This window comes from Urocitellus parryii, chromosome 1 (genome assembly GCF_045843805.1).
Source record: "Urocitellus parryii isolate mUroPar1 chromosome 1, mUroPar1.hap1, whole genome shotgun sequence".
Lineage (NCBI taxonomy): Eukaryota > Metazoa > Chordata > Mammalia > Rodentia > Sciuridae > Urocitellus > Urocitellus parryii.
Genome location: NC_135531.1, coordinates 128,310,861 through 128,454,536, shown reverse-complemented (window position 1 = coordinate 128,454,536; position 143,676 = coordinate 128,310,861). Strand labels below are relative to the sequence as shown.

At 41.6% G+C, this 143,676-nt stretch overlaps 6 protein-coding genes across 15 annotated transcripts in view; 3 read left to right on the top strand and 3 right to left on the bottom strand.

Annotated features, from left to right (window-relative positions):
- The window catches only part of Arl10 (ARF like GTPase 10), a 15,364-nt gene extending 9,058 nt beyond the window's left edge, over positions 1-6,306 (top strand). The window contains exons 3-4 of the mRNA XM_026398247.2: positions 802-977; positions 4,014-6,306. Coding sequence (XP_026254032.1) covers positions 802-977; positions 4,014-4,187 — 350 coding nt within the window. The 3' untranslated portion in view covers positions 4,188-6,306. The remainder of the gene's footprint in view (positions 1-801; positions 978-4,013) is intronic.
- A 3,934-nt stretch (positions 6,307-10,240) lies between these two features.
- Positions 10,241-16,908, bottom strand: Nop16 (NOP16 nucleolar protein). Its single transcript, XM_026398236.1, has 5 exons — positions 16,660-16,908; positions 16,462-16,570; positions 15,192-15,267; positions 12,504-12,610; positions 10,241-10,619 (listed from the first exon to the last, which is right to left on the bottom strand). Exons 1-5 carry the CDS (start codon positions 16,764-16,766, stop codon positions 10,476-10,478), a joined length of 543 nt encoding a protein of 180 aa, XP_026254021.1. The 5' UTR covers positions 16,767-16,908; the 3' UTR covers positions 10,241-10,475.
- Positions 16,909-16,976: 68 nt separating this feature from the next.
- Positions 16,977-17,933, top strand: Higd2a (HIG1 hypoxia inducible domain family member 2A). Its single transcript, XM_026398237.2, has 2 exons — positions 16,977-17,203; positions 17,528-17,933. The coding sequence occupies exons 1-2, from the start codon at positions 16,987-16,989 to the stop codon at positions 17,692-17,694; spliced, it is 384 nt and encodes a 127-aa protein (XP_026254022.1). The 5' UTR covers positions 16,977-16,986; the 3' UTR covers positions 17,695-17,933.
- Positions 17,934-20,636: 2,703 nt separating this feature from the next.
- Positions 20,637-45,063, bottom strand: Cltb (clathrin light chain B). The gene is made up of 5 exons (XM_026398215.2): positions 44,680-45,063; positions 39,122-39,168; positions 26,699-26,816; positions 26,380-26,491; positions 20,637-21,137 (listed from the first exon to the last, which is right to left on the bottom strand). Exons 1-5 carry the CDS (start codon positions 44,864-44,866, stop codon positions 20,966-20,968), a joined length of 636 nt encoding a protein of 211 aa, XP_026254000.2. The 5' UTR covers positions 44,867-45,063; the 3' UTR covers positions 20,637-20,965.
- Positions 45,064-63,018: 17,955 nt separating this feature from the next.
- Faf2 (Fas associated factor family member 2) lies at positions 63,019-126,281 on the top strand. Of its 2 annotated transcripts, XM_026398205.2 has the most exons (12): positions 63,028-63,113; positions 91,275-91,409; positions 98,526-98,594; positions 105,016-105,150; positions 108,830-108,906; positions 111,364-111,502; positions 113,135-113,220; positions 113,318-113,409; positions 115,218-115,395; positions 116,453-116,624; positions 117,153-117,296; positions 123,133-126,281. In XM_026398205.2, the coding sequence occupies exons 3-12, from the start codon at positions 98,547-98,549 to the stop codon at positions 123,313-123,315; spliced, it is 1,254 nt and encodes a 417-aa protein (XP_026253990.1). In that variant the 5' UTR covers positions 63,028-63,113; positions 91,275-91,409; positions 98,526-98,546; the 3' UTR covers positions 123,316-126,281. The 2 variants fall into 2 exon arrangements, with proteins under 2 accessions (XP_026253989.1, XP_026253990.1); XM_026398204.2 differs by lacking the exon at positions 91,275-91,409 and having other exon boundaries at positions 63,019-63,113.
- A 14,956-nt stretch (positions 126,282-141,237) lies between these two features.
- Rnf44 (ring finger protein 44) overlaps positions 141,238-143,676 on the bottom strand; it is a 16,496-nt gene continuing 14,057 nt past the window's right edge. For 8 of the 9 annotated variants that reach the window (XM_026398193.2, XM_026398192.2, XM_026398195.2 and 5 more), the window contains one exon: positions 142,773-143,632. In XM_026398193.2, coding sequence (XP_026253978.1) covers positions 143,570-143,632 — 63 coding nt within the window. In that variant the 3' untranslated portion in view covers positions 142,773-143,569. Of the gene's footprint in view, positions 142,254-142,772; positions 143,633-143,676 lie in introns of those variants that run through there. The other variant, XM_026398199.2, reaches the window with a different exon arrangement.

The window sequence follows — 143,676 nt, the reverse complement described above, 5'->3', positions numbered from 1 at the left end:
GTGTATTATCACCTGGTCCATCCTGGTTGGAGAGGGAGCTCCTTGAGAGCAGGGCCCCTGCCTGCTTTGGTTACCTCTGTATCCCCAGCACCCAGATCAGTGCTTGGCACCTAGTAAGCACTCAGTAAATACTTGATGAGTGCCTGCTATGTGCCAGGCATTGTGCTGAGGCTTTGGGGGGATCCAGAGGTAAGTACCTCTAACTCTGAGAGCTTAGAGTACAAGTATCAAAACCAGAAATACTGGGATGCAGGTAACCATGGGTACAGAGCAGAGAGGCAGAGAGGATCAGGAAGGTGGAGACACTATGTGGACAACCATGTGTTGGTAGGATAGAGTATGGTATTTCCAAGAGAAGAGAACAAGATGACAAGAGAACAGGGAGAAACTGACTAGGAATGGCTGTGAATAGGCAGGGCAGAAATCCTGTCTTTTCTAGGCATTGGGACTCCTGGCTTCTCATCACAGCCATCACTAACCTGGGAGAAAGCTAGGAAATGGTAATTGCAGAGCACCTATGTGCCACTCCTAAGGGTGCATTGCATATGGTACCTTTGGGTTTTAGTGCAACTCTGATAACTTCAGTGAGGAACGCACTGATGCTCAAAAATAGCTACATCCCCTAAGAGACCTGGCTGTTGGAGCTAGAGCCAAACTCAGGTCTGATTAGTTTTGAACTCTGTGGTCCTTTCACTGCCCCTGGATGGTGGAGCCTTGGGAAGCTGGAATTGGGGTGGGGTTGCTGTGGGCAGAGAACCAGGCCCCAGGAAGGCTCTGATCTGGCCCCTGGCCTCTTCTCAGTCGGTGGCAGCCAGAACCTACGCTTCTACTGGAAGGAGTTTGTGAATGAGGTGGATGTGCTGGTCTTCATGGTGGACTCAGCTGACCGGCTGCGGTTGCCCTGGGCCCGGCAAGAACTGCATAAACTGCTGGACAAAGACCCTGACCTGCCTGTCGTTGTGGTTGCCAATAAGCAGGTAAGGGCCATGGAAGGCTGGCTAAAGCCAGTTGAACTTCTCACACATGCCTGGGAAGGGCAGGGAGCACTATAGAAGGATTTGGGTCTGTGCTTGGAGGACTTAGCTGAGATACTGTCCCCCGACTCTTCTACCTATCCTCTTTCCTCATCCCTACCTCTGTCTTCACTCCTCTTTGCCTCCCTATCCTCTGTCACCCTGGAGACATAAGAAAAATAATTACTAAGTACACACTATGTACCAGGTATGGTTTTGAGTGACATTTCATATTGGGCTTCTGTTGACCCTACAAGGTGTGGGATAGTCTCAGAGAGGTTTGTTATCCCCCAAAATTTGTATTAGTGGAATTGGGGTAAGAGTAGTAGAATTGGGATGTCTGATCCAAAATCTGTACGTTTACCTGGGTATGATGGTGCATACCTGAAATCTGAGCAATTCAGAGGCTGAGGCAAGAACACTGCAAGTTCAAGGCCAACCTGAGCAACTTAGGAAGACCCTGTCTCAAAATTAAAAGATAAAAAAGTCTGGGATGTAGATCAGTAGTAGAGCACCCTGGTTTTCATCCCCAATACTAGGGAGGAGAAAAAAAAAAAAAAAAACCTTTTACCTTTTTCACTCTGTTCTGCCCTTTCAACTTCTGGTTATAGACCAGAGAGCTAAAGTGACAAGAAATAGAATGGATTAAATAATAATGACAACATTTATTATGTGCTCATAGTGTTCCAGGCATCTAACAACCATGATCTCACTTCATTACTGTAAAAATTCATGATGGGCTGGGCACAGAGGCGCACACCTATAATCCTAGCTGCTTGGGAGGCTGAAGCAGGAAGATTGCAAGTTTAAAGCCAACCTCAGCAAAAGCCAGGTGCTAAGCAACTCAGTGAGACCGTGTCTCTAAATACAATACAAAATATGTCTGGAGATGTGGCTCAGTGATCAAGTGTCCCTGAGTTTAATCCCCAGTACCAAAAACAACAACAACAACAACAAAAAAAAACCAACCCATGATGGGCCCTGCTGTCATCCCTCAATGCCTGAAGTTACAACTTTAGCAAAGCCAAGACTCAAACTCAGGTCTTCCTCAATGCTTTTAACCATAACAGAGGGCTACCTGGGGTCCACCAAACTTCAACATCATAGACCTTAGGTGCAATCCTTGATACCTGGAAGCTCTGCAGTCCAGAACCCTGTCATACTCCCTATGGCCTGTGCCTGTGTCTTAGAAATGTGGGATATGTTTTTTTGTTTGGATTTTGGTGGTAATAGTGATGGAACCCAGGGCTCCAAGCATGCTACAAGCACTTTACCATTGAGCTATATCCCCTGTCCTGTGGAATATGATTCTAACTGAACTGGAGAGAAGCTCTATGTCTTTGACCTTAGATTCCCCCTACCTATTGACAACTATTTATAAATACAGTGACCATGACTGGACATGTAGCTCAATGGCAGAGCACTTGCATAGCATGCACAAGACTCTAGGTTCAATCCCCAGTACTGCAAATAAATAAATAAATAATAGTGGTAACTATATGGCCAGGTCTGCATCAGGCATTCCCCATCTATGTCTGTTACTCTGGTGTGACTATTAATAGTTCCTAGCCTCTGAAGTACCCTGGCTTAGACAATGAATTATATCTTCATCTTATTTATATAACTAACAGCAATTTTACACCTATGGGAGTCAATGATTAATTTATAGTAGGTTTTTTTTTTAACATTTTTTTAGTTGTAGTTGGACACAATACCCCAGCCCCTATAGTAGGTTTTTGTTTGTTTGTTTGTTTTTGGTTTTCAGCGTACACAACATCTTTGTATGTGGTGCTGAGGATCAAACCCAGGCCGCACGCATGCCAGGCGAGCGCCCTACCGCTTGAGCCACATCCCCAGCCCTATAGTAGGTTTTTTAATATAATGTTTGGTTACTTTATATAGCAGCTTTAAACCTACAGGAGTTAAAACCAAAGGTCCCAGCATTCTATGAATTGGTACAAGAGAATCCTTTTAATCTTGGGCCATGGTTGAAATTAAAATATATCATTAGCAGCCATGCTGTGAGTACGTTCTTTCTTTCAGCTAATTTTTAGGGTATTGTCTGGAAGTAACCCTCTATATGAACTCTACCATTCAGTGTAGGAAACTGAGCAAGGATTTCTGTAAGGGTCAAAACTTGGTCATCAAACCAACCTGAGTTTGGAACCTGTCTCTGCAATTTATTACTGTTACTTGGGCTAAAAGACTTCACCTCCCTGTACCAATTCCCTCATCAGTTAAGTGCATACTGCAGGAATTAGTCTAGGTGTATAAGCACCTGTCATGATGGCTGACACATAGGAAGTGTTCTGTTTGTTTTTTTATTATTATTATTATTATTGTTTATTTTATTCACTTTAGTTGTTGATGGACCTTTAATTTTTATGTGGTGCTGAGAATTGAACCTAGTGCCTCAACATTCGAGGCAAGCGCTCTACCACTGAGCCACAACCCCAGCCTGAAGTGTTCTGTTTCTTACTGTAGTTGCTGATAGTGCAATGAAAAGTCAGGTGGTACAAAAGTATGTCAGGGATGAGGGAGAGAGTTTTTTGTTTTGTTTTGGTACTAGAGATTAAACCCATGGCGTTTTGCCACTAAGCTACAGCCACATCCCTGTTTTTTGTTTGTTTGTTCATTTCTTTTGTTTTATAGTACTGGGGATTAAACCCAGAGCCTCGCTATGCTAGGCAAGTACCCTACCACTGAGATAAACATCCCCAGTCTTTTATTTTGACACATGGCCTAAGTTCCTGAGCTGGCCTTGAATTTGGGTCCTCCTATGTCAGCCTCCCAAATTGCTAGGATCACAGGTGCACCACTATGCCCATCAAGAACTCTGAGTTTATTATAAGGTACCCAGAGGTGGCTCCTGGAAACTTGGGCCCTGATGTTCCCAGGAGTAGCCAAAGAGTAGTTGATTTCATGGATGACAGGATAACAAGAGTGGCAGTGTTGAACCACTGTCAGCTGTGTCCTAACTGGTTTCTGTGTCTACCCTAGGACCTGAGCGAGGCCATGAGTATGGTGGAGCTGCAGCAGGAGCTGGGCTTGCAGGCTGTCGACAGCCAACGGGAAGTTTTCCTCTTGGCAGCCAGCATTGCCCCTGCTGGACCTGGCTTTGAAAATCCTGGCACCGTGCATATTTGGAAACTGCTCTTGGAGCTTCTCTCCTAGGCTGGAGCCACCTGCTCATTGCCCAGCCAGGGACCACAGTTCCCTGCCTCCTGCTTCTTCATCACCAGCCTGGGCCTGGGGCAGGACCCACATGACACTTCCCTTCTCCCCTCCTTGCCCTCTCAAGAGCAAGGTCAAGTCCTGTGCATACACCTTCCTGGTGAGGTAGCCATGAGGCTGAAACAGGGAGGTGGGAGAAGGTAGTTTCTTGCTTATTCTAGGCTGGACTGTGGATCCAGCATTCCTTTCTGTTACCTGCACAGTGAGATGCTTACTGGGCTCAGTCCTCCCCTCCTTGAAGGTCTCAGTGGTTGAAAGAACCAGTGCAGGTGTCACAAATACTCCTGGCACCTCCAGGTCTCCCAGTCTAGACTGTCCCTCCTGGTGACCATGCCCTTCACATCCGAGCAGGTTCTGTGTGGTATGGAGTGAGCCCTTGCTTCTAGCTCTGCATTGTCCTTCAGGCCCTGCTCTGCCAGCCAAGCTCAATGGCACATACCTGTAATCCTAGTGACTCAGGAGACTGAGGCAGGAGGATTGCAAGTTCATGGCCAGCCTGGGCAACTTAGCAAGCCCCTGCTCTGCCTAATTGGTCTGTGGCCTTGTGTAGTCTCTGCCTCTCTGGTCCCTAGGCCATCATTTTAAAGGGAGGTGATTGCCATGTTTTGTTCTAACTGCCAACCATGGAGATGTGAAGTGCTAGGATGAACCTGGAGACCCTAGCAAGGACCTTCTCAACACCTCCCTGCTTTTAAGGCCTGGATTGCCAGCTTCTCTTGACTACAGAATAAGTAGAGTTCACCCACCAGACAGAAAGGGTTAAGGCTGGGTTTCCCCCTGATCTGGAGACAAGCTGCTGCTCTTGTACTAACTGTGCCAATGCTCATGTTTACATAAGCCTGAGTCCCTGGGAATGAGACTGTTGACTGGAGTTGGGAGTCAGCATCGGAACTGTGTTTTATTTATTTATTTATGTATTTATCAAAGGAACAGGCCAAAGTTCTAGGTTCTGTTTCTAGGTGCTGTAATCACAACCCCAGGTGATTGTCATAGAAAATTTGGAATATTGAGGAAAATAGCTGGAATCATGATGATATTGAAATAACCTACAGATGACAATGGAGACAAAGCTGTAGCCACACCTCCTCCTGCCTTTGATATTGTAATTGATATCATATTTTACATTGATTCACATGAACTTAAACTCATCCCCTTGGCTCAGTATGTTGAAGGAACACAAACCCTTTCTGGATAGATAAAAGTGACTCTGGGAGAGGAAATTTCTGTAAATCCAGGTAAAAAGATGAAAAAAAAATTCATCATGTGAATCTATAGGACAGGAATAGCAGACCAGCCAACAAGGTGGCCTTGGGCATATCACTCAGCCTTCCTGGATCATTTACTCCCCAACAAAAGCAAAGTTGGACTGAAATTCTGGAATTATCTCCAGTGCACATTCCATGATTCTGTGAACAGTGATCAGCCAATTTAAGGACTGTCTCCACATCAATAGTTCTTGTTTGAACAGGCAAAAGAAGGAGCCTGTTGTCTGTCAGGGGCCACTGAATAATCAACAACTGCAAACGGACTTATTTTTTTAAGGTGATATCCCACTCAATTTGCTTTCTAATTGAGAACAGAGTGTGTGCCTTTGTTTCATTTGACATGTACCAGCATGCTTCAGTACAATAATGTGGTCAGGAAGGGCACTGTGGAGGGGCAGTGTGTGGGAAGCTTTTAAGTCCTGAAATAAGTGTGATTTATGAGAATGTGGCCCACTGTGCCCTTGGACTGTGGAAATAACAGAATGGAATCACTGTTCGTTGATATGCCAAATCATCTTCCACGGTAAGAAGGGATTTTTCTGCTTTTGTATTAGATATTTAAGGAATGACTTGGGTTTTAGAGTAGCCTTTGAAATTTTGCTAGCAGTTTTTCATCTTGTCATTGGAAGGGTGAGAAACTATGTCTTTGTTCTATAAACTTCACCTTGTTCTCCAGGGCTTAAAGGTTGCCTTCGGAACCAGCATTGATTGTTGAGAGGGATACTTTTTTTCCTAATTAAGATCTGCCTTTGTCTAATGAATATCATGTAGTACAATTTTTAAAGTCCTCAATAAGGGGAGATGAACTTGAAGAATAAACAATTCTACTATATATATATCTACTTGAGCTGCTTTTATAAAGACCATTCTCAGAACCTCAGGCGTCAGTGGCACATTAAGGAGCTAGAGTAGCATCACCACCCCATCCTTATACAGCATATAGGAATTCCAGTGGCCTTTGGGTGCTGGTACACTCACATGGTGGAGCTGCTAGCACATTCTTTTCCCTCCCTGCCTGGCCTTGTGGAGATTTTTTGTTGTTGTGTTTGGGTTTTTTTTTTTTTTTTTTTGGGGGGGGGGTAACTAGGGATTGAACCGAGAGGTCTTTACCACTAACCTATAACCCAGTCCTTTTTATTTTTGAGACAAGGTGCTGAGGCTGGTCTCAAACGTGCAATCCTTTTGCCTCAGCCTCCTGAATCACTGGGATTTTTAGGTATGTGCCACCATGCAGGACTCCTGTGGTGCTTTTACCTAGTTGCTGGGGATTGAACCCAGGGGCACTCTACCACTGAGCTACATCCCTAGCCCTTTTTTATTTTTTGTTTTGAGACAGGGTCTCTCTAAATTGCCCAGGCTGGTCTCAAAATCCTCCTGCCTCAGCTCCCACGTTGCTGTAATTACAGTGTATACCACCATACCTGGCACTCAGCTACTTCTGAATAGTACTTTCTGGGACCCAGGAGCTGAGAACATCTGGCTCTTGCAAATCAGCCAGTTACCTACAGCTTCACATCTCAAAGTATGTCCCCCAGTCTAGCCTGGGTGACACTGTATTCCTCCCAGTGTCCCAGCCCCACAGTTGCCAACTTAGATGAGCTTAGAAACACCAAATTAAATGTCTGGGATGTACTCACATTCTAACAAGGTCAGCCCGAGGGAAGATACAAACCAGAATGAAGAGATGTCTCTGGGATCTACTCACCTGTTGCACCTGTGCCAGGATCATTCACCTGGCCTTAGCAGCCTGGGTTGTTTTGGGAGGTGTTAGGGATCAAATCTAGGGCTTTATACATGCTAGGCAAATGTTTTACCAAGAGGCCATAGTTCTGTTTAAATAGCTTAAGAACAAAGGCCCCACCCAGGGCCTTTGTTCTTAAGCTATTTAAACAGAACTATGGCCTCTTGGTTTTCCATTTTGTGACCTGTGGCCATACTTTCTAGAGAGGCCACATTGGCCCATATCAGGGACATTTGTATGGTCAGGATGAGAGGGTTCTTGAGGTTCCTGGGACTAGCTTCCCATTCCAAGAGGCTATGTCCAGAAACTCTTGGTGCCCGGAACTATAGGTTTTAAGATTGTGCTGATAACTTGATACCTGGCTGTGAGGACAGGGAGGAAAAGTCAGTCCATCACAGCCTCATGGTCTTCTGTGGGGAGGGTGCTGATGGAAATCTGACACTTGTCTCCCAGCCTGAATGAAACGTATTCTCCAAAAAATATTTCCACTTACCTCTAAAAAAACAATTCATTATTCTTACGCTGGTTTAGAATAGCCAGCATTTGAACTAGCAGTAGCAGCAGGACCATGTTAGGTGTCTCTTCTCATGTAACAACTGTCCCAGACCTTGGGTCTGAGGTATTCTGAACAGACTGTCCTCCCCTCACACAGCCTCAGAGGTGGTAATTTTGAACACTAAGTTCTTCTTAGTAGCTATGAAATGGGGATTTCAACTTTTCCTCATCTGTTACCTCTGGAAAATGGGCCCACCAAGGGACAAGGTGGGGATTTCTGTCAAAAGATTTGGAAGTAGAGGGGCCTTGCTATTTTGGCCTGTGCCCCACAAACCCATATGCAAAGGGCTATCAAGGAAAAACTGTGTATACTGGAATTTTAGCAGCTATTTGAGTTAAAAAAAAAAAAAAAAAAAGCCAAAACTCTGATGCAGTTCATTTGAATTCTTACTTTGAGTAGTATGTGCTGAGTGCTTACAGTCCCAATGAAGGGCAGCTGTGGAGGGTGGGCCCAGAATACTTCCTAGTACCCTGTGTGGGACAGTAACGCCCGTGGGGGTAGGGAGCAGGTAGGTAAGAACATCAGCTTTGGCCTAACTCATTGCCTTTGGGGAGAGATCTGAGGGGTTTTAACCAGAGTTAAAGGGTGGAAATGGCAGCAAGAAGTGTTCTAATGGCCTCCACACTCAGGGTCAGAAGGAAGACCACAGAGCTACGCAGACATGAGATTCCACAAGAGCATTCTCGCCAGCATCTGCCTTGGCCCACCCTATGGATTCCCAGGCAAGATCCCTGCCCTCAAGCTTATCTAGCAAGGGATGCCAAGTAAAGAAAAATGATTGCTGGGCTTAGTGGCACATGCTTGTAATCCCATCAATTTGGGAGCATGAGGCAGTTGGATCACAAGTTAAAGGTAAGCCTTGGCAACTTAGTGAGACCCCTCTCAAAAAAATAAAAGGACTGGGGATATAGCTCAATGGTAAAGGACCCCTGGGTTCAATCCCCAGTACCAAAACAAAAAAGAAAAATAGGTAGATATGGACTCAGGTGCTTAGGCCCTGGTTTTGATCCCTAGCACAAAAAAATAAACATGTATTGTTATACGAAGTCTGGGGGTGGCAACTACAGGGTACACCCAGCCTAGGGGCAAGGGCTAGTGGTAGGGAAGGCTTCCTAAAGTTGGCACCTGAACTGGATGAAAAAACAAGGCAAGGGGATAGCCTGGTCAAATGCTAGAATTTGGAATTCTATAGACAGAGGAAGTTATGAAGCCAAATAGGCCCTCAGGAGCTCTGCTAGACAAGATCCTAAAAACCACTCTCAATGCTCATAATGGCCAGTAACTGATGAAATCTAAGGCTGAGTCCAAAAGGGGGTGTTCTGGGACTCTTCCATCCCACCTTGATAGTGTGGGATGGGTGGGCTGCAGAAAGCCTAGGAGATTTGACTTCAAGTCCCACTTTAACATCTCTCCAGCCTGTTTACTTTATCTGTAAGATGAAGATAAAAGCTGGCACCTCACAGGGTTTCTCAAAAGCAATGAAATGTAAACACACCAAGCCTTTTTTCTTTTTTAGTCCTGGGGATTAAACCCAGGGGTACTCTACCCCTGAGCTATATCCCTCCCACCCCCTTTTAAAATTTTGAGACAGCATCTTGCTAAATTGCTGAAGATGGCCTTGAACCTCAGATCTTTCTGCATCAGCCTCCAGAATTGCTGGGATTACTGCAGTGTACCACAGCACGCAAGTCAAGCCCCTACTTTGAAGAGCAGTGAAGACACATTATGGGTTCTTCTAGGAGAAACCCTAACAATAAGGCCTAAGTTGCGAATGAAGTATTAGGACTTAAGGAAATACCCACCCCATGCCCTACCTCACATGTCACTGCATTCAGGTAGGCCTGGCTCAAGGAGGACCACAAAATGTACAGTCCAATGCACTGCTCACAATAGAGTGGTATACAGCAAGCAGTCCACCATAGTCCCAGAGGCAGGTTTGAGGCCTGGGATTCACTTCAGGCCAAAGACAACAAGCAGTTTAAAGTAGAAAGGTAGATCACTTGGCAGGCAGACTAAGAGTTGGCTCCTTAACCTCTGGCAGAGAAGCCATAGCTGGCTCAGGGGTGGGATTAGAATAGCAAGGCAGGCTCCCTTCCAAGCAGTGAGCTTCTATGGGAGGGTAAACTGAACTGCTACACAGGAAACAAAGGCAGAGAGCAATCAAGAAAAGGAAGGAGAGGCTGGGGACACATAGCTCAGTTTGGTAGAATGCTAGCCTTGATGCAAAAGTCCCTGGGTTTGATCCCCAGTACGCGCCCCCCCCTCAAAAAAAAGGAGACTATAGGTAAGGCATGTGCATGTGGCATATGCTTGTTGGGCAAGATGATCTCTGCACTATTAGGGTTGGTTTTCTCTGAGGCAGCCCCAGGACTTGGGATTGGGAAATATAAAACTAGCAACAAAGTAAAATATCTTATTTTATTATGTACAGACATACTCAAATAAAGTACCCACTCTGAAAACAAGTTCTGGCATTTCTGAGAGCTCCTAAAGGAATATAAATTGGAGTCTCAGAGACAGTTCCTTTCCCAAGGAGGAGGAATGTAACCTGATTCCACAGGATTAGCCAATCTCATCTAAAGCCACACACTCTCTCTCTGCCTTAAACTCTGGCTCCAGCTTCACTGGTCCCGGAAAAGCCTCAGCCTGAAACAGGTATAAACCAGTCACTCAACCTCCATTTTATTCTTCTGCAAAGAATCGATGAAAGTTTGCCACTCTGCTGGGTAAAAACGTTTATAGACGTTGATCTTATTCCGAATTTGTTTGGGGGTATCTTGATAGTAATTCTTCTCATCCCGAGCCATGGCCTAAAGAAGAGAGGAGGGCTACTTGAAGAAAGCTAGACAGGCAAAGTTTTCAATCATAGTGATACCGCTGGTTATCAATGATGAATTCTGCTCCCTCACATGTTTTAAGTTTGAACATTAGAGAAGCACACCGAGGCAAGCATATAAAGCAGTGTTTATTTAAAAGAGGGTAACAGACTTCTCTCAGGAGAAGGGGGCCATAGCTGGTATCCTAGTATGCCAAGAAGCGAGGTATTTTGCCTTTATCCCTCTTTCCTGCTTACGTGACTAGGCCCAGGAATGCTTGGTGTGGTGGCCAAAAGGTGGGAAAAAGGTGGGCTGAAGGGGGAAGGGCAGGATGGAGCAGCCCAGGACACACAGCTCCCAGTAGGGAGGGGCAATTCCTGGGATAGGTTACCTTAGCAACAGGTTGGAGCAGGGACAGGTTCTTGATAAGGGTGGTGGAAGGGCTCTGAAGGAATTAAGATTTCAGTCCCTCAGGGGACAGTCTCCAACTTCCCATACTCACTCAAAATTGATTTCCTTGATCAACCTGACTTGATTTACCTATCTATTACTGACTGCTTGTCTAATTCTGGCTTCAATAGCTCTGCCTGAATTGAGCAAGCCATTTCCTACCTTGAGGTCCAGATGCCTCACCTCAAAAACCATGGTATATGTGGAACCCTTCTGTACTATGGGGCTAGGGAAATGGGTACAAATGTCTTTAAGGACCAGGCAGAACCAAGAGTTCAGTGGGCCAAATAGGAACTATAGCCAGCTAAATAGTTCATTTCCCATAGACAACCAGCGCAGAGGTCCAGTATAGCCAGCTCTTTCAATTAAAAAAAAAAAAAAATCAAAAATATATATCGGGTTGGGGATGTGGCTCAAGAGATAACGCACTCGCCTGGCATGCGCGCGGCACTGGGTTCAATCCTCAGCACCACGTAAAAATAAAGATATTGTGTCCACCAAAAACTGAAAAAATAAATATTAAAAAATTCTCTCTTCTAAAAAAAAAAAAAATATATATATATATATATATGGTTTTATCCCTCCCACACCTAAAATGGCAACTAGTTTAAGTTGTTCAGTTCTTTAAAAACAACATCGAGGGCTAAGGATGTGGCTCAAGCGATAGCGCGCTCGCCTGGCATGCGTGCGGCCTGGGTTTGATCCTCAGCACCACATACAAACAAAGAGGTTGTGTCCACCGAAAACTAAAAAATATTTAAAAATAAATAAATAAATAAATGGAAAATAAAAACAACATCGAAGCTGGGCATGGTGGCGCACACCTGTAATCCCAGCGGCTAGGAAGACTGAGACAGGAGAATCCTGAGTTCAAGGCCAGCCTCAACAATGGTGAAGCACTAAGCAGAGACCCTGTCTCTAAATAAAATACAAAATAGGGCTGGGATGTGGCTCAGTGGTTGAGTGCCCCTGAGTTCACTCCCCAGTACCCCCCCCAAAAAAAAAGCCAGGCAGTCTCACATGCCTATAATCCCAGAGGCTCAGGAGGCTGAGGCAGGAGGAACCCAAGTTCAAAGCCAGCCTCAGCAACTTAGTGAGACCCTATCTCTAAATAAAAAAATTAAAAAGGCCTGAGGATATGGCTCAGTGGTTAAGTGCCCTTGGTTCAATCCCAAGTACCAAAACAAACAAAACACCATGGAAGCAAAACAACATGTTTGTGAATGGGATATGAACCTCAAGCAACTGTCTATCTCTACTGTTATCATTCTGTTCATTTGGGATCCCTTTCCTAGAGCCTCTTTCCTCCCTTTCTTTGTACTCAGTCTCAGGAAACAGGCAGTAGGCAAGCAGAAAAGGCCCTGAAGAGTCCAGTATGCCTTCGCAAGCAGTTCAAGTAGTTCTTCCTGTAAATCCTGAGCCACTCACCTTATAGTCCTCTCCATGGTTCTCCACCATGTAGCGGACATAGTCAATGAGGTCCCGAGACAGGGTGTTTCCTTTCTTTTCTGGGAGGCTGGCTTCTGCTTCTAGATCTGGGGTAAGAGAAGCCAGGAGACAGAATGAGGCTTTGCCTTCTACATTGTTAGAGCTACCCCCAATACCCCCTTACCCAATCCCAGGCCACAAGAATTTCTTTACCAACCCATTCCCAAATTCACTGCTGAAATCTTCTTTAGCCCTAGGATCCCAGACTCTGCCTATGACACAAATATCTGTGAGTATGGCAACTACCTAAAAAGCAAATCACTTCTCTCTAGTACTTAAGATGGATTTAAAAGGTACCAAACTACCTGTTTAGTACCAGGTTCTGGGACTAAGAGAAATGAAGATACATTGCCTTCCTAGAAAGCAGGGCTCCCAGTGGTAGAACACTTACTTAGCACAGCTGAGGCCCTCAGCACCATATTAAAACAACAAACAAACAAACAACTAAATAAAGATTAAATTCTTTTTTTTAATATTTATTTTTTAGTTTTAGGTGAACACAATATCTTTATTTTGTTTCAATGTGGTGCTAAGAATCGAACCCAGTGCCTCACGCATGCTAGGCGAGCACGCTCCCACTTGAGCCACATCCCTAGCCCCAAGATTAAATTCTTTTTTTTTTTCTTTATTTTTGTTTATTTTATTTTATTATTTTATTTATTTATTTATTTTAAAGTATTTATTTTTTAGTTTTCGGCAGATACAACATCTTTGTTTGTATGTGGTGCTAAGGATCGAACCCAGGCCGCACGCATGCCAGGCGAGCGCACTACCGCTTCAGCCACATCCCCAGCCCCAAGATTAAATTCTTAAAAAAAAAAAAAAAAGGACCATCTTTTCTTGGTGTCTTTCACCAACACAGGAAATGGAAAGGTCTATATAAGTGAAAACAAGAGCTGCAGGGACTAGGAGGGCCTTTCTCTATGCAAGGGGAAAAATCTAAGCTATGGAGACAACTTTTTCACTTTAATAAATAACTGCATAGGCTGAGGATATAACTCAGCAGGGGAGTGCTTGCCTAGCAACAATAAAAGAAAAGCTAGGCAAAAAAAATCCCATTTCTCATCTATGAAGGGAGGAAAATAGCTACTTCATAGAAACGAGGATGTTAAATCTAATCTAGTTGTTAGATGCTAATATTGCTTATAGTCAAAATTATGTTTGTCATAACTGGAGCAGGGAGAAACAGGGAGTAGTTTAAGGGGTATAGTTTGAGTTTTGCAAAATCAAAGTTCTAGAGATCTGTTGCCCAACACTGAATATAACACCAGTGAACTTAAAAACAGCTCAGATGGTAAATTTATTTATGTATTTATTTATTTATATTGGGGGGATTGAACCCAGGGGTGCTTTACCACTAAGCAACATCCCCACTCCTTTTTATTTTTTGAGACAGAATCTCACTAAGTTGTTTAGGGTTGCTGAGGCTGGCCTTGATTCTTCTGCCTCAACTCCCAAGTCACTGGGCTTACAGGTGTGCACCACCAAGCCCAGCCAGATGGTAAATTTTATGTAATTTTAAAGCCACAATTTAAATTTTTAAAAATTAAAAAAAAATCAAAAAACAAAACTTTTATAATAAATACATGTAGCTTTGGGTACACAATCCTGTGCAGTATTTTTTTTTTTCCCACATTGAACAGTCCACTAATTCTCATGAGAACCACAAAGACAAGCTACAGACAGGAATACAGGCTGAGGCTCAATCCTTTCCACTGAAAAAAATTACAAAAAAGCATAAGAAAACCCATGAAGTTAAGGGAAAGGATCAATGGGTGAAAAACTCTTTATAGAGTATTCCTGTTTTCCTGACTTAGTATCAGTCTCCAGCTGGGTGTGGTGGTACACACCTGTGATCCCAGCAACTCAGGATAATCACAAGTTCCAGGCCAATCTGAGCAACTTAAGGACACCCTGTCTTAAACTAAAATGAAATGAAATGAATTAGAAAAGGGCAGGGGCTGTAGCTCAGGGTTCAATCCCTAGTGTGGCCAGGGGTGGGGAATCCAGTCTCTTTAGCCTTAATACTACCTGACAGTCCTTAGTCTTAATACACATGAAATTGATTTGTCATTGGAAAAATTAAATAAAATAAATGGTGGAATCTCCAAAAGTAAGTTCATCCTTAAATTCATGAGAAGCCAAATACATGCCTGAGACTTACTGGTTTCTTTTCCAGACTCATTTACCTGGCTATATCCCCCTGAACATCTCTTGACTTTAGCTGACATACTTTTTTGTCTTTCTTTTTTTTTGGTTGTACTGGGGACTGAACCCAGGAACACTTTACCACTGAACTACATCCCCAACTCTTTATATTTTTTCATTTTAAGGTAGGGTCTCCCTCTTGTTGCTCCAGCAGACCCCAAACTTGTGATACTTCTAACTCAGCCTCCTGGATTAAAGGGATTACAGGTGGGCACCACCACACCTGGCTCACACACTTAAGTTTAGTCAATATTAGACTCAAAATGTCTCAGTGGAGGACACAGTCCTAACTTTACAGAGTCCTAGACCATCTCCTTTTCCCTCTCTGAACCTTGGTCTCTCCAGCTTTAAAATAAGGACATCCGAGGACTCTTTCCAACTCTGATAGTATAGGACCATGAATTAGAGGCCCATACCCACCATTTAGCACATAGGGCTTCCGCACAAGCTCCTTAGGCCTCTCCTCCACGTCAATGTCCATGCCCATGGCCTTCACCTGCAGAGAACAGAGGCTGTGAGACAAGCAGACAAGGAAGGTCCTTTGATCAAGGAAAGTTTGATCAGAATCAAAGAAAGATGCTACCACCTGAACACAACTATATCATCCCTAAGAATCGGTGCCCAAGACTAAGCAGAACTAGATAACAAGAACCAGTGCCCTGAAGATTTCTAGAACCAAAATCCAAAGTTCCCAAAGAATCACATAAAGGCCTATGTACATGATTGTTTATAAAATGAGTATAGTATTCCTTGCCTTCCTCATTTGGTTGTATGACAACTGAGCTGAAACAACACAAGGGAAAGTACTTTATAATTTAAAACGGGAGGAGGAGCGTCTACCTGACAGTGCTTAGCTATAACTTCATAACTGTTCAAGAAGCAGAAGTGTCATTTTCCTCTGGCATGAAGAATTAAAGAGAAATTTGCCTAAAGACATGGGACAAATTCATTCAGCAAGCCCATTCCTTAGGTTATCAAGTGACATCCTAAGCACACCAGAGAAAAACACAAGAGATTCTGTTACCAAGGAAATTATGTTAGGAGGAAGATACACAGACAATAAACAGAGAAGCAAATAAGTTAATAAGCATATACTATGATATATTTACAAGTGCTATAAATTAAAATAAAGGGGGGAAGAGATGCTGGGTGAAGAAGGGTGCTATTTTTGAAAGTTTGAAGGCATGGTCCAGAAAAAGACTTACAGAGGAGAAACTAGTCTTAGCGAAACCTCAGGCCAAGGATGACTAGGGAAAGGTGTAGGAAATAATAAATTAAAGTCTCAAACTCCGGGGCGTCCTTATTAGGAAAGTCAAGAACAAAAAAAGGTTAATTCTGTAAAATAACCTTCGAGATGCCAAGGGACCCAAAAAGGTTAATTTCCAAGGAAAAATATTGAGTGCAGGAAGAAAGAATAAACTCCAAATCAGGTCCAAACGTGTGCTGAGGAGGTGTGTGAGAGGTGGTGAAGGGACCCTCGACAACAGTCAGTACAGGATAACCAAGTGAACTGTGGGCAAGTGGAGAAAAGCGTGAGGGAGCATCAAATTCTGAATCCCAGCAAGGCAGAGGAAGAAGGAAGAAGGAAAAAAGAGATAAAAAAATGAGTAAAGGGAGCAAGGAAAGGAGAGGAGGAAGGAAGGAGAAAAAAGAAAAGGAGACAAGGCCCGGGATGCTGCCTTGTCAATACCTTTTTCTTACGGAGGGGAACCGCCTTGTTGGGATCCATGGCCAACCCCATCTCCGCCAGGTTCTGCCGCACGGATTTGGCGTGGTCCCAGGCATGTCGGATGTGCGAGCTACCGGCAAAAAGAGAGTTCGCGGTTCTATCACCTCGCGGGCGATCCTTGCCAATGTCCCCCTGCTCCCCAAACCCCGAGCCCCTCACCACTCGATCCGTGGCGCTGCCTTCCGTCGAGCATTCCGATTCAGACGCTTTCGGTTGACATTATAGCCGAACTTCTGCCTCCGAGTTTTGCCCTTAGCCTTGGGCATTGCGCTGACCGCCTCACCAGCAGCTCACCCCTGAAGCCCCGCACTTACAACCTCGTGTTAACAGACTCCTTCCGGCGGGGGAGCGCAGGGCTTTTCAGGCTTTTTTGGGAAATGTAGTCTTTCCCTTGGCGCTTCCGCATCGATTACTACGACTCCCAGAATGCAACTGGTTCTTGCGCCTGCGTACTACACGAATATGTTCGTTTTCCCCGCCCCTTTCATGACCTCATCAGGAGGCGGAGTCCAACGTCCGGAGTATCTCCTTACCTGTGTTGCCCCAGACATGGCAACTCCCAGTCCTGTGACTCCCGAGACACCCTTTGAACCATCTAAGCCCCCAGTCATTGAGGGCTTCAGCCCCAGTATTTACAGCAATCCGGAAGGCTTCAAGGAAAAGTTTCTTCGCAAGACTCGAGAAAACCCAATGGTACCCATAGGTAAGTGAGTACTGTAGGAACTGTAAACCAAGAGGACAGTGATGTCGGGGGGAATGAAACTGGGGAGGACCGGGAACTCCAGGAGGCACCGAATGAGATCGAACCGGAGACGTGGGAGAAGGGGCGGGGCAGTGAGGGTAAAACTGGAACCCGAGCAGTGCGTGTTTGGCGGGGCCGGGATGGGACGGACTCTGGGACTCTCGAGGAAGACCCCGCCTCGGCCAACCCCTTCCTCTCTCCCTGCTGTTATTTAGTGGTCTCGTCCTTGGGGAAGGGACCTCTGGTGCCCTACTCTCTGCTCCCCTAGTTTTGTCCCCTCCCCAGGCTGCCTGGGCACGGCGGCCGCCCTCACCTATGGCCTCTACTGCTTCCATCGCGGCCATAGCCAGCGCTCGCAGCTCATGATGAGAACCCGGATCGCCGCCCAAGGCTTCACGGTCGCAGCCATCTTGTTGGGTTTAGCTGCATCGGCTATGAAGTCTCGACCCTGATGCCACTGCCTGCTCGTGAAAGCTCCGCGGAAGATCATTCCAAATCCCAGGAGCAACCACCAGCCCTGCCAAAGAGACTCATTCCCTGTCTCCTCGACAGGCCTCAGGCCCCTGTGTTGTTTAGGGAGGAAGTAGCCGATTGTGTGATCGACGAAAGATTTTTTCTTTTTTCCAGAAATCCCAGATTCGGTGGTTTGGGTGTTGCCCTTCCTCCCTACTTAATAAACTCTAATCCACCAGTGGTATAGTGAATGCATTCTCAGCCTCACTCCCATGGCCAAAACCATAGTTTGGGGTCTTTGGTTTTAGGAGGAATCAGACTGAATATTGGAGTGACCCTTAAAAATCATGGCGTCTGGTCTTTCCCAAACTTTCCTGGTTAACAGTCACCTGGGACACTTGTTAAAAGGGGAGATTTTATGGGCATAGTGGTGCGAGGCTCAGTTGACTGTGACAAGAGGATTTCAATTTCCAGGCCAGCCTGGGCAATTAAAGGAAAGTTACATCAAATTTTTAAAAAGCTTGGAATGAGTGATGTTCAGTAGTACAGTGCTCCTGGGTTCAATCCCCAGCTGGGAGTGGGTGGAGTATAGAAATTTCCAGGCACCTCTCCTTGAGAGTGATACTGTTTGGAAGAAGAAACAAATCTAGCCAACAGTTTTCAAACTTTAGTCTGCCGATGAGGCCTGCCACGGTCCTGTCAGATAGGAAGCTCTGCCCTCCACTCTGCATCTGCTCTACACTCCATTCCCACCTGAAAACCCCTGAGGCTTCACTGATCAGTACTCTCTCAGCTTTGGATAGGAAGCCTCAAACAAATATTCCTGGTCTGTGGTCAGCTCTCAAGAGTTGACTTAGGGACCTACACTCTTCCCATATGTGACCATCTTTTCAGTACCATCTCTAAACTGATAGAAGAGGAAAGAAATGAAGAAGACACTTCACACCTTATTGAGCCCTGACACAGTCTGGATCTCTTGAGTGGAGGAGTGTACAATCAGTGCCAGGTAAATTTCTTGTCTTCACCGTGGTCTTTGAGGCAGATCAAAAATCAGCCAAGGGCTGGGGATGTGGCTCAAGCGGTAGCACGCTCGCCTGGCATGCGTGCAGCCCGGGTTCGATCCTCAGCACCACATACAAAGATGTTGTGTCCGCCGAAAACTAAAAAATAAATATTAAAAAATTCTCTCTCTCTGTCTCTTTAAAAAAAAAAAAAATCAGAGCCAATAGTGTATTGTAATGACTCTTGGCCTCAAGATGCAAGAAAAGGATTATTGAATGGTGAGGGCTATAGCACTTTAAAAAAAGAATGTCCACTATAAGTATTGGTATTATGGTGTTTCCCCACCACCACCCCAAAAAAAAGATAGTTGAGGGCTGGGGATATAGCTCAGTTAGTAGAGTGCTTGCCTCACATGCACAAAACCCTGGGTTCAATCCCCAGCACCACACACACACAAAAAAAAGATAGTTCAAGTCCTAACTCCTAGTTCATTAGAATGTGACCTTATTGGCAATAGGGACTTTTATAGAGGTAATAGTTTAAGTGAGGTCATTAGGGGTGGACCTTAATCCAAGATGATATCCTTATAAAAAGGGAAACTTTGGACACAAAGACAGACACACATAGAGGACAGATGATGTGAAGATGTTCCTATGATAATGGAGGCAAAACGAGCATGCATCTACAAGCCCAGGAATGCCTGAAGCCACCAGAAGCTAGGAGAGGCATGGCACCGATTCTTCCCTAGTATGTTCAGAGGGGGTGTCCCTGGTGACACTTGATTTTGGACTTCTCACCTCCAGGACTATGAGACAACAAATTTATTTTTTCTTTGGTGGTGCTGGGGATCGAACCCAGTGCATTATACATGCTTGGCCAGGGTACACCCCCAACCTGGAGACAATTTCTGTTGTTGTAACCTAGTTTGTACTACTTTGTTACAGTGGCCCTAGGGAACTAACACTGTTGGCAAATACTCAATTTTTTTAAAAAGCGGGGGTATAGTGGCACAAGCCTGTAATCCCAGTGACTCAGGAGTTTAACAACTTTGCAAGACCCTTAGCAACGTAGGGAGACCCTGTCTCAAGAAATAAAAAGGACTAGGGTTATAGCTCAGTAACCACTCCTGTGGTCGCTGGTTGTTATACCTAATTCATAGGCAGGTACAGCTGGAGGAGGGGATAAATTAGGCAGAGCAATGGGCACTTCACATCCAGAAGGTCCCAGCCAACTCCAAGGAAAGGTGTCCAACAGAGGCTGCCTTTACCAGCCTCTTACCCAGGCTTGGAAAAAGCCACCACGTGATGTCGGTCTTCCCTGTTTCTTCCCACTGGAAGCCTTAGTGTCTTTATCTACATGTGAAAACAGCAGAATCCTTCTTACTTCACAGGTTTGTGAAAGGATCAGGGTTACAAACGCATTCTATGAGAGGTTGTCTTTCCTCTTAAATATGGAGGCAACAGACAGGTTAGGGCTTCCACTTCTAGGTGCTCTTAGGCTTCCAAGGTGTTATGGTTTGGATTGGAAATGTTCCCCAAAGAGCTCATGTATTGAATGCATGGTCCCTAGCTCAGCAAGGTTCAGAGGTAGGGCTTTTAGGTAATGTTTGGAATATGAAGGCTTTGACCTCACCAGTGAATTAATCCATTGACAACTAAATAGACTACTGGGGGGTGGCATCTAGATGAAGGAAGTAGGTCACTGGGGGCATTCTCCCCGGCTCCTTCTTTCCCTCCTTTTGCGTAATCCCTTTCTCTCCCCCTCCCCCCTTCCTCTCCTCCCACTTGGAGCCTGCTAAACCTATATAGACTGAACCTCTAAAACTGTGAGCCAAAATAAACCTTTCCTCCTTTAAGTTGTTCTTTTCAGGTATTCTTTACCTTCTTCCAAGGCCATGAAGCTGGAAAAGTTCTAAGCACAAACTGAACCCTGACACCAGTTGTGGCTTCCAGAGAAATGAGGATGATAATAAATAGGTGTAAAAAGAGTTAACAACACACCCTTTAAGCAAGAAAAAAAAAATAAATCAAGAGGGACAGTCACAATTGAGTGGACTGAGGAGGAGCCATGAGGGGCTGGACCATAGGGCCAGGAGAGAGCAAGGGACCAAAGGGGTCAGGGTCCCCTTTCTCAGCCCCGGGAGATGGAGAGGAACGGAATAGGCTGTGTGTAGCAGCTGCCAGAGGAAGTTTCCACCCTGGCCAAAGCAGCTGCTGCTCCTCTGCCCTGGTGTGGCCCGTGCTTTGTGATCATGCTTATGACAGGCACCTAGCGGGACAGCGGCGTCTGCTTCAAGGACATGAGCACCGAACGCAGCCGGGACACATCTTTGCACTGCTTGCTGCTCTTGGGGTTGAAGTCACAGAGCTGGGCCACCTTCTCCCACTCTGTGCCTGGAGTCTCCTCCTTGGATTCCTTCACGAATGCCTCCTCAGATGCCCTGCAGATGAAGACGGGGCAGATGTTTCATAGTGGTCCACCTTCTGATGCCCTGCTCCCAGCCTACTTGGGGACAATTTATCCACAGATTCTCTCCCTAACCCTATACTCTGTGACCTCAACCCCCAGGAACAGCTTTGTCATAAGAGGAAACCTAAGGCTAAGGATGTAGCTCAGTGGTACAGCACATATTTAGCATGCATAAGGCCTTGAATTCAGTCCCTGTCACCAAAAAGAGAAAAGAAGTAAAGTTTGGTCCTGCCTCAGGACCTTTGCACTTAATTTATCACCTCTTCCTGAAAGTTTCTTCCTCCACATCTGCTTATGGCTTGTTGTTTCATTTCATTGAGTTCCCAGCACAGGCCTCACCTCAGAAAGTTTCTTCCAGTCTAGGCACTCTGCATTACCTCGCCATCTGAATGGAGTTCCCAGCCTGGTGATCCCAACACTTCAAGGCCCTTGGAGAAACTAACTCAGTACCTCAGCTATGCTCAACATTTCCAAAACTTTAACCTAGGGAAGACATTGACTACCCATCCACCTTACTGAAACATGGCTCAGTGTTGCTTTATTAGTGTTCTCCAGAAAAGGGTAGTGTGAATAGAGACCCTTTTTAGCCTGAAAGGATCATCAACTCTGTGGAGCCACACCTGGGGATTGGCATTCTTACTTTTGGTTGGAATCACATTAGGATACAAACTGAATTGGTCCCTTTTTCAGAAGTTCTTGGTAGTTTAAAAAGCTGCTGATCAGGCTGGGGTGCAGTGGCACATGCCTGTAATCCCAGCGGCTTGGGAGGCTGAGACAGGAGGACTGCAAATTCAAAGCCAGGCTCAGCAAAGCAAGGCGGTAAGCAACTCAGTGAGACCCTGTCTCTAAATAAAATACAAATAGGGCCGGGGATGTGGTTCAGTGGTTGAGTGCCCCTGAGTTCAAAAGAAAATCTGCTTATCAGGTCTAGAAGTATAGCTCAGTGGTAAAACACTTGCCTAGGTGAGAGAACGTGTGAGGTCCTGGGTTTGGTTCCCAGCACCACAAAAAAAAAAAAAAAAAAAAAAAAATCAGCAGTAAGGGACAATAGAGAAACAAACAGTAAATATAGCTGAGGGATAAAATCTAAACATGAGTGACATTAAAAAAAAAAAAAAAACAGTGGAGAGAGCTGGATCTGTGTCCTTTTTGGCCTGCAGGAATCCTTTCTGGAGACCTCCTTTTTTTTCCTTGAAACCCCCTCTGTATCTCTAGGCTCCTAGCTTCCACCCTGCTGATCTGGTTCCTGGCTGACAATCCAGTAAGATGGCTGGTGTGTTCTGTGTAGAGTCTGATGATGAGAGGAGCTATCCCAGGAACTGCCCCCCTTCAGGATCAAGAGATTTCCTTCTGTGGCTGGGGTTGTGGCTCAGTGGTAGAGTGCTTGCTTTAGCATGTGTGAGGCACTGGGTTCTACTCTCAGCACCACATAAAAATAAATAAATAGAATAAAGGTATTGTGTCCATCTACTATTAAAATATGGGGGAAAGAAGAGATTCCTTGTGTTCTCTGTGCTCAAAGTGTGGTTCATGGTCCAGGGGCATCAATGTCACCACGGAGATTATTAGAAATATGGAATCTTGAGCCTTATCTTGGTCTTCCTGAATCAGAATCTGCATTTTTCAAGATCCCCTGGTAATTCAAAGGCACATGCAAGTCTCAAAAGCTTCTTCTCTCTTTGGGATCCTCTTGCATGCTCTCTGGGCCATGTTTTTGGGCTGAACAGGAGCACCAAGTCCCTGTGGAATTCCATAGCACCAGAGCCTATGGGACATCCTCTTCCCCTGCTGAAAACCTCTCATGGCTCCCTACTGCTTTCGGGATCAAGTCGAAGCTTCTTAGCCTAGCATAACAGGCACTTTGCAATACCCAGCCGCAGCCCCCAATGATTGCCACAGAGCAGCCACTGCAGGCAGCTAGGTAGTTCCTTTCTCTAGGCCTTTGCCCCAGCTAATTCTCACCTAGAATGCCCTGCCCTTCCCCTCCCCACCCAGTGAATTCCTTCTTGTACTTTCAGATCCAGCTGAAGGTCACAAATCTCTGAAGCCTGTCCTGGCTTTCCCAGCAGAGGGTGGCTCCCAGAGCTTCCTGTGTCCTTCCACACATGGCTCTTATCACAGCGTTCTCCAGTCCATGAGCAACTTGGGAGACAGACTATGTGTGACCTATTTCTATTTTTTAATATATATTTTTAGTTTTAGATGGATATAATACCTTTATTTATTTTTATGTGGTGCTGAAGCTCAAACCCAGTGCCTCTTACATGTGAGGCAAGGGCTCTACCACGGAGCCACAACCCCAGCCCCCCTGTTTCTATTAGACCAGACACCGGCATAGGGTAAGTATCAGTGAGCACAGGACAGATGGAAGAGGGGACAGAAGGAAGAAGGCAGGCTGCTGTCCTGCTGGAACCTGCGTTTTATGAGCAAAGGCTTAGCCCAGGCAGCATCAGAAAAGGCCATGGCACACCCAGAGCAAGGAGTGGCTCCAGCAAGAACAGCAAGTACTTGGCACACTCACATGTGTCAGACAACACTCAGTTGAATCACTGCATTTTTGTCCTTGGTTTCAGAATCGCAAACACCACCCTCCAACCCATCACAACCAATCAACTGAGACTGGCATGAGAGGAAGCCTGTTTTCCATGTCTACATTAGTCACAATACTAGCTAGACACCAAGTCCAGAACCACGCATGATAGGGGACCGTGGTGGTGTGGGTGGGGCTCATGACCAAAGTCACTGCATTGGGGGTAGAGGGCAGGGATGGGTATATACATAAAAGCATCTCTTATTCTTTTGCCTTCAGTACCTTGTGTTTGTTTTGTTCAACAAAGACCCCTTCAACCCACCCACCTACCCACCCCAAGAGGCATCTCAGAGAGAAGAAACCAGGGCTGCTTTGCCCTTTGCCCCTCCTACATGGCACATTCTTTTCTCTGCCCTCCCCTATAGGGCTCTCTGATTTGGCAAAGCAACCTCCAGTTTGCTGGAGAGACCGAAGTGAGGGTTAGCTTCCTGCTCTGATCATTGCCCTAAGCCCAACCACATTGATTTATATCCCACAAGCAAAAGACTCCAGAAGTCTTGTGCCAGCCACACGCCCACCTGGGTCCCTCTCAAGATCCCTCCCAGCAGAGAAGCAAAGGAGACACGTACACATAGCCGATGATATCAGCATCTGGCTGCTGGTAGAATGCTTTGTCAGCGATCCTTGAGGGAAATGTTAGGAGAAGATGTTAGGTGGAGAAGGCCAGACAGGCAGGTAGAGGGTTAAAGAGAAAGAGAGAGCATTAGTACCTCCCGTGGGAAGTGTATTAGGAAGCACAGTTTGAAGGCGCAGCATAACCCTAGAGGGGATCCTCCACCCTGACCACGGTGCTTTTTCTGAAGCTCAGCCTGATCATATTACTCTCCTGTTCAAAAACCTTCAGTGACTCCCCATTGCCCACATCTGTGCCCAAAGCCCTCCCAGTGGGACTCCCCCATCTGTCCACTTGCCATCTTTTCCAACACTCCCTGACCCCCTGTGACCCAACATGCCTCATCTTTTCTTTCCTGCCAGGCTGTTCCCAGGTGTAGAATCCCCTTCCCTACACCCTGCCCTTTTATTCCTGATGAACTCTTAGTTGTCCTCCAGAGCCCAAGTCTCCAGACACAAGAATTCTTCCCCAGCCTGTTCCTGGCTTCCCTTGTATGACTTTTGGGCGGAGGGCCTCATGGTATTCAAGTTCAGCTGTTCCTGCATGGTTCTCTCCTCTGAGCTCTCTGAGGACATAGACCAGCTTCTAACCTGTTCTCTTGGCAACGTCCATGAGAAGGACATCGGGTGGCCAACAGCTTCAGCTGAAGTCTTTGACCTGACTCTCATTGGTCTGTTTTGGATCCTGTGTCTATGCCAGGCCCTGTGACTGTAGCCAGGAGGAGGGATGCGCTTATGCCATCTGGCATGGGTAAAAGTCCCATTCCTTGACCTCTGCATTAGGGTCAGTCCCATACAAACCACAGGGGCTGCCGTTGGAACAGCCTGATCCCACAGAGGACGGACAGGGCACCCTTCCTGCCGGAAGCTCCTCCTCATCTGGACCCTGGCATGCTGCAGTTTTCTGAACACAAGGTGGCAGCTTCCTCGAATGTGTCTTTCCCTTCCTGGAAGGTCTTGTACCTTGAAGGGAACAACCTTAAAGGCAGTCTTCATGGACAGCAGCCAGTCTGAGACCATTTCCACACAGGTGTTCTTTGGTGGACAACTGCTATCTTTGCCTGTCTGTCCTCTGTGGGATCAGGCTATTCCAATAGCAGCCCCTGGGGTTTGTATGGAACTGACCCTAATGCAGAGCCCAAGGAATGGGACTTTCACCCATGCCGGACGGCATAAGCGTATCCCTCCTCTTGGCTACAGTCACAGGGCCTGGCACAGACACATGATCTAAAAGAGACCAATGAGAGTCAGGTCAAAGACCTCAGCTGAAGCTGTTAGCCACCTGATGTTCTTCTCATGGAGATTGCCAAAAGAACAGGTTAGAACCTGGCCATCTTTGCCCCCCACTGGAGGGCTGTGTGCCCAACATGGAGGAAAGCAGAGCTGAGCTACAGTAAAGGTATGTACCCATTGACTTCATGGATGATATTGTGCCTACAGTCCTCCCACTGGCCTTTTCAGTATTACAGGCCACTAATTTCCTTTTATCCTTTAGTCATTCTAGGGAGCAGTGCTATAACAGTCAGAATCCTATACCCAGGTTGGTTCTTCACTCTCAGCCAGGCCTGTGCGCTCTGACCTAACCCTGGATGTGGAGGGCCCAGGGCTAGCAGTTGGCAGCTTGGCCCCTGGACAGTCTGGCTCCAGGGCCCTTGGAGATCTGCTGACTGACAGACCTGTGTCCTCTCTGTCATGGAAAGGTGGGGAGGGCTCTGAAGGATTCTCAACTCCACAGGCAACCAAGGAAGCACCCTGGGTGCATCATCCTCCTTCCTGCATGTTCTTGCCACCAAATCACCCATCTCAAGACTCTCTGACATCATATACAGCTCCCCTCACTGTCCCCACAGCTTACCTCAATCCCCATGCTCATGTTTCCGTAGTTCCTCTCATTTCCCCACGGCTCTCCGCTGTCTCTTTGGCCCCCCCTTGTGTCCCCATATCTCCCCTCATATGCCCATAGCTCCTCTTATATCCCGAGAACTCCTCCATGTTCCTAGGCTCCTCTCACCTGTTATTGATCTTGTTCTTCTCAACTTGTTCACTCTGGCGCTGGTTCCACTCTTCCAGGTCCCTTTTGGCCTTCTCCCGCCACTCCTGTTCTGTCACCTTAGAGGCAGCATCTGTGAACCCAACAAGAGAACGAGTGGCATCTTTCCAGTGCCCTACGGCCCAGGCTGCCCCTCCCCTTGGACCCTGGCAGGGCCCACCCTCACCCAGATCCCACATTAAAGCAGTGTGGGCCTCCACCAATCCCATGACTTCCCCCCCACACCATGTTCCAGCACCAAGGCAGCCAGAGCTCAGCTCCCAGTCAACCCTGCCTTTACCTAGCTCTTGCAGCCGTTTCTTCTGCTCCTCTCTCCATTTGCGTATGCTCTCGGGCTCCTGAGTCAGCCTGTCAACTTGGGCAATTGCAGCGTAGCCATCAGCAGGGCCATTAGCTTCCTACGCATAAATACACCAGTCATGTACCCAGCCACATCTGCCCACTGTCTCTGCTGCCCCTCTGAGTACCAAGGACACAGACCTCTCACATGAGGACACCTCAATAGTTTCAAACAACTACACACTTGTCTCCTGTGACTATTCCCTGCCTTTGCACTTGCTCGCCCCTTTGCCAGCAACTCTACTTCCCCTGTGTGACCTTAGGCAGGTTAGTCAGCCTCTCTGTGCCTGGCCTTTGTCCCAAGACCAGCAGCACTAATTTATACCCAACCTTCTTCATCATAAAATGGGCTTGGGGCTGGGGTTATGGCTCAGTGGTACAGCATGCGCCTTGCACATGTGAGGCCCTGGGTTTGATCCTCAGCACCATGTAAAAATAAATAAAGGTATTGTGTCCATCTAAAACTAAAAAAATATTTTTTTAAAAAATGGGCTAAATAGGGGCTGGGGATGTGGCTCAGCGGTAGCGCGCTCGCCCAGCGTGCGTGCGGCCCGGGTTCGATCCTCAGCACCACATACAAACAAAGATGTTGTGTCCACCTAAAACTAAAAAATAAATATTAAAAAATTCTCTTTCTCTCTCTCTCTCTCTCTCTCTTTAACAAAAAAAAGGGGGGGCTAAATAATAATGCCCACCCCAATGGGTTGATAGAAAACTGAATTTAAAAATGTAAAGAAATTGGCACACAGTGAATCCCTTATTACTATCATAAAAGTTGCTTTCTATTATATATTATATATATTATATATTATATTTCTATTATGTTGACTGATAATTATTTAATTGAAAATCACCTCACTTTTTAATGTGTTTATTTGTCCATCAGAATGTCATTTTTGTGTCAGCAAGGACCTGGTCTGCCTTGCTTATTGCTGTGTACCCAGAGCCAGCACAGTGACTGGCACACAGCAGACGCTTAATATATTATTTTTTGGGGCAGAGGGAACCAAGGACTGAGTCCAGGAGCATTTAACCACTGAGCCCTTTTTTATTTTGAGACAGAGTCTAAGTTGCTTAGGACCTTGCCAAGTTGCTGAGGCTGTCTTTGAACTTGCAATCTTCTTGCCTCAGCCTGCCAAGTGCTAGGATTACAGGCGTGTGCCACCATGCTCGGTTTACATATTTGTTGATGAACCAGCAGCCCTCAGAACAGGACAGCCATAGCCAAGCCTATGTAGTGGTGAAGAACTTGGACTCTGCAGCCAGACTGCCTGGGTTTGGATCCCATCACTGATGTGACAGGTATGTGTATGACCTGGGCAAATTACTGAACCTTTCCCAACCTTTTTTCTTTTCTGAAAATGAGAATGATGGCAAAAACAACCTCTCAGAGTTGCCGTTGTGATTTGATGCAACAGTACTTGTAAGACGTTTGGAAGAGTGCCTGGTGAAGAGTGACGGCTCAATGAATGGCATTTGGAACTATTACTGTTATTACTTCTCATTTTATAGGAGAGGAAACAGGCCTGGAAGGTGGAACGATGTAGTAGCTAGAGTTTCAAGTCCTGGCTTTGTTCACTTCTCCCAGCCTCCTACCCCATCTAGGAACAGAGTGGCTAGAGCTGGGGACAGAAACCTTAGGGTTTGTGAGCTCAGCAGAAAGGGGGCACCCTCTGATCTGGCAAAGCCAGAGCCCCTCCCCTTTTTGATTGAACTGAGCACAACCCCCTCTGGCCTGCTGCATGCTCCACATTCCTGTCTGCAGGCATCCCCCACACCGCCTCCAACTTTGCTGCCACGCCTGTCTCCTGACACTTCAGCCTGCAGTCATCTCCCCTTCTTCTCTAGCTGGTGAAATCTTACTCCATCCCTTGAGTTTCCCTGCTCAGGAGTCACTTGCTCTGGGACATTTCCCAGTGACCCCAAACGCATCCCCACTCTCTGCACACAGGTCACAGCCTCCTCCACTAGACCAGGAGCTCCTGGTGCAGGACAGGGCCTTGTTTATAGCCCCAGAACCGTTGTTTTATCACTTAAATACTCACTGACCTCCACCAAGCCATCTGTACAAACTGTTATGATTGCTTAAACTATTTCCCATGGGTCAGTGTCTGGTGTGCCCTGTCCTGTGGTGCCCACCAATGCCCTCAGCACATAGTAGGTGTTCAGTAAACAGTGACTGAATGGATAAAGACCCACAGGAATCTGCAAGTGCAGTATTGGGAGAAGGAGCTTGGTAAATGGTTTTGCTCAAGGGGTGTGGGCAGCCAGAGGGAAGCAGCAGGCAAATGGAACAGCTGGGCTGTCTCCAGTGGTCTGGGGAGCAAGGAAAGGGCAGGGCCCAGGGCAAGCTGCCAGGAATTAGGCCTTGCCCCTAGGTGGGGCAGCTGGGGTGCCCCCTTACTCCTCTTTCCTGCACAGCACTAGCTTCAATTCAGATTCTCTCCCAGCATTCCAAGGGACCTTCAAAGGCCACAGAGATTCCTAGGTTGATCACTGTTGGCTACTCTGCCCTCCTTTGAGAATAGGCCTGCCTTGAAGTCCCCACTCCTGCCCTACTGAACTTTTCATTGGCAGACAGCTACACTGCTTCTTTTTTTTTTTTTTTTGCTTTTGTTACAGGGGATTGGGTAGAGGGCACTTTACCACCACTGAGCTGCAGCCTCAGTCTTTTTTGTTTATTTGTTTAGTTTTTGGTACATGGGATTGAACATAGGGGCTCTTATCCCCAACTCTTGTTATTTTTTATTTTGAGACAGGCTCTGGCTATATTGATTAGGGCCTCACTAAGTTACTGAGGTTGGCCTCAAACTTGCAATCCTCCTGCCTCAATCTCCTGAGTTGCTGGGATTACAGGTGTATGCCATCATGCCAAGTCCCAGTCCTTTTTATTTTTCGTTTTGAAACAGGGCCTCACCAAGTTTCTAAGACTGGCCTCTAACTTGTGATCCTCTGGCCTCAGTCTCTCAAGTCACTGGAATTATAGGTGTACACTGTTACTTTATGAGTGTGCATTTACCCAGGTGCTCTTTTTATCTTCATGACTTTTAATATTTTATTTATTTTTATGTGATGCTAAGGATTGAACCCAGTTCCTCACACATGCAAGACAAGTGCCTTACCACTGAGCCAAAACCCCAGAGCCCTTTCATGGCATTTATCTCTGTCTGAAATTATTTGTTTCTGCATAGACTATCCATCTATCCCCTCCAAGAAAATTACTTCCACAAGATCAGAGAAATTTGAAATAAAAATAATGTGAAGACATCTATCTGACCATCAGCCAATTCCCACACTTTCTTTTTTTTTTTTTTTTTTGGTACCAGGAAAACTGAACCCAGGGGCGCTTAACTACTGAGCCATATCTCCAGCCAGCCATTTTTAAAATTTGAAGCAGGATCTTGATTAGGGCCTTGCTAAGTTGCCGAGCCTGGCTTTGAATTTACAATCCTCCTGCCTTAGCCTCCCGAGTTGCTGGGATTACAGGTGTGCACCACCATGCCCAGCTCCAAATTCCCACTTTTAGCAAACATGTTCCAAATCCTTTCTCTGTGTTAGCCCACATGGGTATTCAAAAGACATCTCAAACTTTGCTTTGTTTTTTTTCCTCCCCAAACTTGCTCTCTGATCCATTGCCTTCCATCATCTCATGAAAAGGCATCACTGTCCCCCCTGTTGCTGAGATCATAACCTATGTTTGCCCTTGATTTTTCCTGCCTTCCCACATCTAGTCCATAAGCAACTCCTGTTGCCACAATCTCTAAATTATGCCACAAATCAGATTATGAAAAAAATATCTTAGACTCTTCACTTTTGCAATAAATGTCCAATGGGTGACTAAAAGAAGGATTAAAGACTTGGCATCTCTGTCTCCATATTGCACCTGTTTCCTTTGCTCTGAGTGACTTTATATTTCCAGGAGCAAAAGGTCTGATTGATAAATGTCTTATGAAGAATCAAAGCTGCCCATAACCACGGGCCACAACAATGTTCTATTCACCCACAAGGTCCACCTGACCAAGCCTGAGATCCAGATGGATCATACCATACCTGCTTTGGCTGCTGTGAAAAGCCTCCAGCTATGAAAAACCCCAATCCTTGCCCACATCCCCCTTAGTATAAAGATTCAAAGTCATTGTCAGCTCCTTGAAGAAAGGGCTAAGAATGTGGATCCCCTTGTCTTCCCAATGTAGCTACACCAATTAAAGTTCTTTACATGGCCAGGTGTGGTGGTGCATGCTTATAATCCCAGAGGCTTGGGAGGCTGAGGCAGGAGGATTGAAAGCTCAAAGTGTTCCTCAGCAATGGCAAGGCACTAAGCAACTCAATGAGAACCTATCTCTAAAAAAAATACAAAATAGATCTGCGGATGTGGCTCAGTGGTAGAGTGCCTCTGAGTTCAATCCCTGGTACCCCCCAAAAAAATTATTTTCATGCTTTTCACCATTACTTTTCTGTTTGGCTTTGGGAGTGAGTGGTGGGCCTGACTGGTTGATCCCTAAAATCAGAACTCTGGCCTAGAACTCCAGTAACAGGATCACTTCCTACCTTCTCTCCCTCCAGCCCCTGCCACTTTTGACCTGGATCCCAGCTGGTCTCCCTTCTTCACCCACCAAAATGATCCACACACAGCCTAAATCTGATTATATTATGCCCAGCTTAAAAACTTCTGAAGGCTTTCCACTGCAATTAGAATAAAATCCAAGTCATCTGGTCTACCCCTGCTCCCCTGATTTTTGTCCTTGATCAGCACACACTTGCCATACTGCCTCTTGAACAATGTTGTACTTTATTGGCCTCCCACTCACCATAACCACTTCTTTAAGCAGTTGCTGTATAATCCACCCTCCCTCTGCATCTGCACATCCTTGAATTCAAGTAAACACTGATCCTGTACTATGCATCTAGGCCTACAATAGTTGCCTCTATACTCAACATATACAGAGTTTTCTTTCTTGGCATTATTCCCTCAACAGTATAACACAGGGGCTGGGGATGTAGCTCAGTGGTAGAGTGCTTGCCTGGCGTGCTTAAAGCCCTGGGTTCAATTCCCAGCACCAGACACACACACACACACACACACACACACACACACACACACCATAACAACTGTTTACACAGCATTTACCTTGTATTAGTTATTATGAGTCATCTATATCTAAAGTGATAATGGAGGATACATGTAGGTTATATGCAAATATGTCACCCTTTTTATAGAACTTGAGCATCCGTGGATTTTGGCATCTGCCAGGGGTCCTAGAATCAATCCCCCTAGATTCCAAGGGACAACCATATTGTATTTTCTTCATAGCACTTATTGATATCTGAAATGAGTTGTTTACTATCCGTCTCTACCCACCCCCCAAATAAGTAAACTCCATGAGGACAGAGACTGTCTGTCTCTATGGAATCCATAACAGGAGGGCCTGGCTGTAGGAGGATGCTAAGAATATTTATTTATTCTCCACTGAGTCTGGAGATGTGGTTCAGTGGGTAGGGCCTAGCACTGAGTCTGGAGATGTGCCTCAGTGGGTAGGGCCTAGGTCCTGTTTTGATCCCCAGCATGATCAAACAAAAAGAATACTTAATTAATTCATAGATGTTCAGCTTTGGGGACAGGGATGAAATAAGATAGCCCATCGTCTTGGAATTTGGGAGGGGAGTCCTTCACAGATAAGGACCATGGCTGGGGAATGTGATGTAACACAGGCCATGTAAAGAATGGAGACAAAGGACAGCATGACCATTCCTACCTGGGGGCAGAGGACAGCAGGAAGGATTGGAGAAGTGCATTCCAGGCCAAAAGCCAGCATGTAGAAGGACCACATGGGGCAGGTGCCTTTGGGATACTCTAAGTACACAGATGCTACCAGATATGGAAGGAGATGGGTGCGAGAGGTGGGCTGGAGAAGGGCCTCTGGGCAGGCATCTCTTCTCATTTGTGTCCTTCAAGGCCCACCATCTCCAGAAAATCTGACCAAAAATTATAAGGTTCCAGAACACCTGCAATTAAATGTTCTTTGATCTTTACAATTTTACATGGAGAGTTTTATTATCCTTGTTTTATAGGTAGGGAAACTCTAGCTCCAAAGTGCTAAAGTCACCAAGTCAGGAAGTGACAGAGCTGGGAATATCCTTGCCAAGAGTAGCTAATAGGGGCCTAGTATAATGGAACACACCTGTAAGCCCAGCAACCCAGGAGGCAGAGACCAAAGGATCTCAAGTTTAAGGCCATCCTCAAAAACTTAGGGAGTGACCAATGTGATTCTACAATATGTACACTCAGAAAAATGAAAAATTATATCCCATCTATTTATGTGCATTCTACTGTCATGTATAACTAATTAAAACAAATTAAAAAAAAAAAACTTAGGGAGACCCTGTCTCAAAATAAAAAGGGTTGGGGTTGTAGCTCAGTGGTAGGGCAGCCCTAGGTTCAATTTCCAATACCAAAAACAAAATTAAGAAGAAGAAAAAAAAAAAAAAACATGAGGGATCAAATTCATTTCTCTATAGCATAATTTCTGTGCTTCATTTTTGTTTCCCTGATGAATGCACCGTAGAGACTGTGTCCCCTTCCTTCTCTGCCCCTACACCCCACCCACCCTCACCTCTCTCTCTTTCACATGTAGCTGGATAAGAAATTTATAAAAAGTTTTCAGAGCTACATAGCACCTTTCTCAACAGACCTGTGGGGGCAACAGGGCCTTGAATCCGTATTTTACAAATGAGAAACCAGGCTCTGAAAGGTTAAATAACTAGTTCAAGTTCATTTAGCTGGGAAAAGCCATATAATGAAATCCAGGTCTTCTGACTTCATCCAAACTTCTACTGCTGACTGCAGTCTGGGCATGGGCATTCCTCAGCCCCTGGAGCAGCTGCACACACATCTGGGGCCCACTCAGTGTGATCCACAGTGTGAAGCCTGCTAAGCTGGGCCCACCTCCTCCAACCATGTGCTCACCAGCAGCAAGGCCCACGGACGTGCTCTGGCTGGAACTAAGCATGGCTCTTCTGCTGCCAGGAACACCAGTTCTGCACCTTAGATCCTCTGGGCTCTCCTGGCACATCTCTCTGTGCAACAGGATTCATGGGGCTTTGGGTAAGCCCCAACTAAATGTCTTTGCACAAGCTGTTCCCTTAGCCAGGATAACCCACACCCCCCTGGGCAGCCTCAAAACCCATTCCCAGCATTCTTTTCCTGTTGTGTTCCCTGACTTCATTGCAAGCTCTGGTGCGTGAGCCTGGATTCAATCTATGTAACTGGAGCGAGCAATTAACCTCCTCATGTAAAATGGGGATAATGAAAGAATCTGCGTCCTAGGGTGTTGGGAGGATTATGTGAGTTAATCCTTGCAAAGCTCTTGGATGGTGCCTGACCCATAGGAAGAATTCAAACTACTAGTTCCCTCTCTTCTCTCTCTCTCTCTCTCTCTCTCTCTCTCTCTCTCTCTCTCTCTCTTTTTAGATGGGGTCTTGATATGTTGCCCAGACTATCCCAAAGTCCTGGGCTCAAGCAATTAAGTAGCTGAGACTATAGGTGCATTCCACTGTATCTGGCTCTAGAAACTAATTATTTGAGGACAAACCCCACACTGGATTTGCGCCTACATCTACCTACCACCCCAGCAGCACAGGGTGTTGCACTCAAAGAATGTGAGTTAATCAAGTGAATGGACAAGTTACTGATTGTAAAAGTGATGTGGAGGGTGCAAGGAAGCATTGAAATCGCATCAGAGGGACTGGGCTTTAAGTCTCTCTCTGCCACTCACTGGTGCATCACTATTGATAAAGTCCCTTTCCTGGGTAATTTGGATTTTAAACCTGTTACATGAGATTAACAAAATCCCACTCAAGGTGCAAAAATGAGGATCCCATGAAATGACTGACATGGAAACATCCTGTAGTCCATAAAGGTGCCAATAAAGGATCACATAGTTATTGTAGTCCACTGTTGCAATGTGACAAGGGCTCCACACATGCTAGTCCTCATTGCACCATGATCAGGAAGAGCACAGAGTCCTGAGAAGCAGTTTCCCAGTTCTTATTTTCTGGGCTGCTCTAGATTCATTTCCCTGCCTTTCCCCTTACCAGTGAGTTTTGGGGCCACAACTGGACTTTTCCTTAATCATTTGGGCACTCCAGGTGGAAAATAATAAGGTCATTGCCAAGAAGCTTGTCAGCTCATTGGTCACTAGTAACTACAGAAAGACTCTGAGCTCCTCCAAAGTCCCAGAGAGGAAAGGAGTCAGGGATGATTAGGACTAGAAGGCAACAGTCAGGACCACGTTGTCTGAGCCCAGCTTCTTGGCACCCCTCTCCTGAGGGATTCCTTTGCTGGGCACTGCCTTGAGAGCCTCTGTGGACCATGGAGGTCAAGTGTATGCTGTGACTCCAGGGAAGGACTGGAGGATAAGGCATATCCATCTTCAGAACTGATAAGCTAAACCGGGCACAATGGTACATGCCTGTAATCCCAGCAGCTCTGGAGGCTGAGACAAGAGGATCACAAGTTCAAAGCCAACCTCAGCAACAGTGGCAAGGCTCTAAGCAACTCAGTGAGACCCTGTCTCTAAATAAAATACAAAATAGGGCTGGGCATGTGGCTCAGTGATTGAGTGCCCCCTGAGTTCAATCCCTGATACAAAAACAAAACAAAACAAAACAAGCAAACAAAAAAAACCTACAAAAAATAACTGACAAAATAAGCCAGGTGTAGTGGCACAAGCCTTTAATCCCAGCAGTTTGGGAGGCTGAGACAGGAGAACTGCAAATTCAAAGCCAGCTTCAGCAATTTAATGAGGCCCTAAGCAAATTAGCTAGAACCTGTCTCAAAATAAAAAGGACTGGGGATGTGGCTCAGTGGATAAGTGCCCTTGGGTTCAATCCCTGGTTAAAAAAAAAAAATCCTGACCAGCTAAAGCTAAGCTAAACTGAGCTGCTGATTCCTCTAAAGAGCTCAAAGGAGGATAATAGTAATGTGTGGTAGAGAAATGGAGAGAGAATTTTTGCAGGAGGGTGGAAAGGGGGAGAGTCCTGTAGGCACTTTCTGTCCTTGTACCTATTCCTAGTGACGCCAAATGGAACTGAAATAGGTATAAGCATGTTTATCCCTAGACCACAAAAGATTAAAGCACAAAATCTCTGCCCAGACTGGGTACTATGGTGCAAGTTTGTGATTCCAGCAACTCTAGGAGGCTGATAGAACTTTTTTTCCCCCCTGAATTACATCCCCAGTTCTTTTTATTTTGAGACAGGGTCTCACTAAGTTGCTGAGGCTGGCCTTAAACTTGTGATCCTCCTGCCTCAGCCTACCAAGTAGCAGGGATCACAGACATGCACCATTATATCGAGCTACCCAAGACTCTTAAATGCTTTTTAAAGTTACACAGGCCCAGGCATGTCCTCTGAAAGGGCAGACCAGATACTGATATTTTCAATCCTAAAGAATTTTCCAGGGCTTACCACTTGTAATCTAGTGACTGTGACTGGCCAGTTCCAGGAACAGAGGGGTAGTAGAGTACAAAGTGTATCAATCAAGGATCAGAAGATGTATGTGAACAGGGCATGGTGGTGCATACTATAATCCCAGCAATTTGAGAGTCTGAGGCAAAAGGATCACAAATTCGAGTTGTGAGACCTCACAGCAACTTAGCAAGACCCCGTCTCAAAATAAAAAATAAAAAGCGCCAGGTGCAGTGGCGCACACCTGTAATCCCAGCAGTTCTGGAGACTGAGACGGAAGAATCGTGAGTTCAAAGCCAGCCTCAGCAACAGAGCCAAGGCGCTAAGCAGCTCAGTGAGACTCTGTCTCTAAATAAAACACAAAATAGGGCTGAAATGTGGCTCAGTGGTAGAACACCCCTGAGTTTAATCCCTGGTGGTAGTAGTAGTAGTAGTAGTAGTAGTAGTAATAATAATAAATGAGTAAATAAATAAAAAGAGCTGGAGCTATAGCTCAGTGGCAAAGCACCCCGGGTTCAATCTCCAATACAAAAAAAAAAAAAAAATGTAGATGAGTTGAAGCAAGTTGGAATTTTGTCATTAAGTTTCTGAGTGACTCATCTCACCTGGGACTCTCCCCTGCCTGAAAGGATTCTAGGATTGCACCGATGTGAAATGATTTACAGATCAACATGCCTGAGGTCATTATTACTAGCAGTGAGAATAACTATCATGAGATTGGGAAGGAGCCCCAGGGTTCCTCAGATCCACCAAAACTTGCAAAGTAGGACTAGGGAGGGAGAAAGCAGGGGAGCTAAATCAACCAAATGAGGAAAACTCCAAAATTGGCTGATTTCCTGTGTGATTTTGCAGAACTCACTTCACCTCTCTGAGCCTCAAGTTCTTAATTGATTGAAAACTAAAATTTCCTTGCTCATAATATTCTAGCTGCTCATAGTATTCTAGGTATTTTTAAGCTTATCTCCAGGTCCAGGACTACTTCAAAGTCCTTTTAAGTGTGCCTAGAGGCTGATGATCTAAGTTTCAAAGATCTAACAAACTGAGGGAGGAAATGGTCATTGTTTGCTCTGTCAGCCTCAACTGGACATGAAGCTGCTAAAGACCCAGAGACTGACTTTTCTAGCTTGCTGAGAGTTGAGTAATTTTCCAGAAACAGAACTTGGCTAGTTTCCCTGTGTAAGGTACCAGCCCATCCCACTTACATAAGAAAGTATTGTTTGTTCTCCCAGAGGATTCAGGAGGCCAGCTCCTCCACGGGGCGGGGCTCAGGAGTCTCAGCTCAGTGGCAGTCACAGGGATCAAGGGGCTTTGACCCAATGTGCGTGAGAATTAAGGCACATTCAGTGGAGGCATAGCCCCAGCCAGGCATGAGGCGGGGTTGCAGGGTAAGGACTGTGCATCTGTGGGGTTCTAGGAATGCCACTGTACTGTGGGTCCTATCAGAGTAAGTATTCTTTCTTTCTCTTTCTCTCTCTCTCTCTCTCTTATTTTGTGGTCCTGGGACACTATACATTGCATTACACCCCAGCCTTTTCTTGAGACAGAGTCTTGCTAAATTGTCCAGGCTGGCCTCAAATTTGTAATCCTCCTGCCTCGGTCTCACGAATAGTTCAGTCTAAATTCTGCTAAACCGATTTGTGGGTATGTGAGGGGAGGGATTTAGGAGGATGCAGGGAGAAGCAATCTCATTTTGTTGTTTGTTTTGCAAGGTTGGGGATGGAACCTAGGACCTCACACATGCTAGGCAAATGTTCTACCATTGAGGTACATTCCCAGTCCCTAAAAATCTCTTTACAGATTTCCCCTCCCTTTTTGTGGTATAGGATCACTGAAAAAAAAAATTGCTTGGGGGGAGGGGATACTGGGGACTGAATTCAAGGGCACTTGACCACTGCCACATCCCCAGCCCTATTTTGTATTTTATTTAGAGACAGGGTCTCACTGAGTTGCTTAGCACCTTGTTGCTGTTGCTGAGGCTGGCTTTGAACTTGTGATCCTCCTATCTCAGCCTCCAGAGCTGCTGGGATTACAGGCAGGCAAGGCGCCCAGCAAAAGATTTTTTGTTTTTTAAATACAGTGAAAATGAGTGCCCTTTTCTTATTCCCCTGGGTCCCAGGCCCCATACCCCAACGCCCAACCCTATTCTCAGGGCCAACCATTGTTAATAATTGGTACATATCCTTTCGGATATTTGGCTTGAACATTTTAAAATAAAAAACAGGACTGTACTGTGCATAATATTCTACAAGCTGCCTTTTTTCAGTTATATATCATGGGTATCTTTGTATGTCCACAATATGAGAAATTCTGATTGCCCTTTGTAACAATGGTTGGCCTTTCAATCTCTCTATCTAAGGCCCTGATGATGGGCACTGAGGTTGTTTCCAGTTTGTCTGCCATTATAAATAATCCTGCAAAGATTTGGAATGTAGAAACAACAAATAAACAAAACACAAGAATCTGGATGTCTTTCTCCAATTATTTGCTTAGGAAAGATTCCAAGAAGTGGAATCTCTGGTTCAAAGGATCTGTCTAGTTAAAGTGCTTACATGTGTGGGTGATGGCCACTCAGTTCTGCCTCCCCCCAGTGGAATGTACTGAGGCAGGGTCCTGTACTCCCTTCATTACATGCAACTGTGGGCCACTTTTTCTCTCCCTCCTAAAGCTGAATATCATCATGGTCAACCCAAAGCTAATCCTCATCAATCCCTGTCTCTACAGGTCCTTATTCTTTACCCCCTCCCACTTCATAACAAGAAAACATTTCAAAACCTTTCTCTACATTCCCAATCCAATGAATCAGACATAATGAACAGAACAAGGAGCCTACCAATGATGGTGTCATGAGTCACTGGGCCCTGGGCTATCAGTCCCCACTGCAAGACAGAATCTTGCTTACCTGAAACACGTCTCCATTAACAGTAGTCCCCATGTCTTCAGAACCAGCTAGAAAGAGAACAAGCAGACAGTATCACTCATTGTTCAGCTTAGAGCAAGCATACAATGGCTCCACCTTAGCGCTGGGAGCCAATCTCTCTATATGTGGACCCCATACAGGTAAACATAATAGATACCCAAATAACTATGGCTCAATCCCTCACCTCACCCTACAATGAAGTGGTTAACCATCCATTTTACAGATTCTCAAGCACAGGCTCAGAGAGGCTACATGATTAGCCAATATCACCCAGACAATAATGCCTCCTCACCCACCTGGAGTTACTTGACCAACAGTTGTGTGGCAATGGTCTGATTGTGTGTGGAGCCCATGCCTGCTGAGTGGGCGCTGAGAGGAGCACCTTAGGGCGGGAGCTACCAGGGGCAAGGAAGAGAGGAAGCTACTCATACGCCTGTCCTGGGGAACCTTGAGGAACTGCTCTACCTGGAAGAGCAGGAATCACAGTCCCTACTGCGCAGCACCTGGCCTATTTTTTCTCTCTACGCCTCTTCCAGAAGAATTTTATTTTGCCTTCTGCAGTGACCCCTCCCAGTCTTTTGTGACATCCAATTAGTCACAAATTCCTGCAGCTTTTGCTGGAACAGTGACCCTCAAATTTGTGTTCCCACTGATTCCCTGAGCCAGGGACTTCACCATCTCCCTCCTACACATCTGGTTTGGTCTGTCTGCCCTGCTAGTGGCAAACACCTGGTAAAGTATAACTGTCTCTTTCTCTCCTTACCTTCGTCTTCCCCAGAGCCACACATGGGATTTGCACCTTTGTAAGAGTCAATAATTGGTTGTTGAATAAATAAATGAATTACTTTTTTTGTTTGTTTTCAGTGCTGGGTATTGAACTTAGGAACTTGAGCATGCTAGGCAAGTGCTTTACAGCAGAGTTACATCTCCAGCCCTCTCTCTCTTTTCTTTTTTTTTCTTTTCCCCCTTCTTTTTAAAAGACAGAATGAATGTGTGGCTTTTGTTCATTCACTGGCTTCCCTAACTCCAGCTTTACCCTCTCCCATCCCTCTTTCAAACTCATTGCCAGGGTGGATATTTTGAAAAACATAGACTTGTTTATGTCCCTCCTCTGAGTAAAAGATAATGGGATTAAACCAAGAAGAAATCCACTTCCCCGGACCACAGGGGCCTAAAGAGTCTGCTCCTGCTTTGGGGACTTTGCAGGTACTGTTCCTTTGGCCTAGAAGCCTTTCCTACATATTCCACATGGGCTTCTCCCTCACTCCCCTGTCTCTGCTCAAAAGTGGCCTTTAAACACATGGCTTCCCTGATCACATCTCATTCAGCCCTCAGGCACCAACTTCTCCAGTGGTATTTGCTTTAGAGCAAATATAGCCTGATAAGTTCACTCGTATATGTGTTTATTTTCTGTCTCTGCCACTTGAAAGGACCCTTCATGAGGACAGGGACTTTGTTTTATCCTCAATAGGGCCCAATATCTGGAACAGTGCACAACAGGGATTCAATAAATAATTGGTAAATAAATACATTTAACCCTGGAATACAGTTCATGAGGAGCTTTACAATCTGGCTCTGCCATTTTATCCTGACTCACTTCCTAAAGAACCCTTTGTTTAGATCCATTCCTTCTCCAAAGTCCAGTTTACAAGTCACCTCTTCCAGGAAGCTCTCGCCTACTACCTTGCTTCCCTCGGCACTGAGAGAAAGATCTTACCTCTAGGGTATGCCAGAATATTGCATAGCATCCCCCACTCTGTTGTGCAATTACTTGTAACCCCCTGAATCTGGGTACTCCCTTTCCAGAATGTAGCCTATCAGCTCTAAGGACTCCTGATTAAAATAGGCAAGCAGTAACTACTGGCTAAATGAAAATTGAATTGCTCTTTAGCGGTCTACTATAATGTGCAAGGCCTCTCAGAAACTGCAATACTTCCTAGCAAAGTGCCATACGAGGGTGCAGGAGGTTACTACAGATGGACAAATAACCCTGTATACCAAATCGGGCTGTGAGCAGAAGCAATCGTGCTTTCAGCCTGAGGACTGAGATACTTAAGCCCATGGCCATAATCCTGGGTTGATATGAATTATAATTGACTTTACTGAATCAAGCAGTGATTGATTTTGACCCGACCTATGAGTCAGCTGTCACTGCCACATATTCAGATAGGATTTCTTCTGCAAATCAGCATGAGACCAGTGAAGTTTCAGAGGCAGCATCTTCTGCAAAGATGCTTCTCCCGGGGCACCTCCTCTACCAGGGCCCGACATTGCCAGGGTCCATTCACAATGATGCAGGCCTGTACTTAACAGCTTTTTGGAAAAGTTGCCCCCCCATCCTCCACCCTGACCAGCTCATTTAGACCTTTCATCTGCAGGTAGCTGCCTGGTACCCACCTTGGCCTCTGGAAATTCTCTCTGCCCCAGGCTCTCAGTCTTGTGAATGTCCCTCTGGAGATGTGTTTTCAGCCTCTTTGAGAATCCACACCCACCCACACAGAGCATTGCCAGTATCTATTCCCACAATGCTCTCTGATTATTGCACATTTATTATCATGGGTCTGCAATCAGAGCCCAGCATAACAGGAGTAAAGCATATCCAAGTCCCAGGGATAAACTCCCTCAGATGCCTGGCCCATTTTTGGAACAAGTTTAGAGAGGGTCCAGAACATTCCTGTGAGCTTACTGAGGCCCAGAAGGGGAAATGGGCTTGCCCAGAACCGATGGGCAAGTCACAGCCAGGCCTGCCGCCCAGAAAACTGGGTGTGAAAATGTAAACCTCTGGGCCCTGCCCAAGGCTGAGGAATGGAAACAAAGTGTCTATCACTCAGGCTGGTCACAGATCCAGCCTGGGGAGAAGATCCTATGGCTCAGGCTCAGCCCTACACCAGATACCTCTTTCCCCTTGTTCCCCAGGAGCCTCTGGGAGCACAACATCAGGACACTCAGCATAGGGACTGCCAATCAAAGGATCCGTCATTTAAGAGAGGGTGACTACTGATTGTGGTTGGAGCCAGCTTCTGCCCAATTCTCAACAGGACAAGGCCCATTTTCTCAGCCCCCTCCAGCGTTAATCAGGGGAAGATGGCCTGTTCACTGCTGCCTGTCTTAGAAGGGTCAGATCAGTTCTATTTATGTCTGGCCACCCACTGAGCCACCATCAGGCAACACCTCCTTGCTCCCGAGATCACCACTCAAGTGGGCAGCTGAGCATTTGTAGCCTCAGCAGGTTTGAGTTTGGGAGATGCTCAGAGGGCTGTGTCCCTGGCAGCCGCCTGGAAGAGGAGAGCACATTGCTGTTCCTCTCCCTGTCATCTCTGGTCTGAGGCCAATCTGTGGCCCCACCGTGTCAGCCACAGGTGACAGGTTTTATAGCCACCACAGGTTTTATAGCCACCAGGCTATAAAACCCAGGAGTCCCATCTGGGACAAGCCACAACTTCCAGTCCCTTCTGATGACCCTCAGCTGAAATTCTACCTGCCCTTTTCTCTCATGGGGTTCTGATAACATGAGGCCTCTTGGAACCAACCTACATTAGGGAATGGGCTGGTCTCAAGGAGGAAGTGTGAACAAATGAATACCATTGCATGAACTTGGGCAGGCATTTCTGAGGAATCCCCTGGGACAGGGTAGGGTCCATGCTGAGGGGCTAGGAGCCACTGTTTCAGAAGACCTCTACTGCTGGCTGGGCTCGGGTAGCAAAAGACACCTGCCTCCTCCCCCACATCCAAAGGCTTCCCACAGCATTTGAAAGAACATGAAACAAAAAAGAACAGAAACTCAGAGCTGGGAGGCCTGGAATCAAATCCCAGATCTATCACTCATGCTCTGTGACTGGGCAAGATACTCAGACTCTCTGAGCCTCCAGTTTTTCTTTCTTCTTCACCCTCTACCCATGTTGGGGATTGAACCCAGGACCTCATATATGTTGGACAAGCACTCTGCCACTGAGTTATATACCTAACCCTGTTCATTTTTTATTTTGAGACAGAGTCTTGTTAAGTTGCCGAGGCTGGCCTCAAACTGTGATCCTCCTTGCCTCAGCCTCCCTAGTAGCTGGGATTACAGTCTGGTGAGACCCTGTCTGGCTGCTTCCAGTTTCTTGTATGTTACAAAAAGCTTGTTATATTTCTCATATCAAGCGGATACAGAGTCGCTTCAACTACTCAGCCACAGGAACTGTCTTACTCATTTCTGTATTCCCAGTGGGGCTTGGCATATTAAGTAGGTACTCAACCCATGTTGAATGAAAACAAACAGGACTGTTGAAGAGCTTTGTAAATAAATAAATATCTCCAAAATGACAATAATAGGAAGCAAAATCTGTATGGGATGTACTCGTGAAGGTGATATCTACTTTTTTACTAACTATTTTAAGAAATTGGTTTTTTTTTGGGGGGGTCCAGAATTAGAGTAGGAACATTGTTGATAAATATGATATCGCAGGGACCAGGCTATGAATCCTGAGTTCTGAAGTCAACTACAATAGCCCTGGACCACCTTTGGAAAATCATTAGGTGGACAGAAACCCCTGAGGGGCAGGAACACTTCTGACTGATGCCCCTTTGTGCCCCTGGCCCAACCTCAAGAGTTTTTTGCAGAGCCAGGCACTTGGAAGACAGTGTGGTCAGAGGGAGGGGTTTAGCGTCTGACAGAGATGGGTTTAGTCCTTGATTTACCCTTACTAGTTGTTTCAATAGCTTTGTTTCTCTCCTTTTTTTTTTTTTTTTTTTTTGTTGTTGTTGTTGTTGTTGTTACTGGGGAATGAACCACTGAGGTATATATCCCTAGGCTTTTTATTTTTTATTTTGAGGCAGGGTCTTGCTAAATTGCCTAGGCTTGCCTTGAATTAATGATTCTCCTGTCTCAGCCACCAGGATTACAGGTGTATGTGACCGTGCCCAGCTAATAGTGTACCTTTAGAGCCTTAGTTTTGCTGGCTCTGAAATGGGTTCAATAATGTGTATGGAATTCTTAAATGTAATTAACATGCCTAGCTCAGTGGCCAAGGGAAGATGTGTGGTCCCCAGGGAAGATTTGTGATTTCTCAGAGCCCCATTATTCCCTGTTTTGCCAGCTGTGTGAAAGCTAAGGCTAGGGAACAGCAGGTCTGCATTCTGCCCACACCTGCACCACTTAACTGGGAGCCTGGATCACTCAGGCTATTAGAGGACTCAAGAGGGACTCTTAGAACTGGGCAGGCAATGAATTCCAGAGCCAAGCAGTGGTGAAGTTGGCCTTGGAATAAAATGTCATGAGCGAATTCCTGTCCCCAGAGTCAGCAGATCCCAGTCCCAGGAGAGGCCTCCTCTCATTCCCCAGCTCAGAGATCCTAGAGGTGAATCTCCAAGATTGCTCCCTAGTTCCCCAGGCCCTCTGCTCGCAAACGCACACAGCCCCCGGCCTGCTTTTGGCTGGCCTATCCAGATCCTCGTCACTCTCCCCAAGACTCCTTGGCCGGGTTTGTGAAGGGCCTGGACCACGGTCCCCGGGTGACAGGTTCAAGGCCCCCAGCTCCCAGGCCACTGCGCTGACTCACCCCCACTCGCGGGTCCCGGCTGCGCGGAGGCCACCTGACTGCCGGCAGGTGCCCCGAAGCCCTCGTCATTCTCTATGCCGGCGATCTCGCTCTCCTGCTGGGCCAGGAAGGCAGCCGCTGGGTCCTCCTCAGTCGCCTCAGGGGCCCCGCTCTCCGACGACGAGAAGAAGCCAAAGTCATCAGCCATTTTCCCGGCGTCTCTGCTGAAGCCTCCGCCTGGCTCTCGGCTGCCCGGCGCTTGCCCCGCGCTGTGCCCGGCGGCCGCGACACTGTCACCCAGCCGCCCGGGGGAGCCGGCCTGAGCGGAGACGGGCTCGGCGCGGCGGCCCCGCACTTCCTCTCCGCCACCGGGCGGGGCTCGCCTGTCACTGCCGCTGCAGGCGCCGCGGCGGGAGGAGCTGGGAACGGGAATGCGGTGATGTCACCGGCCGAGGGAGGGTGCCCGCAGGACGACGGGGAGACCGCCTTGCAGCTGCCACAGGAGGGCGGCACAGCACAGCGCGCGGCCTGAGGGGCGCGACTGCCGGGACGGAGAACGCCGTCGGGCAGCCTCCGCTCGTTTCCAGGACACCAGGATCAAAACAGATCCTGCCGGTCTCCGGGCCAAGTGGAGTGGACAAAGCGGCCAAACAGCGCACACTGCCGCGACAGGAGGAGAGTCCGGGCCTCCAAGAGGGTGGAATCTGAGCTGACGTTACTAATAATTAATTCTGCAAAAGTTTGTGTGTTTGTTTTTGCAGCGCCGGGGGTTGAACGCAGGGTCTGGTGCAGGCTAGGCAAGCACTGAGCTACACCCCCAGCCCTTTTTATTTTATTTTGCTAGTTTGCATAGAGAGGTTCTCACTAAATTACTCAAATCTCGAATTTGCGATCCTCCGGTTTGCTGCAAGCGAGGGGGGGATTACAGGCGTGCAACACCGCACCTGCCAGACCTCCACGGCCCTCGCAAGTGACTTCAACCAAAATGGCGCCAATATTATGAACTCTATAAATGGCCCTTCTCTGTAGAGGAGGGAAATAAGCCTGAGAAAGGCTTCCATGCATCTTTTCATGCAACTCCAACTTGGCCATATTGCTTTAGTGCATTACTTGGGCATTTCTCATTTGAGGGGTCTTCAACTCCTACTATCAGTTTGTGTGACCAGCCTGAGCGCCTTCATTGCATTTAGATATGAACCGGCTGAGAAAGGCCTGCATTTTATCTAGGCGACCTGACACCTTCTTCCAGCCACCCTCAGTTAACACCCAGTCTCCTCCCTGGCAGAGATGACCAAGCACCAGGACAATATTTAGTAACTCAGCGTTGGCCATGTGGAGATTACAATCTAATGAGACCAACAAATGGCAAATAGCTAAACACAAGGTACTGGGCAACCCAGAGAACCACTGAGGGGTTTGGACTGTTTTCTTCTGATTTGAGACTCGAAGGTCAACTATGAATTACGAACTGAAAAAATGGAAATATATGCCACAAGTTGTGGGTAGTGGTTCCGTTAGGTGGTGGGGAGTGAAAGTAAAGCTCAGTCAGGGCAAAGCTCTTGCTTACTATTACTGGGCTATAGATTTCAGTCTCATACAGATGCTCCTTGATGCATGATGAGGTTGCATCCCAATAAACCCATCATAAGTTGAAAATATCATAACTGAAACGCAGTTAATTCATCAAACATCATACCTTGGCCCAACCTACAATAAATGTCTTCAAAACACATTAGCCTGCAGTTGGGTAAAATCATCTAACAAAGCCAATATTATAATAAAATGTTGGGTATCTCATGTGATTTATTAAATACTGTACTGAAACTGAAAAACATAGTTGTAGGAGTGCCTGAAGTAAGGTTTCTAATGAGTACAAATGGCTTCTGCACCATGATAAGTTTGAAAAATCTTAAATTGAAACATTGCAGGTTAGAGATAACCTATAATGAGAATGCAGTCTTATTAAAAAAGAGAGAAACTTAAGGCCCTGCACAACTCGATCCAAACTGACTCCAGCATCATCTTCCCTCTCTTCCTCATTCCTACAACTATAGACTTGGGTAACAAAAAGACTTAAAATGTTAACTAGAGCCGGGTGTGGTAGCGCATGTACATGTAATCCCAGAAGTTTGGGAGGCTGAGGCGGGAGGATTGAGAGTTCAAAGCCAGCCTCAGTAATTTAGCGAGACCCTAAGCAATTTAGCAAAACCCTGTCTCTAAATAAAATACAAAAAAAGGCTGGGGAATTGGCTCAATGGTTAAGTACTCCTGGAGCCAATTCCTGGTACAAAAAAAAAAAAGGTTAAAAGGTTAACAAGTTTAAGCTGCTAGGCATGGTTGAGACAGAAGGACTAATGGACTATGCTACTGCCTACTGTGACCTCCATGGGATATCCTTGCTTGATTCTCCCAGGCTTCAGTCAGTAATGTAGGTAACACTTATGCAAATCCAGTATAGACATTCTTTCTAACTACTTCCTCCTTTTCTCCTCTTCCTTCCTAATATATCCATCAGCAAAATTTCTGTTCTTAATTATACAAGTTACTTGTTCAAATTATTCTGTAACCATTCTTGCTCCTATATATTACTCTTACATGTTAATATTGAAAATTATTATTAAAGTTATATTTGAACAATGTAACACTTATATCCAATAGAAATTTCCAGTTCATTGACACTTCTCTAAATGTCTTTGTGTCTAAACATTATTCAAGATTTTTTTTTTTTTTTTTCTGAACTGGAGATTGAATCCAGGAGCACTTTACCACTGAGCTATATCTCCAACCTTTTTTTTTTTTTTTTTTTTTTTTTTTTTTTGTGGTACTGGGGATTGAACCCAGGGCCTTGTGCATGCAAGGCAAGCACTCTGTTAACTGAGATATATACCCAGCCCCAACCCTTTTTTAAACAAAATTTTGCTAAATTTCCCAGACTAGTCTCAAACTTGTGATCCTCCTGCCCTGGCCTCCTGAGTTGCCTGGATTATAAGCATGTGCCACTAGGTTGGGTCCTGCAAATATCTTTCTATTGTGGGTTTGTTCAGTTTAGTTGGATGACACATTGAATTTGGTTGAATTCTTAAGTTCTTTTTTTTTTTTTTTTTTTTTTAGAGAGAGAGAGAGAGAATTTTAATATTTATTTTTTAGTTTTTGGCAGACACAACATCTTTGTTGGTATGTGGTGCTGAGGATTGAACCTGGGCCGCACGCATGCCAGGCGAGCGCGCTACCGCTTGAGCCACATCCCCAGCCCAATTCTTAAGTTCTTTATGATTTTTTAAATTATGTACTATTTCCAACATTTACAAAAGCAGACATAATTATAAAATAATTGTAACAATAATTCATTATTATAATAATAAAGTTATGATAACAATACAGTATAATAAACCCCAATATAACTATAACCCAACTTCAGTAATTATCCATATTTGGCCAAATTTGTTTCTTCTAAACCTCCACCACTGCCCCATACTTTAAATTCTTAGAAAATAAATCCCATGTTATGTCACTTCATCCACAAATACTTCTCCAAAAGAGAAAGTCTTCTTTCCCTGTTAATTTAATCACAAAATAATGATCAGAGATTTTTAAAAATCAGCAAATACCCAATCAGTATTCAAATTTTTATGATATTCATATATACATCCATACATAGTTCTAAACAATGTCTCCACATTGTATTTGTTCATGTATCCCAAGTAATTTGGGACAAATAACCTTATGGATGTAAAATCTATAATCAATAGGGTGCACCATTTTAAGTGTACAGTCCCTGACTGGGGATGTGGCTCAAGCAGTAGCGCACTCGACTGGCATGCGTGCGGCCCAGGTTCAATCCTCAGCACCACATACCAACAAAGATGTTGTGTCCGCCGAAAACCAAAAATCTCTCTCTCTTTTCTCTATTAAAAAAAAAGAGTGTACAGTCCCATGAGTGGTACTGAATGTGTGTACCTGTGTAACCACCAGTACAATTAAGATACGAATCTGTAATCCCAGCAATTTGGGAGACTGAGGCAGGATTGCAAGCTTGAAATCTGCCTCAGCAATTTAGTGAGGCACTGTCTTAAAGTAAAAAATAAAGGGGCTAGGGATATAGCTCAGTTGGTAGAGGGCTTGCCTTCATGCACAAGGCCCTGGGTTCAATCCCCAGAACCATAAAAATAAATAAATAAATAAAATAAAACTAAAAAATAAAATGTGGTGCTGGGGATATAGCTCAATTAGTAGAGTGCACAAGGTCCTGGTTCAATCCCCAGCACCACAAAAATAGATAAATAAATAAATAAATAAATAAAAATGTGTTGGGAGATGTGGCCCAGTGGTTAAGTGCCCTGAGTTCAATCACCAGGACCAAAAAAAAAAAAAAGGAAAGGTAAAAAGAACATCTATCACTCAAAAGTTTCCTTGTGCCCCTCTTAGTTAACTCTCTCTACTTCCACCTATTCCCAGGAAACTAGTGATCTGCCTTCTGTTACCAGATTGCTTTTAGTTAGTTCGTACATGCTATTGCATGCCTTAATGTTTATTGCTGTATAGAATCCCTTAGTACGATTATAAAGTAAATTGTGTATCTTTTAACCTGTATGGACATTTGGATTGTTGCCAAACTTTCACTATTATGTATAAAGTTGTTAAGAAAGTTTGTATACGATCTTTGTTTTTTGTTTTTGTTTTTTTTTTAGAGGAGAGAGAGAGAATTTCTCAATATTTATTTATTTATTTAGTTCTCGGCGGACACAACATCTTTGTTTGTATGTGGTGCTGAGGATTGAACCCGGGCCGCACGCATGCCAGGCGAGCGCGCTACCTCTTGAGCCACATCCCCAGTTGGTCTTTTTCAACTTCAGCTTTTCCAGGTGTTTGAGTGTTATTTGGTTAAGATTTTAATTGCATTTTCCTGAGAACTAAAATATTGAGCATTTTTTTCATGTTCTTATCAGCCATTTATTTTTATTCTCCTATGAAGTTATGAGGATAACAAACTAGAGGCCAGCCTGGACAACTTAGTGTCTCAAAATAAAATAAAAAGATCTAGGAGTGCAACTCAGTGGGGAAGCCATATCACCTGGGGTCAATCCCCAGGACTGCCAAAAATGAAAGAATGAATAAATAAAGGATCTATTTATATATTCTATATTCAAGCCTTTCAACAGATACGTGTGCTGTGAATATTTTCTCCAGCCTGTATTTTACCTTTTCATTTTTGCATCTGTGACTTTTAGAGAGCAGATCTTTTTACTTTTTATTTATTTGTTTTTATTTTTTGAAACAGTACCACCTTGTGTTGTTCACGCTATTGGACTCAAACAGTCCTCCTGCCTTAACCTCTCAAGTCCTGGGATTACAGGTATATGTCACCACTTTATTTATTTATTTATTTATTTACTTACTTACTTATTTATTTATCTTTTTGGTACTGAGGATTGAGCCCAGGAGCACTTTAACATTGAGCTACATCCTCAGTCCTTTTTTTAAAAAAAAAATCTTTTTTAGTTGTCCGTGGACACAATACCTTTATTTTATGTATTTATTTATTTTTGTGGTGCTGGTGATTGAACCCAGGGTCTCGTGCAGGCAAGGCAAGCACTCTACCAAGGGGGCTGAGCTATATCCCTAGCCCCCTCAGTCCTTTTTATTTAATTTTTAAATTTTTAAATTTTGAGACAGGGTGTCATTAAATTGTTGAGGCTTACCTTGAACTTGCAATTCTCCTGCTTGAGTCCTCCACCCCAACCCCATTTGCTGGGATTACAGGCATGTGTTACTTCACCTGGTGCTCTCTCTCTCTCTCTCTCTCTCTCTCTCTCTCTCTCTCTCTCTCTTTTAATTGCTTTATGCAACTGACTGGAACCTCCAGCACAATACTGAATAGAAATGAAAGAATGAACATCCTTGACTTAGACCCCATCTTAGAATGAAAGTTTTCAGTCTTTAACTATTAAGAATGATGTTAGTGTAGAGTTTTTCACAGATGCCCTTATAAAAACAAGGCCATTCTCTTCTATTCCTACTATGCTGAGAAACTTTATTATGAGTGGATGATGATTTTAGAAAGTGCTTTTCATCAATTATTGAGAAGTTAACTAAAAATAATAATATTAAATGACTTTAAATTGGGCACATGGCTCATGCCTGTAATCCCAGCAATTTGGGAGGTTGAGGCAAGAGGATTGAAAGTTCTTAGCAACTTAAGGAGGCTCTAAGCAACTTAGCAAGACCCTGTCTCAAAAATAAATTTCCAAAAGGGGGCAGGGTTAGGGATGTGGCTCAGTAATTAAGTGCCCCTGGTGGGTTCAATCCCTGGTATTATAAAAAATAAAAATAAACCATTGATCTTAAAATTTTACATCAACTTTGAATTATCTCACTTGGTCATGATGTAGTATCATTTTTCTATATTGCTAGGTTCAGTTTGCTAATATTTTGTTAAGGCTTTTTGCATCTATCTTTATGAGAGATAATTGTCTATAGTTTTGTCTGCTTATAAATCTTTCTTCTGAGCTTATGATCAGGTAAATGCTATACTCACAAAATTAGTTAAGAAATGTTCTTCCTCCACTATTTTTTGAAAGCATTTCTATTGTATAATGTTGTATTTTTATTCCTTAAATTAATAAAAGAAATCACAAGTAAAGACATCCAGATTGGAGTTTTCTTTTTACAGTACTAGGGATTAAATCCAGGGCCCCAACCATTCTAGGCAACAATCTATCACTGAGAAACATCCCAGCCCTTTTATTTATTTTTTTAGAACTAGGTATTGAACCCAGGGGCACTTTATCACTGAGCCTATTTATTTATTGGTTCTGAGGATTTTTATTTTATTTATTTTTATTTTATGCACTGGGGATTTAACCCAGGGACACTTAACCACTGAGCCACATCCCCAGCCCATTTATTTTTGAGACAGAGTCTCACTAAGTTGCTGAGGGTTTCCTTGAGTTACTTAGGGGTTTCATTTTAAGAAGAGGGTCTAACTAAGTCATCCATGCTGGCCTTGAACTTGTGATACACCTGACTCAGCCTCCAAAGTTGCTGGAATGCAGAGAGGCATGTGGAACTGTGCTCAGTTTGAAGTTTCCTTTAAAAGAAGGTTTTAAATATGATTTAATTTTTTTTTTAAATGGACATAGGGCTACTTAGCTTTTAAATTTTCTATTTCAGTCAATTTGGAAATTTATGCTATTCATGCAATTTGTCCATCAAATAGTAGTTTAATTTTATTGGAAAAAAATTTTCATAATATCTCATTTTTCTTTAGAAAATGTATTATTTTTATTGTGAGAAAATACATGTGGCAGAAAGTTTACTATCTTAACCTTTTTCTTCCCCCCAGTATTGGTGATTAAACCGAGGGAGGGGGCTTTACCATTGAGCTAAATCCCTACCCCTTTTTGATCATTTTCTTTTGAAGCAGAGGCTCACAACTTGTTGCCTAGGTTGGCCTTGAACTTGTGATCCTTCTGCCTCAGATTTTTGTTTGTTTGTTCTCAGTGCTGATGGATGAACTGAGGGCCTCAAGCATGCTAGGCAAGCACTCTACCACTGAGCTACACCCCCAACCCCTGCCTTGGCCATCTTAACCAGTTTTAAGCATACAGTTCAGTGGTATTAAATACTTTCATCATTTTATACAGGCATTACCACTGTTGTGGGAAGCAGACTGGACGAGAAGCAGCAAGAGCACTGGGACAGGAGGAGAATTCCAAAATTTATTTCACACCGGCAGGTCCAGAGGAAAACAATGCCAGATTAGATTCGGAGCCCTGATCCACAGTTTCTCACAACATTTATAGGTTACTTGGCATCATCTTAGACCCATCCTATCATTGGGGCTTTTTTCCTCTCTTAAAAAAATTCCTAATCTACTCAGCTAAAGGCCTTGCACAGGGTCTCTAATATAAAGTATGCTTACAAAAACAGGGAAGGAGAAAGGGCTCAGGCTGTGGGCTGGGGTTGTGGCTCACCTAGCATGGGTGAGGCACTGGGTACCATCCTCAGCACCACATAAAGATAAATGAATAAAGGTATTGTGTCCATCTACAACTAAAACATATTTTTAAAAAAAGAAAGGGCTCTTTTCACAGGCATCTGTTAAATCTCTAGCCCTGAAAGCCTGGCACAGGGGTGTTTGAATATCAAGAGGGAGTAGTCAGACTCCTACAGAAGTTGTTTACAATCCAAAAAGTAAGGACCCTTGGTTAATTAGGCTTCCTAAAGAAAAGCAGAGAGAGGAGAGGGGAACTGACTCTTTCCCCAGATATTGGTTTCTTAACATAATGCCTGTATGATTTCATTTCACAACCAGGTTTGGTTTTGCCATCACAATCACCATACATTTATTTCTCTTATCAATACTAAGGATTGAACCCAGGGGTACTCTACCATTAAGCTACATTTCTCCAGCCCTTTTTACTTTTTATTTTGAGACAGGGTCTTGCTAAATTGCTCTGGCTGGCCTTGAACTTGGGATCCTCCTGCTTTAACCTCCTGAGTATCTGGGATTCAGGTAAACTCCACTGTACCTGCTGTCTCTATGATTTTGTTTTTGTTTTTGGTACTGGTGAGACAGGGGCAAAGGACAGATAGTCCATCCAAGCACTAGAGGATCAGAAAGATGAGGGCTAATTATCAAAGAAAAGGAAACGGGTTGCTAACACCTCCAGAGCCCTCCCACCACCACTACCTGGTTGTTAACACCTCTGGGAATAGGGAATGGCTCCTCCCAACACAAGGAGTTGCTAAATGATTACCCCCTGCGATGCTCTTTTTGCTACCTTTGCAGGATAGAAAGAGGAGGTGGGGGGCAGGAAATATGGGATTTATAAAAAGGTAAAATACACCCATTCTGAGGGCATCCAGCTCTGGGCCCCAGCTTCTCCAGAAAAGTGGGAGAAGTCGCCTGTCTCTGCTCTGTCTCCTTCTTAAAAACTTGCATTCTATACTTGCCTCAGTGTTACTTGGTGTTTAATCTTCAGCACAGGATGGGGGCGCGCAGGGGACTGGATCCTGATTTCTAAGACCTGTCTCACTGGGAATTGAACCTAAAGTCTTAACCACTAAGCTACATCTCCAGCCTTGCTTTACATTTTACTTAGAGACAGGGTCTTGCTGAGTTGCTTAGTGCCTCCCTGAAAGGAAAGTGGGGAACTGGGAGACAGGCGAGTGAGAAATGAAAGATGGAGACCAGGCAGAGAGTTTATTTGTCAGAGCTGACAAACAAAGGCCATCTCTCCTTAGACAGAGAGAAGAATACAGGCTTGGGCTTCAGGACTTTTATGGGACAGGTTTAGGGATTAGAGCTGGGCAGGTCCTAATGCTGGGGTGAAGCGTTAGGTTGGTATGAAGGAGTGGTGAACCTTTCTCAGAAAGGCCCTTGGGCAGGAAAGCAAATTTTTTCTCAGAATGGCAGCAGTCACTTAAGATGGGTGTCCAGATGCTAAGCAAGGACCTTACTCTCCCTAAGTTGCTGAGGCTGGTTTTGAACTTGAAATCCTCCTTCCTCAGCCCCCCAAGGGGCTGTGACTACAGGCGTTGGTGATGGTGCCCCAATGTCTCTATGATTTTGACTAGTCTTAATACCACATATAAAGAAAATCATACAGTATTTGTCTTTGTGTGACTGGCTCATTTCATTTAGCGCATAGTAGCCTCAAATTCCAACCATATTAGATGCATATGGTACAATTCCCTTCCTTTTTAAAGCTAAATTCTGTTGTATTTATATATCATATTTTGCTTATCTTATCTGTTGGAGTAGCTTCCACGTCTAAGTTATTGTGAAAATGCTGTTCTGAATATGAGAATAACATCTCTCTTTTTTTTGGGGGGGGAGGGGGGGAGGTAAGGTGCGGGGAATTGAACCCAGGGCCTTGTGCAGGCAAGGCAAACACTCTACCAACTGAGTTATAGCCCTAGCCCAAGAATAACATATCTCTTTTAGACCCTGCTTGCAATTCTTTGGAATTTATACTACAAAATGTAATTCATAGATCATATGGAAATTTTCATGTTTAATTTTATGTATTTATACTGTTGGGGATTTAACCCCCAGGATGCTCTACCAATGAGTTACATCCCAAGCTTTTTATTTGTATTTTGAGAGAGGGTCTTCCTAAGTTGATGAAGCTAGCTTTGAACTTGCAACCCTCCTGCCTCAGTCTCCCAAGTATTTGGGATTATAGATATGTGCTATTGTACCCAGTTATATTGCCATCCTAACAATACTAAGTTGTTCAATACTTGACTATGGGATGTCTTTCCATTAATTAGTGTCTTCTCAATTTCTCTCAGCAACAATTTGCTGTTGTTATGGTAGAAGTCTTTCACTTCACTGGTTAACTTAATTCCTATGTACTTTATTCTCTTTTATACTATTTAAATGAAATTGTTTCCTTAATGTCTTTTTAAAAATATTTATTTTTTTAGTTATCGGCGTACACAACATCTTTGTTTATATGTGGTGCTGAGAATCCAACCCGGGCCGCACGCATGCCAGGCGAGCGAGCTACTGCTTGAGCCATATCCCCAGCCCTCCTTAATTTCTTTGCCCTCCTCCCCCTCCCCCTCCTCCCCCTCCTCCCCCTCCTCCTCCTCCTCCTCCTTCTTTTTGGTACTGGGGATTGAACTCAGGGGCACTTGACCGCTGAGCGACATCCCCAGTACTGTTTTTGTATTTTATTTAGAGACAGGGTCCTCTGAGTTGCTTAGCACCTCCCTTTTGCTGAGGCTGGCTTTGAACTCCAGATCCTCCTGCCTCAGCCTCCAGAGCTGTTGGGATTACAGGTGTGTACCACCTCCTCCTGGCCAAGCTTCTTTATCTTTTTAAAATGCTCATTGTTAGTGTAAAGAAATGTAACTGGTTTTCATGAATTGATTTATATCCTACTATTTTGCTGAATTTTAGTTTTAACATTTTTTGTAGAATCATTAGGATTTTATACTCATAAGAGCATATCATCTGTAAACAGATATAATTTTACTTCTTCCTTTTCAATTTAGATGGCTTTTGTTTCTTTTCTTATCTAATTCCCTGCCTGGGACTTCCAGTACTATGTTGAATAGAAATGGTGAAAGTGGACATGCTTAGCCAGGCATAGTGGCACATGCCTATGAATGCCTATAATCCCAGCAACTCAGCAACTCAGGAGGCTGAGACAGAAGGATTGCAAGTTTCAGGCCAATTTCAGCAACCTAGTGAGGGCCTCAGCAATTTAGAAAGACTCAATGTAAAACAACAACAACAACAATCCATACTTGCCATGTTCCTGATCTTAGAAGAGTTTTCCACCATTGAGTATAATGCTCACTATGGCTTTTTCATTTGTAATTTTTTTTTTTTTTTTTTTGTACTGGGAACTGAACCTAGTGTCATTTTCCCACAGAGCTATAACCCTAAGCCTTTTTATTTTTCACTTTGAGACAAGGTTTTGCTAATTTTCTGAAATTGGCCTTGAATTTGCGATCCTCCTACCTCTGCCTCCAGAGTCGCTGGGATTATAGGTGTGTGCCACCATGCCAGCTCACAGATTATATCAAGAATGCCTTTATTCTATTTTTTATGTGGTGCTGAGAATTGAACCCAGTGCCTCACGCATGCCAGGCAAGCACTCTGCCATTGAGCTACAGCCCCAGCCCAATAAAATTTTTATTATATATCTTTACAACAAGTTAAAAATAATTAATCAATATGATTCACCTTATCAACAAACCAAAAGATAAACATGTATCATCTCAATAACAGAAAAATCAATCTGACTAAATCTAACACGAATTCCTAATAAAAACTCTTAGCAAGAGCCAGCACAGGGGGGCACACCTGCAGTCCCAGCTACTCAGGAAACTGAGACTGGAAGATGTCTTGAGCCTGAGAGCTTTTAGCCAACCTGGGCAACATAGTGAGACCCAGTCTGAAAAGAAGGAAGAAGGAAGGAAGGGAGGAAGGAAGGAAGGAAGGAGGAAGGGGAGAAAGAAAGAACCACCAACAAAATAACTCTAAGCAAACTACAAATCAAAGGGAACTTCCTCAGGGCTGGGGATGTGGCTCAAGCGGTAGCGCGCTCGCCTGGCATGCGTGCGGCCCGGTTGGATCCTCAGCACCACATACAAACAAAGAGGTTGTGTCCGCCAAAAAATAATAAAATATTAAGATTCAAAAAAAAAAAAAAAAGGGAACTTCCTCAAACTAATAAAGAACAACATTAAACTTAACAATAAAAGACAGAATGACAACTTTAAACTTAACAATAAAAGACAGAATGCTCTTCCTTTAAGATCAGGAATAAACTGGGCACACTGGCATCTGTAATCCTAGCACTTTGGGGGCTGAGACAGGAGGTCATTGAGTTTATAAAACAGCCTCAGCAATGGTGAGGTGCTAAGCAGCTCAGTGAGACCCTGTCTGTAATGAGAATGTGGTTTAATGGTTGAGTGCCCCTGAGTTCAATCTCTGGTACCCGTCCCCCACCTCCCCAAAATCAAACTAATTAGTATAAAGTAACAAAAAGCTGCCTTCTGTAAAGGGCTTTAGCAATGTCAAAGCCTCTTTTTAATTCATTATTCAATTTGATCCTCTCCCCAAGTGTGCAAGGGTAGCTGTGATTAGGATATGAACTTTTCATATCCTCTTATTTATTTATACTGAGATTGAACCAGGGATGTTTAACCACTGAGCTATATCCTCAGTCATTTTTATTTTATATTTTGAGACAGGGTCTCACTAAATTGGTGAGGCTAGTCTTGAACTTGCAATCCTCCTGCCCCAGCCTCCCAAGTCACTGGGATTCAAGGCATCATGGGACCCAGCTTCTCTCTGATTTAATCCTTGCCACTGCCCTATGTGATGGGTGTAATATTAGTGTGTTTACAAGCTGAGGGGTGAACAAACGAAGAATTGACAAACTCACATGGTCAATTAATGGTGGCATCAGAGTTTGTACTCAGATCTCCCTGAAGAACTTGAAATATACTTTGTGATCTGTATAAAGCAAACTTGGCTCCAAAACCTAATTTGGAGGTGTTTTTATCCCCCTTGTGGTACTAGGGATTGAATCCAGGGGTGCTCTATCCTTGAAATACACAGTGCCCCAAGCCCTTTTATATTTAGACAGGGTATGTTAAGTTGATGAGGCTGGTCTCAAATTTGCAATCCTCCTGCCACAGCCTCTAGAATCTGGGACTACATGTGTGCATTGCCAAGCCTAGCTATCCAAACCTAACTTCAAATATTTTCTCAGAAGCCTGAGGATATTTAATATTATAACAACAAACAACAACAACAACAAAAAACTGTGGCTGACATCTCATTACTCAGCAATCAAGATGCTGGTATTCCCTGACATTCTTTACAGAATTAGGAAAAACAATTATTAAATTTATTTATTTATTTATTTATTTTTTTAAAGAGAGAGAGAGAGAGAGAGAGAGAGAGAGAGAGAGAGAGAATTTTTAATATTTATTTATTTATTTTAGTTCTCGGCGGACACAACATCTTTGTTGGTATGTGGTGCTGAGGATCGAACCTGGGCCGCATGCATGCCAGGTGAGCGCGTTACCGCTTGAGCCACATCCCCAGCCCCATTATTAAATTTATTTGGATTAATAAGAGACCCAGAATAGCCAGAGCAATACTGAGCAAGAAAAGCAAAGCAGGAGGTATCACAATACTAATCTGAAATTATACTACAGAGCTGTAGTAATTAAAACAGCATTATATTGGCTCCAAAATATAAATGAAAACCAATGGAATAGAATTGAAGATACAGATAGAAACCCTCAAGCCTATAGCCCTCTGATATTCGTCAAAGGTGCCAAAAATATATCTTGGAGAAAAGACAGCCTTTTAAACAGAGGGTAGCTATCTGTAGAAAAATGAATATTTTATTATGCTTGAATTAGGGACCCCCAAAAGACCACCAGAGACCAGATCTATGTAAGCAGCAAAGAGGTGTTTATTGCGAGCTAGCTAGGTCCTCCGCGTGCACACAGCAACTGGTGATGCTGAGAGGCCCCAGCCCAGGGTTTGCAGCAATTTTATATACTCTTTGGGGGAAGGCAGGGACTTCACAGACATCATAACATCTCTTAGCAAATCATCACACACCGGGAGAAAATCATAAAACAACTCTAAAACATGATTAGCACATTCACTGGTGGGAACAAGTTGAATAAGGTTGATTGGTTACTACAAGAGGGGGATTCATTTGAACTGATTGGTTTAAGCCAAGAGGGATGTTCATGCTGAACTATGTGGTTTTCCAACACGTTATCAACCACCATAAACTACTGGGAGGGTCATCTGGCATCCCAGGTATTTCCCTTTCTCATGCTGATTGGTGGCTGCTAGGGGGCTGCTATGGGTCCCCACCTAGCCCTACTGAGTCAGGGACACCTGGCGCAGCAGATCTCTTCAGTTATTTGTAGATAAACAACTCAGCTGAGTGGGTATGTGCCTAGAAGTGCTCCGTGGGTCTTTCCAAGGACAAGGGTCACGTCCCCTTCACCCTGCACAAAGCTTGAATCAAAATGGATCAGAGACTTAGGAATTAGAACAGAAACATTACAACTGCTAGAAGAGAACCTAGGGTCAACACTTTAGCATATAGGTGCTGGCACAGATTGCCTTAAGACCCCAAAAGCACAAGAAGAAAAAAAAAGCGAACAATTAATAAAAGGGATGCCATTGGACTAAAAAGTTTCTGCACAGCTAAGGAAATAATTACAGTGTGTAGACAGAGCCTACAGAATGGGAGAAAATCTCACTCCAGTCAGATTGGCAAATATCAAGAATAAAACAACAATAAATTATAATGAGATTGTGGGGAGAAAGCAACATTTGTATATTGTAGGTGGGACAACTGACTAGTATTAGCACTCTGGAAAGCAGTTTGGAGAGTCCTCAAAAAACTAGGAATGGAACCACCATATAACCCAGCTATCCACTCCTGGATATTTTCCCAAAAGATGTAAAATTGGCATATTACAGTGACACAGCCACATCATTTATAGCAGCAAAATTCACAATAGGTAATTATGAAATCAACCCAGATGCCTGTCACTACATGAATGGATTAAGAAATTATAGTATATGTATACAATGGAGTTCTACTTAGCCATGAAAAATAATGAAATTATGGCATTGCCAGTAAAAAGATGGAAATGGAGAATATCAGGCTAAGTGAAATTAGCCAGACTCAGGAACTCAGCATGGAAGTGGGGTTCCTTGGAGAGTTAGGCCTGCCCAAGAAAGCTGGAGTGGGGCTGCTCTGGAGTTCCACCTGGGGTACCAAATTTGTTCCTTAAACCTCAGTCCTTGTCCCCAATGCCAATCCAATAACAAGACACGGTTTGAGAAAAAGGAAAAAGGTTTATTGCTTTGATAGCAAAGGAGAAGCGCAGGGATTTGCCCATCAAGGGAAGCAGGGGGCTTTTAAAGAGGTGACTCAAAGGTTACATTCCATGTGTTCTGTCCAGAGTTGTATTAATTTGTTAATTTGGGAGATAGTCATTTCTGAGATCTTCTGGAGCCAAACCCAAAGTTTGAATTATTTCCTTCCTATAAGTGTTCAAGGACAGATAACTGCCTAGGATGGGGAAGAAAGGGAATCAATCCTATTTCCCCTGAGATTAGGGAGAGGGAGAGATTAGGGAGGAGCAGGGGAGAGAGGAAGAGAAAGAAATGTCTTTTAAAAAAATAAATGGCGGGCTGGGGATGTGGCTCAAGCGGTAGCACGCTCGCCTGGCATGCGTGCGGCCCGGGTTCGATCCTCAGCACCACATACCAACAAAGATGTTGTGTCCGCCGAGAACTAAAAAATAAAATATTAAAAATTCTCTCTCTCTCTCTCTCTCCTCTCTCACTCTCTCAAAACAAAAAAAGACTCTGTTTCCAAATAAAGTCTCATTTAAAAAAAAAAAATAAAAAAAATAAATGGCGCAGGGTGTGGTGGTACACACCTTGTAATTACAGTGACTCTAGAGGCTGAGGCAGGAGATTGAGAGTTCCAAGCCAGCCTCAGCAAAAGCAAGGTGCTGAGCAATTCAGTGAGACCCTGTCAGTAAATAAAATACAAAATAGGGCTGGGGATGTGGCTCAGTGGTGCCCTCAGAGTGCCCCTGAGTTCAGTCCCTGGTACCAAAAAAAAAAAAAAAAAAAAAAAAAGTCGCAGTGGCAGAGCAGCAATGGCTATGTTCAAACCATAAAGTGGACCACCTTTACAAAACCTGGATTGCCTAGATTATTTTTCAAGGATTTGAAGGCCATTTTTGTCAGAAATACTGAATCTCTACACTGGCTCTCTGGTTGGGCCTGCACAAATGCCATATGGGTTTTCTTTTGCCATTTTCTTTTTTTTTTTTTCTTGTGGTGCTGGCAATTGAACCCAGGGCCTTGTGTATGTGAGGTAAGCACTCTACCAACTATATCCCTATCCCACCGGTGAACCCTCGATATCTGGAGGCCTACTCCACCCCCAGGTTATGCCAATGCCACCACTTTTTTGAGAGAGGCACATATTTACAATTGTAAGCCCATCTTTTGGTTAATACCCAGCAGATGACTGTAGCCCATTGAGCAAGGGCTCCATTTTATTGCTGAAACCTGATCAAGACTAGAAAGAAAATAAGCAAAATATAAGTTCTTCCATTCTGGGTTTTTTTTTTTTTTTTTTGCAAGAGGGATTGAACTCAGGGGAGCTCAGCCACTAAACCATATTTCCAGTCCTATTTTTTGTATTTCATTTAGAGACAGGGTCTCAATGAGTTGTTTAGCGCCTCACTTTTTGCTGAAGCTGGCTCACGATCCTCCAGTCTCAGCCTCTGGAGTCACTGGGATTACAGGTGTGTGCCACTGTACCCGCAAGTCCTTCTATTCTTTAATTTAACTCTTGAGAGAATTTACTGAAGTTCAAAGCACTTTCTGTTAGCAGGGGTGGGGATTATAATGGAAGGTGGGGCCCAGGAGGCCAAATTCCTTGCTGGCAGTGGCATGGTAGTGTTAAGAGGAAAAATTCCCACTGGGCACAATGGTATTGGGTTGTAATCACTTCAGTTCAGAAGGATGAGATGGGAGGATCACAAGTTCAAGGCCAGCTTCAGTAACCTAGAGAGTCCTGTCTCAAAATAGAAAATGATGCCTGGCTTGGTGGTGTATGCCTGTAATCCCAGCAATTCAGAGCCTGAGGCAGGAGGATCTCGAGTTCAAAGTGAGGACCTAAGCAACTCAGAGAGACCCTATCCCTAAATAAAATATAAAAATGGGCTCAGTGGTTAAGTGCCCCTGTTGCCACCATGTCCAGCCCCACAAATTTATATTCATATTTAATATGGCAGTGGAAAAGTGTGTACCAAACCCAGCTCTATGCATGAAGTAGCAGTAACGAAAATGGGAGATCTAAGGAGAAGTGTTAGGCTTCTCTTTTTGCAAGGGAAGTAGAGACTCAGAGATGGGATAAAACAGAAATAGCATATGAAAAGGGTAAGGAAACTTCTCCAAGGGAAATGAATAGAGGCGGTAATGACAGGGCTCTAGGGGAAAATCTTATTCAGTCATTGGTAAGATGGAGCCCAAGAGGTTAGCCGACGGACGCCCAGCATTTGCAAGGTGGTAACTAGAACTTGAACCTAACTCTCCTGAACCAAGTCCTGGGATCCTTCTTGGGCTGTAGGGGTCCACTGGTCTAGGCCCTTGGTGCTAAGTGCAGAATGACCTGAGAAAGCTTGAGGCTAAGGTAACTTGGCTACAAGGTTTTGGAAAGCTCCCCCCATATACGGGAGTACCATCAACAGACAGGAAGCCAGGTCCAAACACTGCTGCCAAATGCTGCGGAGATCGCAATTTAAACAAAAAGCTTTCCCTCAGCTTCCTGTACGAAGGTGGCGGCGGAAACGCCCCACCAGTATTCAGACTTTCGGAGCCTCCCGAGACGATCCGGAACTTTTGAACAGTCAGGATGTGAATCAAGTGTCAACGGCCGACATTTCCCAACGGTCACGATTTGCTGAGAACCCTTCAGGATTATCGGAAGTGATTGGAAGATAGTTAGGGAGCAGTCCAAATCGGCCGAACGCCATTTGGGACCTTTCCGAAACACAGTCAAGCCCCTTCGGTTCTCTGCGTTCTACTCAGGAATCTTGGGTCTCCCGGCACCGTTTGAGGCTTGAAACCAAAGCGCAACTAGTACCGATAGCCCCTCGGCAGTTTCCGGAATTGTTCGGCATTGACCGGCGAGTAGCGCCCTCTGGTAGCAGGCTGAGGAAAGGGCGTGTGAGCCAGCGCGCGCACACGCAGTTGCGTACCGGCGACCGTTCAGACCGGAAGTGGTTGCGCCTGAGGTCACTTCCGGCGGGTGACGGTGCGGACGGGTCAGGAGCGTAGAGGCGGCGGCAAAATGGCGGCGCCTGAGGAACGGGATCTAACCCAGGAGCAGACAGAGAAGCTGCTGCAGTTTCAGGTAGCAGCGAGTAGTCGGCGCAGCAGATGTCCCAGCGGGATGGGGAGTGGGCCCCTAGAGGATCGCATAACCCTCCTCAGATTGGGTCCGGGCTCTTTCTCAGACCAGCAGGAGCCCCCCCCCCCCCATCAGATGCCAACTGTCCGGATTCCCCTAGTCTCCGAGCCTCTGTCGGGTCTCAGTCTTCTAGCAATCTCTGCCAGCCAGGCACATCTTCTGCGTGCCCCTCTACCCTCAGCGGGTCAGCTTCCCTCGTTTCTCTTTGCGGCGCTAGTCCTCAATCATCCTTGTCAACCTAGTTACCTGTCAGATCATCTCTGCCCAAGGACTCTATAGATCTACCCGAAATGTATAATTCCTGTCTTAGAGTTGGCGTGAATTCAGGTTTCCGGATCATTTCCACCACTGTCCCGTACTATTTCCACAAACATTCATCCAGGGCCTCTTTGGTACCGGGTCTTGTGTTGCGGGCTGTGGTGGGGGAGGAACCACCTACACACAGGCCTGGCTCCTGCTCTGTAGTTGTGGGAGGACACCATATACCGAAACAGTACAACATAAATATGATCATCGATGGCTTCTGAGGGGTTTGTTACACCTCGGCTCATTCATAGACTCCTGTGCTTGATATACTTGAGGAATCTGCATTTTAGTGAATTTTACGTTAAGAACATTTGGCACTAAGCACTTCACCTCTCAGCTGGAGAATCTGGTTGTAGGAGACCATTAGGGTGGATAACCAGGGTTTTGTTAGCAGTTCTCCTGTCTGCATATTTTAAAAGTGTCTACTCCCTTGAGGATGTTGTGGAGAACAAATGAGTTTATGGATATTAGAAGGGCATTATAAACAGTTAAATGCTCTCAAATAGTATTGCTGCTGTTTATCATTATTTACTTTAGAAAAGAACTTAAGTTAGTATTACGTTTATATCCTAATATGAAATGTGCTAACTATTCATTTATTCCTCAGTATTAGGAAAAATCTTAGTGCTCAGGCACTCAGGTAGAATACTATTTACTAAGTATTTACAAAGTTGTAAGCATTTTGCTAAACATTTAACAAAAAAATACATTAATCTCATTTAATACTCAGGTTCCAACTGTCACAGTACCTATTTTAAAGATGAAGGACATGAAGCTTTAGAGTAATATGCTTAGCTTACATAGCTAGTATGTGATGGTGTCATATTTAAACTCAGGTCCATCTTTCCAGAGCCTTTCTTGGGCTTTTAACTGCTGTACAACAGGTTGCACTGTATGGAGATGGGAAAGTGTGAAGTGTGTCTATTGTGATGGTTTTAGAGAATTGAGGGTGGAAAATGAGACTGAAAAGATAAACTAGAGCCTGATTTTAGAGGCCTTCAAACCTCTACACAGTGGTTTAAACTTTTGAATCTGTAGGCATGGGAAACCATCAAAAGTTTTTTCAACCAGAGAGTGACAACATTAGATTTCTGTTTGCTTCAGGAACAGTATTCAACACGTACTTAGAATCTCCACAAGGTCACAATAGAACAGTATGATGCTGCTTGCTAGGAGCTGGCTCTCAATTTCCTCATTTGATACATTGAGATTAGTGAAAGTAAAATGTTTTGGAAATCTCAAGTTTTTCTCTATTTTATTTTTTTTGTGTGACATGTAATTTGATTGGAACTCCCTAAAGTATATTTATCATGTTTCTCAGCCCATCTGATATTTCTAAGATTTTTTTTGTAGTTCTCCATTGCTTCTGTTTATTTTGGAATCAGTTGAGTATCAATACCTAGTTTAGGTGTTTGTTTTAAGATATTTCAAATGAGAGAGAATAGGGGCGTGTGTTATAAGGAGAACTAATGCAGGGATATGAAAGGAGTCCATTCCCCAAATATCCATATATAGTAACTTCCCTAAGAGCTTTATGCTGTTTGAACACCTAGACAATGACAATATGGACAGAGAGAGAAAAAACTAAATGAGCTATGCAATTGCCCCTGGAGGAAGAAGTGATCTCTTTTCTGCTTTTACAGGAGTAAAGAAAAATTTCCTTTTAAATGTATAGTGGGGTATGACCCTCATTCTTTCTTTTTCCTCTACCACTGAGCTACATCCCCAGCCCTTTTTATTTTTTTATATCAAGACAGGTTCTTGCTAAGTTTCCAGGGCTGGCTTTAAACTTGTGATCCTCCTGCCTCAGCCTCCTGGGTAGTTGGGATTACAGATGTGTACTACTACACCTGGCTGTCCTCATTCTTTTGAATTATAGCAAGTAAAGCCTGAATTGAGCTGTAGAATCAAGTTTATACTCATTTTGAAAATCTTTCAGTGTGCTTCATTAGTTACCTAGCAGGAAAAAACAAATATATGATGCTTTTTTTGTGTATTTAAAAATTCAAGATGGCTGTGATGGCATACCCTGGTAATCCCAGCAAGCGACTTGGGGAGGATGGGCAGGAAGATCACAAGTTTGAGGCCAACCTCAGCAATATATCGAGACCCTGTCTCAAAATAGGGTTTGGATGTGGCTCAATTAAATGGCCCTGGGTTCAATCCCTGGTACCAAAAATAAAAATTCATACTCATCTGAGGGTTTTGTTTGTTTGTTTGTTTGTTTTGAGGCGGGCAATGAATTTGACATTGTGGAGAAATGTGATCTTTGAAACTCTAGCCATATATAATTAGAGCCTTTCAGTTTAGCTTCTGGTGAATTCTGCAATTTCGGGCAAGTTCTCCCTTCATTGAGTCTCTTTCTTCTTCTATAAATTGTTAATACTTTTATCTAGTTTACAGCATTTGATTTCTTTTTTTACTTTAAAAAGCAAACCTATTTTAGCCCGGCGTGGTGTCACACGCCTGTAATACCAGTGGTTTGCCTATAATCCCAGAGGCTCAGGAGACTGAGGCAGGAGAATCCCGAGTTCAAAGCCAGCCTCAGCAACAGTGAGGTGCTAAGCAACTCAATGAGGTCCTGTCTCTAAACAAAATACAAAAATAGAGCTGGGGATGTGGTTCAGTGATTGAATGCCCCTGAGTTCAATCCCTGGTTCTAAAAATTAAAAAAAAAATAATGCATGCTTGTAGGTTAGCCACATATACCTATATTAAACAATTAAGTCTCATTCTTCTAGTTTTAATTTGGGGTATGTTGCATGTCTTTGTATACTTTTTTTCTAATATATGTGCACATCTATAAATTCTTAATGTAGAATCTCTTACCCTGTCACTGGACTGATGAGTTGAAAAAGACTATCCTCCATTTTCTAATATATTTAAGGGTTTCTGCTCTCATCAGTTGAATTGTACTCTTTTTTTTTTTAAGGAGAGTGAGAAAGAGAGAATTTTTTTAATATTTATTTTTTAGTTCTCGGCGGACACAACATCTTTGTATGTGGTGCTGAGGATTGAACCTGGGCCGCACGCATGCCAGGCGAGCGTGCTACCGCTTGAGCTACATCCCTAGCCCCTGAATTGTACTCTTGACAGGGAGTCAATTGTGTTTATTCCTAAATTAGTGTGTGCTGGTGTTTGTTGTATAAATTTAAGTAACTATTACATAAACCAATAAAATACCAGTACAATAAAATACCAGTACATAGTTTATATGAAAACTTTATATGGCTTTAGAAAGACTGTATAAGGATAAGTTCCTGAAAAAACTTGTAATTGACTTAGGTGTGGGCAAGATGTCTGTAAATGACTTTTGGAAAAATCATTGAGGTAGGGGCTGGGGATGTGGCTCAAGCGGTAGCACACTCTCCTGGCATGCGTGCGGCCCAGGTTTGATCCTCAGCACCACATACAAAGATGTTGTGTCCGCCAATAACTAAAAGAAATAAATATTAAAAAATTCTCTCTCTCCTCTCTCTCTTTAAAAAAAAAAAATCATTGAGGTAGAAGATTGTGCATGACTGCTTGGCATTTGTTTTAAGGTTGCACTACACTTAAAGAAATCCAATCAGTGTGGTTTTGCTAGAAAGTACAAGGAATGCCAGTGTAGCCATTCCCTGAAGAAAAGGGTAGGCCTATTTTTATTTTATTTTTTAAAATATTTTTTAGTTGTTGATGGACTTTATTTTGTTTATTTATATTTGGTGCTGAGAATTGAACCCAGTGCCTCACACATGCTAGGCAAGTGCTCTTCCACTAAGTTTAAACCCCAGCCCTGAAAAGAAAAGGGTAGCTTTTATTTAAAAAAAAAAAAAAAAAAATTGCTGCATAAACATTTGTACTTTATTTTCATCTTAAATAAGAATGTATAGCATATTTTTATTCCTTGCTTTATGTGACTTTTCAATCAATTGATTAGTTATAGGTTTCATTCTTATTGGGTAAGAGAAGTTCTGCTCTCATTGTTTTATAGGGATATGATCATATTTGACTTATGAAAGCAGATCATAATAAGTGGCTAGGAAGATTAATTTTGGAATAAGGCTTCCTGGATTTGAATTCTGGATCTCCAGTTACTAGTTTTGTGACCTGAGCATATCACTTAACCTTTCTGTGCCTTAATTTTTTCATCCATGGATTAATAATATATTACCTATTTACAGGGTTGTTTCAGTGTTTAAATGTTACCATATCTAAAGCACTAGGAAATATTAAAAACTTGAATGTTAAACTTTATTATTACTTTGTAGTTACTTAAAAACATTATGGATATTAATGTTATTTTTGTTATTTGTGGTCATACAAATAATGCTGCAGTGAATAGTCCTGTGAATATGGCATAGTGAATCCCACTATTATGTATAATTCTAATTCACTAAATAAAAACATCCTTGTACATATAGATTTATCCCATTCTCAGTCAACTGTTATTTATTCAGCCACCTACTCTGCTAAAGTTCTAGGCACAGAATGCAGTGGTACAGTAAACATATTCTAGGGTGAAGAGACAGGAGAAAAAATAAACAAGTGAAAATGTGTAATATGTTAGATAGTGGTTAGTACTGTGATGAGAAATAAAGAATTTTGAAGAATGGGTTTAATTTTAAATAGGATGATTACAGGAAGACATTACTAAGAAAGTGTCATTTGTGAAGGAAGTATTGGAACAAATCACATAGAAAGCTGAGGGAAGAGTATTCTGGATAGAGGAAATAAAGGTGCAGAAGCTCTGAGGCATGGTTTGGTTCTTGGTTTCAAGGAATAGCAGGGAGGCCAGTGTGCCTTGAACCAAGAGAGGAAGGAGGTATACAGCAGGAGATGAAAGATGTGATAAGACCAATGCCTTGTAAGCCATTGTAAGGAGTTTTGGGTTTAACTCTGAGGTAAGGTGGGTAACCTTGAGAAAGTTTTGAATAGGATGATTACAGGATTTGATTTATGATTTAATAGGGTTCCTTTGGCTGCTATATTTAGGAGACCCTGAGGTAAGAGAGGAAGTAGAGACCAATTAGGATTTTTTCCCAGTGGTTTTGAAAGGCTTGGGCAAGGGTAAGGAGGTGGTAATGCTGAGTATTTGCTGAACTCTGAGTCTGTTTTTAAGGTAGAGTAGATGGGATTTTCTGAGAGATTGATTGCCTGGTGAGAAAGGAAGTTAGAGGTACCTTTTTTTTTTTAAGATTTTTGCTGGGGGCTGGGGATGTGGCTCAAGCGGTAGCGCGATCGCCTGGCATGCGTGCGGCCCAGGTTCGATCCTCAGCACCACATACAAACAAACATGTTGTGTCCGCTGAAAACTAAAAAATAAATATTGAAAAATTCTCTCTCTCTCTCTCCTCTCTCACTCTATCTTTAAAAAAAAAAAAAAAGATTTTTGCTGGGGCTGTGGCTCAGTGGTAGAGCACTTGCCTAGCATGTATGAGGCCCTGGGTTCGATCCTCAGCACCACATATGAATAAACAAAGTGAAAAACCCATTGGCAAAAATTAAAAAAAAAAAAAAAAGATTTTTGCCCTGAGTAATAGGAAGGGTAGAAGTCATTAACTGAAAGTACAAGAATGCCAGTGAAGCCATGTAAGGGTGAGATCAGGAGTTTAGATTTGTTCTGTGAAGTCTGAGATTTCTATTATGTATCCAAGTGAAGATGCTTAGTAGGTAGCTGAAGTCTTGTGTGCAAGAGAATAATCTGTAATTGGCAATACAAATTTGAGTGTTATCCATATATAGATAATATTTTAAGCCATGAAACTGCTTGAAGCTGGGCACAATGGCACAGTCCTGTAATCTCAGCTATTTGGGAGACTGAGGCAAAAGGATTACAAATTCAAGGCCAGCCTGGTTAATTTAGCCAGAGACCTTCTCAAGTGTAGCTCAGTGGTAGAACACTCCAGGGTTCAACCCCTAGTACTTTCCCTCCAAAAAAAAAAAAAAAACAGAAAAGGTAAGAGGGCTAAGCCCTGAGGTACTTAATCTTTAGCATTTGGAGGATGTCATGAGAACATACAAAGAAGATTTAAGTGGCAAGTGAGATAGGAGGAAAATTAGTGTTATATCCTAGAGTTGTGAAGTACTTGGAAAATGAGAACAGACAGATGTCGCTTATTATCTGAGCGGATTCCAAGACCCCCGTGATATCCATATCTGAAGATGTTTGAGTCCCTTATATAAAATGGCAGTGTATTTGCTTATAACTTAAGCATATCTTCCCATATATTTCATAATACCTAATACAATGTGAATGCTATGTAAATAGTTGTTATACTGTATTGTTTAAAGAATAATGACCAAAACAAATCTCCACACTGAGTACAGACACATTTTTCTCCCTGAGTATTTGTGATCTGTTATTGGTAATTTAATATGGATGCAGAAAGCTGAATGTATTAGAACAATTATGCAAATAGTAAAAACACCAGGATACCAGTAGAGTTGGAGAGGATGACAGGCAACTAGGAACTAAAATTTTAAAAGAATTTAAGGCAGTGATTTAGAGTGAGCAGATTTCCCAACAAGAACAGGATATTGATTGGTATAATCTGATGAAACCTTGAGATTTAAAGGTGTTTTGTGATGTTGTTTAAATATTTATTAAGCATTTACTTTGGCCTACGTAATTCTAGAGTCATTCTATCAGTGAGTTCTCCTGGTGAATTCTCTCAGTAAACAAATGGAATAGGTTCCGGTTTTGCCAAGTTAACTAGTATCTGTAGGTAACATTCAATGTTAATTATGATCTGAGATTTGACCTGGATTGCATTTCCTATTTCCTAGCACTACTTTTTTGGCTCTTAAGTGTTAATTTGTTTTTAACATCACATATGGGAAAAGGGCCAGTAGAAATAGCTATGTAGCAGGTTTATTTATTTATTTATTTTTGCAGTGCTGGGAATTGAACTTGACTGTGCTAGGCAGGTGCTTTACCACTGAGCCTTACATGGCAGGTCTAAGAAAGAGAATTCAGCAGAGGAAGACAAAAAGTGTGGTTCTTATTCTAGACATATCACTCCTGGTAACTCTTAGTATCCTTTATGTGAAAGTGGCCACCCCAAAACAGAAATGAACCATGTCCACTGATATGGGGGAGAGAGAATTTCTGGAAAGAGTGTCTTGTAAGAAAAGCAGTTTCATTTTCTTTTCTTTCTTTTTTTTATTTGGGGGTGGTGGTGATACTGAAACCAAAGGTGCTTGTTTTGTGAAGAGCGCTCAGGCGTTCTATCACTGGGCGCTCTACTATCTCTCTTTTTTTTTTTTTTTTTTTAAGAAAGAGAGAGAATTTTTAATATTTATTATTTTTTAGTTTTCGACGGACACAACATCTTTGTATGTGGTGCTGAGGATTAAACCTGGGCCGGCCGCACGCATGCCAGGCGAGCGCGCTACCGCTTGAGCCACATCCCCAGCCCTTGAGCCACATCCCCAGCCCGCTCTACTATATCTCTAAGTCCTTTTCATTTTTTAATTTAATGTTTTAAAAACAGATCTCACTAAGTTGCCCAGGCTGGCCGTGTACTTGGTGATCCTCCTACATCCCCAGCCTTTTAAAATTTTTTTATTTGGAGACAAGATCTTGCTAAGTTGCGCAGGCTGTTCTCAAATTTTTGATCCTGGCTAGGCCATCTGGGTTGCTGGGATTACAGTGGTGGGCCACCATGAGTGGCTCAGGGTTTCAATTAGACCATAAAGATGGAGAAAATATTTAGAGGCTAAGAATAAAGGGAATATTGCTGATATAGTGGGGGTTTAATTTCTGTTGAATAAAAGTACTAAAAATGGGGGTTTCTGAGTATCTTAGTCCATTTTGTGCTACTGTAATGGAATACTCAAAACCCGTTAGTTTATAAAGAAGAGATTTATTTCTTATAGTTCTGGAGGTTAGGAAGTCCAAGGTTGAGGGTCCACATCTGGAGAGGGCCTTGTGACAGAAGGTGACAGGGTAAGAGAACACGAGAAGGAAGACTGACTCATGCTTATATCAAGATCCCTTTCAGAGATGATGACATTAATCCCTGTCCTCATGACCTAAACACCTTTTAAAGGTCCTACTTCCTAGCACTATTGTGTTGGGGATTAAATTTCCAACACTTGAACTTTGGGAGGCACATTGAAACCATAGCACTAGTTAAACAAATAGACTTGTTAAAATTTAAAAGTGACTACTAGACTATTTTTGAGAAGGATTTTGGCAGCTCATTTCTACCAAGATCATTAATAGGATGCCTTTTCCCATACTTTTGCTAGTCTTTAATTAATCTGATGGAATGAAAAAAAGAATCTTATTTTAATTTGCATTTCTGGAAGCAGTGGTGGTGGCAGCAGGTGCCAAGGAGGCTGTGGTATTTGATTTTGTTTTAAACAGCAAATGCTGGTCTCCCTGCCCTCCCGCTTTGTGGCTTTGAACCCAGAGGCGCTCAGGCGCTCTACCACTGGGTGTTCTACTATATCTCTAAGCTCTTTTCATTTTTTAATTTAATGTTTTGTTTTTTTGTAAACAATATTTTTTTTAGATAGATAGAGAGAGAGAGAGAGAATTTTTTAATATTTATTTTTTAGTTTTCGGCAGTCACAACATCTTTGTTTGTATGTGGTGCTGAGGATCGAACCCGGGCCCCACGCATGCCAGGCGAGCGCGCTACCGCTTGAGCCACATCCCCAGCCCTAATTTAATGTTTTAAAAACAGGTCTCACTAAGTTGCCCAGGCTGGTCTTGTACTTGGTGATCCTTCTGCTTCAGCCTCCCTAGTAGCTGGGATTACAGGTGTGTGCCACAATATCTGGCTGTTTGATGTTTTTATAGCACTTCTTTCTGGCTATTAGGTTTTCTGTTTCACTGGTTTGCTTCCACTTAATGGGGCTATACAAATACATTTTTCCCTTTGGAATTTTATTTTATTTTTTAAAAATATTTTTATTAGTTATTGATGGACCTTTATTTATTTATTTATTTTTATGTGGTGCTAGGAATCGAACCCAGTGTCTCACACATGCTGTGCAAGTGCTCTACCACTGAGCCACAACCCCGGCCCTCCCTTAGGAGTTTTATATAGTTCAATTTTAATTTCATTTTTATTTCTAAAATTGTATTTATTTTTGTGGTATTGAGGATTGAACCCAGGGACACTTTACCACTGACCTACATCCCCAAACCCCCTGTTTTTTTTTTTTTTCCTCTCATTTTGAGATAGGATCTTGCAAAATTGCCAAGACTGGCTTCAAACTTGCAATCTCCCTTCCTCAGTGTCCCAAGAAGCCAGGCATATGCCATCATGCCCAGCTATGTAGTATTATTTTTTAAAATTGGATCTTTAATCCCCGTAGCATTTAATTTTTTTTGTGTGTGATATCTGATAAAAAACCAATTTCACGGGCTGGGGATGTGGCTCAAGCGGTAGCGCGCTCGCCTGGCATGCGTGCGGCCCGGGTTCGATCCTCAGCACCACATACCAACAAAGATGTTGTGTCCGCCGAGAACTAAAAAATAAATATTAAAAATTCTCTCTCTCTCTCTCTCTCTCTCTCTCTCTCTCTCTCTCTCTCTCCCTCTCTCACTCTCTCTTAAAAAAAAAAAAAACAATTTCACTTTTTTTCCAGGAAAAACTATAGGTTTACACTGATTTTGAGTAGCCCTCTATGTTGTTTCACTAACTGGTCTGGTATTTATTGAATAACCTTAGATTTATACTAAATTTTAATGTCTGATAGAATAGGACTTTCACTAATCTTTCTTTTTTTCTTCCTGAAAAATTATTTGTAATTCTTACAAGGGCTTTCATTTGCATTTAAAAATCACTCTTTTAGTCAGTCTCTGTGGTGCACATCTGTAATCCTAGCAACTGGGGAAGCTGTGGCAGGAGGATAAAATTTGAGGTCAGCCACAACTTCACAAAACCCTGTCTCAAAATAAAAAATTAAAAAGAAATGGGGATGTATCACACTGTAAAAGCACCCTTGGGTTCAGGCCCTAGTACAAAAATATAAAAAATCATTTATGCAGTTTTGAGATTATTGGAATTGCAAAATGAAAATATGTGCACACAAAAAAATCTGTACACATGGTGGTGCATGCCTGTAATCTCAGCTACTTGGGAAGCAGGAGGATCACAAGTTCAAGGCCAGCCTAGGCAATTTAGGGAGACCCTGTCTCAAAAAACAAAAAGGACTGGGATGTAGTTCAGTAGTGGAATGTCCTGGATTCAATCCCCAGAACTGGGGGGTGGGGGGAAGATTGCTGGGTCTATATTTAACTTTTTATGAAATTACTGAACAATTTTCTGAAGCAGCTGTACCAGCATTCCGACCCTCAGTATGTGAAGGTTCTAATTTTTCCATATCATGCCAATATTTGTTATGGTCCATATTTGTTAATTATCCTAGTGAGCTTGAAGGGATTTCTCATTGTGGGGTTTGATTTGCATTTTCTAAAACTGAAATGATGTGGAATGTCTTTTGGCTTGTTGGTCATTTGTGTATTTATGGAGAAATGTCCATTTAAATCTTCTACCCATTTTTTGACTTATTTGTTTAAGTGATAAGAGTTCTTTATATATTCTGGATACAAATCTTTAATCAGATATGTGATTGGCAAAAATATTCTCCCATTCTGTAAGTTATCTTTTCTTTTCTTTCTTTGCTACCAGGGATTGAACTCAGGGGCACTTAACCACTGAGTCACATTCCCAGCCCTGTTTTGTATTTTATTTGGAGACAGGATCTCACTGAGTTGCTTATTGCCTCCCTGTTGCTGAGGCTGGTTTTGACCTGGAGATCCTCCTGTCTCAGCTTCCCCAGCCACTGGGATTACAGGTGTGTACCACTGAGCCCAGCTATCTTTTTTTTTTTTTTTTTTTTTTTTAAATAAATGTCAGTCTTATGTCTTATAATGTTTTTATCAGTTTCATTCTATGGTCTCTCCTACTTCCAAGGTCATTACTCTTTTTTTTTTTTTCCAGTTATAGATGGACAACATAAGGTGCCTTTATTTTATTTGTTTATTTTTATGTGGTATTGAGGATAGAACCCAGGGTCTCATATGTGCAAGAAAAGCGCTCTGCCAGCTGAGCTACATCCCCAGCCCTTGCCTTCACTTTTTTTTTTAAAATATGTTTTTAGTTGTAGTTGGACAAAATACCTTTATTTTATTTATTTATTTTTATGTGGTGCTGAGGATTGAACCCAGCACCTTGCATATGCTAGGCGAGTGCTCTACTGCTGAGCCTGAGCCCCAGCCCCAGCCCTTCACTTTCTTGAGGGTATGCTTTTAAGCTTTAAATTATGGAGCACAGTTTGTCTGTTGCTTGTACGTTTGGTGTCATACCTAAGAAATCATGTCCTAAATCTAAGATCACAAATCTTTATGCCTATGCTTTCTTTTTAAAATTCTTTTAGTTGTTGATGGATCTTTATTTTATTCATTTACTTATATTCGGTGTTGAGAATTGAACCCAGTGCCTTACATATTCGAGGCAAGTGCTCTACCCCTTAGCCCTAACCCCAGCCCTATCTATGCTTTCTTTTAAGAAATCTGCATCTTTAGCTCTTTTATTTAGGTCTGTGATCCTTTTATAGTAAACAGTTGTGAGTTAGGGGTCTGATTTATTTTGCATGTGGATATTCATTTTTTCTAGCACTTAGTTGAAAAGATTATTCTGTCTACATTGAATAACTTTGGAATTTTTCTCAAAAATGAGTTGACGATAACTGAGGGTTTGTTTCTGACTCTCGTTAATGTCTCACTGACATGTGTCAGTAATTATGCCAGAACCACATCCCACTGTCTTCACTATTGCACCTGTATAGTAAGCTTGAAATCAGGAATTGTGAATCTTCCAACTTTTCTCTTTTTCAAATTGTTTGGCTGTTCTGGGTCCATTGTATTTCCAAATGAATGTTAGGATTGCTGAGGCAGGCAGCGACCAAAGGAGGTAGATTTAAAAAGGCCGCTGAAGGAGGCTTTATTGAGATACCACTTACAGGAGGAACTCGATCAGACCCACAGAGTGGACAGGAGAAGGGTCTGAGGAGAAACCGCGTGGAAGCTCGACTGGACTGGACTTTTATGGGGCTTACAGCAGGAAGGGAAAGGCTTGGGACAGGAAAAGGTGTTCTTAGGATCCGTTGTCCTGTTGGAGTTGGTCAGGGGAGTTGGCTGAACTGGATTGGCCAGGGGGTCAGTCTTTGTTTTCCTTCTGTGTGTTTGTGTGTCTGTGTGTGTTCTGCCGGGGGTTGATCCCAGGGGCATTCTACTACTGAGCTATATTCCTAGCCCTTTTTAGATTTTTATTTTGAGACAGAGTTTTGCTAAACTGTCCAGGTTGGCCTCATACTTGTATCCTCCTACCTCAGACTCCTGAGAGCTGGGATTATAGGCATGCACCACTGGGTCTGCCTATCTATTCTTTTTCTGTTATTCTTATTTCTATATCTTATTCTGATTTGTAGTTTTCAAGTCTTACTCTTCTTTTGTTAAATGTATTCCTGAGGGCTGGGGATGTGGCTCAAGTGGTAGCACGCTTGCTTGGCACGCGTGCGGCCGGGGACCGCTCCTCAGCACCACATGCAAACAAAGATGTTGTGTCCGCCAAAAACTAAAAAATAAATATTAAAAATCCTCCCCCTCTCTCTCTCTAAAAAAAAAAAAATGTATTCCTGAAAGTTTTATTCTTTTTGATGGTATTGTGAATGTAATTGTTTTCTTAATTTTATTTTCAAGGGCTGGGGATGTGGCTCAAGCGGTAGCGCGCTCGCCTGGCATGCGTGCGGCCCGGGTTCGATCCTCAGCACCACATACCAACAAAGATGTTGTGTCCGCCGAGAACTAAAAAATAAATATTAAAAATTCTCTCTCTCTCTCTCTCTCTCTCCTCTCACTCTATCTTAAAAAAAAAAAAAAAAAATTTATTTTCAAATTGTTCATTGCTAGTGCATAGAAATATAACTGGGTTTTGCTAGGCATGGTGGTGCATGCCTATAATCCCAGCAGCTCCAGAGGTTGAGGCAGGAGAATCTCGAGTTCAAAGCCAGCCTCAGTAATGGTGAGGCATTAAGCAACTCGGTGAGACCCTGTTTCTAAATAAAATACAGTGGGGATGTGACTCAGTGGTTAAGTTAAATTCCTCTGAGTTCAATCCCTGGTAACCCCCTGCCAAAAAAAAAGAAAAAAAGAAATGTAATTGGATTTTGTATATTGGTCTTATACTTTGCAACCTTGCTGAATTCTTTTGTTCTAATAGTTTCAGGGGAATTCTATACAAAAGGAACAGTCCTGAGCTTCAATTATACACACATTTTTTTTACACACACACACACACACACACGTATGTGTATGTATGTGTGTGTGTGTATGTATGTGTGTGTATATATATATATATATATATATATATATAAACATTTTAAAAATTTCTTCTTCAGTGTTGAGAATCCACCCCAGGGCCTTGTGCATGCTAGGCAAGTGCTGTAATACTGAAGTACATCCCCACTTCCTATACTTCCTATTCTCTAATATTTGTCTTCGTTTTTCTGGGGACCATTCAATAGAGGATGAAATTGAGAATTTGTGCAAAAATATCCCCCCCCACACTTTTTATAATGGGGATTGAATATAGGGACATTTTACCATTGAGCTGCATTCCTGGCCTTAAACTTTCAGTCCTCCTGCCTCAGCCTTCCTTTGTCACTGGGATTACAAGTGTGTACCAGTGCACCTGGTAATATTGTCATTTATTTATTTATTTTTTGTAGTTGTAGATGAACAGCATGTCTTTATTTTATTTGGTTGTTTTTTTGTGGTGCTGAGGATTGAACCCAGTGCCTCATACATGCTAGGCAAATGCTCTACCACTGAACCACAACCCCAGTCTGCAATATTGTCCTTTTTAAGTGTGTTAAGATAGGAAACACTTATTGCCAGGTACAGTGGCACATGTGTATAATCCCGATACTAGGTAGGAGGATCACAAGTTTGAGTGAGACCCTATCTTAAAATAAAAAGGGCTAGGGGCTGGAGTTGTGGCTCAGTGGTAGACCGTTTGCCTTACACCACATATGGATAAATAAAGGTATTGTGTTCATCTACAACTAAAAAAATAAATAAATAAAAATAAAGAAGAGTTTAAAAAAAAAGGGGGCTGGGGATGTAGCTCATTGATGAAGCATTCCTGCGTTTCATCCCCAGTACCAGAAACAAACTAAACCACGTATCATGTAGCCAGATATACACTTGAAAGACTGCAAGTCCTTTTCACAGGGACCTAAAGATTTTTTATATATGAAAGATTTATCTGATATTTTTTACATATACAAAATTAAACCTGTCATTTGAGCATTAAAAGTGCTTTAACTTTATAATTTTTTTTCTACTTAAAAATTCAGATATTAGGTGCTGAGAATGTAGCTCAGTGGTAGAGTAATGTGTCTAGCATGTCCAAGGCAGCCTTGATCACCACCACCACTACCATTACACATACATATGTACACACACACATCAGATAGAGCTTCACACATTCTCACAAGTTTAATATTAATGAATTATGTTTCATTAGCTTTTACCTCACAACATTACCTTCTTAGTGACTCATAGGCGATTCAGATGCTATTTCAACCTCTCATTTTAATAGGTGAGAAATCAGCTGGCATAGGAATAATGGGAAGCATAATGTGACAAGAGCATAAAATGAAATCAGAGTACTCCAAGTTCAGTACAACTTGCTTCCCATTTACTAATAGGAATGTTCATGGCGTTAGTTCATTCTTTAAGTAGTAAGTTTCTTGGGCTGGGGATGTGGCTCAAGTGGTAGCGTGCTCGCCTGGCATGCGTGCGGCCCCAGTTCGATCCTCAGCACCACATACCAACAGAGATGTTGTGTCCGCCGAGAACTAAAAAATAAATATTAAAAAAAAGTGGTAAGTTTCTTTTTTTGTAAAAACAACAAAAATAGTACTTAATGTCCAAGGGTTATTGGAATTAGATAGTGTATATTAACTGTGCAGCACAATTCCTGATACATAATCATTACTCAGTAAATGTAAGTTACTGTTGTTTTAGAATCCCAGTCATCTTACTCTTGGTATATAGTTATTCTCTGTTCCAAGTATAACAGGCCACCTGTATAAAATCTGTGCATTTTGACAAGTGCTAATTGAGTGAATAACCAAGTGTTTTCTTTGAATAAAATTTTTTACTTAATTGGTATTACCTTCTGAGAGTTACAGATGAATTTGTTTTAATTAAACTTTATTTTTTAAATAGTTTTAGGTTTACAGCAAAGTTGAATGGAAAGAGATCCCATATACTCTTTCTTACCACACAGACAATATTCACATTCTGCACCACAGTGAAAATTTGGTACAGTTCATGAATTTTTACTCACATATTACGAAGTCAAACGCTTTATAGTTGACATTAGTGTCTTGGTGTTGTATATTCTGTGGTTTTACAAAAATATGTAATGACACTTATCCACCATTACAATATCATACAGAATAGATTCATTTCCCTAAAAATCCTCTAGTCTCTGTGTATTTATTCCTCTTCCCTAGCTCTTGGCAACCACAAAACTTTTTACTGTTCCTTAATTTTGCCTTTTCCAGAATATCTTATAGTTATTACACAGTATGTATCCTTTTCAGTTTGGCTTCTTTCACTTGGTGATATGTATTTAAGTCTTCTTTTATGACCTGATAGTATTGAATAGTATGCTGTTATCTGGAAATACTGTAGGTATTACTCACTCACTGAAGGACATCTTGTTTGCTTCTAAACTTTGGCATTTATGAATAAAATTGCTATAAACACCTAATACAGGTTTTTGCATGGATGTGTTTTTTACTCATTTAGATAAATACTTAGGATGTGGCATACTGAATTGTATGATAAGACTAATTAGTTTTGTAAGAAACTGTCAGCTGTCCCAAAGTACCTGTACGGTTTTGTATTCCTACCAGTGGTGAATGGTATTTCCTTTTGTTCCACTTTTTTTTTTATCAGCATTTGGTGATGTAACTGTTTGGGTTTTAGCCATTCTGATAGGTGTATAATGGTGTCTCATAATTTTAATTTGGCAGTTCTCTAATGACATGATGTTGGATGTCTCTTAGTGTTTACTTGTCATCTGTATGTCTTTCTTGGTGAAGTATTCATTCAGATCTTATTTTTTCTTTTTAAATTTCAGAGTACTTATTGTGTGAATGGCTAATCATCGAAATTCTCTTTATTTTTTAAATCGAGTTATTTTCTTTTTTTCAATTTTTTTTTTTTAGTTATAGATGGACATGATACCTACCTACCTACCTTCCTTCCTTCCTTTCTTTCTTTTATTTAATTTTTATGTGGTGCTGAGGATCAAACCCAGTGCCTCAGATGTGCTAGGCAAGCATTCTACCACTGAGCCACAACCCCAGCCCCTGAGTTGTTCATTTTCTTAATGTGAGTTTTAAGAGTTCTTTTCCCAGTCCATGGCTTGACTTTTCATTTTCTTGACATCTTTTCTTTCTTTCTTTTTTTTAAATTTATTTTTTAGTTATAGATAGACACAATATCTTTTATTTTTATGTGGTGCTGAGGATTTAACCCATTGCCTCACACATACTAGGCGAGTGCTCTACCTCTGAGCCACTACCCCAGGCCCTTGACATTGTCTTTTCAAAAAGCAGTTTTTAATTTAATTAATTTATTTTGTAATAATGATAATAATAATTGTCATTATTGTGGCACAGCAGATTAAACCCAGGGTTGCTCTACCACTGACCTATATCCCCAATCCTTTTTATTTTGTTTTTTGAGATAGGATCTCCCTGAGTTGCCCAGGCTGGCCTCAAACTTTTAATTCCCCCTACCTCAGCCTCCAGAGTCACTGGAATTATAGGCATGTGCCACATACCTGACTGTTTTTTCACACAGCTGGTATATAGGCAGTGGTTTCCTATAATCTTGCTATAATCACTTACTAGTTCCAGGAGTTATTTTGTCAGTTCTTTCATATTTTTTTATATAGATGATCATCTCATCTGCAAAGAATTTATTTCTTCTTTCTCAATCTATATGCTTATATATATATATATATATATATATATATATTATATACACTATATGTGTGTGTGTGTGTGTGTGTGTATTTAGTTGTAGATGGACGCAATATCTTTATTTTTATGTGGTGCTGAGAATTGAACTCAGTGCCTTACGCATTCCAGGTGAGCGCTCTACCACTGAGCCATAGCCCCAATCCCTGTATATGCTTTTTATTCCTTCTCTTATCTTATTGTATTAATTAGGACTTCTAGTACAATCTTTTTTGTTTGTTTGTTTCAGTTTTTTTATGTGGACACAATATTTTATCTTTATGTGGCGCTGATGATCAAACCCAGTGCCTCAAGCATGCTAGGCAAGCACTCTACTGCTTGAGCCACAACCCAAGTCCCCTCTACTACAATCTTGAAAAGCAATGGTAGGAGGGACACACCCTTACCTTGTTTCTGATCTTAGAGGGGAAGCTTGTTGTAATCCTCCTGCCTCAGCCTCCCAAGTCACAGATATTACAGGTGTGCGTCACCATAGCCAGCACCTTCTGTATTTATTAATAGGGATTTCTCTGTAAAGAGAAATATTCTCTCACCTGTTATACTAAATTATCGTATACTGTAGACATGATAATGTTGATTCTTTTTAGTTATTTACTCTTTTTAAAATAAGTTGGTTTTCCTAGCATTCTCTAATCGTGACTACTGAGACTTTTCAAAATTTGAATATTGCAATGAGCTCATGAATTTAAACATAGTTAATATTTTATAATTCATTATGTTTATATTAATTGGGGCACAGATTTTGCCATGTTTGATAACTGAAAATATTTTTGAAAGGCTCCTAAGGACTGTTTTTTTTAAAAAGTCAGTTGTTACCCATTTTTTTGTATGTGAAATCCAAAAAAGCTCTTTCTTTGAATGTGTAAAAAAGTCTTATATGATTGCTCTCAAGAACTTTTGTCATGTTATCATGGTCCTGGTCATCTTTGGTAGCTTTTTAACTTTTTCATACAACAAGGTGCTTTTTTTTTTTTTTTTAAAGAGAGAGTGAGAGAGAGAATTTTTTTTTTTAATACTTATTTTTTAGTTTTCGGCGGACACAACATCTTTGTTTGTATGTGGTGCTGAGGATCGAACCCGGGCCGCACACATGCCAGGCGAGCGGGCTACCGCTTGAGCCACATCCCCAGCCCCAACAAGGTGCTTTCTTAGATCCAGAATCAACCATATCTCTAAGGAACCTGAGGAAGGATATTTAGAAACCACAGTATGGAAACTGAATGCTTGTTGCCACTCGATTGGTCTAGAATTAATTAATGTCGGTTTGGAAATAAAACCATCTACATAGTCATATATTTGTGTTTATTTTCATGATATAATAATTTAGTATTCCATTTCGAATTTAAGACTACCAATCCTGATTCTGCATTACACCTATGTCTGTCTACTTTTTTATGTCTCCAAATCTGGTTGTTTTTTGATATTGGGGATTGAACGCAGGGGCACTGGACCACTGAGCCACATCCGCTGCCCTGTTTTATATTTTATTTAGAGACAGGGTCTCACTGAGTTGCTTAGTGCCTCACTATTGCTGAAGCTGGCTTTGAATTTGCTATTCTCCTGCCATGGCCTCCCCAGCCACTGGGATTACAGGCTTGCACCACCAAGCCCAGCTCAAATTTGTTTTTTAATAAGATAACAAATGTAGCCAGGCGTGGGTGGCACATGCTTGCAATCCCAGTGGCTTGGGAGGCTGAGACAGGAGAATCTTGAGTTCAAAGCCAGCTTCAGCAACTGTGAAGCGCTAATTAACTTAGTGAGACCCTGTCTCTAATAAAATACAAAAAAGAGGGCTGGGGATGTGGCTCAGTGGTGGAGTACCCCTGAGTTCAATCCCCAGTACCAAAAAAAAAAAAAAAAAAGACAACTAAATCTTTTGCTTTAGCACATAATTAACATATAACTGTCTCAAAATAGCAATATCCATACTACTAACAATATGATTATTTAAATAAGTTAAGCTTTTCCCTTTTTCTTTGGCAGTAGGGCCTTAGGCAGGTTAGGCAGACAATCCACCACTGAGTTGTATCCCCAGCCCCTGAGCCTTTTATTTTGAAGGGTGTATAATATATTTACTATGTTTTAAAGTAATTTGGAGGATTATTTCTATGTGTCTGTATCTGCAAGTAAAATACTTTTAGCTTGTCAAGCCATGTAAGAGGCATAGAGAAACTTAAAATACATATTACTGAGTGAAAGAAGCCAGTTAGAAAAGTCTGATTCCCAACTGTGACATTCTGGAAAAGGCAGAACTGTAGAGAATGTAAAGATCAATGGATGATGCCAGGAATGGAGGTCAGGGAGCGGGAAAAATAGGTGAAGCAAAGAAGATTTTTAGGCAGAGCTATGCCCTATAACTCTTTATGATACTGCACCTGGCATTGTACATTTAGCAAAACCCATAAGAGTGAACCCTAATGTAAACCATGGACCTTAGTTAACAATGATGTGCAGCCATAACAAATGGGTACCACCAATACAACATATTAATAATTGGGGGAAATGGAGAAAGGGGTGGGGGAAGGCCTATTGAGAACTCTGTATTTTCTGTTAAAATTTTCTGTAAACCTAGAACTGTGCTAAGAAATAAAATCTATTAAGTAAAAAAATAAATCTTTTCTTCCATTGTTACCATATCAATATTAGATTTCAATCCATAGTTAGGACTGTTTCTAGATTTTCTTTTCTGTACCATTAGTCTTTGCATATATATGGCAACAATACTCTTTTGAATTAGGGATTGAATCTAGTGGCACTCTACCACTGAGCAACATTCCAGCACTTTTTATTTTTTATTTTGAAAAAGGGTCTTGCCCAGGCTAACTTTGAATTTATGGTCTTTCTGCCTCAGCCTCCCAAGTAGCTGTGATTAGAGCATGTGCCCCATGCCTGCCACAATATTACTTTTTTTTTTTTTTTTGGTTGTGCTGGGGACTGAATCCAGGGCCTTGTGCATGTGAAGCAAGCACTCTACCAACTGAGCTACATCCCCAGCCCTCAACGTTACTCTTAATTATAGAGGCTTGTAATATATTTCAATCCAGAAGGTTGTTACCCACCCCCCTTTGCCCCATTGCTCTTTTTTGTTTTAAGGTCCTCCTGGATTTTTTTTGTTGGGGGTGGCACCAGGGATTGAACCCAGGGGTGCTTTACCACTGAATCTCATACCCAGCCCTTTTCATATTTTATTTTGAGACAGGGTCTTGCTAAGTTGCTTAGGACCTCACCAAATTGCTGAGGCTATCTTTGAACTTGGATCTTCCTGCCTCAGCCTCCCTAGCTGCTGGGATTACAGGCATATACCAATGTGCTCATCTTATAATCAACTTTTTTAAACTGTAATTTTATTGTATTTGTAAACTAACTTCAGGAGCTGGATTGACATTTTTGTATTGTTGAATCTTCCTATTCAAGAATATGGTTACATTCTGGGAATTTTTGATTCAGTAGTGCTAGCTGCCCCCCCCCATATTTATTTTATACAAACATTTATGATCAAATTGGTTTAAGATTAGTGTTATTTCTTTAGGATGGGCTGGACATCAATGATTATGTCCTCTTCTAAGTATGTTAAGGAGTATTTCTGTACATAAAACATTAGTACAATTTCAGGTTTCTCTGAGTGGAGTATTCCCTGTACTATACATATTCTTTTAGATGTAGGTCTTTTTTTTTTAAATTTTTTTTTAGTTGTGGATGGACACACAATATCTTTATTTTTATGTGGTGCTGAGGATTGAACCTAGTGCCTCACATATGTGAGGCAAACGTTTTACCACTGAGCTACAGCCCCAACCCAGAAGTAGGTCTTCTAAGGTAGTTCTTAATAAAGATTTATTTAATTTTGTCAGTTTTCTTTTGGGCCACCTGAGCATCATTGCGTACATTCAAGAACTAGTTGTGGTTTCCTCAGCATTATATTTTTGCTTAAAATGAGAAGCAAAAATGAAGTAGTACAGTTTATAAAATTAAAAATTAGTAACTGCTTTTGCTTGTGTGTACATTAAAAATATAAAAACACTCCCTCCACCCCACCAGAGACTGAACCTAAGGGGTATTTAATCACTGAGCTACAACTCCAGCCTTTTTTGTTTTGAGATAGGGTCTCACTGAGTTGTTTAGGGACTCACTGAGTTGCTGAGGCTGGCTTTGAACTTATGATCCTTCTGCCACAGTCTCCCAAGCAGCTAGGATTACAGGCATTTGGCACCATGCCCAGTTTAAAAATACTATCTTTAATAAGAGTTCCAGAAATGATAAATAGCAGAAATCCCCATAAACACTTTAAGGGCCTGTGGGCTTTGGGCTTCCCCACTAATAAAATTTTGAAAAATTTCTCACAGTCCTGGAATATATATGGAAAGTTTTGTTTCTTTTTTTTTTTTTTTTTTAAACACAGTACTGGGGATGAAACCCAGTGGTGCTTTACCACTGAACTAAATCCCAGCCCCTTTATTTTTGTTTTTTGTTTTGAGACAGGGTTTTAACTTCTGACCCTCCAGCTTCAGTCTCCTAAGTAGCTGGGATTACAGGTGTGGGTTACTACTACACCCCCATGAGAAAAGTTTTTATGCTAAATATCAGGCCACACACCCCCACCCCCCGCTTTTAATCCAGACATGCTTTACCACTTAGCTACATTTAATCCAGACATGCTTTACCACTTAGCTACATTTCCATTACTTATTTTTATTTTGAGACAGTGTTCCGTTGAGTTACTTAGTGCCTCACTAAATTGCTGAGGCTGGCCTTGAACTTGTTGATCCTCCTGCTTCAACCTCCTGAGTTGCTGGGATTACAGTTATATACCAGTATACTTTATTAACAAATGTCTTTTTAATATGTCCTTCATCTATCTATCTTCCTTCCTTCCTTCCTTCCTCTCTCTCTCTTTCTCTCTTTTTTCTCTCTTTTCGCTCTTTTCTTTCTTTCTTTGGTGGAGATTGAACCCAAGGCCTTGTGCATGTGAGGCAAGCACTCTACCAACTGAGCTATATCCCCAGTCCCTTCATGTTTCTTAGTAGTAATAATAGCTAACCTCTGTCAAGACTGTATTCTTCATTTTTACAACACAAACTTTTAAGTACTTTTTGTTTACACTTTACCAATGAGGAAAGTAAACACAAGATTCTAAGGTTACCAAAGTAGTTAATGTAAAAATAGAAAGCAGGATTTTTTTTTTTCTTTCTCTCTTTTGGGAATTGAATCCAGGGGTGCTCTACCACAGAGCTACATCCCCAGTCCTTATTTTTATTTTGAGACAGGGTTTCGCTAAGTTGCCTGGGCTAGCCTCAAACCTTCGGTCCTCCTGCCTCAGCCTCCTGAGTACCTGGATTACAGGCATGTGTCACCTGGCTCAGATGAAAAGGAAAGATTATTGAAGACCGTGTCCTTCTACCTTTCCAGCAAAGGTCAACCACTTATTCCATGTACTCTTAATTGTTCAGATAAAAGATATTATGGATTTCTTGGAAATATTCATTCATGTGGGTTTTGTGTGTGTTTGTGGTATATGTATGTATGTATGTTTTATTCTGTTTTAAGGTGTTGGGGATTGAACCTAGGGCCTCACATATGCTAGGCAAAGTACTCTCGCATTGAGTGACACATCCCCAGCCCTTGTGTAGATTCCCCCTGCCCCATTTTACTTATTCAGTCTTTTTTTTCCCCCTTAGGCAGTTTTTAATGTAGATTTATATGTTTGCCTATAAAACATCTCCACATACATAATGTAATTTGGTTTAAATAAGTTATCAAATATTTAAGATTCTAGTATGTGGGTATGGTTATCTCCTGATTCACACAGGACATTTAGTTGACATCTTGTGATGATCTAAATCAGTGATTTCCACTTTGATTCTAAGTGAAAACTTGTCGAGCAATGTCAATAGAGTTCCTAAAAAGATCTTTCCTATGTAAGGTGTGAGGTTAAATTTATTTTTCAAAGAAGGACCCTTTAAAGCCTTTTTTTTTTTTAAGAGAGAGAGAGAGAGCGAAAGAGAGAGAGAGAGAATTTTTAATATTTATTTTTTAGTTCTCGGCGGACACAACATCTTTGTTGGTATGTGGTGCTGAGGATCGAACCCGGGCCGCACGCATGCCAGGCGAGCGCGCTACCGCTGAGCCACATCTCCAGCCCCCCTTTAAAGCCTTTTAAAAGATTATATTGCAGATTTCCAAAAGGGGAAATTGTTGTACAACATTTTCTAGTCTTATTTGACCCCAAAGCCCTTTGGTTATAGAGCAAAACTATTTTAACATGTGTTGATTCTGGGCATAAAGGAGAACAACTTTAAGTACATCTTTGAGCTTTTATTCAGCTACAGAAAAGGACATTAAAGAAATTGAATTTTTTTGCTGGAAATGTAGCTCAGTGATAGAGTGCTTACCTGTGATATATGAAACCGTGGGTTCAAACACCAGTATTCTCCCTCCACCCTGCCCACCCCCCCAAAAAAAATCAAGAAACTGACGTTTTCTAAATTGAAAATTTGTTGTTTTCAAACATGAACTTATCAAATAATAATTGGAGGTATCATGGCACAAGAGAGGACTCCCAGACTTTGGAGGTAGTTTTCTAGGTTTCAGTCTCAACTTCACTACTTATCACTATCTGTGTATTCTTAGAAAAGGTTCATAGCTTTTTGAGTTCTTGGCTTTCTCAGTGCTGAAACAAGGGTTTTGATGTTTACAAAGCTTATTACATAGTAGTAGGTGCTTGTATAGCAATAATAAGCACCTATTACTATGTCATTATACATAGTGGGAGTTGCTGGTAATTAATTTGGGAAACCAGTAATTTAATGTGAATAATAAAGATCTGTATATAAGAATTTTAGTTACAGCCAAGCACATGGTGCACACCTGTAATCCCAGAGATTTGGGAGGCTGAGGCAGGAGAATTGAAAATTCAGAGCCAGCCTCAATAACTTTGTGTGGCCCTAGTCAACTTAGTGAGATCCTGTCTCAAAATTAAAAAGGGCTGGGGATTTAGATTAGTGGGAAAGTACTCAAGGGGACAATCTCCAGTATATATAAATAAATAAATATATACACACACACACACACACACACACACACACACAACACACACCCATATATAATTTTTTCATTATTATTATTTTTTTTAATCAGGGCTCAGCTGTGGTTACTTTTAGCATGACTTTTTCTGTTTCTCCTGCCATGCATGGTGGTGCATGCCTATAATCCCAGCTACTCATGAAGCTAAAGCAGCAGGATTGCAACCTTGAGGCCAGTGTAGCCAATTTAGGAAGATCCATCTCAAAAATAAACAGGGCTGTGGATGTAACTCAGTGGTAAAGCACTCCTGGATTCAGTTCCTAGTACCACATAAGGCATAGTGCCTGTTACATAAAGCAAAGCCAAATTGTCTACATGGTAGAAAGGGAAAAACAAAGATCCCCTGGTTTTGCCAAGTTTCTCTCTGGGCATAGTTGAAAACAAAGCTTAAAATGTGCATCCTCAACAAGCTAGACCTAGCAAGCCAATTGGAATTTGGAGAATTTACATCTCAACTGAGATTTCCACACCACCCCCCTTCAGTTTTGTTTTTTGTATAAACAGTTGAGATATGAAAAGAGAAACACTTCTTGGGAAAGTTATTATGCCCTAGTTACCCAATGCCTGTCAAAACACTTGATTAAGACATCCTGTTAAATAGGGTGTGGTGGCATACTCCTGTAATTCCAGCAGTTTGGGAAGCAGAGGCGGGAGACTAGCAAGTTAAAAACCAGCCTCAGCAATTTAGTGAGTCTAAGCAACTTAGAGAGACCCTGTCTCAAAATAAAAGGGGCTGGTTAAATGCCTCTGGATTTGATCCCTGGTAGAAAAACAAAACAAAACAAAACATGGTGATTATACACATACCACCTAATGTGACCATCCTTGGATCATAGTTTGGCAAGAGATAGCTCAGGGATTATATGTTTCAAAATTGGTTGCCAGGTGATTGATGTCCTCTTATCTTTTGACTTGAGAGAGGAGATAGTTAAGACCAAGACTAGATGGTATAGGCTAGGGTTATAGAGTAGTTCAGAACCCTTTCCCAGTTTTGCCTATGGATTAGGGTTGTTTTTGTTTTTATTTTTTCCCCAAGGTAAATACTGCCCTTCTGCCTATAATGCTATTATCAGTTATACTTTTATATAAATTGCTGTGTCTAAACGCAGTATTCTCCCAAGTCCTTAGGAGGTCAGTTCATTGAAGGGTAGTTACCTCTGAGGGGATATGAAAGGGGGAAAAGATGGAGCAAAGGATATTTCTCAGACATTTGGATGAACTGCCCAGTGGGGGATGTATGGCAGCAGTTGGTGACATATGACACTTTTCCCTAAGAAATTAGAGGGAGAAAGAGATTCCAAAGTTAAGCTCTATTTCCTATTACATCTGTTCTGTCCAGTGCTGTTTGTACCTTAGATATCAGTAGATCTGAATGTAAATCACATCTACTCTGAAGAGCAAAGCAGTAGGAGAAATTGGAGATTTGACCAACTTATAGTGAGGACCAATCCAATCTTTTTTTTTTTAATTAATTTCTTTTTCACTTGTTTATTTATTTATTGATTGATTGATTGTGGTGCTGAGGATCAATCCCAGGGTCTTGCACATGCAAGGCGAGTGCTCTAACATTGAACCACAACCCCAGCCCCAAGGACCAATCTTTTAAAAAAATACATTTTTCGTTGTAGATGGACACAATACCTTTATTTTGTTTATTTAGTTTTTTTTTTTTTTTTTTTTTTTATGGTTCTGGGGACCAAACCCAGTGCCTCATGCCTGGTAGGCAAGTGTTCTACCATTGATCCACAACTCCAGCCCATGAACACCAATTTTATACCCAAACGGGTGTGGGATGTTTACATATTCTTTTTTAAAAGATTCATTATTCTCAATTTGTAATGGACACAACAACACTATTTGTCTCACAGATAGTTGAGGAAAATATTGTGAACATAGGAATGAATTAGTAATAATAGTAAGAAGAATAATGTTTAAGAAAATATAGAAAAGTAGCCAGGTGTGATGGCTCATGCCTGTAATCCCAGCAACCTGGGAGGCTTAGGCAGGAAGGTCTCAAATTTGAGGCCGCCTTTAGCAAGACACAGTCTGAAAAAAAGAAAGAAAGAACTGGGGATATAACATCCCTGGGTTCAGTAACAGAAAAAGAAATGAGAAAGGTAAAGTTTCGAAACAAGTTATTTGGGTGATAGAGAATTTATTTAGTTACTCAAACATTTCCTGTTGCAAGGCATTATGCTAGGTTTTGGGAATATAAAGATAAATAAGTTTTTTTTCCTAAGGGAAAAAAAATTGCAGGGCTAGGGTTTAGCTCAGTGTTAGAGTACATGCCTAGCACATGCAAAGCCCTGGGTTTAATCTCTAGCACCCCCCAAAAAATTACTTTTTAAAAGAGAATTACCTATTGGACTCTAAAGAAAGTACTTTGGGAGGAGCTTGAAATCTGTGACCAAGGTAATTAAGTGTAATGTTCCCTCCTCTTTGTTTTATTTCTCTTCCAGAAATGCTAATAGCCAAACTTTGTTATTGCTGAGGCAAGAATTGGTAGCAGAGATAATGGAATTATCTCCTGCCAAAACTACAGTGGACTTTCTTTCTGAACAAAGTTGGCATTGCAAAACTCTTGTACTGAAATGAGAATGGATATTGTGCTGGAGACACACTCAGGTTTTAACTCAAATTAAAACCAGCCCTTTCCAGTGTAAATTGGAATAGTTTTTTCACATGCATTAAAAATACCTGAGTGTTGTAGTGTACACGTGTAATCCCAGTGACTTGGGAGACTGAGGCAGGGGGATCCCAAGTTTGAGCCAGTCTGGGTAACTTAGCAAGACCTTGTCTCAAAGTAAAAAATGCTGGAGATATAGCTAAGATATAGTAAGAGTGCCTCTGGGTTCCATCCCCAGAACTATAGATAGATAAATAATTATGGCCTAGAAAGGAGCAAATATCTTTAACCAGTTTCCCCCAATAATTAAAAAAAATGAATATGGAGAAGAGGTTGAGTCAAAATCCTAAATCCTTATTTTGGAGTGTGGGGAACTGGAAGGAAATATACTAAAATGTAAACCATTGAATTACTGTATTATTAGTGGTTGGGACTACTTTCTTAGTATTTAAATAACTTTATCTTTGTGTGAGGGGGGCATGGAGGTACTAGGAACTGAACTCAAGGGTGCCTTACCACTGAGCAACATCCCCAATCCTTTTTATTTCTTATTTTGAGATGGGGTCTCATTAAGTTGCCCAGCCTGGCCTTGAACTGGGATCCTCTTGCCTTATCCTCCTGAGTTGCTGGGATTATAGATGTTGGCCATCCTGCCAGGCTTCCTACCTATCAAGAATTTATAAACAGTTTTATTTTACCATAAATGTTTCTAACAAAGATGAATAAAATTGTCCTAACAGTTTTCCATTTTGTTTTTTTGCTGGTATTTTGCTCTTTTTCATGCCCTGTGTAATTAATTTTTCATGTGCAACCAGAATAGCTTTTTAAATAGTGTACCTATGATTATGCCACTTCCATTGAATTTGAAATTATGGCTTTGGATTTAGTGATTCTCATCCCTAGTTGCATATTAGAATTACCTGGAAATTCCAGACCCCTACAGAAAAAAATTACCTAGGCTAGGTAGTCTTCAGAGAATTTGAATAAACTGCTTAGGGTCTTTTTTTTTTTTTTTTTTTTGATAGGATATTTAAAAAATCTACTCAAGTGCTTCTGATATGCGGGCAAGATTGAGAACGCTTCCCTTAGATGAATGATCTCTCCTCTGTCTACTTCTCAGACCTTATCTGCCAACTTCCCACGCTTGTTCAGCCTCACAGGTTTCCTCCTCTCAAAAGTTATGTTGTCTGTCTTTCCCTCCCGTTCACCCTTCCTCCCTCCCTTCCTTTTTTTGCATTGCTGGATATTGAACTCTGGGCGTCATACATGCTAGGCAAGCACTTTCACCCTCCAGTCCTATTTATTCTTTTTTTTTTTTTTTTTTGTACTAGGAATTGAATCCAGGGGCATTTATCCATTGAGCCACATTCCAACCCTTTATTATTATTATTTTCATATTACCTTTATTCTATTTATTTATTTTTATGTGTTGCTGAGGATTGAACTTAGGGCTGTACACGTGCTAGGCAAGTGCTCTACCATTGAACTACAGCCCCAGCCCACACCGTTTTTCTTTTTATTTTTTGGTACCAGGGATTGAACCCAGGGGTGCTTAATCATTGAACCACATCCCCTCCCCTTTTTACTTTTTGAGACAGGTTCTCATTAAGTTGCTTAGGGCCTCCATAAATTAACTGAAGCTGGCTTTAAACTTACATTCTCCTGCCTCAGCCTCCTGAGCTGCTAGGATTATAGGTGTATGCCAGAGTACCTGGCTTATTTTTTTATTTTGAAACAAGATTTCCCTCAATTTCCAAGCTGGCTTCAAACTTGAGATCCTCCTATTTCATTCAGCCTTCTGTGTTTGGTTTTTACCTAATGTCCTTTTTTGTTTCAGGATTCCATCTAAATTACCACATTATATTCAGTAGTCACATCTTAAGCTCCTCTTGGTTATGACAGTTTTTAGGACTTTCTTTGATTTTGATAACCTTGACAATTTTCAGGAATACATGTCAGGTTGTTGTATGTCCTCTGGTTGACATTTGGCTAAAGTTATATATTTTGGGGAGGAAGACCACAGGGGTAAAACACTGTTTTTATTACATCATATTTAGAGTACATAGTATTCAACAAAATTTAACACTGTTGATTATTTACCTGAGTGAGGTAGTGCTTATCAGTTTATCCGCTGTAAAGTTAATATTCCCTATTCCGTTTTCCACACTGTATTTTTTGGACAAAAGTCACTACATGTTGGGAAAGACTAGGAAGTTATGCTTTAGTTTGAAGGTAAAGTTTCTACCTAAGTTATTTGAAATTCTTCTGTACGGGATATTTGTCTCTTCTCCTCCATTTATTTATTCAATCATGTATTTGTGCCAGAGATGTTTATTTTGTACTTTGATTTAGATTTAGGTGGACACAATATCTTTATTTTATTTTTATGTGGTGCTGAGGATTGAACCCAGTGCCTCATGCATGCTAAGTGAGCACTGTACCCCTGAGTCATGACCCCAGCCCCTATGGGGTCTTTTTCAATTGACTACTGTATCCCTTTGACATAGACATTATAGTTTTTTTGTTTTACTTTTTGAGTACTTCCTTAATTATCAGCATTATAATTTTCTCCACCTTCATTTACATATTTGCTACAGTTCTTTAGTTAGCCCTTTCTGCAAGGAACCCTGTTTCCTTTTATTGGAGAATGGTATTAGAAATCAGATCTGGGGGCTGGGGCTGTAGCTCAGTGGCAGAGTGCTTGCCTTGCACATGTGAGGTGCTGGATTCGATCCTTAGCACCACATAAATATAAAACAAATAAAGAAAAAAACTACATAAAAAATAAGATCTGGGTATTAGTTGTGTACATAGGGCCTCAAAGCTGACAGCAAGGAGGCTAAAGTGAGTTTTTCTATATGTAACCATGTGCATCTGTATTAAGCTAAGCATGAGCCAGGTATCGTGGTACACATGTAATCCCAGCAATTCAGGAGGCTGAGGCAGAATGATCTCAAATTCATGGTCAGCCTCAGCAACTTAGTGAATACTTGGATTTATTTATTTATTTAGTTGTAGTTGGACCCAATATCTTTATTTATTTTTATGTGGTGTTGAGGATGGAACTCAGACCCTCACATGTGCTAGGCAAACAAGTGTTCTACCACTGAGCTACAACCCAGCCCTGAATACTTGGATTTAAATAAAAATAAAAAGGGCTGGGGATATCTAGATAAGTGGTAAAGTGCCCCTGGTTCAAAACCCAGTAGCAAAAAAGAAAAGCTCAACATGAATTGGTACAGATGTCTGTATTATCACATAGATCATTCCAGCTTTCTCTCTTTGGTTTTTTCTCTCTGTAAGCTCACTCTTCAACAGTGAAAAATCTGTCTCCCACAATCTATCATATATTTACTTATTTGTTCAGTTTCAATGTACATATATAGATTCAGCAGCTTCAGATTAATACAGAGTCCTATGGAAGACTCTTAGTGCTTATTTGCAGTACCTGTTGCCTTTTGTCTTAGATTCCAGTCATTTCCAAAGTTACTTAGGTCAGCACCTTTTCTACACTTGCTTCAGTGAGGTTGTTTAATTTATTTGAAGTACAATTAGATTATTTCATCACAGTTTGTACTCCATCCAGAAATCACCTGGCATCCTATATGATTTCTTTAATTTGCATACATTAAGATTCACGCTATGAAGTTAGTTAAGTTTTGATAAATGCAAAGTGTCACACGTCTATTTGTCTTAGAATTTTTACATTTGTTGTCCTTTTGCCTGGAATAGTCTTCCCACATATTGCCCCATGGTTACCCCCTTATCTTTCATTCCCTTCTGTGCTCCATGGGGAGGCCTTCCTTGGGCATTCAACCTAAAGGACTCTCCGAACAAAATAAAAAATTGTATTCATTTAATTTCTCCTCTCTCTCTTTTTCTCTGTATTGTTTGGTCAATCTCCCTGTACTAAGATACAAATTTAGTGAGAGCAGGGACTTTTCTGTTTCCTGAATATTTAAAATACTGGGTCAGTAAAAATATCTTGATGTATGAATGAATAATCCTGTCCTAGGTGTGTCTAGTCTTATTCCTAGTCATGGTTTCATGATTAATAGTATCTGAAAGCAGATTTGTTCAATTCAGCTTCCTGATTAACTACCTCACTACTTACAAAGGGGATTTGCTTACAGATTAGATTATTTCAGTATATTGAAAATGTGCAATTACTTTATTCTCTCCTACATGTTGATAACTCTTTTTTTTTTAAAGAGAGAGAGAGAAATTTTTTTAATATTTATTTTTTAGTTCTCGGCGGACACAACATCTTTGTTTGTATGAGGTGCTGAGGATCGAACCCGGGCCGCACGCATGCCAGGAGAGCGCCCTACCGCTTGAGCCACATCCCCAGCCCCATTGATAACCCTTTTTAAAAAATATGTTTTAATAAGAGATTTAAAATCTTTGTTCCAGGGTTGAGGTGTATCTCAGGGATAGAGTGTTTGCCGAGATCAAGGACCTGAGTTCAATCCATGGTACTTCAAAAACAAATGTCTCTGCTCATACTTGGAATTGCATATTAATAACCATTGACTTCCTAGTCCTGCTGTAATTAGAATCAGTTGAGGAATTAAAAAAAAAAAAAGGTTAGCTGAGGGACAAAGTACTATTTCCTGACTAGGAAGATTCTACAGTTTTGTATTTTTAACATGTAGTCTGGCATCTAATTAATTGAACATTTGGTGTTTCAGAATCCCACTGGGGGTACTGGGGTTATGGCTCAGTGGTAGAGCACTTGCCTAGCATGTGTGAGGCACTGGGTTCTTTCCTCAGCACCATATAAAAATAAATAAATAAAGGTATTGTGTCCATCTACAACTAAAAAAAAAAAAAAGAAATAATAATAAATCCTACTGGGACTGAGGGTAGTTCAGTAGTAGAGCCCTTGCCTACATTCATGAGGCCCTAAAATCCATCCCCAGCACTTAAAAAAAAATTCAGTATATGGTTATACAGTGAGATTTTATGATAATTTCTAGAAGAATTCAGTTTATTACTACTATTGAAACATACACACAAAATCTTTAATTTGCACTAACTTTCTGTAACTATTTAAGCTCTTTCTATGGGCTAGGTGCTAGGGAATATCATAAGTGAATCATGGACACTGCTTTCAAGGAACCTGTACCCTTTGAGAAGGCAGTAGCATGGATGTAAATAATTATAGTAGAAAACAGAAAACAATTTTGGTATTTTAGGTAGGGAGTGGTCCTTCAGACTCCTGTGAGAAGGTAAAATTAGAGTTTCATTTCTTTTTTTTTTTTAAATATTTTTTAAGTTGTAATTGGACCCAATACCTTTATTTTATTTATTTTTATGTGGTGCTGAGCGCCTTGCAAGTGCTAGGCAAGTGCTTTACTGCTGAGCTACAACCCCAGCCCGTGGAGTTTCATTCCTTTTTGTTGTTGTTGTTGCACTGGGGATTGAACCCAGGAGTACAGTACCTCTGAATTATATCTCCAACCCTTTTTATTTTATTTTTGAGATAAAGGTTTTGCTGAGTTGTTCAGGCTGACCTTAAACTTGTGATTTTCCTGTCTCAGCCTCTTGAGACACAGGAATTACAGACATGAGTCACTGCACCCAACTATAGTCTAATTCTTAAAGAGAATACGCAGTGAGAGAGAGGACATGGAAGTCCTTTATATGGACTGTAATGTAGGAAATTGAAAAGTAAGGAGGGCCTGTCACAAGCCAGAAAGAAGATCATTGCCAAAATGGAAAAAGGCCTGGAATGGTCAGGAGATAAAATCCAGATTGTCAGAGCTATTAAAGCCATCATTTCTTAACAGAGTTGTATAGCTATTATACTTTTTAAATTTTAGTATTGGAGTTTTTAATAGTAATTCAAACATTAAACATTTTTAATTAGAAAGTTTATTTATCACTTGTGAATTTTAAAAAAACAAACAATTATAGCAAGGCACGGTGGTGCATGTCTGTAATCCCAGCAACTCAGGAAGGTAAGGCAAGAGGATCGCAAGTTCAGTGCCAACCTAGGCAATTTAGCAAACCCCCATGTCAAAAAATAAAAGGGGCTGGGGATGTGGCAGAGGATCCCTGGGTCAGTACCCAGCACCAAATAAATAAATAAGTCCTGAAAAATCCAAGCTGTAGAGTTTTTGTTTTTTCAAGCTCTGTAAAGGATATCGAGTCCAAACTAAACCCCTCATGCTGTAAATAAAGGAAAATAAATTCCAGAATGTTTTAAAATATGTCTGTCCATGAATATGGAGAACAAAATCAAGCAAGAACTTGAGTCTTATGACTAGTTAATCTATGTCAACGTATTCTTGTCAGGTTGAGATCGCTCTTTGTCCTGATGATTGTCAGTTATCAAGAGAAGTTTCATGAGGATATAGACTTTTTTACCTCATTTCTCTAGCCCTTAGACATTATATACTTGCTATACAGAATAGGCACACAGTAGGCATTTGTTGAATGAAAAGGTGAATGGATGGAAAGATAAGACGCCTATAGTGATCCTTGAAGGAAGGCTAGGGTTTAGCTCACTGGATATCATATATGCAATGAACTGTTAGATTTAATAGGTATTGGGCATCTGAAGGGAAACTTTTTGGATGGGGGGCAGCACTAGAGATTGAACCCAAGGCCTTGTGCATGCTAGGAAAGCACCCTACCACTGAGCTGCACCCCCGGCCCCCTCAAGGCAATTATTGAGGGAAATAACCTAGAAAGCCAGATTGGGTTCACATTATAGAAACACTTAAATCCAGGCTAAGGATTTTGGAATTATTACTTTCATTTAAATAACAAAAATAACTTGAAATTATTTCAACTGACTATTCAAAGGTTTTGAACAGAGGAGTAATGCACACAAACACACTAAATACACAGGAATAAGAATCAAAAGGAAAGAGAGAAATTAAATTATTGACAGTTGATTTGAGGTGTTATGAAAGGTTAATTAAAGATTCTGGCTGTGAAAATGGAAATGTTACAGATGTAAGATAAATGGAAAATGGAACTGTCAAAACTTGTTTACTGATGAAGCGTGGCAAGGTGAGGTTGAGGTTTTGAGATTTTTTTTTCTTCATTTTTTGTGATAATGGGGATTGGATTGAACTCAGGGCCTCCTGTATGCTAATCAAGAGCTTTACCACTGAGGTCTATCCCCATCCCCTTTTATTTTATTTGGAGACAAGATCTTCCTGAATTGCCTAGGCTATTCAAAACTTTTTATCCTCCTACTTCAGTTTCTCTAATGCTGGGATTGTAATTGTGTGCCACCACACCCAGCCAGATGTCTTCTGTCTAGATGTTTTTGTGGTATCACTAACAGATACAGTAATTTTAAAGGGTGGATTTGAGTGAGGTACTGGTGCCTTGTCTTGGTGGATGTGGTGAGTGGGCTACTGGAAGTGTGTTGCTAAGAATCGGAAGAAATAGTGGGCCCAGAGATTGTACTAGCAGTTCTACATAGATAGGATGCTTGAAGGTTGGGGATTGAATGAGATTGCCAAAGAGAGAGACAAAAACCAAGGATACATCCTTAGGAAATTACATTTAGAGGGATAAGAAGAAGAGGAACCAGAGAAGGAGTTTTGGTCAGGGTCTAGTTGAAACCTTAGAATAGTCTGAGGAGAGTGGGGGAAAACATCTGAATTACAGATTCTTTTTCATAAAAAGTTTTATATAGTTCATATTGAAGCTATTTATAAAGTGATATAAATTAAGGAAAGGCATTGCTTTTTGCAGGAAAACTGCATTGTATCATTATATATTAAAATCAGAATAGTTGTTTACCTTTAGAAAATATTTTGCTAGACCCAGAGGTTGACGAAATATTTAAAATTTTAACTTGAATTTGAGTGAGAAAATTTGATTTTAATCACTAGTTCTCTTTCATTGAAAGCCTTGAAGTTTTAGAAATTCTGTGAGTCTAGAATAGTTAATTTTTTTGGGGGGGGTACTGGGAATTGAACCCAGGGATGCTTAACCCACTGAGCCACATCCCCAGACTTTTTTTTTTCACTGAGTTACTTAGGGCCCCGCAGAGTTGCGAAGGCTGGCTTTGAACTTGTGATCCTTCTGTCTTATCCTCCCAAGTCCCTGGGATTGCACATGTGCACCACTGTGCCTGGCCTAGATAAATTTTTAATCAAAGTTTTACCATGCTTTAAACATCTACCTTAAACATTTAGTGCATTTTCCTATCATCATTCAATAAGGATTCCTTTGGGGTAAAAGTGCTCCAAACAAAAAAGTAAGTACTATTGATTTTTTTCTTAAGTAACTTTTATCTTTCTTTTTAGGATCTGACTGGCATAGAATCTATGGATCAATGTCGCCATACTTTGGAACAGCATAACTGGAACATAGAGGTATAATAGGATTTGTTCTAAGCTTATTCCATTTGTTGTCCTGGTCTGACAAAGAATCAACAATATGTGTTTTTCCATGGCAGGAACCTTTTCCCCAAAATTAAAGGTGTGGGAAATGGAGAAAGCCTGTCAAAAATGTATGAGATCATAAATGGTGAAGAAATCCCATACTCTTATTCCCTTCTTAGTTTTTCTTAATAGCTGTTTAAGAAAACTATTAGATTTTTATATTTGGTGTTTAACCAGATACTTTAATGTGAACCTTCTTATTACATATTTTGTAGCTTATTCTTTTGGGTTTTCTAGGTGATCATGTCATTTGCAGCTCAGTGATTTTTTTTTTTCATTACTTGCATCTTTTGTTTCTTTTATTTGATTATGAATTGGCTAGAACTTTAGAATATTGTCTAAATCATCAATGGTAGTAGCAAACATCTGTTCTGTCATGTTTCTGATATTATCAGTTGTTGCTTTGAGTTAGATTCATCAGAACGTAAACTTTATGAGAGCAGAGGATTTTTGTTTGTTTGTTTTTTCTAGGTTTTTTTTTTTTTTTTGTGTGTGTGTGTGTGTGTGTGTAGTGTTAGGGATCGAACCCAGGGCCTAGTGCATGCAAGGCAAGCACTCTACCAACTGAGCTATGTCCCCAGCCCTATTCTAGTTTTACTAACTGCTTTGCTCCCAGCATATAACACTGAGCTTGGCACATCATGGACTCTCAATAAATATCTGTTGTCTAAATCCATTCTTAGAATATTAATGCTACAAGGCATTAATACTATAGACTTATTAATATTATAGACTCATGCCTGTAATTCCCAGCAACTCGGGAGGCTAAGACAGGAGGATCAAAAGTTGAAGGCCAGCTGTGGCAAGTTAGTTAGACCTGTCTCAAAATAAAAATTTTAAAAGGGCTGGGCATGCAGCTCCATGTTAGAGTACCTCTGCACTGAAAAGGAAAGGCCATGTACATGGTACACACCCACATAGGCAAAAGGTTTCCAAAAGCATAAAGAAGAAATCAATCACCTATAAATCACTTTATGTATAGATATTGTTATATTTTAGTGTATTTTCTTTCTGACTCTCTATTGAAATGACTGTATGGATTTTTAAAAAATAGACTATTTTAAAAATATATTTTAGTTGTCAATGCACCTTTTATTATTTACATGTGGTGCTGAGAATGGAACCCAGTGCTTCACCCATGCTAGGCAAGTGCTCTACCAATGATCCACAACTCTAGCCCTTTGAAATGACTATATGGATGTATATATAATTTTTTGAGATAGGATTGTGCAGTATTTGCAGTTTTTTTCACTTCAATCTATTTTAGTAGCTTGTAAAATTAATAGACAAAATATATAATAATAATTTTAGTTTTTCAAGAGTTCAAAGAAAGCCTAAGATAAAGTATCAAAGAAATTCCATTAATATCACTTTCCTACCAGTTTCTTAGTCCTGCTTTCCTGACACTGCCATGTTAACTATCTTCCCCCATCCCCACCCTTTGTACTGGACAGCACTTTAACCCAGGGGCACTTTGCCACTGAACCATATCCCCAACCCTTTGTATTTTTTTTATTTTGAGACAGGGTTTCACCAAGTTTCCTAAGCTGACCTTGACTCAAGAACCTCCTACCTCAGCCTCCTCAGTCAGAGGGATTACTGGTGTATGCCACCATACCCAGCTAACAATTTCTTTTGATTCTGTCCAGATATTATTAATGCCCATCTAAAAATATATTTTTTTGAGAATTTTTTTTAATATTTATTTTTTTTTTTTTTTAGTTTTCGGCAAACACAACATCTTTATTTGTATGTGGTGCTGAGAATCGAACCCAGGCCGCACGCATGCTAGGCAAGCGCGCTACCGCTTGAGCCACATTCCCAGCCCCTAAAAGTATTTTTGTTATATATTTCCTATATAGATCAGAGCTTTTTCCCAAGTGAACTGGAGTTTTAGTTTATAGATACTAATGAAGTTTATTAATTTATTTTTAAGACAGTTCATTATATGTTGGACTGGGGGTACATAGTTTTGCCTAGTATGCATGAGGCCTTGATTTTGATTCCCAGTACCACAATAACAACGAAAACTCTATTAAAATTACTTTTGCTGGGCGCAGTGGCGCATGCGCGCTTATAATCCCAGTGGCTCAGGAGGCTAAGACAGGAGGATCGTGGGTTCAAAGCCAGCCTCAGCAATGATGAGGTGTAAGCAACTGAGTGAGACCCTGTTTCTAAATAAAATACAAAATAGGGCTGGGGAGGTGGCTTAGGGGTTGAGTGCCTCCCCAGTACAAAAAAAAAAAAAAAAACACTTTTATAAAAGATAACTATGTTTAACTGAGTGCTGTGGAGCACACCAATAATCCCAGCAATTTGAGAATGAGCAGGAAGGTTGCAAATTGGAGGCCAGCTTCAGCAACTTAGCAAGACCCTGTCTCAAAATAATAAATAAGTTTGAGGATGTAGTTCAGTGGTAAAGTTCCCTTAGGTTCCACCTCATATTCACAGACTTGTACAGTTACCTTCACAATCAATTTTAAAACATTTTCAGAAAAATATTTTAGATCATTTAGAAGATTACCCCCAAAAGAAACCCCATACTCTTTAGCTATTACTTTCTGCTCATCCACCCCTAACTAGTCTACTTTCTGTGTTTAGATTTCTTTTTTCTAAACTTTCGTATGAATAGAATCAGAGCATGTGGTCTCTTGTGATTGACTTATATCAAGGTTCATCTTGTAGCTTGTATCAGTACTCATTCCTTTTTATGGTCAAAAAGTATTCCCAATGGGCTGGGGGTGTAACTTTGCTGGAGTGCTTGTCTAGCATGCACAAGACCCTGGGTTTAATCCTTAGTACCACCAAAAAAAAAAAAAAAAATTCCTTTGTGTAGATATATTACCTCTTAGTCCAGTCATCCACTACAACAAAATATCATAACCAGGAGGGCTTATAAACAAAATAAATTTATGTCTTATACTGGAAAAATGAAGGCACTAACTGTCTAGTAAGAATCCATTTTCTGGTTCACATGTGACACTTTCTTACTATAGTTTCACATGGTGGAAGGGGTAGGCAGCTGTCTAGGGCTTCTTTTAAAAGTCACTAATCCTGGGCTGGGGATATAGCTCAGTTGGTAGAGTGCTTGCCTAAAAAAAAAAAAAAAAAAAAAAAGTCACTAATCTTAATCATGAGTCCTACCACACTGGTTGTTAGGTTTTGATATAGGAAAATTGGGGAGGGTGGTTTACAAAAATGCAGATCATAGCACCACAATATTTTCATTCATCATTTGATTGATATTTGGGTTTTCCATTTTTGGCTATTAATAATGTTGCAGTGAATTAGTATGCAAGTTTTTGTGTGAATGTATATTTTTAGTTTTCTTGAGTATATACTTAGAAGTAGAATTTGTTGGGCCATATGGTAACTATTGAAGACTTGCTAGACTGTTTTCAAAATGTACCATTTTAATTTCCAACAGTAATGTATGAATGTCCCAATTTATCCATAGCCTTATCAATACTTGTTAGCATCTTTTCAGTTTTAGCCATTCTAAGGGGTATGAGATAGTATTTCATTGTGTTGTTTTTTAAAAAAATATTTTTTTAGTTGTCAATGGACCTTTATTTTTTTTATTTGTTCATATGCAGTGCTGAGAGTTGAACCCAGTGCCTCACACATTGTAAGCAAGGGCTCTATCACCAAGCTACAACTCCAGCCCTCAGTGTGGTTTTGATTTGCATTTTCCTAATGACTGAAATGATGTCGAGTATCTTTTTTTTTTTTTTTTTAAATAATTTATTTTGGAATGTAACATGAGTTGCCCCTTTCTTTTCTTTTTCTTTCTTTTTTTTTTTTTTTTTTTTTTTTGGTATGAGGATTGAACTCAGGGGCCCTCAACCACTGAGCCACATTCCCAGCCCTATTTTGTATTTTATTCAGTGACAGGGTTTCAGGGAGTTGCTTAGCACCTCACTGTTGCTGAGGCTAGCTTTGAACTCCTGTCTAGCCTCCTGTGTGATCCTCCTGTCTAGCCTCCCAAACTGCTGAGATTACAGCCGTGCCCTACCATCTCTGACAGTATTGAGTATCTTTATGTATGTTCTTGTTAGCCATTTATAAATCTGCAAAAATGTCTTTGCTTATTTTTAAACTAGATTGTTTGTCTTTGGTGTTGAGTTGTAAGAATTCTCTATATTCTGGATACTTGATCCTTGTCAGACATGATTTGTAAATATTTTCTCCAATTTTTTAAGTTTGTTTTTTATTTTCTGGAGAGTGTCTTTAGATGCATAAAAGTTTTTCATTTTGATAAAGAGATGCTTTTCTACTTTTTTCCTTTGTTGCTTATGCTTTTAGTGTCAAATCTAAGATAACATGGCCCAATCCGTGTTCATTGTTTTCTTTAACGGGGCTGGGGATGTAGTTCAGCGGCAAAGTACTTGCTTAACGTGTGAGGCACTGGGTTCAATTCAGCACCACATAAAAATAGAAATGCATTCTATCTACAACTAAAAAATTTTTTTAATTTAAAATTTCAGGGCTCAGGTTGTGGCTCAGTGGTAGAGCACTCGCCTAGCTTGTGTGAGACCCTGGGTTTGATCCTTAGCACTACATAAAGAAATAAATAAAGGTTTTGTGTCCATCTACTACTAAAAAATATTTTTTAAAAAAATTTAAATTTGGGGCTGGGGATATGGCTCAAGCAGTAGCGCTCTCGCCTGGCATGCATGCGGCCCGGGTTCGATCCTCAGCACCACATATAAACAAAGATGTTGTGTCCACCGAAAACTAAAAAAAGAATAAATGTTTAAAAAAAAATTTAAATTTCAACCAGGCATAGTGGCACACACCTTTAATTCCATCTACCCAGGAGGCCAAGGCAGGAGAATTGCAAATTCAAGGCCAGTCTGGGCAACTTAGTGAGACCCTGTCTCAGAACAAAAAATAGAATGGACTGGAAGTGCACCTTGGTGGTAGAGAACGCTTGGTGAGCCCTAGCACCACAAAAATAAAAAATGTGGAAAAAAATTTCAAAATTTTAATTCTTATACTTAGGTCTTAATGTGTTTTGAATTAAATTTTGTGCATAGTTTAGGTTTAGGGGTTCAATTTCTTTTGCATGTGGCTAAGTAGTTAAACCAGTCCCATCTGCTTATAGAGTATTTTTTCCCCCACTGAATTGTAAAACTAGGAGAATGTCTGAAATTAGCCAAACCACACAGTTTAAAACCGGCTATCAAGTTTAGAGGATACATGGCCTTCCAAGGCCTTACTCCCCATTCTGACACCAACTGCAAGTTCAAAGTATTTCAGAAATCATCCTGGGGTTTGATAATTCACTAAAACTCATGTAAGTTGTTACACTCGTGGTTACAGTTTATTAAAGGGAACTGATACAAATTAAAATCAGCTAAAGAGACACAAAGGGCAGAGTCTCAAAGGGTTCCAAATGTAAAACTTGCATACTCCTCTCTTATGGAATCAGGATGCATTACCATCCTGGCACAGGTGTTTTGCAATATACCTGAAGTTTTGCCAACTAGTTGTTGTCTGGAATGTTGAGGGTTTTTTTGGGGGGTGGGGGTGGGGGGTGGCTTCATCACAAAGGCATAATTGATTTAATTACTTACGTGGTTGAACTCAGTCTCCAATTGACTAATAACCAAGTTACTCAAAGGCCCCACCCTAAGTCACATGGTTTTTCTTTCTGGCGTGGCCAATCTTCACCCCAAGACTATTGGGTGAGGCAGTTCTAACTACAACCCACAAACAAAAAGGTACTTCTTTGAGATATGGCATAGATTACCTCCCAAGATACCAGACATTTCATTGGATATGGCCAAATTTTTTACTACTCTGGGATAGCCCGCTTTTCAAGGGCAGAATTGAGATGAGAATGAGTTTTTAAAATTACCTTCATTTTGCACATAAGGAATCTGAGGCTTATAAATTGAGTGCCTTTTCTGAATGATGAAGCTAGGGTGCAGACCTATGCCAAAGTCCTACAATCAGATGCCACTCATCAGAACTGCTCCATTGCACAACTCCAGGGGCTCTATACACTGTGTTGTTCCCTGTTAATGGCTTTTTTTGGGGATTGTACAGTGAAGCACCTTGTATCCCAGCTCCCTTGAATAATATATACCATCTGACTAAAAGCATTATACTTGCTGCATTGATATAGCTTTCAGACAAGTTCTCTGTTTTTTTTGTTGTTGGTGGTGGTGGTGTTTGTTTGTTTGTTTTTTTTTTGTTGTTGTTTTTTAACCAGGTTTGAAAATATACAACTCAGATCACCTTTGTGTAATGATCACCCTGTTTTAAAACACCCAATGGTTGCCTCATCTCTTCTGGGTTGATGTGAACATCATTGAAACTCTTGCTTTTCTGTTTTCCTTCTCAGGCTGCTGTGCAAGACAGGCTGAATGAGCAAGAGGGTGTACCCAGTGTTTTCAACCCACCTCCATCCCGACCCCTACAGGTTAATACTGCTGACCACAGGATCTACAGCTATGTTGTCTCAAGACCACAACCAAGGGCAAGTTACTTTGTAGTTGGCATTTCCCCCTTTGTGATTTTATAAATTCATTCCCTTGATTCTTTTGATCTCTGTTTGGTAGGAGTGAAAGAAATATTCAGAATGTGAACATGTTAGCTAGACCTGGGGCCCTTGGTAGATTTAGTGAATTATAATTTTATTTGATTTTTAAATAAATTAATTAACATAGAAATTATCATTTTTTTTTGTTCTTTGCCAGTTATTTGAAGTGTTTTCTGTGCCTCGTTTTGAATATCTGAATGGTTCATTTACATGTGTAAAATTGTTTACTACACATTTAATAGATCACCCACTTTTAAATTAAAATCTCTTGACCAAGTCTTTGTTGCTTCAGTTAATTTCAGCTACTTTTGAGAAAGTGTTTGGAATCCATTGAAGTCCTCTACCACATCTTCAAAGTTAATATTGAAGGGTTAATAAGCAAAGAGGAGTTTCACTTAAGTTTGACAGGCATTTAAGAGCTCCAGTAACCTGATTTTTTTTTTGGGGGGGGGGCGTCTAGAGGTGGAGTCCCATTTCAAATTTTAATTTCTCAATAGTCTAGTTAGGGAAGTCATATAATATTTATTTATTGATAATGAACTCCATAGAACTTCTTGGAATTTCTCTTTCTTGAGATTACATCCACTTCTTATACATGCATTCAGAATCCTAAGAAAGCATCCCCTTTAACCTTGGAGCTGTAGACTTTACTCTGTCATCATACTTTTGTGGAGTACTTGATATTTTTTAATATGTTTTTGGTTTTTGGTACTAGAGATTAAACCCAGGGGTGCTTTACCACTGAGCTACATCCATCCCCCGTCCTTCTTATTTTTTACTTAAGTTGCCCAGGCTGGCCTTGAACTTGGGATCCTCCTTCCTCAGCTGGGATTACAGGTGTGTGCCACTATACCCAGCAGAATACTTGATGTTTTAAAATTAGAGTTTAGGCAGGAGGATCATGAGTTCAAGGCCAGTCTGGGCAACATAGCAGAACTCTGTCTAAATAGATAAATACAGTCAGTACTGTTTAAGTACAGTAGTTCATCATTATCCTGAAGGTTACATTTCAAGACCTCTAGTAGATTCTACTGTCTAAAACTATCAATGGTACCAAACCTTGAACATCTTCCATCTTTTTTGTGGGGGGAGCTCCTGGGGATTGAACCCAGGGGTACTCTACCACTGAGCTACACATAGTCCTTTATTTTTATTTTGAGACAGGGTCTCGCTAAATTTCTGAAACTGGCCTCAAACTTGATGATCCCCTTGCCTTAGCCTCCCTGGTTGTTGTCTTTTCCATCTTACCTAAGCACCTATCACATACTATGGATGTAACTTTCTCTTTTTTCTTCTTCTTCTTCTTCTTCTTCTTTTTTTTTTTTTTTTTTTTTTGGTGGTACTGGGGATTAGACTTGGGGCCTCACACATGCTAGGCAACTGCTGTACTCCTTCCAGCAGTAAATTTTGCAGTTTGTGGTACAACAGCAAAACTAGCATGGATTTTTTTTTCCTTCACAATTTCATGAATAAAGATTTGTTCTTACCATATATCTTAGCAACCTCAGCATAGAATATTTTTCTCTTTCTTATTTATGCCTTTTCACTTAAAGGAAACACCTTCTAATTTTTTTTGACATATCCAGATTGGCAACATCACTAATAATTTGCTTTGGAGCTATTATCAAGTAAAGTAGGGCCTACTTTAACACAAGCACTGCATTACCTTGACAGTTAATCTGATGATTAAGATGGCCACTCATTGACTAATGGGTAGATATAATATACAGTACACTGAACAAAGGGGCAATTCATATCCTGGGTGGGATGGAGTAGGGTAGAGTGAGATTTTTATCACAATAAGAACAGCATGCTTAGGGGGGATAGTAGGGGATAGGAAAGGTAGCAGAATACAACAGTCACTAATATGCCATTATGTAAAAATGTGAGTATGTAACAGATGTGATTCTGCAATCTGTATTTGGGGTAGAAATGGGAGTTCAAAACCCAATTGAGTCAAATGTATGAAAGATGATTTATCATGAGCTCTGTAATGTTTTGAACAATCAATAAAAAAACAGCATGCTCTTTAAAACTTATGAATTCTTTATTTCTGAATTTTCCATTTAATATCTTCAAATCTTGGTTGACTATATAGGTAACTGAAACTGCAAAAAGTAAAACTGTGGATAAAGAGGAGGGCAGCTACCATACTTGTTTTAAGATATTCTGAGGCAGAAGAGTATAGATTCCTAAAGAATTATATAACTCATAGAGTAGTTCTGTGTATGCCCAGTGTTTCTCTATCTTGCTTTAGGCTTACTAGGTATTTGAGACCCTAATGTCAACTGTGGGGCTCCAGAGTTCCCTGGCTGTCTCAGGTTAGCACAATATGATATCTGAGCAGTGCTTTGTAATCTACAGAACCCTGTATGTTTACTAGTTAATAATAACAACAGTAATAATCATATTAATATTTAGTATTAATACTAAGCCTATCAGCCATATGAGGATTTGTTATTGTGGTAATATACTTATCATTTACATACAAATGTCCAAGTAGATCTTTCTATATCTACATACTATATATATATATATATATATATATAATCTAGAAAGAAAAGAATGAGTATTATTATTTGGAGAGGCAAACTTATGGTTGAATTTGATAGCCAGTGGAAGTAGCTGCAGGAAAAGTGTTAAAGGAGATGTCAGGTAAAAAAAAAAAAAAAAAGGAAAAACAATAGTATTAAATGGAATGAGATCAAAGGCCGGAGCATTTGAGAAGGACAAGGTTTTATGGGCTGGGGATGTGGCTCAAGCGGTAGCGCGCTCGCCTGGCATGCGTGCGGCCCGGGTTCGATCCTCAGCACCACATACCAACAAACATGTTGTGTCCGCGGAGAACTAAAAAATAAATATCAAAAATTCTCTCTCTCTCTCTCTCTCTCTCTCTCTCTCTCTCTCTCTCTCCCTGTCTCTCTCTCTCTCTCTCTCTCTCTAAAAAAAAAAAAAAAAGAGAAGGACAAGGTTTAAAAAAAAAAAAAAGTAAGGTAGCCCAGCATGTGGCATATACCTGTAATGCCAGCTACTTGGAGGGCTGAGGCAGGAGGATCACAAGTTTAAGACCAGGGGCTGGGGATGTGGCTCAAGCGGTAGCGCTCTCGCCTGACATGCGTGTGGCCTGGGTTCGATCCTCAGCACCACATACAAACAAAGATATTGTGTCCGCCGAGAACTAAAAAATAAATATTAAAAAATTCTCTCTCTCTCTCCCCCACTCTCTCTAAAAAAAAAAAAAAAAAAAAAAAAACAAGTTTAAGACCAGCCTGGGCTCTCATTAAGTTTAATGACACTGACTCAAAAAGAAAATTTAAAAAGAGCTGGGGACACAGCTCTTTGAAAATAGTGCTTGCCTAGCATGCACAAGGCCTTGGCTTTAATCCCTAGTACCCTGCACATGCGTGCATGCCCCCCAAACCCCCTGCCACAGACACACACACACACAAACACACACAAACACACAAGGAGAAGGTGATGAGGAAGAGGGGAAGAGGAGTATCATAGTGGGGGAAATCACATGAAAGGATAAAAAAGTGCAAAAATTTGAACTACCTATTTTGTAAGTTATTAGAGATTGGAAGAATAGTCTCTAACTTTGTTTTTGGAATTTCAGGGGCTGCTTGGATGGGGTTATTACTTGATAATGCTTCCATTCCGGTTTACCTATTATACGATACTTGATATATTTAGGTATGTACCTCTATATTTATGTATTAATAACAACAGTGTAGACCTTGGGACTGAAGCTTAGATGAGCATAAATTTTATGCTTTTATTAATTTTGACTTGCCAGTTTGTTATCAGATTGAATATTCTTCCTGAACTTTTACTATAGTTTAAAATATTTTAAGTTGTTCAAGCATAGTTGCAGATGTTATATAATGGAATTGTTTTAAATTAGTCTTGTCTGTTTGCAAGAATCAATCTGCCTACATTTATTGGTCACCCCTTTCTCCCTCCACCATGTTTGTCACTTCTACATTTCCTAGTTAATCCCCACATCCTTTACTTTCTAACCACCATTATCTCCTAACTTCACACTCCTTGGAACTTTTATCCTAAACTGCTTCTCCATCTGACTACTCATAATCTCAACAAATTCTCTTGTCTGAGGTCACCTACTTTGCCCTGGATTCCTCCTACAATAGTGGCATCTCTCTAGGCACTCTGTCATGTACATTTCCCTCTACCCTGACAATCTCTAGGATGCTGACACTGGATCCCTTTTGCATATACACTCACTTGCTTCATAACTTCACCTTCTAGCTTCCTTCATGTTACAATCAAAGAGCTCATTGTTGGAGGCTACAGAGGGTCCAAAGTTAGGAAATGCTGAGTGGAGCCTGACTTTCAGATTTGGTGTATCTGTCTAGAGCCACACCTAAGCTATATGGGAAACGAACATGTTTTGGATATTCAGTCCAGTAGGTGGAGCTAGAAATGTGACCTGTGCCTTGCATACAGTATAACCTTTACCTTCCTCCAAATATGGGGTTGGCTTTGCTCTGCTCTAAGGAGCAGAAGCTGGGAGTGATGGGCTAGAAGTTAGGACCTAGCAGCTACAGAAATTTAAGGATCAGATAATACCTTGGCCTCTTGGTGTTTTATGAGACTGTCTGCTTAATGGCTTCCTTGCTTTAGCGAAGTTCTTAATGGCCACTAATTACCTGCTTGGTACTTTTTCATCCTTGTAGGAATGGGCACATTTAAAACCTTTAAAATCATAATGAAGACTCTGTCCTAAATTGTGTTGGCTGTAGGAATGTGTTGTGATGAGAAATAAAAAAGTTAAAATCTTTATCCATTTCTCAAATTTTGAATGCTTAAAAAGATAACCCTAAAGTATTTCAGAGAAAGTAGACAATATCAATTTTATGCAACATTTCTAATGACTCTCTTACATACACAACTTATTACATTTTGTGTTTCTTATTTTCTGTGGAATGTTTGTGTCAATGAATTTGGTTTGGTTACTCAGAAAAATATCTAGTGTAATTATATACACATGGGGGATTTGTTGAGGGGTGAAGTAATTGGCTTAGAATTTGATAAAGAAGATGTCATAGTTTAGTCACCTTTTCTGTGCTGAAAGTTCAAGTAAATGACTATTGTTTGCTTTCTTTGGGAAAATATGCATGGCATGTGTTACTAATTTTAATGCAGCTGTATCATCCAGGCAACTTGTTTATGTTGTGTAGCACATTGGCCCCTGCCCCATTGCCTTCTATGGAAGCTTGAAGCATAAAGAAATGGTGCTATACAAATAGAATGGGCTCTTTAGGAATAGATGTGTGTTACCATCAGGTAATGCATCCTTAACTTTACAGTAGCTACCCATACTATAAATCTGTCAGTATATCGTGGATTATTTTAAAAAATCTTCCTTCATGGACACATCAACCATAAATTATCAAGCCAAATTTACTTGCCCCTTTGAAGAGCAAGTAAATCACAAAAAGTTCAGGATTGAAGTCTCAGTCCATAATTTGAATTGCTTTGGAGTTTCAACAAAAATCCAAAATACCAGGAGAACAGAAACAAGAGAGATGGGCAAATAGGACAAATAGAAAGAGGTGTCTGTTCTAGATTAGCACTGTCTAGTAGAACTTTCTGTGATGATGGAATCATTCTATCTCTGCACTGTTCAGTATGGAAGCTAATGACCACATGGCTGTTAAGCACTTGAAATGTGGCATGTCTGACTGAGGCATTGAATTTTTAATTGTTTTGACTTAATAACATTTAAATTTAGGATAGCCATAGTGGCTAATGGTCAGTGCTACTCTATTAAACAGTGTCTGGGAGCATGGCCTGACCCCTAGTCTTTTTTACCATAGTATCTTCCTTTTCCACCCCTTCTGGTTCTCAATTTTTCTGCAGAAAGCACTCCAGTCATTTGTTTAGGCCAATGTTGGTATTTATAATCCTAGTAGTTTGCATTCTTCTTGAACAGGCCATGGAACAACACTTGCAGCTTTATGGCTTTTGAGCCAGATTCTACTCCCAGGTTTGATGATCCACTTAGACCATTCACCTCCCTTTGCTGCCATGCCTCTGGCTCTGTTGTAGGAAACTGTACAAACTGGCCCACTCCATATGCACTACAGTAACCTGGATTCATGTGATTATTTATTCCTTCTTCCCCAGGTTTGCTCTTCGTTTTATACGGCCTGACCCTCGCAGCCGGGTCACTGACCCCGTTGGGGACATTGTTTCATTTATGCACTCTTTTGAAGAGAAATATGGGAGGGCACACCCTGTCTTCTACCAGGGAACGTACAGCCAGGTCAGTGCCACAAACCATGTAGATGCCAACTTACTGATATGATTCGTCCTCAAAGGAAAGCATAGCCCAGCACTGATCATGTCTTTTACTCTAAAATCTTAAATAGCTCTTCACTGCTTACAGGGAAAGAAAACAACAACAACAACAACAACAAAAAAAAAAAAAACTGTACCTTTTAGCTGGGCCCTCTTTGATCTAATTCCAATGTTCTTTTGAGGTCTTTTTGCATAACTTATTTCCCTATATCCTATGTTCTGGCCAAACCCTTCCCTCAACACACTCGATACTTTCCTACCTCTGTGCCTTTGCTTTTGCTATTCCCTCCACATGGAATGCCTTCCTCACATTTTGGCTAATTGAAATCTTGCCCATCTTCAACCAGCTCATGTCATTCCCCTTTCTAACCATTCTGTCCTGCTCTACCTTGTAGTCTAAAATATTAATTTCTCCTTTTGTTCTCCCCCTGCCCTTTTAAAATTTATAGCATTTTCCACTTCCTCCTTATAATTATTTGAGTTCATGTCTTATATCCTTTACCAGACTGTACATGGCTTGAATGCAAAGGCTAAATCTTTCGTGACCCCTTACAGAATTGAATAAAGTTATAAGTCTTAGATTCAGGGTAGCTCATCTCATTTATCCTAAGCCACATAGACCTCCTAGGGGAGGAAAACTTTGGAGTTCTCTGGGTGTTAGGTATTTCTCTAGTTGGTCAGAGAAAAAGAGAATTAAGACTGTGGATATTGGCAAAAGGGTAGTTTTATTCTGCAGCCTTTAGAATTCCTGAATCTATCTAGAGAAAGAGAAAACTGCTTATCCTTGCTTCTGCTTTGATTTTTCCTATATCTGCTTTTTCTCACAGTTATTCTCCTTGCTGGCTGCTACCACTGCAGCCAACCAGCAGCAAGCATCTACTAATGGCATTAAGGCCCTGTGCTGAATGCTGGAGACACAGGGATGAAAAAGATGGGCACCACTCATGTACCCTCTTTGCTGTGATCCTAGGGGTAGACCACCATTGGCCATTCAGAAAATAATTAAAGTAAATGGTGCTCAAAAGTAAACACATGCAAAAGTATAAACAAGACTCTTGGACACTAGCCTTAACTTTGAGAATCTTTTAAATCCTGTGCTCCTTAGAATGACTTTGGGTCCCATAATCCTTCATTCCTGCTTGTTATGTGGCCTATGATCAGGGTCATCTTCGCAGGTTTTTTTTTTTTTTTTTTTTTCAAGGATATTATTTATAGCTGTGAAGTAACAGTTCTCACCTCCCTTTTCACCTGGTCAGATTCTCCTGTTTTTTTCTTTAGACTGTGGAACAGCTGGCTTTTCTGTGATTTGTAGGGAACCTTTGTATGTCAGCTTGTCTACTTTCATGTGCTTGATACAATTTAAATCCTAACAACTCTAAAACCTTTTTATTAAAGCTTATTAGTATGGACTTTTTATGGGGAGAAAAATACCAGGGGTGCAAAGGTAGGAGCCCAAGATCTTTTTAGGTTTCTTGCTCACATTTTTTCCTTATTTTTCTTTTTTTCATGTTTGTAGTGTATATGTTAGGACCCTTAGCCTCAGTAAAAGGTCAGGGCACTGTTTTTATAATAATTAGTGATCTTCTTTTTCTTATAGGCACTTAATGATGCCAAGCGGGAGCTTCGCTTTCTTTTGGTTTATCTTCATGGAGATGACCACCAGGACTCTGATGAGTTCTGTCGGTAAGTTAATTAATTGTTTTCTTTCTCTTTTCTGACCTTTCTGCTGACAGTTTATAGTCAACAAGTTGTTCTTACTTCTTTTCATCCTTTTCCACAGCAATACTCTCTGTGCACCTGAAGTTATTTCACTAATAAATACGAGAATGCTGTTCTGGGCATGTTCTACAAACAAGCCTGAGGGATATAGGGGTAAGTTGTGTTTCTTTTGCCTTATTGAGATTATTGGGGTATCTTTGCCAAGGTCTTGAAAGACCCACCATGTCATTTATAACATGACTGTTCTGTGGTAGACACTGTACTAGATGTGGTTTTTATATTATGTTATTTAATCTTCTTAGCAATCATGAAAGGATTGTATTACTTCTACTTTGTGGCTTAGGAAACGGTCTCAGAGAGTTTAAGCCTCAGGCTTGAGATCACATAGTTAATAAATTTTAGAGCAAGATCAGGTCTGACAGACTTTCATTCTTTACAGTTAACCATTGCCAGAGACTTTTATTTTTAAAAATGAGCCTTAGCTAGCAATTTGCACTTTAATCTCAATGGTATTTTTATTGAAGAATTTATTCTCCTCATCAGCAATTTTAACAGAGCTTCTTGCATAGTGAGTTAGCTGTTTGAGTACCTGGAGTGCTGATATGGACTTAGGAAGCTCAGGTCTTTGCTGACAGTAACTCTTAATTGGAGATAAATATTTTTAGAAGTCATTAGAAGATATGAAGACATCCAGTGAAGAAAAAGGCATTGTTCTGTAGCTCCTTGTCTCCAGCAGCCCTGAGTGTGTGATAGCATGTCAGGCATTATGCTGATCTTAAGAACCAAAGATGCAGCAGGTGTTTTCTTTGCATCCTGGAATCTGAATCTTTTTACTCCCTAATTATGTCTTAAACATCTGATATGTTCCTGCAGCATACATTTTGCCATTCTAACATGGCTTTGTGAGGCTGGTAATGGAGATGAAGAGAAGAAACTAAGGATACTTTTTATAGAGATTTATAAAATCCCTTTTTATAAGGAAAATGGAACTCCATTATGGTCAAATTTTGGTTATTTGGAGACCATCTTTCTTTCTCCTTTGGAGCAGAACAGGTAGCCTTTTTAGACCAAGGGAAAGTAATAAGGAAGGAAATTAAGCAAGAAAAAGAAAAGATAGAAGATGATGTTGGGAATCATTGCCAGTAGCATCAGGCTAGGTGAGACTTGTAAACTTGTCCCCTTTTAGGCTTGACCCCTAGGGTGAACTATGCTAAACAGTACAAAGATTTTTTTATAGATCCTTTTCCTATCATTAGGAAGATATTGTCTTTGAAGTCTGCAGTATACTAACCACACCCCTGGAAAGCCTGTCCTATTCTAATTAAGCACCTAGGTGTGGGGATTCAAAAATATAACAAAGAGAGCTGGGCGAGGTGGTGTAAACCTATAATCCCAGCAGCCGAGGCTGAGGCAGGAGGATCACAAGTTCAAAGGCAGCCTCAGCAAAAGTGAGGCCCTAAACAACTCAGTGAGACCCTGTCTCAAAATACAAAAATAGGGCTGGGGATGAGGCTCAGTGGTCAACTACCCCAGAGTTCCATCCTGGTAACCTCCCTCCCCGCCCACCCCTAAAGAGAAAAGATTAAGAATCTAAGAAGGGAGCTGGGCACGGTTGTGATCCCAGTGCCTTGGGAGGCTGAGGCAGGAGGACCTCAAATTCAAAACCAGCCTCAGCAAAAGTGAGGTGCTAATCAACTCAGTGAGATCCTGTCTCTAAATACAAAATAATAGGGCCGGGGATGTGGCTCAGTAGTTAAGTGCCCCTGAGTTCAATCCCTGATATTAAAAAACAAACAAACAAAAAATGTCTAGGAAGGGAAAAGAGAAGCAGAGATGAATATTATTTCCCATTTATCTCAACTGGGATTAAAGCAGTTTTCTCTCTCCCTTTATGGAAAATTTGAGAGTTGATTTATTTTATCCCCAAATTCTACCCTTAATCTCTTGGATGTTTCTGTCAGTCTCACAGGCTTTACGAGAGAATACCTATCCATTCCTGGCCATGATTATGTTGAAGGATCGGAGAATGACTGTGGTCGGACGGTTAGAGGGCCTCATTCAACCCGATGACCTCATTAACCAGCTAACATTTATTATGGATGCAAACCAGACATACCTGGTGTCAGAACGCTTAGAAAGGTATGAGAGACTTTCTGAAAGGAAGAGATCAGTTTGTGTATCTGGAGGGCTGACCTGGGACTCCACAAATCCTTTTTCCCTTCTCTTAAGCAATTTTAATAGTGCTTCCTAATTGGGGTCAAGATGTTTGCATGTTTTGACCTGAATTACTCTACATCATTTCATCTATTCTTAGAGGTATAAATCAAAATATAGGGTTTTATCCTCAGGAATGAGTATTGTGAGCCGGGCATGGTGGTACTTACTTGTAATCCCAGCAATTCAGGAGGCTGAGGCAGGATTGCAAGTTTGAGGCCAGCCTGGGCAACTTAGACCCTGATAAAATAAATTGAAAAGTGCTGGGAATGTAGTTCAGTGGTACTGTGTCCCTGGATACAGTCCCCAGTACTGGAAGGAAAAAAAAAGGGAAGAAAGTATAAAACAAGAATGTATATTTGTTCAACCATTTTGATTGGCTAAATATTTGTGCTATGTGAAAAAATAGGAAATACACCAAATTGTTATGATATTTTATGTTTTTAGTGGAATTCATTTTTGGTCATGGGGATGGTGTGATAGGGGTTGTTATTGTGGTTAGTAGAATTCTGAATAATTTTTCCACCTTTTCAAATCTTTTATGATGTATATATGAGCCAAGTGCTATGTATACAATAGTGCAGTAATTTAGAAGGGTATTTATAAAATACAGTATTGATGATTATTTCAAAATAATAATAATAATGTTATGATAAAGGATAAGCTTTTATTTTAAAAGTTAAAAATTGAGAGGGAAGCTTGTAATTTCTTTTCCTGCCAACTTATACTGAGGAAAGAGATGGCTCTTTCAGATTCTGCCATTCTCTGCTTTTAAAATCCTTCAGAGGATCAACATTTTCACCCTGTTCCAAATTTTCAACATAAAAATTCACAGAGGTCTGGGGATATGACTCAGTACTGCATGAAACTCTGGGTTTAATCCTGAATGCCACACACAAAAAGAGGGGCGGGAGGGGGGAATGTAAACACAGAGCTATGTGAAATTGCTGTTTTCCCTTTTATACTTCTGATCTGTTCATAGGGAAGAAAGGAACCAGACCCAGGTGCTGAGACAACAGCAGGATGAGGCCTATTTGGCCTCTCTCAGGGCTGACCAGGAGAAAGAAAGGAAGAAAAGGGAGGAACGGGAGCGGAAGCGGCTGAAGGAGGAGGAGGTGCAACAGCAGAAGCTGGCAGAAGAGAGAAGGCGACAGGTGATGGAGCATGCCTCTGTTCTCTGTGATTCCCAAACTACTGAGATTGCTTAAGTGTGAAAGGAACCTGGTGTTGACACACACCAGCAATTCCAGCTACTTGGGAAGCTGAGGCAGAAGGATCTTAAATTCAGCGTCAGCCTGGAGAACTTAGAGAAATTAAAAAAAAAAAAAAAGTGGAAAAAAATGTGAAAAAGAAAACATGAAAGGAAAAATTATGTGGTAATTATGGGTGATTTATAATTTTTTGACCTTATTCATTCTTAGTACTAGTGTAAGCTGATAACACATTTCAGTAATGTACTTGTTATAGCCAGGGTCTTTTAGCCATTACCCTTTTCCTCAAATAGTCTAATACCTGAACATGGTCAGTAAATAACATATGTGATGCAATAGTTGTTTCTTGTCTCTTGCCAGGGGTTTTTCTGAGAGTAATTAGTTATTAGTTTTTCTTCTGAGTGCATAATAAACCTACATGATCCTGTTTCTGTAGTTGAGCTGTATTCACCTTTGCTTTTGTCTCTACAGAACTTACAGGAGGAAAAGGAAAGGAAGTTGGAGTGCCTGCCTCCTGAGCCTTCCCCAGATGACCCTGAAAGTGTCAAGATAATTTTCAAATTACCCAATGATTCTCGAGTAGAGAGACGATTCCACTTTTCACAGTCTCTAACAGTAAGCATCACTTAAGTGGGTTGAAGTGTTTCTGACATCTGGGCCATAGGTCTAGAAGCTTTTATAGCCCTAATTCCTTATTTGTTTTTGTTCTATTTTGTTTTGTTTGTTTCTGTATTTTGCAGTGCTGGGGATTGAACCCAGGGCTTTGTGCATGCTAGGCAAGCACTCTACCATTGAGCCTCTACATAGCCTTCTGAGAGTGTTATTAGTATATCTTCAGCTCTGATGAAAAGGGAAAGAAACAAGAGAAGGGGTGTGACATCAGAAAACACCAGGAAGATTTCTTCTTTTCTGGCTATCAGCTCAAAGCACTTTTTTTTTTTTTTTTTAATCTTTAAAAATCAAACCCAGTGTCTCACGCTTTCGAGACAAGCATTCTACCACTGAGCTACAACCCCAGCCTGAGCGCAAAGCTTTTTTTTTTTTAAAAAGGTTTTCTTTCATTATAATGTTTGAACTCTGCTAAACAAAAAAAAAAGAAGGCCATGTTCTTCCATGTCTTTGAGGTTCTTCCAGGTTCTCTTTTGGTATTGACTTCAGAACTCCTGGTTATTTAGAGAAAGCTTTGTCTTTGGTGACCTAAGAATCACTGAATTACATATCTGAATATAAGTAATTCAGGTGCCTTTATCTCTCCCTTTATGCCCTTCTTATCATATAAGAAGCCCCACTTCCTGAGGCTCCTTATTTATTTGAATCCATATTTGTTATTGTTATTTCCATAGGTAAGTAGTTAAAAGCAGAGACTCTTAGAGTCTCACAGAATGAGAACCAAACTGTCATATTACCAGAGTTACTAGATATATTTCTTTAGTTTCGATACATATCTAGCCTAAATTTCTTCATTGGTAAAATTGATATAGTAATATTACTAAGTTGCTTGCTCAAGTTACATGTTTACGTGGACATGTGGATTTTAGCTTGTATTACTAAGTTTCACAGTTTGTATGTCTGAGCTCTATGGAATTTCTAGCCCCAAAGCTCAGATAAAACTATATATAAAATAACCACAATTTACTCTTCTGAGAGTTTTAGAGAAAAAAATCTATTAAAATTGTGGAACATGGGCTGTGCTTTTGTAGCTCAGTGGTAGAGCACTTGCCTAACACATGTGAGGCACTGGGTTCAATCCTCAGCATCACATAAAAGTAAATAAATAAAATAAAGGTATTGTGTCTGTATACAACTAAAATTATTATTATTTTTTAAATTGTGGAATGTGGGCTGGGGATATAGCTTACTTGGTAGAGTGCTTGCCTCGCATGCACAAGGTCCTGGGTTCAATCTCCAGCACTCCCCACCCCTACCCCCCAAAAAATTGTGGAACAGAATAAGAATAGGCCTGTGATTAAAGGAGAACCAATTATTTCTTTTTTCCATATATTTTTTTATTGCTGCATTATAGTTGTACATAGTGGTGGAATTTGTTGTTACATATTCATACATGCACATAATATAATTTGGCCAATATCAGTCTTCAGTATTTCCTTTGGGAGCTCTTTTCAACTAAAGACTTGTAAATAGGTTTCTCCCTAAAAGATGTTTCTTAAAAAAGACCACCCTGCTGGGCCTGGTGTGCACATCTGTAATCCCTGTGACTCGGGAGGCTGAGTAAAGCCGGAGAATCATAGGTTTGAAGCCAGCCTCAGCAAATTAGCAAAGCCCTAAGCAGTTAATATTGAGATTCTGTCCCCAAATAAAAAAATAATAGGATATAATTTAGTGGTAAAACATCCTGGGTTCAATCCTCAGTACCAAAAAGAACATCATAACCAGCTGAGGCTGAAAGAAATGTTTGGTTTTAAATTGGGCTTGCAGAGGGAGAAAGAAAGTATAAAGGAGGAGAAGTGCAGTGCTGATTCTGGCCTGGAATTTAACATTCACAGACATAACAACATATAATCAGATAATGATTTAGAGGGTTTCAGTGTTCTTTAGATCTTGTGTCATTTTCCTATCAGCTCAGATCTCCACATATAATATCAGGGAATGACACATTTGCACATGATGCTCAGCTCTTGATAGTGGTAAAATGCTAAAATGAAAAAGGATAAAATCTCTAAATTCCATGAGTGGGCAGAAAAGTGGCATCTGGCTTTCTCTTAAATGTGTATAAAAGAGATCCAGTTTATACTCAGCCACACACTCATCTTTCTGTCCATTATAAACTAAAAAGGACATAATGTGGTGACATGTTTATTGGTGGTGTCAGCTCTTTTCATTGGTAAGTGAAAACATGCCAGTTTTATAAGAATATTGAATAGTCTCAAGCAATAATTGATATACAAAGTATTATTTCAGGGTTGGGGATTTGGCTCACTGGTAGAGCATTCGCTTAGCATGCATGGGGCCCTGGGTTCCGTCCCCAGCACCAGGAAAAAAAAATATATATATATTATTTTACCCTCAGATGAAACCTGTTTTGGGTTCATACCAAGAATACTTGATGTAAATCTAACTGATGCATCTTAAGAAAATGAGAGTTAGTATTAATGGAGATTGCAAAGAATCAGAAAATGCTTGAAGTTGATGGACTAAAATATGACAAGTTTATAAAGTCATTAGATAAGGGAGAAATAGATTTAATCCATAAATTCTAAAAATGTAGCTTCTTAAAATTCTCTGAAGAATTGAAGACAAAGGAGAGAAAGACTACTTCATGCAGAAGGGAATAAGCCCAGAAAATTCATTGTTCTGAGAGGTAGAACAAAAAGAAAATATATTCTTTTTTTTAATATTTATTTTTTAGTTGTAGTTGGACACAACACCTTTATTTCACTTGTTTATTTTTATTTTTTTTAAAGAGAGAGAGAGAGAGAATTTTAATATTTATTTTTTTTAGTTATCAGCGGACACAACATCTTTGTTTGTATGTGGTCCTGAGGATTGAACCCTGGCCGCATGCATGCCAGGCAAGCGCACTACCACTTGAGCCACATCCCCAGCCCCCACTTGTTTATTTTGGTATGTGGTGCTGAAGATCGAACCCAGGGTCTTGCAAGTGCAAGACAGTGCTCTACTGCTGAGCCACAACCCCAGCCCCCCCCCCCCGCCAGGAGAAAATATATTTGGAGAAAATATATTCTTACAAAACAAAAGGAAGGATAATTTGAATGGTGTGTTCCTCATTTTGAGGGTTGACCTGAAACAAAGTAACACAATTCACAACACAGAGTCTTTGATAGAAATAGAAGCATGATGGAGACAACCTGTTCTTATTGTGGGCATTAAAAGATAGGGAGAAATAACCATGGCCTATATACAAGCATATTGTTCACACTTTAAGTTCTAGCAGTCTGAGTTCTGCTAACTGCCCACTTTGCACTAAATGTTTACCTGTAGCTTCTCAGAGCCAGAATAGGGTGAGGAATCCCTTCTCACAGAGGGAAGTCCATGTAAGAGTGTCACATTTCCCCCAGGGCCTTACACATGCTAGGCAGATGCTACACCGTTGAGCATATATGTACCCAGCCTTTAACTTTTCTTTTTTTTAAGTCTTTTTTTTTTAAATATTTTATAGTTGTCAGTGGATTTTTTTATTTGATTAATTCATTTATATGCAGTGCCAAGGATCAAACCCAGGGCCTCACATATGCCAGGCAAGTGCTCTACCATTGAGCCACAACTTCAGCCCCCCAGCCCTTTTTAAATTTTATTTTTGAGGCAGGGTCTCAATAAGTTGCCCCAGTTGGCCTCTAACTTTCTACCCTCTTACCTCAGCTTCTTTAAGAATATAAAATCTTTTTCTTATTTATTTATTTATTTATTTATTTATTGGTGGGCACAGTACCTTTTATTTATTTTATGTGGTGCTTACGATCAAATCCAGTGCCTCACATGTGCTAGGCAAACACTCTACCACTTAGCCACAACCCCAGCCCAAATGTCAAATCTTGATCAGGTTAAAGAGTGTGTTTACATGAATGGCAACTCAAATCTGAGTCCAGATAGCTCAGGTTGGTGTCTAAAAATCTGAACATAATAAGAATATACATAGAAAGTCATAGATTTACAGATTTAAAGTTTTGGTTTTATACACACATGTACTAGATGTGGGAGTTTGTATATATGTTTATCCATACCTACATAGGCATATTCTCCATAGTGAGTGCCTAGAAACAGCACCTCCCATTCAAAATGAGCATACTCAGCACCAAGATCTTGGCTTTTGAATACCATTGTCCATTAAGAAAACAGGGCTGGAGATGACGTTCTGTTGTAGAGCACTTGCCTAGCATGCATGAGGTCCTGGACTCACTCAATCTCTAGCACCACAAAGAAGAACTAGATCTCTCTGGAGGACATGCCTGATTCCAGGTCTTGGACAAGGAATATAAAAGATTATCCTAGAACATCTTGACCCTGCAAGCAAGGAATAGTTCGGAAATTGATGACATGTTAGACACTGAAGGCAGCCATTCATGGTGACTGTATCTGGAGTAGTTTGAACATTAAAATAATGATTGTAACATTATAACCTATTGAGTAAAATAGGAAGACAGAAATTTGTATTGCTACAAATAAATGTAAATGTTTAAGGAACAGAATATCTTCATAGTTTCAGAGTGTTTGATAGAAATAGAAATATATCCTATCCCCAAAATATATCCTAACTGAAGAAAAAGCATAACTTCAGTGGAGAGGCCTGGCAGACACCAACTGAAACAGATAATCAAAATGAACATCATAGATAATGGAACAAATTAAAAATGTGCTCCAATTGAATAGGGTACATTGAATAGAGTGTAGCATCATTTCCGAAATACTCCTATCAAGGATGCACAACCTGAATTTGATTATAAATAAATATCAGACAAACTGAAAGACATTCTGAAAAATATTTGACCATACTTTATATACAAATTGATTTCTTCTGAACTAAAGGAGATTTAAGAGTCATGACAAATGTAACAGTTCTAAACTAGATCATTTTTGCTAGAAAAGACAATTGGCAAAACTTAAGTAGGGCCCAAATAATGTAATATAGTCCAACCCTCCCTATCTGTGAGTTGTGCATCTATGGATTTAAGCAACACAGATCAAAAATGTAATGTCATTATTTATTCTCTAAACAATACAGAAGATAAACAACATATAGCATTTACATTGTTAGATATGATAAGCAATCCAGAAATGAGTTAAGGTTATTCATTTTATATAAGGGACTTGAGCATCTGGGGATTTTGGTATCCACAATGGGGTCCTGGAACCAATCTCCCATGAATACTGAGGGATATATTGTATTATGGTAATAATTTGTCAATTAGATTTCCTGATTTTTTTATACCTTTATTTTATTTGTCTATATTTATGTGGTGCCGGGGATCGAACTCAGTGCCTCATGCATGCTAGGCAAGCACTGTGCCCACTGAGCCACAACCTTGGCCCCTAGATTTCCTGATTTTGAAGGCAGTATTGTCATCATGTAGAAGGTTGTCCTGTTTGTAAAACATACATACCTTCAAGAATTTGGGGGTGATGAGACATCAGGTTGGCAGCTCACTCAGACCTGGTTCAAAGAAAAAAAAAAATTCTATATCCTACACATCCAGATTTTTTGTAACTTTGTGATTATTTTAAAGTGTTTTTTTTTTTTTTTTTGAACAGATGAATCAATTCAGAGTAGGACTAATATTGATCTTGGGTGATTTCATTTTAAAGGACTACTCCACATATTTGTTCTGGTAAATGGGAACACCTGAAAATTCCAGTGTAATATGACTGCTTCATGTCCCATAATCATCTTAGGAAGAGTTGGGTGCCATTTGACTTTTATAGTGGTACGTGCATCTCTTTTTCTCACTATCATTCTTTTTCTATATGACTTCTGCAGGTAATCCACGACTTCTTATTCTCCTTGAAGGAAAGCCCTGAAAAGTTTCAGATTGAAGCCAATTTTCCCAGGCGGGTACTGCCCTGTGTTCCTTCAGAGGAATGGCCCACCCCTCCTACACTGCAGGAGGCGGGACTCAGCCATACAGAAGTTCTCTTTGTTCAGGACCTAACAGACGAATGACACTTTTTCTTCCTCTCCCCCTCCTACCCTAATCCCTAAAAGAAATGGAGAAAACAAAAAAAGAGAGTAATTCATATTATTATTATTATAATACAATATTTTTTTTAAAAGACTGCTGCATCCTAAGGAAGGATCAGAAACCATGCTGCCTGCAAGAGTCACAACCTGTGTGTGTGCACGAGGTTAGCAGTGAACGTACCCACTTGGCAAACTCACCCATCCCTATGGCCTCCATACCATGCATCTTCCAAGTGAATGGAGACTCTTCACCTCCAACCCGTCCATTGTCCCAACTGGGAAAGGGGACATTCCCACTAGTTTCCATTCATTCTTGCTTTTATGGAAAATAAAAGTGAAAAACCTCTATCAACCAGCTACAGCAGCATCTCCTGAGGACTTGCTTCTTTCACCTCTGGAGAAGAGAGGGAAGAGAAAGCACAGAACAGAGATGTTCCTTGAACTGCCACAGTTTATGTATAACTTTGTTTCTCTTGCTTTGTAATGACCAAAGGATTGAGGCTGACATAGGTTTATTTCTTTTCCTTAACATTGTTTGATAAAGAACCAATTCTTAAACATGAGTTTATGCCCTGGGCTCCTTTAGCCCATAATAGTGTAATAAAGGTGCCCCGGGCTGGTTTGTGCTTATTTCTGCTATTGCCCCTCTCGTGTTCCCAGAGAGGTCCCATTTTGGTCCAACTCTTGCCGTCCTTTCTTACCACCTAACCACCCCACTTGGAGGAATAGAGGAATCTGTAGCCCCACAAAGGCCATATATGTACAGATTACACCCATGTGTGTGGTGAACGTTCACCTTTACATACAACTGCAGCTTTGCCTTGGATCTGTACCAGGTGGTGGTGAAGGATCCGAACCAAAGGATAGCAGCTCTTCATTCCTCTTCTGACATTGCATGCTGCTTCTCCCAGCTTTTCTGAATTGCCAAGCGTGGTGCCTTCCCAAGGACTGACATGGCCTGCTGTGGAGCCAGCAGAACCACATGAGAGTGCCCTACCTGTCAGTGGAAGTGTGTTTTAAGTATGGAACCAGAGGAGAGGTCCTGAAGAGAAACAAGACTGGACTCCCAGCCTTTGTAAGCTGTTGAAAGGCACAGATCACTTTCTGATGTAGCTACCAGCTGGAGGCGGTGGTATCCTCTCCCTCTATTGCTGTATTGAAGTAATAGTTTCCCCCCACCACCTCTGGATGTCTTGTCTGTGGTTGAGTGTATGATAATGGGTACATGGGTCAGGCTATGTATTAACATGCTATTGTTCAATAGCTTGATGGGTGCAGGCTTATACATGGAAGCCTTCAGGAGTCCTATGGTTGCTAGCATGCTATGAAGGGCAGGGCTTCAGGTCAGGTTTAAAAGTACAACTTGATAGATAGGTTTTAGTTAATCAACAGAGAAAGCCTTTGAAGACGACATATCTACCTAAGGACCACTTTCTTTACTAGTAGTAATAGGCTTACTGTTCTCTCAGCCCTCTGCAGGTTTGTTGAAGTAAACACCATGGGACTGAGGGAGGTACCTCATCCATAATACCTGGGTAGTGTGAGAATTTTCCAGTGACCTTGATACAGGAATCTAGAACACCATCTGTAGGGAAAGTAGTTCTGTTCCTACCTGCCTATCATCCTTCCACTTGGTTTCCTGCTGTCCCAGAGCCAGATGGGTGGAAAACTACCCCCTCACAAATTCTCAAAATGTGTCTGGAGTGGACATCAGATGAATGATGTTCTCCACTCAACCTTGGATGAAGTGTGCTCATTGACAACCATGCAAAGAGGAATTTCTCCACTCAGAGCCTCCCTCTCTGTTTGAAATTCACAGCTGTTTCCCTGGCAGCACATGGGAGGGTGTGAAGGACCTTCATTAGGCTGGGTGTACAATGTAAGTATTTTGCCCACATCTCCTTGGGGAAGTTATTTTTTTCTCCAGTCTCATTCTAAAATGTGCACTTTATGCTTCTTGCCTTTCTTTGATAACTGTTTAGTAAAGGAGGTCAGATGCCAGAAAATTAAGACAAGGTCCCTCTATCAATACAACTCTTGGGACAGCCTGCCAATTTACTGTAGGTTTTAAGAAGCTTCAGCAGAAGCACATGCCCGTATCTAGTCCCTTTTAGACCCTGTGCCTGCCTCCTTGCTGCCCCTACTACTGCCGCCTGGATGTCATTTCCTTTCCTTGTAGGTGAAATATGGGCTGCACATTTTATCACTTAATGCCTGTACAATCTGTTACTCCCAAGGACCTCTGGGAGCTTGATGGGACCTGCAAGGGAGAAAAGGCTGAGGTGCTGGTGAGCTACAAGCATTTGCTCATTTCCATATCACTTCTGGGATATTTCAAATGGCAAGTCATCAACTGAAGAAAACACTTGTTTGAAGTTTTGTTCTGCACTCTCAAAACTGAAGTTGTAGATACAGCTGAATAACCATGGAACATGATCAAGCAAAGACACCTATTGGGGTCATTGAATTTTTGCAGCCTGGTGGGATCCTTTTGGTCTTTTCTTCCACTTGTGCAGAATTTCCTGCAGCAAATATTTCTCCTTGCTTGCCTCTACCATGAGATTTGGAGAAGGAATGGCAGAAGGAGACTATCTCTTTTAAAAAATAAAAAAGAACCTGGAATCAACTAAGCAGTCACTATGAAAATTGTTAACCGTGCCAAGGCCAAGGAAAGAGTTTCAGAAAATGAAGAGTGGTAACTCCCAGAATACAAAGTCAGGGGAGTATTATCACCTGGTGCTTGAACAAGGAGCTCCACCTTACAACTGTTTTGTTTTGTTTTTTTGGTTTTTTGTTTTTTTTTTAGGATTTGTAAGGAACGCAGCAATGGGAAATCCATCCACAAAGGATGCAGTGCCCCAACTTGTACTGCAGCTGAATAGTTACGCGATAATTTCCTGAAGAAATCTAGTGTACTTTAAATTTTTTTCATAAAGGTTTACATTGTATTGTAGGTTAACATTAAATGTTTTATAACAAAAATTTCACAACTGGCTATGGGTCTTTCTGTCCAGTAGAGGTGTGACATTTTTTTCTATGTGTGAGGGAAAGGTTGAAAAACATTTTGGAGTAAATGGGACATCGCATTGTCAAGAAGCAAGGAAGAAGCCGGTGCAGCATACCTGTGATCCCGGTGGCTTGGCTAAGGCAAGAGAATCATAAGTTCAAGGCTAGCCTCAGCAACTTGGCAAAAGTCTGTGTCAGCATAAAAATAAAAAGGGCTGGGGTTGTAACTCAGTAGTAAGGTTCCTCTAGGATCAATCCCCAATAACAATTTTTTTAAAAATCAGAAATAAGGAGTTAAAATAGATCTATATTGGGCTGGGGATGTGGCTCAAGCGGTAGCGCACTCGCCTGGCATGCGTGGGGCTCTGGGTTCGATCCTCAGCACCACATAAAAATAAAGATGTTGTGTCCTCCGAAAACTGAGAAATAAATTTTAAAAAAATAGATCTATATTGTATCCCTGTGAGAAATAGCAATTTAGGCAATATGGTAGTGTAAAAAGCAGGCAGATCTGGTATCAAATTTTGGTTTTCATTTATCAGCTTTGACCTCAGGTGAGTTCTTAGCTCCCATAAGCTTTAGTTTCCTCAGTCATAAATGAAACTTGCCATCTTCTTCAGGATAGATTTGAAGAACAAATTAGCCAAAAATGGTGAGGCACACTGGTAATCCCAGCCTCTCAGGAGGCTGAGGCAGGAGGTTTGCAGGTTCAAAGCCAGCCTCAGCAACTTAGACCCTGTCTTCAGAAATAAAAAGGGCTGGGTGTAGCTTGGTGGTAAAAAAAAAAAAAGTGCCCCTGGATTCAATCTTCAGTAACCCCTGCCTCCAAAAAAAGAACAAATCAATGTGAAGCACCTTACATAGTTTAGATGCCATCATTTGTTCCCCATTTCCTGTAAGGATATATTTTGAAGGGATATTTTCTTGCAGAAATAACTTATTTTGGGGCTGGGGTTGTGGCTCAGTGGTAGAGCGCTTGTTTAGCATGTGTGGAGCACTGGGTTTGATTCTCAGCACCATATATAAATAAATGTCCAGTGAACTAAAAATTTTTTTTAAAAAAAACTCCCTTTCATATGGAGTTTATTCAATTTTTTTTTCCTTTTTCTTTTGGTGAGGAGTGGTAACCCTCACTGGGGATTTAACTAAGGCCTCACCCGTGCTAAGCAAGTTCTCTACCACTGAACTACATCCCCAGCCCTTTTCTATGTTTTATTTAGAGACAGGGTCTTCTTGAGTTGCTGAGTACCTCACTGAACTGCAAGGCTGCCTTAGAACTCGTGATCCTCCTGCCTCAGCCTCCTGAGTTGCTGGGATTTCAGGTGTCCAGCGCCAGCCCTGTTTTTGTTTCTCCTGGTAAAACAGTGATGAGAGAAAAGAGTAACTCCATTCCAACAGATTTTGGGCTATTGGAATTCCTCTCCTAGAGTATTTTCCCCGTTTTCATTTAAGCTTCAACCTTTCTCTACATCTGTCTTCACCTATCTTTTTTTGTGCTAAGAACTCATGCTTGTAAATTACAGATTTGTATGTGTGTACATTTGATACTACCTCTAAGCTACATCCCCAGCCCTTTGTTATTTTTTAGGCAGGCTCTCACAAGCTGCCCAGGCTAGTTTCAAACCTGCAGTATTCCTGCCTTCTCCTCCTTAGTTGCTAAGATTACAGGTATGAATCATCACACCTGGCTGAATTATGGATTCTTGTTACCTTCAAGGTCTGCCTGCTTGCTTATCCAAAGAGGTGGAGTTGGGGCGCTCCATCTTCTTAATGTAAACCAGAACATCTGCTCTAGTCTAGGTCTGCAAGATTCTTTTCACCTAAGGTCAGAAGCCACTAAATTAATGTTTCACAATTCACTGTGAAGCTTGTGTATAAAAATTGCCATGGATCAACAAAATCAAGGAGAATTCAAACTGATGCCATGTTTTTGGCCACATCAGTTCTCATTCTAAAGGTATCAGCAGCTGTAAAACAGGACCAATTGTAGCATTGCAATAAAGATTTAAGTCAATTTCATTGCAGGATGCAGGCATACAGTAGGCATTTGGTAAATATTGCCTCCTATTCCTGTTCGTAGAAGTTTGTAGTTTACTCACAGAAGATTTACCTGAGATGAATAAAGGAGAAAGGAGGAGGGGGGTGAGGTTTAGGCTTTGTTTACTGGCAACTCATGCAGGATAACTTTTCTTTCTTTTTTTTTTTTTCTTTTTTTTTTTAAGAGAGAGTGAGAGAATGAGAGAGGAGAGAGAGAATTTTTTAATATTAATATTTTTAATTTAATATTTTTAATTTTTTAATATTTTTTAGTTTTCAGCAGACACAACATCTTTGTTTATATATGGTGCTGAGGATCGAACCCAGGCCGCACGCATGCCAGGCGAGCGCGCTACCGCTTGAGCCACACCCCCAGCCCAAGGATAACTTTTCTTGACACTTCTCTGGCATTGCAGTTGGAACTCCACATGTCCTGATGGAGCTCCAAGCCCTCTCAGTCCCTTCTTTATGCCTATAAGCTCAGCTACCATGCTTCCTGAGCCTTAGAGCCCTAGTCCCTCCCATCTATCCCTCTTTGTAACTCTCAGAAGGATGACCCAAAACTCCAAGGTTTCTTACCTGTAAATAAAACCTAGTTTTCCCTTGAAGTCTCTGCTTGCTTAAAAACAAAACAAAAAAACTGTTAATGGAGGTTACATTTCCCCATTTCTTGGCCGACAGGTAATAAGGTCTCTATTTCTGTTGCCAACTTGAAGCATGGTTCTAAAAGACACTGCTGAAGCACATGCCATATACTTAGATTATATTTTTACCTCCACTAGCACTAGAGGACTTCCAATTCTACATATGTGGATTCCTTAAAATTTTGTTCCTATAGGTCAGCTGAGCATGGTGGGAAGAGGCTTTGGAGTCAAATCTGGATTTGAAATTATTCTGCTGCTTGCTAAGTATGCTCTAAGGCAAATTATTGACCTCAGAACCTGTTTCCTCATCTATAAATATCATAATAGTACATCCTTGCAAAGTGGAGGTGCTGTTTAAATGAGTCAGTGTGTGCAAACTGTCTGGCATTGGGTGGATGATGCTCTGTAAATACAGTGTTCCTCTTTCCTGTCTTTCTCTTAGAGTGCCATTTTGCACTTGTAACTGCTTCACTTTCAAGGACTAATGCCAATCCCTCTGACCACCTTTATATTTCCAGCTCCCACTGTCCCTGACCTGCCCTCAAAACCTGTTTTTCCTCTCCACTCATATCATTTTCCCTATTTTCTTGTCTTCATTTTCTTTTCCAATATAAGCCAGTCTGACTTACAATTCCCAAAGTCATGCAATCATCTGTTTTTCCTCCTTGTGTGCTCCTTAAGATGGGTGTAAGTGCCCCTTCCTTTAATCCAGCTCCCATGCCTGCCTTTCTGCTGCAAAGGAACATCACACCAATCTAAACCCATTACTACAACAGCCTGCTGCCAGAAAGAAGTTGAGTTCTTGCCACAGAACTTTGTTATCTTCCTTTTTCACCTCAAAATTGTTTTGTAATGTCACCTGCTTCCTCTTTCTCTTCTGTCTAATGGGTGTATTTTTAAAATGAGATGTAATTTACATACAGTAAAATGCCCAAATCTTAAATCTACAGCTTGTTAAAAATTAACTATGTATCCACCAAAATAAGCTGCAGAATACTCAGGATTGGGGATGTAGTCCAGTTGTAGAGTTCTTGCCTAGCACATGCAAGTCCCTGTGTTCAATTCCTAGCACACACACACAAAAAAAATGCAAAATATTCTTACCACTCTGGAAAATTCCCCTTTGTGTCTTTGCAGTTGATAGCCCCTTTAGAGCTGATGACTATTCTGAATTCTTTCACCATAGTTTTACCTGTTCTTGAAATCTGCCTCTATGGGTAAGGGGAAGATTTTATAAATTGTTTTCCTGATTAAGATTTAATTATTTTTCATGGTAAGAAAATTTAGAAGCTGGGCACAGTGGCTCATGCATGTCTGAAATCCCAGCAACTGAGAGGCTGAGGCAGAGGGATCACAAATTCAAGGCCAGTCTTGCAATTTAGTGAGCCTCTAAGCAATTTAGAAAGAATTTGTCTTAATTTTTTTTTTTTTTTAGAGAGAGAGAGAATTTTTTTAATATTTATTTTTTAGTTCTCGGCAGACATAACATCTTTCTTTGTATGTGGTGCTGAGGATCGAACCCAGGCCGCACGCATGCCAAGCAAGCGCGCTACCGCTTGAGCCACATCTCCAGCCCTTGTCTTAATTCTTTCTAAATTAAGAAAGATGTGGCTCAGTGGTTATGTGACTCTGAGTTCAATCCCTGATACAAAAAAAAAAAAAAATTATAAAAATTTAGGAAGTGTAAAGAAACAAAAAAGACAACAAAGATGATTTTGTAATACTAATAGGTGGCAGAGAGACATGAGTGGTAGGAATATGAAGTTGGGTGTTGGTTTTGTGAACCAGGCCTACTGTGCCTCATATAAAGCTTTCTTTTAAAGGGCAATTTGCCTGAGGCTGCTCTGGCCCTGCCTGGCTCCAATCAATGGGATTCTGGATTCTCCTATTAGGAGAAATGCAGGCCCAAAGACTCTTCCCTGCAGATAGAAAGAGCAAGGGTTGCCCTGAAGGGGAACTTTTGTTACCTTTACACAGATCAGATTCCAAGACTAGGGAAGACAGGATAATTAGAAACAAAGTCCCCAACCATAAAATATGTAAAAACTAGTTACAATTAGGACTGGTCAGTGCAGACCAAAGTGACCCAGAGTTGCCTTGGATCTTTAGCATTCCATTATAATAGGAAAATATTTCCTTCATGGAGTAAGACCATGAGCAGATGGAACTTGATTTGAGGCAATCCAACTATCAGTCAAACATGATCAAGAAGTGGGCCTGTGGAGGAGTCTAGACATTTCCCTGTAACCCCCAATAAAACAGGGCTGGAGGAACATACTGTTCCTCTCCTGAGAGGATCCACTCTCTCCCTTTCTCCTTTAAGAGTGTTCCTTTTTCCCTTTTCCAATTCCAATAGACCCATGCCTTCTACTCTAAGTGACTCATTTGAAATCCTTCCAAAGAAATGGTGACTGAGAACCTCTGTGGATAGCCTTGCTCTGCAATCATACCACACAGTCTGGAGATGTCCAGTATTAATATTCTAATGTATATCTTCCTGGACTTTTCATTGCACATAAAAACTTTTTTTCTATAGAAACAAGTACTGTATTATTTCAGTTGCACACATTTTTTGGTGTGTGTGGCATACTAGGGAGAAAACTACTACAGAGCTACATCCCCTGCCTCTTTTTATTTTAATATTTTAATTTTACTTTTTTTGGTACTGAGGATTGAACCCAGGGATGCTTAACTTACTGAGCCACTTCCCCAGCCCTTTTTTATTTTTATTTTGAGACAGGGTTTCACTGAGTTGTTTAGGGCCTTGCTAAATTGCTAAGACTGGCTTTGAACTTGTGATCCTTTTGCCTCTGGCCTCCTGAGCTGCTGGGATTACAGGTGTGTGCTACCGCAGCTGGCATGAAGCTTATTTTCTCAGGAGGGAAAAAAAAAAGAATTCAGAGGCTGGAGGCTGGCCTAGCATGCATGAAGTCCTGGATTTGATCCTCAGCCCTACTGAGGGTAAAAATCCTAAAAGTGAAATTTCTTTTTTTTATTATTATTATTTATTTATAGTTATTGGCGGACACAACATCTTTGTTGGTATGTGGTGCTGAGGATCGAACCCGGGCCGCACGCATGCCAGGCGAGCGTGCTACCGCTTGAGCCACATCCCCAGCCCCTAGAAGTGAAATTTCTGAGTCAAGAGAGAGAGAAAAATTTTTACTCTTTAAAAAATGTTTGTGTTATCTCCAAATTGTAATCCATAAAAGTTATTTATATTTCTACCTGCAGCGTATAAATGTGTGCTTAGTCTCCCATCTGTCTCCATCATCTCCAGAACCTTTACTAACTATTCTCTTTTGAATAAGCAGCTATCTGATACAGAATAAATGTCCCCTTGTGCTCTAATCCACAAATCAAAGATCAAATTATGTGAACTAAAGTTAAGGAATTCACACTTTGTTCTGAGGGCCAGTGAAGCGCATTAAGCAAGATAGAGCATCAGATTTGGGTTGAGGCCACGTGTGGTGGTACTTGCTTATAATCCCAGCAACTCAAAAGGCTGAGACAAGAGAATTGCAAGTTGGAGGCCAGCCTCAGCAACCTAGTGAGACCCTGTCTTGAAATAAAAAAATAGTCAGGATTGGTGGCACATCTCTGTAATCCCAGTGACTCAGGAGGCTGAAGCAGGAGGATCATAAGTTCAAGACCAGCCTTAGCAATTTAGTGAGACCTTGTTTCAAAATTAAGACTAAGGAAGACAGGATAATTATAAAGAACTGGAGATGTGGCTCAGTGGTTAAAACTCCACTGGGTTCAATATCCAGTACTAAAAAAATGAAGAAATAAATAAAAAATAAGAAGGGATGTTGGGATATAGCTCAGTGTCAGAGTGTTCATGTGTTCAATCCTCTACAGTACAACAAGGAGAGAGGGGGAGACAGATTAATGGAGGCACACACATCAGGTTTGAGTTGGATATAATCAGGATCCCCTGATTGTTCCTAGACACACCATGCACTTTCCTGCCTATAGCTGGACAACTATTCTCTTTGATCTCTTGATATCAAGAGAAACCACCTAGGCCTGGGGATATGGCTCCGTTGGTAGAGTGCTTGCCCTGCATGTACAAGGCCCTGGGTTTGATCCCCAGCACCACAAAAAACAAACAAAAAGAAACAAAAGATATGCTGTCAATCTCTCCAACTCCTCTAATTGCCAACAAGGGAAGTGCCTAGACCACATGACCCTGGTATTTCCAGAATCATATTTATAAAACTGGTTTAAGCCAAACATGGTGGCAAGTGCCTATAATCCCAGTGACTGGGGAAGCTGAAGCAAACTCGAGGCCAGCCTCAGCAACTTGGTGAAAACTTGTCTCAAACTAAAAAATAAAAAGGGCTGGGGAGGTAGCTCAGTGGTTAAGCACTCCTGGGTTCAATCCCCAGTACCTTCCCCGTTTTTTTTTTTTTTTAAGAGAGAGAAAGAGAGAGAGAGAGAGAGAGAGAGAGAGAGAGAGAGAATGAATTTATTTATTCATTTTTCGGCGGACACAACATCTTTATTTGTATGTGGTGCTGAGGATCGAACCCGGGCCGCACGCATACCAAGCGAGCGCGCTACCCCTTGAGCCACATCCCCAGCCCCAAAATACCTGGTTTAACTTTGGATTCAGTGTAACTCAGATACTAGCAAAAAAGAATATTATGAATCATAATTAGCATGGTATGCTAATACGAACACAAACTCGGCACATACTTGGATTAACACCTACAGCTGTTACTTTTGGTCCCTATATCAGAGGTTTTTATTTGTAATCGACAGGCAAGAAAGCTAATTTAAGGGGGAAAAATTGTTGGAAGAGTTGGGTGGGTTCCAGAATTTAAAACCAGAGCTCAGGGGCTGGGGATGTGGCTCAAGCGGTAGCGCGCTCGCCTGGCATGCGTGCGGCCCGGGTTCGATCCTCCAGCACCACATACAAACAAAGATGTTGTGTCCGCCAATAACTAATAAATAAATATTTAAAAAAAAAAAAAAAAATAAAAATAAAACCAGAGCTCAAAAAGCATAGATTGAGCCTAGTTGTGTGACAGAGGAACAAATAAAGGACAACATTGTCAGAATCCACCTTTGGGATGAAGGAGCATAACCAGTAAGCAGGTGAACTCCATAGGATGAGGCAGAGCCTTATTAAAAAAAAATGCAGAAAATATACAGAAGAAAATAATCATTGCTCACATTTCCACCATCCAAAATGATTAACATTAATACTTAGGTATATCTATTGGGCTTTTTTCTGTGGATATATTTTGGATAAAAAGTCACGGAAGCCAGGTGAGGTTGCAAATGCCTGTAATTCCAGCGGCTCCAGAGGCTAAGGCAGGAGAACCGCAAGTTTAAAGGCAGCCTCAGCAACAGCAGGGTGCCAAGCAACTCAGTGAGATCCTGTCTCTAAATAAAGTACAAAATATGGGGCTGGGGTTGTGGTTCAGTGGTAGAACACTTGCCTAGCATGAGTGAGGCACTGGGTTTGATCACCGGCACCACATAAAAACAAAGATATTGCGTCCACCTACAACTTAAAAAAAAAATAATTTAAATACAAAATAGAGCTGGGGATGTGGCTCAGTGGTCGAGTACCCCTGAGTTCAATCCCCAGTACCAAAAAAAAAAAAAAAAGTCACAGAAAATGTTTATACATATGCTAAAATACATCTACTATACTCAGGAGATTTGGCTAACTTGAGATGAGCTGGACTCCAATGCTGGCCTTGAAGGCAGACCTGGCATTGTGAGTCCTCTGTTGCTCTGAGCCTCTTTCCCAGAGGCCCTTTTCAATAGAAACAGCACAAAAGACAGGGACTTGTCCCAGCTTGTCAGAACTACAGAGGACAGTGAACAAGGAGTTATCATTATACCAAAAATAAAAATAAAATAATAATAATAAAAAAGGACAGATCACACCCTGTCTCACTAACCTGGGCCACTAGAAAGAAAGAGTGGGGCCTGTGTCAAGTCACCAGGACTGGGGTCAACCTCCACATACTTTCTCCCCCAGCAGCCACCCACTTGTTTGCTTATTCAGTCATCTATTCAGAAAATACTGATGCCTATGATGTTCTTGCCCTTTTCTAGGGTCTGGGAACATGTGCATGTGATGACCCTCAGTCTAGTGAAGCAGAGAGATGGGGAACAGCAGGAGCGATTGTGACAGATGATACACGAAGAACCCTCTGATAGCTTGTGGAAGCCCCAGTGGAAGCCAGAAGGCTAGAAGCGAGGGCTCGGTTGGACTTGGACGGTGCCTTTGGTCTGGGCTGTGGAAAAGGAACCTGCTTGCTGGGGGAGGGAGAGGGCAGAACATCTGAGACAGTGGGCTGAAGTGTGTGGCGTGGGGGTGGGGCACACACACCTGGGTCTGAAACCCAACTCTTGTTGGTTTTGTGGCCTTGAACAAGTCATCCTTCCTCTCTGAGCCTCTGTTTCCTGTGGGTACTAAGAAGGAAGGTGAGTTTCACAGTCAAGAAAACAGGATCCCATGAGAGATAATGAGGCAGCACTGTAGTCACTCATAGATGTGAGTGGTCTTCAAGCAGAGGAAAGAGCACAGGGGCTGGGCGGGGGCCGCAGGTGGGCTGGGGGAAACCTAAGCATCTGGTGGGAAGGAGGAAGGAGAGGTAGGAGTGGACAAAGAGTGGACAAAGGAGGCTGGTCCTCCCACAGTCTCTATCTTTTCCCTCAAAGAAAGTGGAGCAGACAGAGGGGAGAGGAAGGAACAAACAAGGAAATCTATTTCCTTGACATCCTTTACTTTCCTCTGAAATGACAAAGGTTTACATTTGTTAGTAAAAACTAACAAAATTTCTGTTTCAGCTGATCTCCTCAAAACTCCTCCAAGGGACAGGGGCTTTCACATCCTCCTATGGTGGGAAGCTGTAGGTGGCTGGTTGGGGAGGGCACACCTGAAGTCTGGAGAAGGTGAGGAGAACTGACTCAAGCAAGCAATCTCAGAGGTTCTGAGGCCAACCAAACCCAGTGGCCTCTCTGTTCACGCTTTCAAAAGCAGATTCTTGGGCAGGGTAAGTAGCTCAGGGGTACAGCACTTGCAAGGACGCAGGCCCAGGATTCTATTCCCACCACTACAGAGGGGGATGGAGAGAGAGAGAGAGGAGTGGGGACTGAAAAGCTGGGCTGATTTTTCCATTATGAAGCTGGGCTTAAACCCAGGCTTTTCTGAGTCTCAATCCTCCCAAAGGAAACTCAAAATTATTTATCTACCCAGGATATTTAGGAGCAAATGAAAACATTATGGTTGATAAGGCCCCTAGGACCTGATTCACCCTTGAAAACTTCACTATATTCCCACTCAAGTGCATCCTTGCCTCTGGGCCTTTGCACATTCTGTTCCTTCTCTTTGGAGGGCTCTTGTCCTTACTGGCTCTTTTCATCATTTAGGTCTTACTAATTTCAATGTCACCTCCTCTGAGAGGTCACCCCTGTGTCAGGATGCCCCTGTCCTAGGTCCTCTGACTCACCACTTTTTCCTCATGGCCCTTATTTGTTTATTGGTGCTGGGGATTGGACCCTGGGCCTTGTACATGCTAGGCCAGCACTCTACTACTGAGCCACATCCCCAGCCCCCTTATTATAATTTGAAATGGTTGTTTATTTGTAGATATTCACCTCTTCTATGAATGCCGAAATCAGGAACTTTGTCAGGTTCACTATGGGATTCCTGATATCCTGATGTCTAGAACAGAGTGCCTGGGTTGGCTCAGGGCAGAAGCCTCAGTCAGTTTTGCTCAATGAATTTATCTGGCACAGATGACCTGCCAAGCACCATACCAGGCCCTGTGGAGACAGTGACAATTAAATAGCCCTTATAGAGTGTCTAGGTTTTTATATCCTCCTCAGGATTGATTTCCTGTCAATTAACAAGCAGAACTCAAAGGACACAAAGGCCAAAAGTGATGAGAAAGTATTCAACTCTCCACCCCTCTGAAGGCCGCAGTGCTAAGTGTATGTTAATTTTATAAAAAACTACTAGACCATATTCTAGAGTGACTTTATATTCCCATAAATAATATATGAAATCCAGTTTCTCTACATTCTCACTTGAATTGGCTATTTTTTTTTTTTTTTTGTAATACCAGGGATTGAACCCAGAGGTCCTCTAACACTGAGCTACATCCCCAGTTCCCCCTGCCTTTTTTTTAGAGACATGGTCTTGCTAAATTGCCGAGGCTGGCCTGGAAATTTTGATCCTCCTGTCTCAGCCTCCCAAATAGGTGGGATTACAGGTGTTCACCACCACACCTGGTTTACAGTCAATATTTTTAGTTGTTATTAATAGGTATGTAATATCTCATTGTGGCTTAATTTGCATTTTCCTAGTGACTAACAGTGTCAAACATCTTTTCATAAGCATGTGAATATCCTCTTTGATAAGATTCATGTTGATGTTTTGTTTTGGGTTTTGAGAGTTCTCTATATATATGAGATACAAGTCCTTTGTCAGATATATATTTTGCAAATTAAAAGTTTTTAATTTTGATGAAGTTAATTTTTTTTCTTTTATGGATCATTTTTGATATTGTATCTAAGAATTATTCATTTAGCTCCAGGTCCTGAAAATTTTTACCTGTTATCTTAATTCTATTTTGTGTTAATTTCTGTACAAATTATGAGATTTTTGGAAAAGACTATCCATCAGATGATTAAAAATCAGTTGTGGGCTGGGGTTGTGGCTAAGTGGTAGAGCGCTTGCCTAGCATGTGTGAGGCCCTGGGTTCGATCCTCAGCACTACATAAAAATAAAGAAATAAAGGTGTGTGTCCCTCTACGACTAAAAAAAAAAAAATTTTTTTTTTTTTTAAAGAGAGAGAATTTTAAAAAAAATATTTATTGTTTAGTTTTTGGCGGACACAACATCTTTGTTTGTATGTGGTGCTGAGGATCAAACCTGGGCTGCATGCATGCCAGGCGAGCATGCTACCGCGTGAGCCACATCCCTAGCCCACAACTAAAAAATAAAAAAAAAAAAATCAGTTGTACTTGCATAGGTTGAGTATGTTAGTTTTATAAGAAACTACCAGGCCACATTCCACATTCTGGGCTCTTTATTCTGTTCCTTTGGTTTCTTTGTCTTTCCCATCTTTAATACATTGTCTTGACTTATTTAGCTATACAGTAAGTCTATTTTTCTTTTTCTTTTTGTACCAGGGATTGAACTCAGGAACACTTCACCACTGAGCCACATCCCCAGTCCTTTTTCATTTCAAGACAGGATCTTGCTAAGTTGCTTAGGACCTCATTAAATTGCTGAGACTGGCTTTGAATTGGTGATCCTCCTGCTTTAGCCTCCTGAGCTGCTGGGATAACAGGTGTGGGCTACCTTGCTCTGCTAGTAAGTCTTAAACTAAGTGAGGTTTAAAGTCTTAAAACCATTCTTCCTACTTTATTCTTGTTTTACAAAATGGTTTTAGCTACTTTGTATGCCTTTTCACATATATTTTAGAATAAGCATGTCTGTATCTTAAAAAAAGAAAGAAAGAAAGAAAGAAAGAAAGAAAGAAAGAAAGAAAGAAAGAAAGAAAGAAGGGGTATAACAAAAACTTCCCTGGAATTCTTTTTTTTTTTTTTTTTGGTACCAGGGATTGAACTCAGGGGCATTTGACCACTGAGTCACATCCCAAGCCCATTTTTTATATTTTATTTAGAGACAGGGTGTCACTGAGTTGCTTAGCACCTCGCTTTTGCTGAGGCTGGCTTTGAACTTGCAATCCTCCTGATTCCCTGGAATTTTGATAGAAACTACAGATCAATTTGGGAAGAAATGATCTCTTTACTATATTTGTTATTAATAGGTATGTAATAATACCTCATTGTGGTTTAATTTGCATTTTCCTATTCCAATCCAAGAACATGTGGTTTACACTTATTTAGTTCTGACTTCTTTCATCAGTATTTTGAAGATTTCAGCATACAAATCTTGTATACTTTGCTAGATTCATACCTATGTATTTTATTTTTCTTTTGATTAGAAATGGTGGGGTGCTTTTGCATTCAATTTCCACATTTTCATTGCAAGCCATAGAAACACATTTTTTTTTTTTTTTGGTACCAGGGATTGAACTCAGGGGGACTGGACCACTGAGCCACATCCCTAGCCCTATTTTGTATTTTATTTAGAGACAGGGTCTCACTGAGCTGTTCAGCACCTTGCCATTGCTGAAGCTGGCTTTAAAGTCATGATCCTCTGGTTTCAGCCTCCTGAGCTGCTGGGATTACAGGCATGCACTACTGCGCCTGGATGAAACACATTTTTTGTTTTGAGACATTGTTTTGATGTTTTCCCAGGCTCCCAAGAGATCCTCCTGCCTCAGCTTCCAGAGTAGCTGGGACTTCAGGTGCATGCCACCAGGATCGGTTCACATAATTTTGTGTTGATCTTATATATTTTGATCTGCTGAATTTAGTGACGGTTTTCTGAAAGATTCTTAATTTTCTACAGACTTCCATGTCAGCCGCCAACTGGGACAATTTTATTTCTTCCTTTCCAATCTGTATGACTAACTTTATTTCCTTTTTTAAAAAAATATCTTTATTTTATTTATTTATTTGTATGTGGTGCTGAGGATCGAACCCAGAGCCTTGAACATGCTAGGCGAGTGCTTTGCCACTGAGCCACAACCTCAGCCCACTTTATTTCCTTTTTCTTGCTGAATTACACTGGCTGGGATTTTCAGTATAGTGTCGAATAGGACAAGTGAGATGGGCTTCCTTGCCTTGTCCTAATCAGAGCGGAGTGTTTTACTATTAAGCATGAAGTTAGTTGCAGAGACTTTTGTTGATGTCCTTTAGGATGATGAGGACGTTACACTCTTCTGGTCAGCTGAGTTTTTATCATGGATAAATAAGGAATTTTATTAAAATTTTTTATATCATTTGATATGATCCTGTGATTTTTTTTTTCTTTAGGTTTTCTGAAATAGTGAAAAAAGCTTAGAGACTCCTCCCACTTTACAATTTTCTCAGACTTCTAGGGTCCTGGTAACTTAGTTGCTACTACTGGTCTAACTTGCTAAGTCCCAGAGTGCTCCAGGGAATGTAATTCGAGCCCTACTCATGACCAAACACACCAATATAGGAAATGTGGACCCCAGCATCCACTCTTGGAGATTTAGAGTCATACTGGTTCAGAGAAATCCTGATACTCTTACTGCCTTCAACATGGAATTGACCAAGCTTATCTGACCAGAGGCGCCTTACGTATTTTTCTGCTTTTATTATACACAAACCATTATTGCTACCACTGGACTTTTTCTAAAACATACTTAGGTAACAACTCAAATGATCTTGTCCCCTAACTTGCAGGTAATCTAAGCAGCTCTGACTAAGGCTCCAATTAGTAGCATCAGACATACGATCTCAGCCTATTGCTCCTCTAAACCATGTTGGATCATGTTGTTAGACATGCTAATAAATCAGCCACCATTCCTGCAGCACCAGACATCATTCTGGATAAGAGGAATGTAAATTCATTGCCTATCAGGCACTTGAGGTGTCTCGGGCACTTTCTCCCCACTGAGCCTAGGTTTGAGGAGTACAAGTTCCTGTGGCTTCACTGGGGCCTTTGAATGGGCAGCATGTAACAGTTCTATCAATCTCGCCATTACGGCTCCCTCTCACAGTGAATGGTTCAGGTTTGGGAACACATCCAAAACTGGTCTAAAAAGACTTGAGTCCAGAAATTCTGTGGGAATTTGATGATGCCCATGTCGGAAGATGAAAGAGACCTTTTCCCCTCAGGACAGGCCTGAGCAGCTGTAACAGAAGACCCATCTTCGAATTCATTTATATTTTATTTGTTGTGGTGCTGGGGATCAAATGCAGGGCATGGCACAGGCTAGTCAAGCACTCTACAACTGCTGTCTAACCCCAGCCCACTACCTCAGAATTTTAAGTTGGAGCCACTAACGAGAATTTTCCCCTACCCCCCTCAAATTAGGTAGAAGGAATCCTGTCACTTGCCAACAGAATCTCACCTAATTCACATTTGAGACAGGTGCCCAGGAAAAGTAATCACTAAATTGACTTGGCAGGCCACTCTTGATGAGGTGCTGCTGACTACCCTAAAGTTCCACAGCAGAAAACAACCTCTTCTATATCCCCAGATCATCTTTGTCCCCGCATCCACGCCCTCAGCTTGACATCATCCACCACTTCTCACCAAAGAACACAGGCAGCCAAAGGCAGCTTGGTCGATTCTTGGTATACATCATACATTTATTAGTGAATATCCCTCTGAAATCAGCAACAATATTAAAAAAAATAATGATTGCACTACTTGGTCAAGCAGAACTAGCAACTTTCATTTTAAAAAAAGTACAAATCTGTTAAAAATTTCAATCAGTATACACATATATATAATACAACATACTAGTTATGTTAAATGCTACAAACCAATGTGAATCCAATGGAATGGAAAAAACCACACATTTAAGCTTTAAGAACCATTTTTTTCTCTATATATTAGCATTTTCTCAAATACATACATGGGAAAAATGAGGTAACTGTAAAATGTGCAAGGAACAGGGCCCCCGAAATTACATATATTTATATATATATGTTACTATATATATATAAAACCTTTCTAACACAGAACACAGGCGCTGGGCCCAGCCAGGGCTGGGGGAAGGTGCCCACTGTCATGCCTAGGCCAGAAGTTGGTAAATAAAAGAGTAAACAATGACAAGCCCCCACCACAGGAAATCATTGGTAACATGGCATCTATAGCAAGGTCGGCAAATCACAAACATCCTAAATAATTGTTTCATAAATCTTTTTTTATGATGATTTAAAAAAAAAAAATGTTGTTTCCCCCCCAGTAGCTGCTGTTGGAATCATTGCTGCAGCCAACACACAATCCGTGAGCCTGTTTCCGCCTGCCCCAGGAATGGTAAGGGTTTGGAAAACCTTTTGTTGGGGTGGGAAGGGAGGGGGGTTTTGGAAAGGGTGGTTCTTTGTGTAAAACATGTGGGTTTTCAACACTGCTATAAATATAGAAACGTCACCTGGAGTTATATACAGTAAGACTTTGGGTTCTCCATGGGGGTAGGACCAGGCTGACGGGTCCCGTGGCAGGCTGGGGAGGGTGGGAGGCAGGGAGCCAGGGCAGCTGCAGGGAGAACGAGGGTGGTTGGAGCATCCCTGAGGCAGCAGGCGCCAAGGGCTGCCTGCTAGGATGTGCCGGCCCCACACGCAGTTCGTTCAGGGCAGCAACCCCAGCTGAGGGTAAGAGAGGAAAGAACAGGATCAGAGAAGGAAGGTGGGGAGCTCAGCCAGACCCTACAGGGGCCTCCTCCAGACCTTGGAGGGCAGGGATCAGAATGGGAGGGGTCCCCTGGAGGTGGAGGTCCACACCCTCCCTGGTCCCCATCCTCCTGGGATTCCTTGAAGGAGACTCACCCAGCAGGTGGGACACGGGCCCTGGCTGGAGAGGGAGAAATGCCCTGAAAAGCGTACGGTCCCAGTAGGCTCTAGGGACGTGTGCAGTACAGTGCATGGCAGTTATCAGCTGAGCACAGACCCCCCCCAACCCTGCCCCATGACTGCCAGCCGCCCAGCCCAGCCCCAGCCGCACACATGCATGCAGGCTGGGCGGCACCACTCGACCCTTCTCTGCCCCCTGGGCATTAGGTCCTGGTTGGTCCCCATACCCCACCCCCCACCATTAAACCAAAAGGAAAAAAAAATGTCTTAAATATCCACACCCCCAAATCCTACACGCATTTTTGGGCCAAATGAATAAACAAAAACTGCTGCTCCTCACATTCATGCAAAACAACAGGGGAGAAGATTGGGCATGGATCTAACCCCGTCGCTGGTGGAGGGGCAGCCACCAGGAGCACAGGGATCCTGCCCAGTGTGGCCTAGGTCCCCTCAGGATATATGTGTCCCAGCTTGGGCCTGTCTCCCATTTGCTCAGGAGGGCTGTCTGGGCTGTCCTCCAGCCTGGAGACGGGGCTGGAATATCACTGTGCCTGTGGCGAGGGTCCTTGAGACACACAGATACACCCTGCAGAGCAACCTGTGCAGAGCTGGCTGCCCTAGTCAAGCAGGGGGACTCAGTTCCAGGTCCTAGGAAATAGTCTCACACCACCGTCTGTCCACATTCCTGGCAGTGCCCCTGGGCAGAGAGCACACCACTCAGCGCAAGAGACAAGATGACCCAGGACGGCGAGCCCGTTGCCCATCCTGGGGCCAAGGATCTCTACCAACCGTAAGAGGGGAGCAGACCCCTGGCTCTCAGTGCCAGCAGGAAAAAGAAGGACCCAAGGGTGAACAGAAGGGAGACTGAGCTGGGGATACCCAGGCAGCTCCTTGGCGGGCAGATAGGCAGGCAGATCGGGGAAGTAGTCTTTGGAGCTTGGCAAATGCAGGGGCTTATTGCAGGGGCTTCTCACAGGGAGGACCCTGGCACCAGCTCTGGAGATGCAGGTGGGAACGAAGGGGCAGGCCTGGGCCATTCCCTCCCCGTCCTCCCTGGGTCCCCCCGAGTTTCCAGAGCTTCGGGCAGGGTTCTCGTGGGCAGCTGTGGGGCTTCACTCAGCCTCCCTGGGCACCTCGGAGGCATCAGCTCGGCAAATGGGACATGTCCGGTTAGCCTAGGGGAGCAGCAGCAAGTCAGGATTCACTCTCACTTGTCCTC

Coding starts and splice junctions, on each gene's coding strand:
- Faf2 (XM_026398204.2), top strand. CDS start 63,051: ATGGCGGCGCCTGAGGAACGGGATCTAACCCAGGAGCAGACAGAGAAG. Junction 116,625..117,152: donor CAGAAGAGAGAAGGCGACAG/GTGATGGAGCAT, acceptor TTGTCTCTACAG/AACTTACAGGAGGAAAAGGA. Junction 117,297..123,132: donor ACTTTTCACAGTCTCTAACA/GTAAGCATCACT, acceptor TGACTTCTGCAG/GTAATCCACGACTTCTTATT.
- Higd2a (XM_026398237.2), top strand. CDS start 16,987: ATGACCTCATCAGGAGGCGGAGTCCAACGTCCGGAGTATCTCCTTACC. Junction 17,204..17,527: donor AAACCCAATGGTACCCATAG/GTAAGTGAGTAC, acceptor TCCCCTCCCCAG/GCTGCCTGGGCACGGCGGCC.
- Cltb (XM_026398215.2), bottom strand. CDS start 44,866: ATGGCTGATGACTTTGGCTTCTTCTCGTCGTCGGAGAGCGGGGCCCCT. Junction 39,169..44,679: donor GCCGGGACCCGCGAGTGGGG/GTGAGTCAGCGC, acceptor TTCTCTTTCTAG/CTGGTTCTGAAGACATGGGG. Junction 26,817..39,121: donor TTAATGGAGACGTGTTTCAG/GTAAGCAAGATT, acceptor ATTTATGCGTAG/GAAGCTAATGGCCCTGCTGA.
- Nop16 (XM_026398236.1), bottom strand. CDS start 16,766: ATGCCCAAGGCTAAGGGCAAAACTCGGAGGCAGAAGTTCGGCTATAAT. Junction 12,611..15,191: donor GAAGCCCTATGTGCTAAATG/GTGGGTATGGGC, acceptor CTCTTACCCCAG/ATCTAGAAGCAGAAGCCAGC. Junction 10,620..12,503: donor ACCATGGAGAGGACTATAAG/GTGAGTGGCTCA, acceptor TCTCTTCTTTAG/GCCATGGCTCGGGATGAGAA.